Here is a 144,179-nt window from a genome sequence, read left to right on the forward strand (position 1 = left end):
AGCATGGAAAAGTTTGATGAAGCTACATATTGGAGGACTTGGAGTTCATGCACAATCTACCATTACAATGGAACATGTTGATCCAGTTGGAGCCCTAACTATTGAAGATATGAAGAAGAAGAAGAAGAAGAAAGAGCACAATTGAGCAATGTTGGAGATTTCCTTTGCCCTAAGTTATGCCAAATTTGATCATATAAAAGGCTATGACACTACAAATAAAATGTTGAATGCCCTACACACCATCTATGGAGGAGACAAAAATGTTCAAAGAGCCAAATCTAAGAGCCTTAGAGGTAAGTTTGATGATATGAGAATGGAAGAAGGTGAAAATATTGCTCAATATGTTGCTAGGATAAAAGAAGTTGTTAGTGCAATAAGAGGAGCTATTGGTCATATAGATGATGATAATGTGTTAAGTAAAGTCTTGAGAACATTACTACTTGTTTATGCTATTAGAGTTTCTACAATTCAAGAGTTGAGATGTATTCCAGGGAATGATCTAACCCTTGAAGGTTTGGTAGGTAGACTCGCTACTTTTGAGCTAGCTAACTTTGATAATTACAAACTTGAGAGCCTTGAATTTGCATTCAAAGCCAAGTTGTTATTGAAGGACTCTGATGAGGTGAAGCATAAGAAGAAAAAAAGAAAGATAAAATATGTATCTAGTAACAGTGATATAGATGAGGAAGATGTTGAACAATTGGAAGCACTATTGGCTAGAAGATTTCATAGAGGTAAAGACAAGTTCAAAGGTAAGTTACCCATAATTTGTTTCAATTGCAATGAGGTTGGTCATATTTTTGTAAGATGTACACAGAAGAAAAACTATAGAGATGGCAACAAGTACAAAAAAAAAAGAGAAGATGATAGTAGAGATTAAAAAGAAAAAAGTAAGAAGTCATGTTACATTGTCAAAGAATAAGGTAGGGATGATTCTAATGAACATGATGATGAAGTGGTATATGTTGCAATGAAGGAAAAATCTAATGAAGATGAGGCAACTACTCTTGTGACTTGTGTAAACAAAAATGATAGATGGATCATTGACAGTGGATTCTCACATCACATGACAAGAGACAGAAGTAAGTTCATTACCTTAATTTTTTATGATGGAAATAGTGTAATATTTGGTAATGATGCACCATGTTTGATAAAAGGAAAAGGTTCTATCAAACTCGCAGACAAGATTTCATGTGACAATACTTACTATGTTGAAGGACTAAATTATAATTTTTTAAGTGTGTCACAATTGAATAATCTAGATGCAAGGTTGAATTGGGAAACAAAACTGCCAAGATATATGACAAAAATGGGAAATTGATTAGAAAGAGTGATCAAACTAAAAGTAATCTATACTATCTTGATATAGAGGATGCTACTTGTTTTATTGCAAAATTTGATGATGTATGGCTTTGGCACAAGAGATTATGTCATGTTAACTTTGATAACTTGATTAGTATTAGTAACATGAAGAAAGTTAGAGGTTTTCCCAATTTGAAGAAACCTAATAATGTAGTGTGCAAACAATGTCAGCTAGGCAAAATGACAAAGTCAAGCTTTAAGAGTAAAGCTTATACCTCTAAAGAAATTCTAGAGATTGTTCATACTGACTAATGTGGACCAATTGAAGTGCAAAGCTACAGAGGATATAAGTACATAATGATATTTTTTGATGATTATTATAGGATGATGGAAATTATGTTTTTTTTAAAAAAATTGGTGCTTTCAAATGTTTAAGTGGTACTTGGCAAGAGTTGAGAAAGAAACAGGTAAAATTCTAAAATGCTTGAGATCAAATAGAGGAGGAGAATTCACTTCAAATGAGTTTAAGATGTTCTATAATGATAGAGGAATCAAAAGATAGACATCTAATCCTAGGATCCCTCCACAAAATGGGAATGCTAAAAGGAGAAACAAGTCTATAATGGACTGTGCCAAAACACTTATGATGGAGAAGAATGTTGCTCTGAAATACTGGAGAGAAGTTATAAGTATTGTTGTATATACTTTGAACCATGTGCAAATCAAGAAAGGTACTCATTCAACACCTTTTGAACTATGGTATGGATATCCACCCAATGTAAAATACTTTAAGTTGTTTGGAAGTAGTGCTACATTCTAAAAGATGTTAGGAATGGAAATCTTGATGCAAAAAGTGAAGAAGGTATATTCCTTGGATACTCCAAAAGAAGTAAAGCTTATAAGTGTTTAAATACTAACACTCAAAAAATTGTGGAAAGTGCAAATGTGAATTTTGATGAATTTATAGAAGTGCATGAGCCTAAACCTAGGAAATAACCAAAAGAATACAAATCATTTGTATACTTTTATGAAGGAATGCCTACTGAAGAAGATGTTACAAATCAAGTTACAAATCAATAGAAAGTATCAGTAACTACTGAGTCACAACCTGTGAATGTTGAGTTGCATTCACATGTCAAGTTACAGAATGAAGAAGATGCACATTCTAACTCTTAGACTAGTAAACATGAAAGAGATGTTGAGATGCCTGACAGAGATGTACGTAGTGACTCTGAAGTTGAAAGACAAAATGAAGAAACAAGAGCTGAACCAAGATTGTCTAAATATGTCCAACAACATCATCTTAGTGATCAAATCATTGGAGATAAATATGCTAGCCCAATTACAAAAATAGATTGAGAAGTGAATCATGTTTTCTAAGCATGAAGGAACCTAAAATAGTGAAAGATGCATTAGAAGATGTAGACTAGTACAAAGCCATGGAAGAATAGATTGAACAATAGAGAAGAATAAAACATGGAGTCTGGTTCCTAGACCAAAAGATAAAAATGTGATTGGCACCAAATGGGTATTCAAAAACAAGCTAGATGATAATGGTGAAGTCACAAGAAATAAAGCAAGATTAGTTTGCAAGGGATATGCACAAGAATAAGGAATTGATTATGGAGAGACATTTGCCCCTGTTGCAAGAATGGAAGGAGCAAGAACTCTACTTTTTTATGCTGCATACAAAAGTTTCAAAGTTTATCAGATGGATGTTAAATCTACATTTCTGAATGGCATACTAGAAGAGGAAGTCCACATAGAACAGCCAAAAGGATTTTTTGATGATAACAATAAGAACATGGCATGTCGATTGCACAAAGCCCTATATGGATTGAAGCAAGCACCAAGAGCATGGTATGAGAAACTTCATACTTATCTTGTGGAGATTGGATTTGAAAGGACTGATGATAACAACAATCTACACATAAAGACAGAAAAAGGAAAAGGTATTTTGCTATCTGAAATATATGTTGATGATATCATATTTAGAGGACAAGATGTTTTATGTAAGGATTTTGCAAATCAGATGAAGCAAGAATTTTAAATGTCTATGTTTAGAGAAATCAAATTTTTTGTGGGACTGCAAGTATACTAGATGAAGTATGGTATATACATCACTTAGTCAAGGTATGTCAAGGAAATATTGAAGACTTTTGGATTAGAGGATTCCAAACCTATAAGACACAAGTTGTCAAAGAATGATGATTTAGCTAAGGCAAATCAAACATTATACAGGTCTATGATTGGAAAATTGCAATATGTAATACATAGTAGACCTGATATTGCATTATCTATAGGGATAGTTGCAAGATTCTCTGCCAATCCCAAGGAGAATCACTTAATGGCTGTGAAGAGAATAATGAGATATCTAAAAGGAACAAAAGAGTTTGGTCTATACTACAAGAAGAATGAAAATTTTGAATTGAGAGTCTACATTGATGTTGATTGGGCTAGAAACATTGATGATAGAAAGAGCACCAGTGGAGGAGAATTTTTCTTAGAGACTAGTTACATGGACTAGCAAGAAATAGAGTTGTACTTCACAATCTACTGCTGAAGCTGAATATGTTATTGTAAACTACACAAACATTGTATAGATCAAATAGCTACTCAAAGGAATGAAGGAAGAAATCACAGAACTAGTGATACTTTATTGTGATAATGCAAGTGCTATCAACATATAAAAGAATCCAATGATGCATACAAAGATAAAGCACTTTGCAATCAAGTATCATTACATGAGAGAGTTAGTTCATGATAAAGAAGTGAAGATGAAATATGTTAACTCAAAGGAACAAATTATTGATATCTTCACAAAACCATTACCTAAGGATGCTTATGAGTATCTAAGAGGTAAACTAGGGGTGATACCCCTATCAAAGGCTACCTAAGAAACAAAAAGAGTGCCCTACATCAAACAAGTTGATGTTTATATATTACACATTGATGTAGAGGATCTTACTTTAGGAGCTGCCTAAAGTAATCATAGAGCTGAAATTTCAAATTAATCTCAAGCAAGATGACAGAGGGAGAAACTATAAAAGCTTAAATCTGCATTCTTTAAGATGACAATTTTTTGGTATATGTCTTTGTCATTGTTGTCAAAGAGGGAGAGTTTTATTGATCAAATGCAAGAGATAAGAGTGAGCAAGTCCTAAACTGATATGTTGATCAAAGAGGGAGAAAGATCATCATTAGAAGGAGAAAGTATGATCTTAGAAGGAGATCAGATAATTGCTAATGTTGCTGATTAGAAGAGGACACATGAATGATGTAAGAAAGAGGGAGATATAAGAAAGAACTCAGAGGGAGTTATAAGAAAGAGTTTTGTAACCTAATCAAAAGATGGAAGTTGCTAATAAAGGGAGAAATTTCAATAATAATAAAAATCTTTGGTATTGCCTTAATATTTTAACTCAGTCATAATGGTTTTTGGTTGAACAAGTTGATGTTCATCATTTGATTGACTTCATTGATCATTTTGGTTTGACATTAATGCCAAAGAGGGAGATTGTTGACAATTGATTGAAAAGAGAGATTGTTAAGAGGGAGAATTGTTAAAGAAGGCTATGTTTTTCAATCATTGTTTTGTCACTGATGTCAAACCTGCTATTTTTTGGTAAAAAAACTACGTATAAGATTCAAGTACTATCACTTAGTTGATTGATGAGGAGGATTTGATCAATAAGAGATAACTATAGCACCTAGAGGAAAGGTTGAGTTATGATTATGTAATGAAGTACAAGAATCAGTTAAGACAATGATGATATGATGTATTGATGATCTACTTAAGGTTACAAAATTGTTGGCTACACTTAGAAAGTTTAGAAGAAAAAGTTAAACAAATTTTATCTCCCAAGCTTGACTAAGTGGATAGTAGGTGCCAAGAAAAGTTAGTGCAAGATGAGCAGAAAGTTAGTTGGAGCCAAGTGAAAGAAAATTCTAGTGGATACCGAGAAAAATAGTTGATGCCAAGTAAAGTTTAGTTGATGTCAAGCATCAGTAAAATTTAGTTCATGCTTAGTGATTTTATAATTGATGTCAAGAAACACAGTATGTGCCAAGCATTAGAAGATTGATAATGCCAAGTTGTTGCATTATGTTAAAGATCAAAGATTCACTGAATCTAAACTGACAAGTTTGTTTTCTTGAAACTTGTGAACCAGGAGGAAGATAAGGTTGATGAGCTTATGGCACAAAACTTGATGTAAACTATTTTTAGGAAAATTCAAATGGATTCTAGGAGAAGTTTCTAGAAAAGACAAGATATGGGGTAGATACATCGTATCCTACCTAATCTATCCAAAAACCCTAATTTAGACGATGGAAAATGAGTAGGAAAATATCCTAATTTCCTATTTATAGGAACATCTGGTCATGAAGCAAAGGTGGTTGGTGTCATGTGCAAGAACCTAAGGAGGAGAAGGAATTAAGGGTTTTGCTTCATCAAGTGACCCAATAGAAGAATCTACAATGGCATGTTAAGAAAGAAGGCTTAAGGAGATGAATGCTTAAAGGGTGAACAAGTTTTCATAACTATAAAGTAATGAAGGCCAAGTAGAATGTAGGACTAAACAAAGATCTATAATCTGCAAGAGAAGTTGTAAGTTGTATCAGATCAAAACTTTATTGTTACTCTCTAACAATTGTATCAGTCTAGGGTAAATCCTTTGGATTAAGTTTCACCTAACAATCATTTGAAAATCCTTTAACTAGGCAGCATTCCATGTGAATGGTCTAAAGTCCTCTAACAAGGCTTACTTCTAACAAAGTGATTGAAATCCCTTAACCGGATCACATTTAACAGTGTGTATTGTAACCTTTAATAGGGTTGTCCTTTCACAGGGCATCACTTTAGAAGAGTGAAAAAGGAGTAGCATGTAACTGGTGGTTTTTCCCAAATTGGGTTTCCACGTAAATCATTATGTCAAGTGTGTTGATGAATGTGTTATGATTCATGTTTTACATTTATGCAAGTTGATTTGACATTAACATACAAGTTTTTGTAATTACCTGTAGACACTCAAAAATGGTTCACATCTACGACCTCATCACTTCTTCATACTAATTTGTCCCATTTTCTCATTCTACTAACTTCGATCTTTTGGCCAGATTGACCATATTTTTTCATTTGTATCCCCTTTCACATCAATTTCATATCAACTCAAAACCATTTCAAATCAACTCGAAATCACCCCAAATCAACCTGGAATCACTCAAAATTAGTCCTAATCAACCTGAAATGTATCAAACATCCCAAATCAATCATCATTTATCTGCTCCTAGGTATTGTTGTGGCTTTCAGTGTCTTGGAAACCTATCAATATGACCTTAGTACTGTCATGGCTCTCAGTGCTAGGTCAAACTACCATTCATGTCATTCAATCTTTGACGTTGTTGAGGCTTTCAATGTCAGATCATGGCATCATCAACCATTTTAATAACATTGACAATGTCCATCAATGTTATTATGATCAAACCTTATCAATCAATTTCAATCCTGTAGCATTTACAATGTCAGTTAAATGTTACATATCAACCAATTCATGTGTCCTTGGCATGTTATCAACTTCAATCAATCAATCTGATCATGGCTTTGATCTATTGGTCAATATCTTATTTGATCTATATCATCATCATACTTTCATCAAAGGATACGGTCGCATTCATTTAATCAATTTGGCCAATCATCTACTAATTTTATCTATAGGATTAAATAACCCATAATTTAATCCTATTATTTCTAATTATTCTTTCTAATTATAATCCTTAATTAATTAATTTTATTAATTAATTGATTCATTATTTGCAAACCATGGAAATTCTTAATTTCCTAAGTTCCATTTTCTACTAATTCTTATTTTGTGGAATAAGAGGATTTTTTATTCAAATATTCCATCATCATGACACTTGGATATGACACCTCATGGATTCTCCTTTGACACTTGGCTGAGATTTGTCATAATCAAATATTATTACCTCTTACATACGTCCCTATTTTGCTTATTCGTCATAAATTCTTGGCTTTAAGTTGGTTGAGGTGTCTTATGACACATCATAGATTCTCTTCCACATTTAGCCAAGTTTGACTCTCATGTGTCATAGAATCTCACAATTGGCATATTCTGTCATATGCGTCATAGGAATCTCTTACCACATCGCATATCTATGGGTGACAAATCCAATGCTCTCACCCTCCATGTCAATTATAAAATGGACACCCTTCCTCTCATTTCAGAATCTGAATGCTTAAGTTTTGAAAATCCAAATCTTTGAGTCTTTGAGTCTCTACTTCTTTGCATTTTACATTCTTGCTCTCACATTAAATCACACTTCAAGTATTCTCATGGCTTTATCCCTATCATAGGCTCTTTGCTTCAATCTTGTGTGCACTATAGGCAAATTGGAGCTACAATCATTTGGAGAAGAAAGGACATGGGAGCTACAAATGGAAAAGGGAGCTTTTAATTATGTTTGCTTCCTTTTGATTAGTTTGTCTTTCATGGTAGACTAGTGGGTGCTAATATATTTTGATTGAGTTTGTGATTTTCTCAAAGTATGTTATGCATTTAACCCATTTTCTAGTCCTAAATTTGGTGAACCCGACGTGAACATGCATATCTAACTTGGGTTTTCTTGTTTTGTGCTTGTAGGTGCAAGGAAGGAGCTCACTTGGAAGGGTATAATGACTATCTGCTCTTCCTTTTCACACCTTGATTAATTAGGGGGTCCAGTAAAATTCTTATATGCTCTCGTTTCATGCATTACGTTAGCTTTCTACCCTAGGGTGCACTATGCTCTGTCAGGGCACACTTGGGACCCCTAGGAGTAGTTTTAAGAGCCCAAAAGCCACCAAAACCTCTTTCTGTTGTTTCTAACTTACCAACTATGCCCAACTGGGCCCCAACTATGTCATTGATGCAATCTGTACTGTTTGGGCGAACTTGAGAGTGTACTTTGAAATTTTCAATTTTTGGGTCTTGTTTAGGCACCATTTCCCCACACTCTGCACCTGACTTCCCAACTGCACCTTAAAGCTACCAACTGTGCCCAACTGGGCCCCAACTGCATCATTGATGTAGTTGGCACTGTCTGGGCACACTTGGGAGTGTTCTGAGCCATTTTGGCCTTCTGGGGTGCAATCTACTCTGTCAGAGCACACCTGGGTTCATAGTAAGCACATACATCAATCAAAATCTGCATTTTAGGTTCCTATCAGTCTCTAGGACATAGATTAGGTGATTTTTTGTTACTAATGGTCTATTTACAGCATGTTGTGATCATTGGATGAAGACGTGATCATAAGAAACTACTAATGTGTGCTTTGCAGGACGTTGTCGAAGACTTTGTGTGTCTTTCAAAACTATGTGTGTGGATTTCCTAGATTAGATAACATTTCGTTTGGTGCTTAAAAAGAACCTTTTTCTTTTCTTCTTAGCATGTCAACAATGTTAAATCCCTAGGAGTTGCATTGGATGTATCCTCTCCCCTTGCCATTCGTGGATCTTGGGTGTAAGAGAAATCCATGTAACTTCTATAGGAGGCCTGCCTTGGACCAAGATACTCGATATTGGGTATGCCAGGGGATGACCTCAAAGCGATAATGGGCCAAAGCCAGGTCAATGTTCCAGCCGCTATATAAAATTTCATTACGGTGAAAGCCACGTCGGCGATATTATTGCATGATAGCTCTCCTTCAGTACCCTTGTGGTGCATCAAACCCCGGTTCTCGGGGCTGGGAGACCTTCTGTGGAAGTTTATCATTAACTTGCCAAATGGAATGCCCTTACTAAAAACCATGTTTTAGTGGCAAAAATCCTTTCTATCCACTGGCTCAAGGGGTCACCCATGCTCGTGAAGACATCCTACATTCTCGTGGTCCTTAGTAGAGGCAACAGTCCCTTGGGAAGTCATGCCCATTGGGAAGTGGATATTGGTAGCCTTGAGAAGTGAGTGCGTTGTAAGGGGGAGCCTATGGTGCCAAGATCTTAGGTTGTCTACTCTAGATAAGCATGGCTAAACTTCAGTTCAAGTAGGAATTCAGTGGATACAGTCCTAAAAGCCTAGGTTGTGGTGTGTTTGTTAACTTTTTACAACAGCTATTCTTGTCTTAATGTGTCTTGCGTGTGTGTAAAACATAATCAAGATAAAAGCCAAACTTTTAAATTTACACCTTGGATATCATTTGAACTTGTCAAAACATCACACATTTCCAAAATATTTAAACCTTTATCAAACTTTGCAAACATTGGTTCAACACACTCAAACCTTGGAAAACATGGCGACTTGTGCTCTTAAATGTGCTTGGCAAAATGTAGATCTCACACTTGCATAGACTTCACTCACATTCACCCTAGTATAGGCCTCATTCATGCATCATATAGACTTCATATTGTACATTTTAGTTCTCATTTAGTATCTATTACCTTTCATATTGCATCCATTTAGGTTCAGTTTACTTTCCTTAGTTTTTGCATTCCCATCTCAAAATTAGCACTTTGCATTCACCACCTTGCATCTTTGCATACTTATTCATCATCTTGACCACTTTATCTATCATTCCAAGTGTCCAAACCATCATTTTTAGAATTCATACTGGCCCTAACACTATCCTCTACTATTTACCTCCCTGTGACATCAATCCTGAAATAATAGCTCCCAGAATTGCCTCAATTTCAGCCCAGTTTACCAATTGCGCCTAGAAACTACCAACTGCACCCAACTGGGCCCCAACTACATCATTAACATAGTCTACACTGTTTGGGCACACTTGGTGGTCTTGAGATCCAGTTTTGGGTTCTAGATAACATTTTGGGGCTTCAACAATGTCCTTAGGTACCTGGTTAGCTCCCCTTGCACTAGCTTGCCTAGATTTGCATTCTACAACACCTAATCTTCATCACCTTCACTTAAGACATCATTATATATTTCATAACCTTCATTTTTCATCTCCCAACCCATCCTAACATCAACCCCAGCATCTTAGCTTCCTAGCATGTCAGTTTGGTAACCATACCCTTCAAAATCAGCAAACATTCTTCCTAGCTTACCAACTGCGCCTAGAAACTACCAACTGCTCCCAAACTATCTCCATGTGTTTCAATTATGTATTTGGTACTATTAGGACACACTTGGCACTATTAAGGTGCACTTGGGTACCTGCATGACCATTTTGGACCTCCGAACTGCACTTTAGGACCCCAAAATTGCACCTAGGAGCCTCTACACCTACCCATTCTGCACTTGACCCAAAACCATATCTTGCACCCAAAATCCCCTTTTTCATCATAAGCATTGTCAATATCACATATTTTCTCAGCATCACCACCATTTTGAGTCCTCTAAATGTCATTTTGAACCCCCAAAACCTTTGAATTTAGTCAAAAATCTAAACAAAGTATGAGTCTTAGAGTACCTCCTAGTGTTGACAGATAATGGATCTTGACTAGTCTTTTTATCTTTTCTTAATCATTTTCTTTGGTCAAAATCTATCTATGTCTTGATATATTTGACCTTTTTCATCTTTTATCAATTTGATCTTTTTGTCTTTTATCAGTTTTTGGTCAAGATCCAAAGTCCTTTATCACAAGGTTAAACTCCTAGGCAAAATACTTTCAAAAGGTTTTACCTAAGTTCAAAACTTTCCATATACCCTTGTCATAGCATAATCATATCCTTAGCATCCCCAAATGTCATTTTGACTTACCCTATTGGTATATCCCCTTCATATTGCATTGATCAAAATCTTTAGCATCATTTTCACTACCAAACCCTATCAAATTGTCCATCAACCAAATTGTCTTCTTGAGCATTTACCCTCATTTTGCATGTCCCAAACGTCATTACGAACCCTAAAACATCATCCTTTGCATGATATACCTTGCATAAATCAACCTTTAGTATCCTTAACAAGTCCAAAACATAACCCTAATTGTCATTTTGCATACCTTAGAGTCATTTTCATCCCCTCTAGTCAAACTTCAAAACATCACCTTGCATTTGCATTTGCATAACATCCCTAAGACATTTGCACTTTGCACATCAAAACCATAATTCATCTAGCATTTCCTCACATTTCATAACATTCCTAAAAAATTAAAAATCCCAAAAACACTCATATCTTGCATACCCACCACTCTAAATCACCCAAAACACTCAAAAATTCCATTGTATTTGCACTCTTAGGTATCATGCCAGCACTTACTAGGACACAATCAGCTCAGAGACCCGAGGAACTCTATCAACCTTTGTTTTTTGATGGACAAGCACAACCAAAACCTAATCCAAGACAAAGAAAGAGCAAGAAAATCCAACAAACCTTTGACGAAGACCAAATCGAGGCATCACAACCATTACTAGCAGACCCCTTGAACATGTATCTGCAAGATCCTCATAATCAAGCTATGACACAAAAAACCTTGAAAAATGCACCTACCATGAGATTTCCTCCAAACACTTCCCCCACACATGGGATGGTTCAATGGAGTCCTGACTTTGAACCTATATTCGTGTCAATGCCACCAGGAGGAGGAAGTGTACCAACCTCACTTGAAGATGAACAATCACATTCCTTTGAATTCAGCCAACCTAACACAGCAAACATACAACAAGGTATTGTACACCTAAGTGATGAATCTGACACTGATTATGGCATCACTAATGAAGAAATATCTAGGGCATGTCAAGACAAAAGTATTTGCAAGAACTTCAAACGTTTGGCAGCCCAAGAAATTATCAAATTTAACCCAAACTTGGAAGGTCCTAGGTCCAAAAATCAAACCAACACAACAATTGAAAACATCCAACCCATTATAAATTTGGACTTAGACAAGGGAAAACAACATTTGGAATTTTCAAACACAATAATGGCACCTATAAGTTCCCATCAAGAGTCAACTATCGAAATCCTCCAAAGCACATTTGAACACATCAATGTTAACCCCTTGTTTGACGAAATACCACCAATCCCTAAACACCCCAAAAGGACATTAAGACTTGATTTTAGTCACATGATGCAACAACAAGATGCACCTAAAGGGACTCGTGCTCTAGGGATGCCAAACATACCTCCTTTGGAGGCAAATCAACAAAGTACACCTTTGCTCCTAACTTTACCAAGTGCTATGACATCAAATCTATGGAGCCTCTCATAAATACAACATGTGAAACATCAAGTGCAACCATCCCTATGGACACACAAAGGAAAAGTCTTATTGACATTACGCCCATTCCCAACAGGGACACATCTCATAGTCAAGTCAATATGATGTCACAAGCAGGAACATCTAACACACAAAGGTACCAAAACCATAATCCAAACATGATGTTCAATTCTCAAGGACTTAGTCAACCCCCATTATAACAACAACCTACAATGGTACAAGGACTCAACACTTCCAAGGCACAACCAAGTCTACATCCACTTGACATACATCCCACATATCAACAACAACATCAAACACAATGACAACAACCACAAGTGGGGCAAACATCCAACATTCCTAACACACAATCCCATGTGAACCCACTTGAACTACACACAATTTATCAACAACAATTTCAGTAGCAATTCCAACAACAACAAATGATGTTTTCTAAACAACAAGAGCAACTCAAGCAACAATTGGAATACCAAAGATGCCTTGAGCAAAAAATCACATACCAGCATCATTTATTACAATAACAACATGTGCCACAACAACCTCAACAAATACCTCTACAACAACAAGCACGCACATGGTCTCACATACAACCAACAGAGGTATCCCAACAACAACCACAACATATGGCACAACAACAACACATGGTACAACAATCGCAGTCAATCCCACAAAAAGTGCCACATCAAATACCACAACAAGTTCCCCAACAATAGGGACCTTTCTATCTTTGAGGTGCTAACATACCTCCACCACCTAGCGATACTTCATTAGACTCATTAGACATAGAAATGTCAGAACCAAGTAGACATAGTTCTCACCACAGCAAACGGTCTACTCATAGACACAAAAGACTTGAAGGAAAGACCATCATGCAAAACCCTAATGAGGAACTATTACAACAATTCAAACAACTTTCCAAACAATTTGAGGCATTGGGAGTCCAAAAGAAATGGGCTCTATATACAGAAAGGGACCTACGTCCTAATCCATTCGATAAAAATCTATATATGCCTCCATTCCCAAAACACTTTGAGGCTCCAAGGTTTGAAAAATACCGAGGAAAAGGAAACCCTGTTGATCACATCTGAGAATTTTGTGCTTCATGTACCAAACTCAATGATGAGCCCACATACCTTATGAGATTTTTCCCTCATTCTCTAGGTGGGCCTGCACTTGAATGGTACTCCAAACTTCCTGGTAATATCAAATCTTGGTCAGAGCTAGCAGACAAGTTTATCTCCCACTTTGCCTTTAACATTACAAATGAGGTAACACTTTCTAATTTGTGCTCAACTAAATAGAAGATAGGAGAATCATTCATCACATTCTTACTACGTTGGAGAAGCTTAGTTAGTCAATGCTCACTAGACATTCCTGAAGAACAACAAGTAAACTTGTGCATTGAAAACTTAGTCTCAGACTTAATATATTAACTCAAAATCAAGAGTCCAAGCACCATTTCTAAACTAATAAAAAAGGGGCTAGTATTGAAGATGCTCTTATCTGTAAGGGAATCCTCAAGATAAACAAAGAAAACACAAACACCAACATGTCTAATGACAAGGCAAAAAAATTCTCCAAAAACAAGAATGTGACTAATGATGGCATTGTGGATGCTCGCATAATTAGCACAGCACAACCTCAATTGACTTTGAAAGGTGTAAACCATACAAATTCACAAACCTCTAATCAAACATCAGCTCCATAACAAAAAACTGAGACTCCCAAGCAAGATAAACCTAGAAGACATCCTAGAACCAAAGATAGGAAATTCACACCACTGGGAATACCACTTGAGACTGCATTACAACAGTTACTGAGTAATAACTTCCTGCAATTACCCCCAATCAAAGATGAACCATTGACTAAAGCTGATTGGTGGGATGACAAAAAGTATTGTGATTACCATCGCACCAAAGGACACAAGACTTCATCATGCTTCCAACTGAAACATGCAATGCAAGACCTTATTGATGATGGTGTCATCACAGTTGATCCATCACTGTTAGCATCCAACTCTGATCATACTATTTTCAAAGATCCTTTGGGTAATCATGACAAAGAGAAACCCTCAAGTTCAAACTCAAACTCACAAGGTAATGTGAATTGCACGCGTACCAGCTATGACTACACCATCAATTGCTTTAATGAGTCTGACTTCTGCATATCCACATTCACATTGAAGGCTGAAGACCATCATTGTACTGTCACTACATATCATAGCAAGATCACCCTACCTGGAGCTCCATCTAGACCTACTACTTCTACTAGACCTGCACCCACAAGTAGACCTACTACTACTTCATCTAATTATAGCCTTGTTGAACAACTTGACAAAACCCCTGCACAAATATCCATTTTTGACCTACTGCATGCATCCCCCCAACACCAAAAGATCTTGGAGCAAGCCCTTAAAGAGTCAATAGTCCCAATAACATGGATGTTTCCCAGTTCCAAGCCATGGTTGGGAACCTATCCGTGTCACAACATATCACTTTTTCACCCCGAGATATACCTAAGGACAAACCTAACCATAATGATCCCATTTATCTCGAAGTCTTCATCCATAATGCCAAAGTTAGACGTGTCTTAATAGATGGAGGAGCAAGATTGAACATCTGTACTCTTAATGTTGTCAACAATTTGGGTTATTTTGAAGATAATGTAGATCCCTCTCAAAGAATCACAATAAAAGCTTATGATGACGATGAACGCTTCTCCAAGGGCATCATCACATTACCTATCAGAGTTGGTCCAGATATTGAAGATACATTGTTCCATGTCCTAGATATAGAAATGAATTACAACATGATACTAGGACGCCCTTGGCTTCATGCTATGAAAGCAGTCCCTTCTACATATCATCAATGTTTGAAGTTTTCCTATAATAACATGGAGGTCACCATCCCTGGCGATCCAGATCCTTTCCAATTTTGTGATAATCTAAGAGATGCCACTACATACCAAATCCCAACAAATAATGAAGCACAACCCACAAAATCCTCTAAGTATGTGGATGTTGATATACTGCTCAGTAAAGCCAAGGAAAAGATGAAGATTGAAGACAATGGGTGTGGAGAGTACTTTATGCCTCAAGTCTCTCACATTAGGGAGTCATCACTTTCTCCCATCAGTACAAAGAATTATACTTCTATCAATGAGAATACATCCGTATGTATTGAGAAAGAAAAAGCAGAACGAAAACCCACTTTGATATCTCCTAGCAAGTATGGACTTGGGTTTACTATCATGCAGAAACAAGGCTATGATGGCTATAGTGGTCTTGGATCTCAAAAACAAGGTATAATTGAACCCATCACTACAAAAGGACAACCTCCTAGTTTGGGGCTTGGATTTAAACCATTACGAATAGGTCCTCCTAGTACTACGGTACCTATGTGTAAGACTATGGATGTTTTGAATGATGAAAAGGCATCTAAGGATATCCCACCTAAAACCAACAATCCCCTAGCCTCTGAGCATAACCTCAATGACCCAGTTGAATTAGTTACCCATATATCCACCTTCAACCAGAGCCCATTCAACACTGATGATGACATCTCCTCAAGTTATCCTGAACCTTTGGATTGGGACCAATGTGGACCACCAATTTTTGATCAATTTGACGATGATGACACTCTCATAATAGACTTTGAAGGCATTATGACTGAAAATCATAAAGAAGCAATTTCTTCTAAAGAGAACACATTGGCATACTTTGGGGAGCCTACTCCACCTTCTAGTTACAAAGCAAAAAGAGAAAGAAATAACAAGCATAGGTCTCTTGGTGAAAATCGAAAGGCACCATTAGACCATAAAAAATCAAAAGCTAAGAAGCTTCCAAGGATACAAAATGAAAAATATGATGCCATGAATATTAGTGTTCTAGTGTTCAACATGCCACAAAGTATTTTGGAGCTCTCTCAATCAGCGTTCATATGGAAGGTCATTGGTCTCAACCCTCCCTTATACCCATTTGTTTATCCCCAAATCTAGCTAACTAATTTGTCCAATAAGAAACATCAATCCTTTATCCAACAAGTCTTTGCATATGTCATCATCAGTGACATCCCACATGACATTTCTATTGACCCAATTATCCTTAGATGCCTTGATTCGCAAGAGATAGACATTGTCTTACATACGGTACGTGATGGTATCTCTCGAGGCCTTTCTAGTGATTTGATTTTAGCTACAGACTCGGAAAAAATCCTCCAAAGTTATGGTCAGTCATGGATCTAGAGCTCATCAGCTAGTAGCACCAACAACAGATATCTTCTCAACATTTGTCAGTGACATTCTTGATTTCATCTAAAAGTCTTGAAAAAATATCAAAAAAATAGTAAAAAGTCATGAAAAAAGCAAAGAAAAAAAGTGAAAAAAAGTCATGAAAAAATGGATGCCTTGATGAAAACCTGGCAAACATGCATCTTGGCATGAAAATTAGAGTCAAGAGAAAAATTCTATCCAAAAGTGAAAACCTGGCAAACAGGCACTTTGGGCAAGTACCATGGTGAAAACCTGGCAAACAAGCGCCATGTGTAATCAATGTTGCTCCTCCACCTATCGAGATTCCATCTGAACTTTTGCCGCTCTATCATTTCTTGATCATACCCTTCATATTGCAAGACATCTTTGGTCCCTTATCATGGATCATGAACTGGTTAATGTCCTTTATTACCTTGCCTAAGCATCACCAGTCTACACACACACTCTGTCATTGGCCTTTGTACATAATTTGCGTCTTGTCTAGGGGCATATTACCTACATGGTGCGTAAGTTTCAATTTGAACTAGGGGCATACCCCCAAGTGCTTTTTATCCATTGGACCTATCGCATTACGGATTGGAGCTAACACTTGTATATGCTTATACAATCCTGAAAAAACCCCTTAAAATCATAAAATGTCTTGAGAAAATCTATAAAAAATTAGATAATGTCCTAAGAAAATCCTTAAAAATTTAAATACGATCCTTAAAAAAATCCTTAAAAATCATAAAATGTCCTGAGAAAATCTATAAAAATCACATAATGTCCTGAAAAAAATCCTTAAAAATTCCAATACGATCCTAAAAAAATCTCTAAAAATCATAAAATGTCTTGAAAAAATCCTATAAATCATAAAATGACCTGAAGAAATCAGTTACACAAAAAAATCAAATATCCTCAAAAACCCGTCAAAAATTTGCAAAAAACCTTGTACATACTCACTATGGATAACCACCCCTTTTGAGTAAACACTTGCACTTTGTAGACTGAAACTCAAAGCACTACACTTCAATGCCAATCATAATATCTGAGAAACATGAACCAACATTCAACCCAACATATCACTATGAACCTATCAACTGAATCCGTGAACAAAGCTACCACACTGTCAACATGTCAAACACCATCTCAACACCTAAAACACTAAAAAGAAAATAATAATGGACAAGGATAGCTGTTGGCTCACGCTGTTTAGTGAGTGATTTATTTTTTTCTTTGTTTTTCTTTGATCGTGTTCCTATGCCACTCAATGATATAAAACTAATCTATGAGACTGGCCGAGATGGTTCATGGTCATCTTTTTCCATTTTTGTCTGTTATAATGTACCTTTGAGAGTCTAGGGCATGTACATATGCCTCAAGAAGGACAAGGTCATTCTCTATCTGCATCGTGCTTGTTTACGCAAAAGGCTTGCATTTGCGCTTTGGCCCTTTATGCCATGATGCATTGCACTCCATTTGCCATATCAAAATAAAACTCCATTTGACATATAGTGCACTTTCTCGAAGCAAAAGTATTTCCATCATACTAACATCTCCTTATCTCATCTTTCTTCTTCATCTCATTCTCCATCACCAGGATCATGTCTTCTGATTCACCAAATCATCTTCATCTCGCATTCATGCATTCTTGCATCATCCTACACTGTCAATCAACTTTTTGTGGCTTTCCACTTGGTTGAACCTCAATCTAACATTTTTCTCATTATATTTGACCAAATATGACCATTTTTGATGATTTCCCTCATGTTATGACATCTTTCCATCATTTCGGGCATGCACGCATAGTTTCGGGTCATTCCGAGTCCAATCGGGCTAATTCTGGGCCCCGAAGCCTTTTAGGGTGCAATCTGCACTATCAAGGTGCAATCGGGGTTCCCAATTGCATCATTGACACACTTGGTCATTCCAACTACGTCATTGAAGCACTTGGTAGAGTTTGGGCACACTTGGGGACCTAGGTTATCCAGAATTGCTCCCAGAACCCCTAGGTTGCACTCTGGAGGCCATAACTTTTGCATTTCAACTCCAATTTATGAACTGTCAGTTGTGTTGGACTCATATCTTTCTTGTGAAAAAAATGAGATTTCATTTTCATTATTTGGTCACTATATGGAGTTTTAATCCTTGCAATTACTCTTGGGCTCCTAGTTGCCCCCCGTAATGTTGATTTTGGCCCCCCAGGGCCTTCTCGGACACATTTTACACTTTGTGAGACTACTTGGGCTTCCCAAGTGCATCATTTATGCAATTGGTACTATCACGGCATATTTGGGCTTACCAAGTGCATCAATGACACACTTGGTTGAGTTTTGGGCGCAGTTGGGGACCTAGGATACCCAGAACTGCTCCCAGAGCCCCCATGTTGCACTTCAAAGCCCATAATTTTTGCATTTTAACTTGGATTTGCAATCTGTTAGTTGCGTTGGATTCATATCTTCATTGTGAACAACATGAACTATCATTTTCATCATTTTGTGTCTTTCTCGAGTGGTAACCCATGCAATTATTCTCAGGCTCCGGATTGACCATGTTCTACACTCTAGGCCTCATAACTTTCACATTTTAGCTCTGATTTTCATTCTGTCAGTTGCTATGGTTTTGTCTTCTTGTTTTCGATAAATTGACTTATCATATGCTTATCTTATTCAATTTTTGAAGGGGGCACCCATATATATCATCCCTCCTGGGGCATGTTGTGGCTTTCTCATCAGTTATTCTTTGATACAACGCTCTAAATCACATTGTATCAAAGAGGGGCAAAACGTAGATGCTTAAAAATGGTTCACATCTATGACCTCATCACTTCTTCATACTAATTTGTCCCATTTTCTCATTCTACTAACTTCAATCTTTTGGCCAAATTGACCATATTTTGTCATTTGTATCCCCTTTCACATCAATTTCATATCAACTCAAAACCATTTCAAATCAAATAAAAATCACCCCAAATCAACCCAAAATCACTCAAAATCAGTCCTAATCAACCTGAAATGTATCAAACATCCCAAATCAATCATCATTTATCCGCTCCTAGGCATTGTTGTGGCTTTCAGTGTCTTGGAAACCTATCAACTTATCAATCTTATCAATATGACCTTAGTACTGTCATGGCTCTCAGTGCTAGGTCAAACTATCATTCATGTCATTCAATATTTGATGTTGTTGAGGCTTTCAATGTCATATCATGGCATCATCAACCATTTTAATAACATTGACAATGTCCATCGATGTTATTATGATCAAACCTTATCAATCAATTTCAATCCTGTAGCATTTACAATGTCGGTTAAATGTTACATATCAACCAATTCATGTGTCCTTGGCATGTTATCAACTTCAATAAATCAATCTGATCATGGCTTTGATCTATTGTTCATCATTTTATTCGATCTATATCATCATCACACTTTCATCAAAGGATACGGTCGCATTCATTTAATGAATTTGGCCAATCATCTGCTAATTTTATCTATAGGATTAAATAACCCATAATTTAATCCTATTCTTTCTAATTATTCTTCCTAATTATAATCCTCAATTAATTAATTTTATTAATTAATTGATTCATTATTTGCAAACCATGGAAATTCTTAATTTCCTAAGTTCCATTTTCCATCATTAATTCCATTTTCTACTAATTCTTATTTTGCGGAATAAGAGGATTTTTATTCAAATATTCCATCATCATGACACATGGATATGACACCTCGTGGATACTCCTTTAACACTTGGCTGAGATTTGTCATAATCAAATATTATTACCTCTTACGCACGTCCCTATTTGGCTTATTCGTCATAAATTCTTGGCTTTAAGTGGGTTGAGTGTCTTATGACTCGTCATAGATTCTCTTCCACATTTAGCCAAGTTTGACTCTCATGTGTCATAGAATCTCACAATTTGCATATTCTATCATATGCATCATAGGAATCTCTTGCCACATTGCATATCTATGGGTGACAAATCCAATGCTCTCACCCTCCATGTCAATTATAAAATGGACACCCTTCCTCTCATTTCAGAATCTGAATGCTTAAGTTTTGAAAATCCAAATCTTTGAGTCTTTGAGTCTCTACTTCTTTTCATTTTGCATTCTTGTTGTCACATTAAATGACACTTCAAGTATTCTCATGGCTTTATCCCTATCATAGGCTCTTTGCTTCAATCTTGTGTGCACTATAGGCAAATTAGAGCTACAATCATTTGGAGAAGAAAGAAGGACATGGGAGCTACAAATGGAAAAAGGAGTTTTTAATTATGTTTGCTTCCTTTTGATTAGTTTGGCTTTCATGGTAGACTAGTGGGTGCTAATATATGTTGATTAAGTTTGTGATTTGCTCATAGTATGTTATGCATTTAACCCATTTTCTAGTCCTACATTACCTAATGGATGCATGCATGGGTATGAATGTTTTATGAGTTTATTAAGTTGTCAAAAGTTTTATTTATAAATTTGGACCTTGGATAACTAATTCACCCACCTCCCCCCACTCTCATTTATTTTAAAAGTATTCCAATAGGCATATACTATCTGGCAACTTATGCTTAGCATACATTACTTGTTTTACATGAACTAAGTAAATGACTTAAGTATATTGTCACTCATATGTCAAAACCAATATGGGATTAACAACTTGGACACATGAAGAAGGACTGCACATGTAAGTATACTAAACCCTTTTTTGATCATTGTCATAATTGCTTTGCTTATGGAAATAAATCTAATGAATTTAGAAAACCTATATTTAGTAATGATAATAAAATGTATGGAAGTACTAACCTTACAACTAGTAAACCTTTAAGAGCAAAAATGACATAAGAGATGTAATTATATGTTATAAGTGCAACAATTTTGGGTATATTTCTGGGGATTGCAAACTATGGACTAATTAATTTGGACCTAGATATGGAAATAGAATTATAGCCTATCATATTTGCAACAATTTTGGATATACAAAAAGATTTTGTAGAATGAATAACACGAGAACACCTAACATGAGATCACAAAATGTGAATCCTAGAAGAAATATGAAAAACAACATAAGAAGAAATGAGAATATGAAAGGAAATCAAGTTGAAAGTCTAAATACAATATTTTTTAGAGAAGGAAAACCTACAAGCATTGAGGTATGGGTAGAGAAGACAAGAGACACGTCAAAGAAAATTTGAAATCGATAATTATAGTTAAAAAACCCTTATCAACTAAAGAAATTATTTTTATAAATGAAGTAGGGCATAATACACAAGATATTCATCAAACCTTTGAATGGAAACATTATTTTTTGTGCACTTGAGGGAGGCATGAGAATTTCATTTGAAAGTTATAGCTAAGAGTGCATAAGGAAATATGATTGAATGAGTTCGTACAAAGAGAAATCTATCTTGTTGGATAGAGTGTCAAATTTTTGAGTTGTGTGTACTTGAAAAATTAATTTAGACGTGAATTTTGGTGGATTTAAGGGTTGAAATCAATTATTTTGGACATCGTTTGATTGTTTGGAGATTGCAAGGAGTTTGAAAGAAGAGTTAAAGGTGATTTAGAGCATTTGAGAATAAATTTGTTCAAATTTATGTCAAAGCCCTAAATTTGTGATTATAAAGGTATTTTCCAATTAATAAGGTTGATTTATGATTCCACAATAGATCTTTCTCTAGTTCATTATATTTTAGAGAAACCTAGGCATAAATTTAAGATAAACCCTATTGCACATTGGAACATGACCCTATCAGGGCATTTTCACAAATTCCAAATGGAGTTTTGATAATGGAAGATATTAGGGCATATGTTCATTGCAAACTAGAGACAATAGTAGATTCAGATGTAATGATTGAATTTTATAATGTGTACAAGGAGGATAAGACATTTAAGGATAATTTTGAACATTTAGGGAAACTTAAGGTTGTGAAATGCATATTCTATCATGAGTTTGAGAATGAGGAATGGACAAGAATTATTTTGATTCATGTACATGATGATATGTTTTGGATTGGAAATGAACCTATTAGAATTACCAATGACCTAACCTATGAGGTAAGAGGTTTGAGAAACAAATGTATAATACCTATTAATGAGAAAAATGTGAAGAAAATTATATAATAGAACACATAAACCAAATAGAATGGAAGAGGCATGGTGGTGAGTTTAATTAAGTAGGATTATGCAAGGTCTATAAGTAAGATTTTGGCTTATAAGATGATTCCAGTTCTAGAGAGGATAAAGTATTAGCAAGATTTATACGTGATGCTTACAAGATGCGTATAGATAGAAAGGAAGTCAATCTTTGTGATATTTTGAGACAAAAATTGTTTGATAACTTTGAGAGGATAAAGAAGAATAAATATGTAACTTTTCAGATTTGAATCATTCCTCACTTATATTTTCTTTCATGTTTTAAAGAGATTTCCTAACATGTCTACATCTGAATGGAAGACTGACAAATGCACTATGGAATTAGTAAGTCATTGTTTTAGAAAAACTTTAGAAGAGTACATGATCAAACATATAACAAGTATGATGAAATCATTTTAGTCATAGATGAAGAAGAGGATGAGAATTCCCCAAGATACTATGGAAAAGCACAAGGATGACATTTTTTTCATGATGGAAACTGATAAACATGCTTAGATTTTGTAGAGCCTAGAGTTATGTTTGTTGAGCCACCAAGATATGAAGCAACATAGGAAATTATTGAGATATTGGAATTTGATGTAGATGAGAACAATGATAGATGGAGTACATCTAAGGAGAGATTAACAAATACACAACATGTACAAATGTCTAAGGAATCTAAGAAGAAGGTTGACAATGTAATAAATAAAATGATAAAGGATACTCAGATGGCCAAGGAAGAATTTGTAGAAGCAAATAAACAACATTTGAAATAAAAGAAAGTGGACAAAGTAGCATCCTATTGGTCCAAACTTTGTCAGTGGCACATTTATCAAGAACTCCACGAGCTATTATTTCACCATCACTTGTACCTTTAGTACCATTAGCCACAAAAGATCAACCTAAAGTAGAAGAAGATGGAGTTAGAATTGTTGATGTTCATCCTAAACCAACTACTTCCACAAGGAAATTGTCAGCATTCATACAGACACCAGAGGGCATATTTAAACAAGAAAAAGAGGAGCAAACTCCTAAGATATCAAAGAGGATTAAGGAATTGGCAATTACTACATATTATGGGAAGAGGAGTGGGACACAAGAAGAGAAAGAGACACCAGTTAAGAAGGTGAGAGGATAAATCTCTTTACCACAAGATAAACCAAAACAACAATAGGGCAGTTGAAAGAAGATGAAAAGTTAGAAGCTTGCAAAAGGCAAAATGAATCAAATGACATTAAAGGTGGTAGCTTAAGTCAACTAAGAAAGTATTATGAATTGTATGATCCTTTGCAAAAGAGATGATTAGAAAATGCAATGATCAAATATATGATAGACTTTTTCAAAAATTCATACACATTCATGGAAATATACCAAGTGAACTGTATAAGAGTTCAAGGAAAAGAAGAAAAGAGAAAATGAAGAGGATGAGAAGTTGAGAGAAAATGTTATTAAGAAACTTTTCATAGTAGAGAATAAAAAAAAATTTCATGATATTATAAGTAGATTGGAGTCATTATTGAGAAATAAGACAAGGAATATATAGATAATGGGAGGACTATATGAAGAAGTAATAAAAGAAATAGAAGAAGAAGTAGTGAAAGTGATGAATGAGATTACTACAATGGTGGATCAACTACAAGACAACACTATTATGGAAATTGATGATAATACTACTCTTGATGCACTAGATCAACACGATGACATTATGATCATAGGGGGATCAAGAATCACAATTGACACCAATGAGGACCCCTTTGCAAGAACATCAAAAAGTTTATTTGCAAAACAATATGATTTCAATGTTGAAAATTTGTTTATAATATTGTCTACTACTCTAGTTTAGATGATGATGTTAATGATGAAAAAAAGATTCAGCAGGACCCAAATATTGTGTGCAGTCAAGAATCACCATAAGTGGTATCATTAGCACCTAGTTCTATGAGCACACACTTTGACTACTAGGCACATTGGAAAAATGTTGTGAAGGAGGCCACAATAGTTACAATTTCTTTGAAAAGGGAAAAGAAGGAAGAAGAAGAAAGAGAAGAGGAGTATTAAAGACAAACTCATATGGATATGCAACTATCTCAAACTTTAGTTGAACCCAGAACTCAAACTTCAATTCAGAAGAAGAATCAAACAAACAAGGAGAGATAGATTATTGTTTTACAAACCCCTCCTAAGGAAATAAAGACTACCCCTCCACCTTATTTAGCACAATGAATCAGTTTAGGGTTCTATCGATAAATGTAGAGTTCACCTCCTTGGTTCCTAAATCATTCACCAACATTGAGGACTTCTTGATAAAATTCAAGTCTCTTCAATCTATTTTACAGGTTGCTAGAAAGACAAAGTCAGATGATGAGTGTATCTTTCTAATACTCTCAAAGCTTTGAGGTCCTTATTATATTTTCACTTCTACCTTCTACTCCACTATGGATGCTCTAGGTGCATGACATGTTATGCCCTCTTTGGAGACATTTTGTGATAGGTTAACTCGTGAGCAATCCAAGTTCACTTAGATGGATTCACTTATAGGTTCACAGTCATAGGCATTGCTTGCAAAGTCACCTCAAGATACACAGAAGCCAAAGTCAAAGTAGATATTAGATTCCTCTTCTCAACACTCTATTGATCCATCATCTTCTTCTAGGAAGGAGAAAAAGAAGACAGAGATTCCTACTTGTTCCTATTGTCAGAAGGGACCTCATGATGAGTCACATTGTTTTCAAAAGAGATTTGATGGATATGAGAAACATATTACAGATTTGCAAGCTCTTCTTTAGAAGAGCATTGTTTCCTCTCCATCCTCTTCTAGCTCATAGGGGTCTACCTTGCAGTCTTCTTCCATCTCTTCATCATCTACACCAAATTTTGGATAGGGTCGAGTCATGCATTATGGGCATCCATTGCATCCCCTTCCCAGGTCCCTTGGATACTAGATTTGTAATCACCTAAAAATGGTCATCTAGATTATTAGCCCCCTTCTTAGCATTTTGGCTAATTTAATCAATCATTTACCTAGACCAAATTGCTAATAATCAATTAATTTGATTGTAACCTATAGTTTGACTATGCTATCCTAAGTTCATTATTTAATTAAAAGAACATGTCCCCTTCTAATTAAATAAAAAACCCCATTCTTCTAACCCACTTAAAGTGCACACATAAAGTCCTTTTTCTATTTTGCAATTAAAAGAAAAGGCTTTTTGAGACTTTTGTCTTATATGACAAGTTAGCTTATATTCTATTGGTTGAATTGTGTGTGCACATGGATCACTCCCACTTTCAAACTCCACCCTTGATTACATTCATCTTGCCTCTTAATCTCTACCATCCATTTTTCTTCAAAAGGGAGAGAGCTTTCCCCCTCAAAGCATCCATCCTTATTTTGAATATTGTTATGTTGTAGGTTTTCTAACAAGTTTCCTTGGAGCTTTGTGAAGAACTTCTCATTCCTTGTCTCTTTCTCTCATCACCATTGCATACTAGTTTAGAAGCATCTTGCATGGCAATTTAGTTCTTTTTGCAATAATCTAAGATCACATGGCATAACTAGTTTGGATTGTAATACTTTCATTCTTGTTAACATGGCTGCATTTTGCATATTCATTCTAGCTTACTCTCCATTCACATTACATTTTTCTGAGAGTTCTCATTGTGGACACTTGCATTCTTGCTCTTGTCTCAAAGAACCTCTCGTTGCATGGTTTACTAGCAAGAAGTTTATCTCTAAGGCTTGGCTGAGAGCCTTCATGCTTGAATAATACCTTCTTGCACTCCATGGATAGGGAGCTCTAAGTAGGCATCCAAGAATTTTGAACTTATGGAATCATTTGGATAGAAGGGTTTAGAGTGTGACACCTTTTGAGTGTACAGGATTTGGGTGCTTCTCACCATATGGCATCTTCTCAAGGGGTCTTCTCCACTATTAAGGCTTCTCCCATTCCTCATATTCTCATGGGGAATAACACTGCCCTAATAGTCTATGGGAAAGGTTTAGTTGGCATTCAAGGTGGCACATTTAATGATGTATTGTATGTTCCATCTCTGTCTGCAAGCCTTCTCTCGATTTATTAGATTACACGGAGTGGATCAGGGAAGATAGTTGAGTTCACTATAGATTTAGTCTTCATTCAGGATAGTGCAATAGGAGGCCTTCTTGCTGTAGGGATAGTAGATCATACCACCCATCTCTACACCTTCTCACACTTTGGTCTACCATCTCCACTATCAGAGCACAACTCTTCTCTTTCATGAGAGCATCATGCGGTGCAGTCAGGACACTTGAACCTTTGTATTATTCCTGAGATCATTATTTTGACTACCACACCACATCTAGTTGATGTATTTTCTCTTCAGCAAGATTCTCCTTCCACTCTGCCTAACCCTATAGCTCCATTCATTAAGCCTCGAGGTGCACTTGTTCAGGATTCTACAAAGGAAATTCATCTCCTCTTTCATGATAGTGTCAACACACCTACATTGGGGATTCCCTTCTGGATCCTCATGTTTTCTCCTTTGAGCATCAGTTAGGCCTTCTAATCATTAAGGGGTTACCATGTTCTATACCCTTGTTTCTTTCACATTGGAGTTCCATTGGTTCGCTCATTTCTACAAGGGCTCCATCATTCTAGGGGGGTTTTGGTGTCTCTTCTCTCTCTCATTGGGGGGTTGGTTGTACTTGTGGTTTGGAGAGAGTCCCTTGAGCCTTTTTTTTTGTTGTTTTTTTTCATCTCTTTTTGAAGAGGAGTTTTCCCACTGGGTTTTCTCCTTTGTCTTTAGTTTATAGAGATTTCCTTGTATTGGGTACCTAATCAAGCCTTGTTGTTGGGACCCATTTCCTACTTTCATAGCTATGCTATTAGTTTTTCCCCTTCACTTAGCTTAAGGGGGGGTGCTAGAGTAATATTTTTCTTTCTTACTACTTAAATCTTTTTTATTTAATTAGTTAAGTTATTACTCTTTAGTGCTTAAGCTTTCTCTTAGGTGCCTTAATAATTAATTCTTATATTAATTATTAATGTGCAACCTAGCTTTCTTAGGCTTTAGGGTTTTGTTCACCTTTAAGGTTGAACTCTTGTATTTTTACTTTCATAATCATGGAATACATTTTTCTCTTACACCATTGAAATTTTTCAAGCTCTACATTTTCCTTCTCTGGTTTTTCTTCAGTACGGGTTATTTGCATGCAGGTGTCCTTGGCAATCTGTGAAGTTGGTTTTCACGATTTCTACAGTTAAAAATAATTGGGACAAATAATTTACTAGTCTAAAAAATAACTTTGCAATTGCATTGTACTTCTTTCCACCCATTCAGCATAATGAATACATCAAGGTAGAACAACAAATTTTGACATGTATATATCTTTTTGACTTACCTTTGTCATTGATGTCAAAAGGGGAGTGTTTATTACAAAAAGTGTAAAAAGATAACATGCGTAGTATATATCAATGTAAAGGGAGATATGAGTTAGAAGTTTAATCTTAGGGGGAACATATATGTAGAATATGGTAATGAATAAAAATGATCCACATTTTTTTGATATTTTCATGGCCATGTGAAATACTTCACAGATTTTGAAATTATGCAATTTTGGACACTTAGCCATTTTTTCCCATATGTTTCCATCAATGCCAGGGGGGGGATTGTTGAAAATTTGGCTAAGGTAGTATGTTAGGGTTGTCATTCATGGAAATATATAGCTTACCATAAGAAGGAAAAATGAAAGGATAAGTCAAAAGGCATAATAATTAAGAAAATTGTCTAAGTACATATTAGCAGATTAGTGTACAATTAGTTTATTTTGTTTACCATAGTTTATTGGAGGCACTTGGGCTTATGAGCACTTACAAGAAGGAAGAATAGAATATAATGTATGCAAATTTTGGTTAATAGTGCTTATGTTTTGTCCATGTACTGACAAAGTTAATGTAGATTTACCATAAATAGTTTACCATAGAATTAAAGGCATTTTGAAATTATTTTGGTCTACCAAAATAATTACTTGATAATTTTGGGATGACATCCTAGATGTTAACCCACATGTGGCCAAATATAATTCAAAATATTTAGCAAAGTAACAAGCAAAAAGGCTGATAGAATGAAAGAATTTGATATAAAGGAAGAACAATTTTGTTTAGCAAAGTGTGGCATTGTATTGTAATGATATAATGTTTGAATGCACACTTCCTACAATAAGCATAGATTTCAATGTGATGTTAGTATAGAGAAATACAGTTGTATGATTAGTTTTGAAGAAGGAACCAAAATGTAGATCATATATTAAGATATCAATATTGTATAAAGGTTTTTGTATTTATCTTTGTTGATAGCATTGTAAATTTATATTTGCTTGCTTGAGTAGTAAGCTCTTCTTGCATACTTTTGTATTGTAAAACCAAATCCTAATAAGGTTGAGGCTTCTAACAAGGCCTATTCCTCTAACAAGGATAGATGCATTATATGGATGTAATAGGCTCCTAACAACATCAATGTCTTTCACAAGATACTTTTGATTAGTAGATCATTTAGTGGGTAACATCCCAACTGGGGGTTTCCCTTGGCCAAGGTTTCCCTAGCTAAAAAAATAATGGTGTTATGAGTTGCATTGTGTTATGGTTATATTTACTTTTCATTTTGATGATATATACAAATTTAAATATTGTTAATAATATCCATAGGTGGGCAAAAGTTTGTGGAAATTTAATTCTCCACCATCCCCCCCTCCCCGATTATGAATTTTGAAATTATTAATATGTTCCAATATTTCACTGAGTGAACAATGTAAGGAAATACTTATAACCTCTTCTCTGGGTTGTCTCAACATCTTCAAGTCTTGCTACAATTTGTCTAAACATTTCCATAAGAGTAGGATTTCTAACAAGCAATCCTTTAGAGGTAGAGGCTCATTTAGAGGAAGAAGACCAAATGCTCGGTCCCAATCAAAGATCCAAATAAAGAGGGCAATAGATCTAATTATTTTAAAGAAATTCTAGAGGTAGAAGGCTTGGCTTTAGAGGAAGATAATGAAGAAGAGGTAGTGGCCCAATTAAGTGATATAAATTTGACCAAGAAGGTTAGGAAGAAATAGTTATCGTGAAGAAAGGAGGTCACAATTGACTTAAGAAGTTGAACCTACCCCATATTCTTATGGATATCTAGAGAAAGGAGAATCATTAATAATGAGGAGTACATTAGTCAAGATACAAGTCATTGTAATCACCTAAAAATGGTCATCTAGACTATTAGCCCCCTTTTCAACATTTTGGCTAAATTAATTTAATCATTTACCTAGACCAAATTGCTAATAATCAATTTATTTGATTATAACCTATAGTTTGACTATGTTATCCTAAGTTCATTATTTGATTAAAAGAACACGTTCCCTTTTAATTAAATAAAAGACCCCATTCTTCTAACCCACTTAAAGTGCACACATAAAGTCCTTTTTCTATTTTGCAATTAAAAGAAAAGGCTTTGTGACTTTTTTCTTATATGACAAGTCAACTTATATTCTATTGGTTGACTTGTGTGTGCACATGGATCACTCCTCTTTTCAAATTCCACCGTTGATCATCCACCATCTTCATCTTGATCTCTATCGTCCATACGACTTTAAAAGGGAGAGAGCTTTCCCCCTCAAAGCATCCACCCTCATTTGAATATTGTTATGCTAAAGGTTTTCTAACAGATTTCTTTGGAGCTTTGTGGAGAACTTCTCATTTCTTGTCTCATTCTCTCATTACCATTGCACACTAGTTTAGATTCATACTTACATGCTAGTTTAGTTATTTTCCTGCAATAATCTATCTCACATAGTTTAAATAACAGTATTGTAACACTCTCATTCATATTCTAGCATAGCAACATCTTTCATCTTCATTCTAGTTTAGTCTTCCATTTTGCATTGCATACTTGAGGGATTCTTTGAGATATTTGCACTCTTGCTCTTGTCTCAAAGAACCTCCTGTTGCATGGTTTACTAGCAAGAAGCATGTTTCTAAGGCTTAGCTGAGAGCCTTCATGCTTGAATACTAGCCTCTTGCACTCCATGGATAGGGAGCTCTAAGCCGGCATCCAAGCATTCCAACTCATGAAATCGTTGGGATAGAATGGTTTAGAGTGTGACACATTTCTAGTGTACATTTTTTGCGCCCACTGTGGGGCTTGAATCAAGTTTCTAGCTCCATTTGCTTTTATTTTTCATCTCTAGCTTTTTACATCAGCATATTGGATCTAATCAAGTGCTTTTGTAGAATTATCACTTTGGTTTTAAGGCCAACCCATAAGTAGATTGGTTTGAAGGCCAATAATTTAGTTGGTTTAAAGATTTGATCATATCTTTTAAATCGTTTGGATTTTGGTTTTGAAATTTTTTTTGTGGGTTTTTTATGTGTCCAACACATCTCAGTCCAATTTTTAGAGCATTTTGACATGATTTGCAAGAGTTATGATTTTTTCTTTATTTTTCATAAAAACTCATTTTTGTCACAAATCAGCATATTTTTCAGAAAAACTTACATTTTTAGAATTTTTTTTGAATTCTAAAGGGGGTGCTTTTTTTGTTTTTTGACTTTTGAGGTCGTATTAGGGATCAAAAACCCGATTTAATAAATCTAGCCTGTTTTGACAAAATGGGTCCCTAGGGCACAAATGAAGAGATTTTTTTGAATTTCTTGTGTTTTTGGAAAGCTCTCTGATTTTTATCAGGGGTCTCTTCTTTTCATTTTTGTTTTTGGATCCAAAATCATAGCAAAAAAATCTAATCATGTTGACTAGGTTAAAATCAAAGAGTAAAAATGAGAGCATTTGTGATTAATTTGCACTTTCTTTGCATGCACTTGGTTGGAGGATAAATTGGATATTTGAGACAACTAACCACTTTTTATTGCAATTTTTTATGTTATTTCATACTAACTTTTGGTGCTAACAAGTTGTGATTGCAAATTTCCATCCTTGTGAAAAAATTGAAACATTGCATAAAAAGAACACATGTCAAAGCTTCAAATGCACAAGGGCTACTAACAATTGTTTGTAGGGCTGCCCAACACATAAAAATCCAATTTTTCTTGTTCTTTACTTTTACATGTGTGGCATATACTAGTTTTTTGTTTTTAGACACATTAAAACTTACGATTGGGATCTTTTGGTGATAGGAGAGTATGCTCTTCACCCTTGTGGTGAATTAGAAATCTTGACTTACCATTTGGTTTCAAGAGTAAGAGGCAACTGAATCTTCTTGGTGTGTTTGGGGGAAGCAATCAAAGTAGGAGAATATGCACTTCACCTTTGAGGTGAATCAAAAATCTTGACCCTTGAGAGTGGACCCATTTTGTGGCAGTTAGGATCCTTTAGAGGGCCTGCTCTCGAACAACCTGAGAGGAACGACCCAAGTGGGGACAAGCAGATTACCTGGATCTTCCAACCCACTATAAAATCAAGGCTATCAAGGAAACAAAACCTTGGTAGACATAGTGTTTGTCTTCTCCTAGTGTGATCACTTATGGAATTTCAACCATAGGGAGATCACTAGGCAAGAATGCTTAAGGTACTCTTGTGGTCGCGAGATCGGTTACTCATCTCAAGGTGAGGTGTTCTGTATCAAGAGCAAGAGGAGCACTGTGAACAAAAGCCCTATCTAGACACCCTAAGTTAATATCCACCTTATTTTGCTGCTCAACTTCTTGGTGCAAGGATTGATCCTAGTGGACTACCTAGATCACCCCAAGATTTACACTCACCATATGTGTTCCCTTAGTTGTGCTTATGACACTTCTATGACAAAGCCAATATATCTTGTGAGCAACCACTTAGTGTGAGGCGAAGGAGCATCAAGCGTGGTCCAAGTTGTTGAGTAATGAACCATGTCCTTCAGGTAGATATTGCTTGATGTGTTCTCGAATGTGCTAGACCTATGAAAATCTTTTAAACATACACATGACGATAGTTCTAAGGATTTCTTTTAAGACCTCACATATGCTTGTATCATGCAAGGTTTCTTTGTCCCTTACTTGATTGTTTGAAGACTACTCCATGTGTCACTATCTTGCTTGGAAAGAAATTGCTTTTGAACATCAAATTTGCTATGCTATCAACTATTGTCAAACTTTGTCAACCAAGTCAAAGCATCAAGTCTTAACATTTTTCTTATGTTGCTTGCTAAGGGGAGTCTCATCATTTGATTTTTCTTTTCTATGTCTCTAGTGCTTGAACATGCTTAAAGTGACTCTTTGGTCTTAGTGCTCTTGGTTTTTCTATCTTCATAGTCTATGTCCACTTGCTAGTTATCTTTTTGCTGAAATGATTACCTTGATTTCTTGACTACACTCTTGGGTTGGGAAATTTTTTCACTTGTTACCCCACTTGCTCTATCTACTTGGCTATTTGGCTTCTTGCCTAGCTCTTGGCTTGAGTCACTAGTGTCATAAGTAACTTGGACACTTTCTTGACAAGTCACTTTACTCTATCTTTACTATATTGGCAAGTGAATAATCTACCTCTCTAGTTTGGACATAAAGTTATCTTATGTCACCTTGTTAGCTTCCTCTAGTCTCCTTCATGCTTGATTATTTGTCTACCACTATGGCATTCAAAGCTTGTGCTATCAAACCTCAGCCAAATCTAGATTATCATGATATCCTCCATGCTACTAAAGAGTTTCAAGATCTATATACACAATACAAAGAACTAGAAGATACAAATGATCTTTCTTACCTTCATCTCTCTAAGCGCATGACAAAAATGAAGTCTAAACTTGAGAAAAGGTTAGAGGAGAAGATTGCATTCTTAAATAATTATCCCTTAAGACCTTTACATACACATGGTTTATCTTCTTTGAGGTCTACATATTCTACTCCAAGACATCAAATGTCTTCATCTTCTAGATCTAAAGACCTCCTTAGAGAGAAAGAAAGTGATACCTACTTTGAGCCTATTCCAAGATATCATGATGGACCTATCTTTGACCAAGACAATGATGAAGACATGGATGCATACCATTTACTTGAGATATGGAAAACCATTCTTGGATATCTATTGTGCTTATCATCAACATATGAACATAGTACTTCAAATTGCATTGAGCTAAAACATAAAATCCAAGATCTTATTGATAATGGAATTATTGATACCTCTAATGACTCATGTGATGAAGATACTTTTCTTGAGAAATATCATATTAATGAACTTATGTCTAGTGATGGTTTCCTTGATACCTTCACTTCTTCCAACACTCATGCATCTCCCAACACTTCAAAGCTTTCCAACATGCCTTTATCAAATAAAGAACCTAATGCTTTTCACATACACTATGCCTATCCTCAAGGGCTACCTCTAAAAGAAACTCAAGCTAACCTTCACTTGGCTGCAAACCTTTTCCATGCTACTAAGTCTAAAGATCCAAGCACTACTTCATTCACTCTTCATTCTCCCTTGTCCTTGGAAGTGGCTCCATGTCAAGAGAACTCTCAAAAAGTAAGAACTATAAATGTCAAGAAAGATCAAGATCAAGCATCCTTTCATCTCTTTCAAGATTTTTCCCCTCCATAATCTATATCTTATCCACCTCCTAAGTATGATGAAGACACCACTTCCACTATTTTCCTTGAGGTTACTAAAAATTATGAGAAAAGTTCTCTTCCTATGCTATCTAAAGCTACTTGTCAAGATCAAAGCATCCCCTCATGTTCTACTTCTCCACATGCACTTCAAAATTGTGCTCAAGCTTCAAGTGCTTCTATTAAAAATGTTGTTCCTATCAAAGATACTCATGAGTCTATTGATGGCTTTGACCATGTTGCTCACTCTAAAGATGTTGATATCCCTTCCCACTATCCCTTTGCATCTTTTAAATCTATCCTTGGTCCTTATCCATCTAAGCTAAAGCATTCAAACCTTCCATCCATATTGGGGCCTTATGTTCCTCCATCTCCTAAATTCACTCCTAGCTCATTCCCTAGCTCTCCTATAATACCTCAAGATCAACAAAGACACTCATTCTTGATGACTTTTCACCCATCTATACATCTAAACCAGTCATATCATCCTTATTCATCCACAAATCCCAAGTCCTTTGGAAGTGAGAATAAACATATGAATCCATTGAAAAATAAAGATCACTATGTCCCATCTAATCAACATGTGAATGCTAAGAAGGATAAAACACAAAAGAGACCGCAAAGGTTCACTATTAAAAAAGCTAAATCAAAGAAAATATGGGTTCTTAAACCCATTATTGAAGAAATGTGTTTTGAAGTATCCAAAGGAAAATCTAAAGCTATATGGATTCCCAAGTCTCTTTTAAAAGACTTGAATATTGAAAATACTTCAAAGTTGACATTCAAGCTTCCAAAGGCTTCCATTCCATCTTCTTCCAAAAATCTTTCTAAAAATATTCCAAAGCCTTCCACTCCACTTTTTTCCAAATCTCTTCTACCACCTCATACATCTAAATCTCAATATGAAATGTTCCAATACCCTTGAAGGTGTGTGTCAATGTTGATCTTGTCCAATATTTCAGCTACTCTTATGAAATCCTTTAAAGCTTACACTTACTTTCTATACATGAACTCTTATCCTCAATATATTCTTCCTATTGCCATTTCTCTTTCATCATCCTATCAACATCTTTGAGCATACATTTCTATGGTCTTGGCTTATCATGACTTATCTTTTCTATAGGAGCACTGTCTACATTCAAACAGCTTGAGCTCTTTCTAAAAATTCAAAAAAAAAGAAAAAAAAGTGCCTTAGTGAAAACTACTTCTTGTGGCACCTTGGTAGCAAAAGTAAAGAAAAATAAATTTATCTTATGGTGAAAACTACTTCTTTTGGCACCTTGGATAAGTACCATGATAAAAACTTGGCAAATAGGCGTCATGCGTAATTCTTCCACCATCCATCTATCCCCTCTTCTCTCTTTGATCTTGACAATGTTGAGCTATTTTTGCATATTGGATATCTTATCCATGATATTTTCTATTTTTCTCTCCCATTCACTCATAGCCTCTATCTTGAGCTTTATTCTTATTGCTCTATCCCATTACTATCTTATCTAGTTGACCCCTGAGTCTTGATCATAGTAAATGAAACATGGTTCTCATAGGTCTCTTGACATGGCTACTCTTTTGGACTACACACCTCATGCTATCTCACTTGTTGGCTTCATTGCTTATCCTACATGCTATCTTTCTCATTACTTCCATTGCTTATCCAAAATATGCTTCATATGACTATTTCACCTCTTTCCCCAACTTGGGTACTCTCGAGGAGTCAGTTCTTGAGGATCACTTTCACTTGCTTTAAATTCCTTTCTTATGCATCTTTACTTATCCATCGACTTGTTTCTCCATCATATCCTATACCTTGCTAGACATTGGGAGAAAATGATGTGATCTTGCTTGAGAACTAGTGATCTCTAAATTATTCTAAAAAATCCAAAAAATCATATATGATGCTGAAAAAAAAATCCTAAAGATCAAAAAATGTCTTGAAAAAATGATCATCTTAGTGAAAACCTAGCAATAGGTGCTTTGATGTATCACCAAAAAAAATCAAAAATACAAAAATACAAAAAAATTGAAATAAGTCTTGAAAAAAAAAATCTTTCAAGTGGTGAAAACCTGGAAACAAGCACTACTTGAAACCATTGCACCTATGTCTATCAGTCTCAATCACCTACTTCGCTACACATTTCCTAGCTTGGAATTGTTTCTTGTCCTCATCTTGGGGGCACAACTGCTTAGCCTATTGAGGTATTCTTGTGCATTAGGGTTTCTTTGACAACTCACAAAACAATGTTTCTCAACACTTCCCCCACCTTGACATCAAGTGTTTCTCAACACTTCTCAGAGAGTTTACCTATGATCTTCGATGTCGCGATATTTCTCACTATCAGAATCAAGTCTTGAAGAAATGGCCAAGTGACTTACACACACACACACTTAAACACTTAAACGATTGAGATATGTTGATCTTTATCTACTTTGTGTGCTTTCTATGATGATTTCTTTACTATATGTTCCCTCCCTAATAGTCTTTCGAGGATGTCATTGACTAGAAGAATGGGGGCATGGGGCATTTTTTCTTGATTTTTGCTTGTGGGTATACTCTATTTGTCTATAGTGTTGTAAGCATTCATGCTTGTCCTATTCAACGCTTTGACTTATAAACATATCATCATTGACTGTTTTGCAAGACCATACTCGGGGTTATCTTGGCGCTTATGCCTTGATACAGGTGTAATCTTGCTAAATCAAACTTAGGGAATCTAATCACATAGTTATCATGACTTACATGTCTTTGATGCTTAGCTTAGATTTCCACATGACTATCTGATATTGATCATATTCATATTTTCATAGTTATACTAGTGATAATTATATGATCTCAAGATGTCCCTCATAAATGCTCAATGATGAAATTAAGAGTCTAAATGTTATGTGCTTCTTGCTGGTAAACCACTTTGCATATTAGCTTGCATTTTAGGTTCATTTTCTAGCTTAATCTTGTATTCTTGCATATGGGGAGAGCTCTCTCTTCATCTTTTTGTGGACATATTGGTTAACTCCTTTCATATATTTCTTTACTTTCTTCTTGTTCATGTCTTTTCACCTTCTTAATCTTTTGCTTCATCTCTTTTCTATCCTGTCATCATATTATATAACATTTTGACCTCTTACATAATTTTGATGTCCTGAATTCATTTTCGGGATCAAAATCAAAATTTGATTCATCTTGGTAGTCAAAATCACATTTTAAAATTCTACCTCTTTGGCTAATATCTGAATCATCACTGGGGCATCTTCATTTCTTCATGTCTTCATCATTTCCATACTTCATATCTACTTAAATTGAACCTTTTCATGTCTAAAATCATCTTTCTACTACATTTGACCTAATTTTACACTGTATCCTTCATGGTCAATTCTAGTCAAACTGGGGCATTTTACTAGTCTCTTTAATATTCATTCTTGGGTTCTAATCATCTATCTATCATCTTGGACATTTCTATATTCTGATTTTCTCATATCTAGCTTATTTCTATGTCCCCTTGCCTCATTTTGATTTCAATCCTGAGGGGGCAGAAATACTCTATCACTGCTTACAAGCATTTGTTTGATCTTCTCACTTGCTCTCACTCTATCCGCTTTTCTAGGTGTTAACATTCTTCTTGAATTCTAACATTGTTCTCTTCCTAGTGTTCAGTACTACCACTATCAGGCTGTACATTTAGGACTTGCTATCTTTTTCTATATTTCGTTCTTCAAAATCAAATATCTATATCTGTCACTGCCTACTTGGCTTTCTATTTTCTTTGACATAATGTGCTCCCAAATCGATCATGCATTAGTCAAAGAGGGGCAAATGTAATCACCTAAAAATGGTCATCTAGACTATTAGCCCCCTTTTCAACATTTTGGCTAAATTAATTTAATCATTTACCTAGACCAAATTGCTAATAATCAATTTATTTGATTATAACCTATAGTTTGACTATGCTATCCTAAGTTCATGATTTGATTAAAAGAACATGTCCCCTTTTAATTAAATAAAAGACCCCATTCTTCTAACCCACTTAAAGTGCACACATAAAGTCCTTTTCTATTTTACAATTAACAGAAAAGGCTTTGTGACTTTTTTCTTATATGACAAGTCAACTTATATTCTATTGGTTGACTTGTGTGTGCACATGGATCACTCCTCTTTTCAAATTCCACTGTTGATCATCCACCATCTTCATCTTGATCTCTATCGTCTGTACAACTTTAAAAGGGAGAGAGCTTTCCCCCTCAAAGCATCCACCCTCATTTGAATATTGTTATGCTGCAGGTTTTCTAACAGGTTTCTTTGGAGCTTTGTGGAGAACTTCTCATTTCTTGTCTCATTCTCTCATTACCATTGCATACTAGTTTAGATTCATACTTACATGCTAGTTTAGTTATTTTCTTGCAATAATCTATCTCACATAGTTTAAATAACGGTATTGTAACACTCTCATTCATATTCTAGCATAGCTGCATCTTGCATCTCCATTCTAGTTTAGACTTCCATCTTGCATTGCATACTTGAGGGATTCCTTGAGATATTTGCACTCTTGCTCTTGTCTCAAAAAACCTCTCATTGCATGGTTTACTAGCAAGAAGCACATTTCTAAGGCTTAACTGAGAGCCTTCATGCTTGAATACTAGCCTCTTGCACTCCGTGGATAGGGAGCTCTAAGCCGGCATCCAAGCATTCCAACTCATGGAATCATTGGGATAGAATGGTTTAGAGTGTGACACATTTCTAGTGTACACTCACAAGGAGCCCCACAAAGAAAGAGTATTTTCAAAACCAATTGCAAAGCCAATGGAAAGGTATCAAAGTCATTATTGATTTAGGATCTATTGAGAATTTTGTTTCTTAGATAATGTTAGAAAAGTTAAAGTTAAGAAGAGTCCCATACAATTTTCCATACAAAGTGACTTGGTTGAATAAGGGTTAGCAAACTTAAGTGGAAGAGCAGTCTTAGGTAGAGTTCCAAATAGGTGTCCACAAGGATAAAATCTTGTTTGATGTGGTTAATATGGATGTTTACCATCTTTTTTGGGTAGACCAGGTTAATTTGACCTTAAAGCCCAACATGATGGGATGAAAAAAGCATACTCCATAACTAAGGATAGAAAGGTGATAGAGTTATTACCTTTGATTAAAGGAGAACAAGAAGAGCCTAAGAAAAAGGAAGCTAAAATTATGGTCTTAGGAAAGGAAGAATTTCTCAAAGAGGTGAAAGGGAAACAAAAAACACTTTTTGCACTAATTTTTTTCCTAAAAGGTAATATATTTGATATGGACAATAAAATTAGTGAGTGTCAAGTTAAGGCAACAACAAAAGACTTATATTTGTAGCTAGATTAGGCCAATAGCATGAAGCATAAGGTAGAACTAGAAGTTGCAAATTATTTGATAAATATAAGGATGTGATAGTTGATGGAATACCCAAAAAAATTCCACTAATGAGGGACATTAGTCATTGAATTGACTTAATTCCTTGAGCTACATTATCAAATAAGGCAGCCTATAAACTTACCGCACAATAGAATGAGGAAATTGTAAGACAAGTACAAGAATTGTTAGATTTAGAACTTGGTAAATTTTTAATTCCTTATGTTGTACCCATTGCATTGGCACAAAAAAAGGAAGGTACTTGGAGTTTTTGTACTAATTCAAGAGCCCTTAATAAGATTACCATCAAATATCACTTTCCAATGCCAAGGATTGAAGATTTGTCAAACTGTTTGGGGAAGGCTAAATACTTTTCAAATTTTGATTTAAAAAATGGATACCATCATATTAGGATTAAACAAGGGGATGAGTGAAAAATAGTATTTAAAACTAATGATGGTCTTTATGAATTGATGGCGATGACCTTTGGGATATCTAATGCACCTAGTACCTTTATGTGCCTCATGAATGAGGTCCTCAAGGACTTCACAGGAAAATATGTTATTTTATACTTAGATGACATACTTAATTTTAGTGATACTCAAGATGATCATTTGAAACACATAGAGTTAGTTTTGAAAAGGCTACAAGAAGAAAAGATCCTGATTAACATGGAGAAGTGTATGTCTATGAAAAAAATCACCTATCTTGGGTTTGTTATCTTTCAAGGCAATATGAAAATAGACCAAGCTAAAGTTAATGACATCCTCACATGGCCCACACCAAAATCAATAAGAGAAGTCAAAAGTTTCCACGGATTGGTAACATTTTATAAATAACTTATTAGAGGTTTTAGTCAAATTTGTGGTCCAAATCTTGACACAAACAAAGGTAGAAAAAAGTGCAAGTTTATGTGAACTAAAGAGGCTAATGAAGCATTTAAGTTGCTGAAGAAAAAGGTAGTAGAAAAACTAGTCCTTGCTTTCCCTAATTTCAACAAGATTTTTTAGATTGAGTGTGGTGGAATTTATGTTGCTCTAGGGGTATTACTTAGCCAAGAAGGCAAGCACATTGCATTCCTTAGTGAAAATATTAATGAAGAAAAATAGAGGTTCTCTTCATATGATCTTGAGATGTATGCACTATTACAACCCTTAAATTAGTGGAGACACTACTTATTGCCAAGAGAGTTTGTTGTATACATTGATAATTAGGCCCTCAATTTTATTAACAACAAATAGAAATTAAGCCATAGACACATGAAGTGGGTGGAGGTTCTCTAAGCTTAAACCTTTTAATTAAGTACAAGAAGGGAGTTACAAATGAGGTGGTTGATTCTTTGAGTAGGAGAATATTAAAAATATATGAGATACAACTAAAAATTATGTATATCACAATCTTGAAGGACATATATGCCATTGATGGAGACTTTCCTAAAATCTATAAGGTATGTATTGACTTTTTTTTTTTTTAATTCTTTTTAATGTGCCTGGTAAACTTTTTTAACGTGACCGGTAGAGCTAGCACGACACGCCCACTAGTACCACGGGGACGGGGGAGACTAGAACCCATGACCAACCCCCTGCAACAAGGAAGATTAGGTATGTATTGACTTTAGTGACAAATACGATCATGAATTTTCCTATTATTTAATCCAAGAGGGTCTCTTATTTAAGGAATAGAAGTTGTGTACCCCAATAGGTTCAATGAGGACCAATATAATCCAAGAAAAACACAGCGAGGATTTATGTCATGTCCCCTTTTCAAATAATTAAAAATAATAATCTTTACTAAGGCAGGCAGGCCCAAAAAGGTGAAGTTTCAGCAAATGGGGATAATCTTTGGAAGAGAATGGACTAATAAATAAAAATTATTATTAAAATATGTTTTATTAACCCCTCTTGGATGTGAGTTAGGGTTATGCCCTCTTTTAAGGGGTTTGGAGGCATTTTGGGCTCATTCCAGAACTTGATTTTTGCTCATTTCTTTGTTATTCTTCAGAGGCTACCAAACCTGTGGAGAAGGAGACCCAATAATGGGAGCTTGAAATTTTTGAGAAATGCTAAGGATGGTAGTTTGAAGCCATTCCATGTGCATGCTCATGCGGAGTTTTCCTTTGTGCTGAACAGTGCAGATTTGTGGTTTTTTCGGGTGTGTTTTTTGTAAGAGTTTGGTGTTTCCGGTTGAGTATTTCATATCAGTTTGGATTGCTGCTGTATTTAATAATTTTATATGTTAAATAGAGATGAATATATTTATTTGGTCATGATTATACTTTTGTGATAGATTATTAGTGTTTTTGTGGTGTTTTCGGGCTATTCTATGTTGTTTTCGGGAGCCCGATGAGCATTGTTTTTATCCTTTGTTTGGGAGCTGTTGTGTAAATGTTATATAGATATAAAAAAATTATTTTGTAGGCTGTTATGCTGCTGAAATTTCTATAAAAATGTCCACTTTCAGATTTATTAATAATATGTGAAGCTGTGAAGTTTTTTGGCACTATTTTCGGCATACCCGATTTGGGGTTTATTGAGAAATTGGTGGATCTTTGAAAGATTGGTTGTTTGATCTTAAAGATCTGATTAAAGGCTTGAAATATCATATAAAATCATAAAAGGGACATTTCAGTGGTATCAAAGCTATGGCTTGCCAGCCTAAGGGTTTGTAGAAGTTTGCATGTCAGTTTTGACAACTACCCAAATCTTGCATGTCATAATTTATGGTTGCATGTTGCTTCTAATCAGATGCATGTCAAAATCTATGGTTGCATGCTACTTGTAATCATTTGCATGTTAGTTCTTGGTGAATTTGGTTGTTGCATGTTGCTTCTAATCAGCTGCATGTTAAAATCTATGGTTGCATGCTACTTCTAATCAATTGCATGTTACTTCTTGGTGTTTGAAGAAGTTATAACCTATTGGGGTTACACTCTACTTTATCCAGAATGGACAGGTATAGTACAGATTCTTAGAGGACACGATCTTGGATAATTGATATCTAGCTTCAGAACAGTAGAAAGGATGGTTATTTAGACATTCGAGATAAACTTAGGAAAATAAGCCATGAAATGTCTAAACAGTTGGTTGAGCACCACCGTATGATTAATGACATGTTGTCCGACCCAACTAAGGTGGATAAGTTGACCAAATTTTTATTTGGCAGATTTTCTCACAAGGCAGGTGACACAATTACCAAGAACTTGCATGAGGAGTTTGAGAAACTAGCTTATAGCCAGGCAGAGGTCTCAAATTCTACTCTGCCACAGGAGGTAGTGAGAAAGGATATTATGCAGATTGATAGTAATAGTCAACTTGATACTCAAATTGAGACAATTGTATACAGGTCGTTAAAGGGTGATATCACAGGTATTCAGGATGGTATAGTTACAACAGGTAGTGACTATAGTGTAGTGGGTTCGGATGATGATTATGAGGATGTTATTGTGCATGATGGTGAGATACCTGGTAGAGATGAGCAGACATTAAGCATTCATGACTTTGTTGAGAAAGAGTACCAGGCACAGTTAGATGCTTCGTCACATGAGGTTGAGGCTGGTAGTACTTCACATGATTTGTCAAGCCAGCTGAAAGTGAACAAAGACAGTATTGTGACTTCATTATCTCATCATGATAGGTATGTGGAGTTAGTTGGTATTGGTCATATTACTCAAGTGAGGATTTTTCTTGAGTTACCAGCTGATTCTAGTTTACAGATATGGACTCAAGATTGTTATATTGGCATTTGGGATTCAGTTGACTGGAGATCTTTAACACTTTTTGGTAGCAGTGTTTGTTTGGGTGCTATCATGGATTTGATTAGCAGATTGCACGGTGTTGTCTTTTCTTGTGCTAGCAGCTTGTTCGATGTTGGTATTAGTTTTTATACACCGGTGTTGGGCTTTGTTCATATATCCAGTTGACCATACTTGCTGGAATGTGTTGATGATCTTTCATATTTGGCAGTGTGTACAGATGAGTCCCAGGATCATATTGGCATTGATGACATCCAAGAGGATGTAGTGGGCAGTTTTGAAGACTTAGTTTCCTTGGGTACAGAGGAGTTGGACAGCAGTGCTATAGTTTTTGATACTCTGTATGTTGATATGAGCTTTGGAGTTGATTCACAGGATATGGATGGTAATACTCTAGAGACTAGTAACTTTGAGGATACTCCTTTAGACAATGCATCAGAGGAGGTTTGTAGGAGACAATCTAGCCAGTGCCATCATGTGTCTAATCAGTTGAGAGTTAGTGAGCGAGACATTGCTATCACTTGCCAGAATTTCGATGCTACTCGTCAGTTGTTAGTAGTTTATGGATGGGGTTCTCCTATTAGTGATGAGCAGGAAGGCAGTTATCTTTCCTTGATAGAGATCCACTCTTTATGGGAGGCTATTCCGATTTTGAGACAGAATTATATGCAGTTGGTACTGACAGAGATTATCTTACGGAGTGGGGGAGTACAGCATATGACGCATTATTGGCCAAGGAAGAAGAGGTGAGTGAGCTTACTCAGCAACTCGAGGTGACTTCTGAGATTCTTGAGAGTGCACAGTTGGCTTTCGAGGAGTCACAGTTTCATTTGACTAAGGTGACCATGGAGTTGGAGTGACTGCAATCTTTACCAGATTCTGTACAGTCACAAGCTGTGGTGTCTAGTGATCTGAGGATGTCCATGGTCGAGATTGTCAGAGACAGTGGAGATGGGGATGCATCCATCCTTGATACTAGAATTGGCATATCGGGTTCGTTCCCACTAGAGTCAGGTTTAGTTGAGTTGGGTGCTGCAACAAATTGTTGTGGTATGCCTGACATGGTGGTGGCCTCTAGTACTAATGGCATAGAGACTAGAGATGTTGTATCAAAGATCATGTGTGATGTTGGTGAGCCGGTAGTTGGCATGGTTCCTGCTAGTAATATTACTTCCTTGGCAATGTCTTCAGAGGTAGTAGTCAATTCCAACTTGGTTAGTGATTGATTGCAGTTAGTTTCATCTGGATTGCAGTTTGAGCCACTGACTAAGATTGGCGCATTCTATCAGCACTACACTGTGAGGTATGCTCATCAATTTACCTTTAATGACCATGTTGATGAGACGATGATATAGAGATGTACTTTGGTTCCTAGTGCTTATCATCAGTTATGGGATAGTTTGATGCCTCAGGATGAGAGTTGTGATGGGCACGACATGGCAATAGGTTCTGCAATTGACAGCTTGATAATACATGACTTAGAGCAGGATTTTTGGAGTGATGCTTCAGTGGGTGTTGTTATTGATTCTACTCCTTTGACTATGACATCTCCTGACTTAGCTGGTGATTAGTCACAGTGGTTTGTATCACTTGTTCATGGTGAGCTGTTGACTAAGGTTGGTTTTTTTTATCAACATTATATTGCAAGGTATGTACATCAGTTAGCATTTGATCCTTGTGTTGAGGAGTTCATGGCAGGCAAATTTTGTTTAGGTTTTATTTCTTGTTGTTTATCTTGTGATGGCTTTTCACCATTAGGGGTGCATGGGAGTTATGGTTATGAGATAGTGGCTAGTGATCTGCAGAGTTGTGTTGGCTGTGGGAGTTGTACAGTGTGTGGATTCTCCATACTTGGTATAGTTTCATTCAGGAGCATTCACCATTGTTGCAGAGTTGGATTGTACATTCGGTATAGGCCAGTGGAATGTGTTGATGGTATTTACTGTGTTGGAAATTTGATTTGTCCACTTTACTTGGGTTTTGATGTTCTAAGAGTTTTTGTCTCGTGAGTTTCTGACTATAGAAGTTGTGACTTTGGAGTTTGGTTGAGCAATAATTGTCAGTTTGATTATGGATTCCTCTTGGTTATATTGTAGGGGATATTGCAGGAGCCCGTGTTAATTGACAATAGTATAGTTCATGAATACATTTGGGATCCAGGTGGATTGATTGGTTTATTTTTCAGCCATTTCTTGAGGACAAACAATATTTGGAAGGGGAGGACTTGTCATGTCTCCTTTTCAAATAATTAAAAATAATAATCTTTGCTAAGGCAGGCAGGCCCAAAAAGGTGAAGTTTCAGCAAAAGGGGATAATCTTTGGAAGCGAATGGACTAATAAATAAAAATTATTATTAAAATATGTTTTATTAACCCCTCTTGGACGTGAGTTAGGGTTATGCCCTCTTTTAAGGGGTTTGGAGACATTTTGGGCTCATTCCAGAACTTGATTTTTGCTCATTTCTTTGTTATTCTTCAAAGGCTGCCAAACCTGTGGAGAAGGAGACCCAAAAATGGGAGTTTGCACGTTTCCAAGAAGTCTAAGGATGGGAGTTTGAATCCATTCCATGTGGATGCTCATGTGAAGTTTTCCTTTGTGCTGAACAGTGCAGATTTGTGGTTTTTTCGGGTGTGTTGTGTTTTTTGTAAGAGTTTGGTGTTTCCGGTTGAGTATTTCATATCAGTTTGGGTTGCTATTGTATTTCAGAATTTTAGATGTTAAATAGAGCTGAATATATTTATTTGGTCATGATTATAATTCTGTGATATATTATTAGTGTTTTTGTGGTGTTTCCGGGCTATTCTATGTTGTTTTCAAGAGCCCGATGAGCATTATTTTTATCCTCTGTTTGGGAGCTGTTGTGTAAATGTTATACAGGTCTGAAAATGTCATTTTTTAGGCTGTTATGCTGCTGAAATTTTTATAAAAATGTCCACTTTTAGATTTACTAATAATATGTGAAGCTGTGAAGTTTTTTGGCACTATTTTTGGCATACCCGATTTGGGGTTTATTGAGAAATTGGTGGATCTTTGAAAGATTGGTTGTTTGATCTTAAAGATCTGATTAGAGGCTTAAAATATCATATAAAATTAGAAAAGGGACATTTCAATTTAGTTGGTCATTTTGGTCTAGACAAGACACTAGAGCTAGTTAGGAGGCATTATTATTGGCCAAGAATGCGAGTAGATGTTAGAAAAATGTAGAAGTGTGTATATGTCATAAGTCTAAGGGAATAACCACCAATGCTAGATAAAATCAACCACTGCCACTCCCCTCAAGACCTTGGGAGAGTGTTAGTGTGGATTTTGTAATGGGGCTACCAAAGACACAAAAGGGGCATGATAGTATAGTTGTTGTAGTGGATATGTTCAACAAGATGGCCCACTTTCTCCAATGTAAAACTACTAGTGATGCCTCTTATATTGCCAAATTATTCATCAAAAACATAGTTAGTATCCATTGATTACCAATGAAAATTATATCAAATATATATGTGAAGTTTGTAGGACATTTTTGGAGGACTTTGTGGAGAAATTTGGGAAAAGTCTTGTCTTTTTTCAACCTATCACCCTCAGACTGATGAGAAAACCAAAGTGGTTAATAGATCCTCAGGTAATCTATTGAGATGTTTAACTACACATGTTGATAAGTGGGATTCCATATTTCCTCAAGCTGAATTCTCCTACAAAATGACACCATCAACATAAGTACAAGTGTGAACCTTTTCCTAATTATGTATGGGATGCATCCCAAATGCTTCCTTGAGTTGAGAGGGTTACCAAAAGATACATCAATCAGTGATGATGCTAAAAAATTTGCTACAATAGTCAAGGAGGTGCATAATGACTAATGAGGTGAAAAAAAGCTACAATAGTTAGCCCTCAAGTACAAACAAGTTACAAATCATAAAAGAAGAGAACTTAGTTTGGAGGTATGAGATCTAGTATGGACAACTCTGAAGAAAGAAAGGCTTCCCAAGATCAAACACACCAAATTACTTCCAAGGAAAATAGGTCGTTGAACAATTTTGGAGAAATATGGACATAATTCATACAAGCTAAAACTACCTCTTGATGTTGGCAAATCACCAATCTTCAATGTAGCAGATCTCATGCCATACAAAGGGGAGATACCAACAATACCTTCTCAACAAATGTAGCAATTATAATCCAATTGGAAATCACTTCCTAGGCTAGCAAAACCTCAGTTAGAAAGGATATTGGACACGAAGGTAAAGAAAATAATAAGAAGAGAATATAAGAAATACTTAGTCAAGTGGAAAGATAAACCAGAATTGGAGGCTATTTGGTTAAAAGAACATCATATTGTTAAATCTGGATCTTCTATAAAAGAACTCATCTCATGTAGACTTTGTAATCACCCAAAAATGGTCATCTAGACTATGAGCCCCCTTTCTAGCAATTTTGCATAATTTACCTATCACTTATTTTTTGATCAAATTATCATTTTACTATTTGTTTGATTATAACCAATGGTTTGACCACCTTATCCCATGTATTTTATTTAATTAGAAGAACTTGTCCCCTTTTAATTAAATAAAATCTCCAAAGCCCCTTTATTCCTATGTGTGCACATGAAAAGGCATTTTCGTATTTTAAAAATTAAAAAAATAGAATTTTTGTCTACACATGAGGGGTACACTTTTCTGTGTGATAGGAATCTTTGTTTTCAAAATAACTTTAATTCTTCTCCACACATCTTTTGTCTCTTAAACATATATTTTGTTATTTCTTAGTTGAGATTTGTGTGCACAAAGTCAACATGGGTTTCATTCTCCGCCCTTGATTTTGCTTCTTAATCTCTACTATCCATTTCTCTTTAAAAGGAGATTTTCTCCTTATTCTCTCATCCTAGACACTCATGCTAGTGTTATGCTTTCATTTTGTACTTGCACTCACTTTGTTTACTTGCATTCTTAGCTTAGTCTTTCTTTTATGCAATAACTTAACTCACCTAGTCCAATTAGGGGATCTTGTAACTCTTTGATAGCTTAGATCTTGCATTTCGTCTAGTTCTTACTTGGATTTTTATTACATACTTGATTTTTGGATATTGGCACTCTTGTCTCTTCTCCTTTTAATCTCTTATTCTATGGTGCACCTTGCAAGGGTTGCCTAACTAGGTTCATTTGAGAGCCACCATACTACATTGCACTCTTGCATATCATAGATAAGGAGTTATAAGCCACCTCTTGATATGCTCTTTATCATGTGTATTCTTGGGTATAATGGTATATAGAAGTGTGTCCACATTTTATACACAAAAACTTGAAATTTCTTCTTTAGGAGAGTCTGGTGTAGGGATGCAAGCTGAGAACCAAGTTCAAGCCAAGGATGAAATTATAAGTCAAAGCATATAAGGCATCAAAATGCATTTAAACCATTTTATAGGTGTGTAAAGTTTTTTTTTGCAAGTGTATTTTATTTTTCAATAAAATCATGTGTGTGGTGGCAAAGACAAGGTGGCATCCCTATAAGCTCACCTTATCTTTAGCCACCTAGGACTGATTTACTTTTATTTAAGTTTTAAATTTTTGTTATGTCTCCATAGGTAGGTGTGATTCTTAGGTTAGAAAGAGAATGGTGCAGGAGCACGCTGGCCATCTCCCATAGAATTTAGAGGCATAAGTAGCTTGTTTTTGAGCCATGTTAGATTAGGGTAATAGTTATTTCATTTCATGTTTTTTAGATGTTCAATTTAAGGTCATGTTGACCAAGTTCTTGTTTAAGCAATATGGGTAAAATTGAGTCAAAAGTAGAAATGCCATGCAAGGGCATAAATGGAATATAATGTAGTGTTAAGATTTCATGTTGTGATGTTGGACCTATTTATGGTACCTAGGAAAGTATATTAGAGCATAAAATGCAAAATATGCAAAAAGTTGTGCAAAAATGACAATTTTTAGGAAGATGGATAGTCGTCCATTTTGGTCGACCTCTTAGAGGAGGGAAAGGTCATGTTTTGTTTTAAAAAAATGTAATCTCATGTGGAGAGATAGAGAGGATATGTGGTGAATAAAGGTGAAGAGCATGTGAATGGTTTTTGTATAATAAATCAACATTTTGGTAAAAATTTGCACATATATTGTTTGAATAGTAATCTTCATGTACTCTCAGGTTATCTCATCATAGTCACTGCATATTCTCATTGTAGAAAGTTGGGAAGATTGAGAGGTTCCTTTTGATTGTTTGGATTACCATCTTATGAGTCCAAAACCATATCCTGGTGTCTTGTAATGGAGATGCCCGTGAATCAGCAAGTTACTTGTTGTTGCATGCATTAACAATGAGTCAACAATTTAAAAATAAAGAAAACATGACATAAGTTGGTCTATGGTCTACATGCATGTTTAGAATATTGTTTTCATTCATAGGGGGTTGGAGAACTATTTAGAAGTGAAGAAAAGGTGAGATATTGGAGTTTAGGAACCAATTATGGTAGTCAGCAAGGAAACACTCTACAATACAAGGGTTTGACAGTTTAATGATCTCCTCAATCATTAGGAGCCCAAACATCAATATTTTGAAAGGTCTTAGCAAGGTAATGAAGTATTCAAGTTCATTTGGTAGGGTTATTTCAGATTATTGAGAGTTATAGCTTGAGTGAGAGTTGTATGCCTAATAGCCTTAGCTAGGGTCTTCGAGTTATATGCTTTAATGAGCAAGTTAGAACCTTAGATTTTGGAATTTTAGAGAGTTCAATAAAAGATATCTGATTCTACTTTTAGTATTGGTAGATGTTGTAAAGAGTTTGAGTTCTTACCCTACATTCTAAGGTAGGCTACAAGGGAGAGTCTTGTAGTGAGAGTTTGTATTGGTGTTTTGAAGCCCACCAAGGTGTCTAGAACCTCATGAATATTAAAGGCACTTTATTGGCAATGAATTAAGTCTTTTGGAAGTTTTTAGAGATATGGTGTTGATAAGGATTCTGGAGGGTGTAAGGTGGTGGAGGTGTCAGGGATTGTGAGAGTTAGTTGTTTGGTATTGTGAAGGGTTAGGTAGAGACATTTGGAATAGGTGAGAGTGGCACAAGGAATAGGCCACTCACCTAGTATCCAACCTTGGAGAATCCTAAGGGATAACATATGATATGCTTGGTAGGCTTAGAAGAAGCCTAGTATCAAGTAATCACCTCCTCCTTATATTAGAGAATCAAAGAAAAGAATTATTTTTGTTAAGTGCAATATGTCATCAAAGTTACCAAAACAAGGAAACTTGCATGATTACCTTATATAACTCAAACAAAACTTAGAAAATATTCATCTTTTTGCATTGAGTTCAAATGAACTTGTTATGTAGTCATTTTTTATGTCTTCTTGGATTTTTTTAATCAATATCCATCAAAAGGATGGGATCGATGGTGTCAAAGGAGATATTGGAATGCAATAAAACATTGTTTTCACAAATTTTCATGTTTTTTTTTTGTTCTCTTCCATTGTACAATTTTGTATTGGGTCCCTTAAGGGAATCAACATATGCATGTGTTAGGGATCTATATTGGCTTCCTAATGCAATTGGTTTGAAGTCTTGGGATGTGATATTAACAAAGATATCTCATTTTTATTGCTTGTTGCTCTAGAACCCTACCTGTTTTGAGGGTTTATCATTTAGATGGAGTTTTCTTTGAAGATCCTTCATTAGTTCTTTATAGAATTTGGGGGATCTCAAGATCTGTGTATTCCCTTTCATTTAATGTATGTTATATATCTTGTAATGTAGTCATGTGCATGAAATTGAAGGCCCTCGATGAACAACTTCACATGGTAAATGTTGACATTTTTGTCACCCTTTAGCCCATTGTAGATCATTGATCAAACACATTCTTTATGGGCTAAGTTCTATTTTATTTTGGCTAGAAGAGTTGTTTATTTTCAAAATTGCTTGGCGTATAAAAATATTATGCATTTTCAAGCATCATAGGAGCTGCATTGAATGAGTTGGCTTATCAAAGGAACACTTTTCTGTTCATTTGACATTCATAGGTCAAAACCAAGGTGCATTTTTGTGTCTACACATGATCGCAGGTCAAATTGAAGAGAGGAGCTTTTAAATTGTGATGTTGCATTATGGTGTATTTTTTTAGCATCGTAGGAGCACCTTGTTTCTCATTCAACGTTGTGATCTTGCACACGTTAAAATTTGGTGAATATTGCAATCTTCCACAGGTTGCGATCTTGCATAGGTTGTGATCTTGCATAGGTTGCAATTTGTGTTATGTTCTTTGCATGGTTGCAAGACTTGCCAAGTAGAAGGAATTTCATGTTGCGATGTTGCACTATTGTGTGTTTTCATGCTTTCCACGACATTGCAAGGCTTATGAGAGATGTTAAAGATCTTGTGCAATGGTGCACAAGCTGAATTTGTAGGATGTTTTTGTGCTTGTGCGACAATGCAGTTCTTTTGTGTAGGAAGTTGTATATGTGGTGAGGGTGCGCTGGCAAAAAATGGGGTGTGTTTTTTATCAAACACATTCTTTATGGGCTAAGTTCTATTTTCTTTTGGCTAGAAGAGTTGTTTATTTTCAAAATTGCTTGGCGTATAAAAATATTATGCATTTTCAAGCATCATAGGAGCTGCATTGAATGAGTTAGCTTATCAAAGGAACACTTTTTTGTTCATTTGACATTCATAGGTCAAAACCAAGGTGCATTTTTGTGTCTACACATGATCGCAGGTCAAATTGAAGAGAGGAGCTTTTAAATTGTGATGTTGCATTATGGTGTATTTTTTTAGCATCGTAGGAGCACCTTGTTTCTCATTCAACGTTGTGATCTTGCACACGTTACAATCTAGTGATTATTGCAATCTTCCATAGGTTGTGATCTTGCATAGGTTGTGATCTTGCATAGGTTACAATTTGTGTTATGTTCTTTGCATGGTTGCAAGACTTGCCAGGTAGAAGGAATTTCATGTTGTGATGTTGCACTATTGTGTGTTTTCATGCTTTCCACGACATTGCAAGGCTTATGAGAGATGTTAAAGATCTTGTGCAATGGTGCACAAGCTGAATTTGTAGGATGTTTTTGTGCTTGTGCGACAACGCAATTCTTTTGTGTAGGAAGTTGTATATGTGGTGAGGGTGCGCTGACCAAAAATGGGGTGTGTTTTTGTGCCTCTATTCATTTTTTCTTTTAACTATGATGAGATTTGAGAGCTCAATATTTATCGTTGAACTGCATTTATTGGGTTCTACATGTGATGTAAGTGCTTTTACTTTCTATGTTGCCACTTGCAAAGGGTATGGACGTACTTTTCTTGATTGGGAAGTATTTATTGGTCCTTTTTTTTTTTCACATCATGGGCATTTTTTTTATAGAATCAATTTTTTTCTAATTCTTTCTTGATTTGCACTTTGTAATCTTAACTCCAGTTGGTGGGAGTTCAAATTCAACTTTTGTATCTAAGTTGTGCATAATATCTTTAAAAGGAAGCTTTGTACATATTTTTAGGTTCTCCTCTATTCTATTTTTGCAATAGCATTATACTCTACAACTATAATTCCTTTTACCTTAAATAAATAGAATTTCAAGTTTACCTTTTCTCACATTCAGTTGTATGTGCATATTTTTGCTTTATGTTGAATGCTTCTTTTGTCTTCCTAGTTTTTATATAGTGTAAAATAATCTCATGAATGCTACATTGTGAAAGACACTTTCCTTGTGTCATTTTATTGATTTTGATTATGAGTCTTAGGGTGATTAAACATAATTGAGATCTATGTATTTGATCTTTTTATTTATGTTAAGTGTATTATAGGCAGAGATAGTAATCAAATTTCAATTTAGTGCATCACCTTTCCCTTTTAACATTTTACTTTCATGCAATCCTTGTACCTTTTCGCTCAAGATTTTAGTTAGGTGCATCTTGATTGTAAGGAAGTCGACCTTCTCTACAGATTCAACCTCAAAGCGCAAGTCCCACACTTGGAGGTTTTTTCAATGTTACACTAGGTTGCTTGAGGGTTACACCTCAAGAAAGGCTTGATACTTTTGTGTCAACAATTTTTGGTATGCCCAATGGGACAAGATTTCAACTTCATAAGTTTTTTGGTTAGCCTGCTAATCTTTATTCATTGAGAATTTGGGTCTCTTATCAGTGGCATCTGTATTTGGAGACATTCAATCAAACACCATTGTAACTCTACATGCACATCTACTCATTTCAAGCAGAAACAATGCTGGTATGTGAAGATCATTATTGATCTTTTGTGATTTTCAAAGTTTTCTATGAATTTGCAACTTGTATGAATTTCCAATCATGGACCGATTTCATAGAAACAACTATTATTTCCCTCCATATCATGAAAATGCCATTCCTTAGCCCTCCTACTATCAATACCAATCTCAACCTCAAGTTGGTTACAACCAATCTAATAAAAATTATTACTACCCTCCTACCCCTACTCCACCAGACCCAACACCTCCAAATGATGAAATTAAAACCATAAAAGCTATGATGGCTAGCATAGGTGAGAAACTATTGGGCCTCCAAATGTAAACAATTAAATGAAGTAGGTAGATGGACTTAAGGTTTCAAGAATAGAATGAGCAGTTGTTGGCCTGGGATATGCAACTTGATGAGATTGAGAGGTGACAAGAATTAGACTGACAAAAATAGGAGATGGAATACATGGCCTATCTCTATGAAGAGGTAGAGAGGGAGAGACAGAAAATACATTTTGAGTAAAAAATTACTAGGTAAGTTACTACAACAAAGGAGGAGGAAATAAGGCTCAATTTGGCTCATTTTTATACCAAAGAAGTAGATACAACCCCTTCTCCAAAATATGTCATTCCTATCTTTAAAAAGCCCCCTCCTTTATAGGAGTATGTTGTTGTAACTTCTTCAATCTCTATGCAAAAAAAGATGGCCCTATCAACCTTATGTATCGATTGCCATTTCACTCTTTGAGGGTACGGACTCCTAATGGTCCTAACATGCCATTTTGGGAGAGTGAAACAAAGCCAAAAAAGCTACCATGGGAGGAGTTGTAGCCTATAGTTTGTGAGCCTCTGCCTAGGATTGAGGAGGACACAGAGGTGGAGATTGAGCATAATGAAGAGGATCCAACCTTCTTATTTGAAGAGCTTCCCTCTTTTGTGGAAGAGGTAGAAACAAATAGGGTTTTTCCTTCTCTTGAGTAACAAACATTGGCTTTTGACCCTTTACAAGAAAATGAGGTTTTGCTGCAGGAGCAAGAAGAAGAAGACAAGTTATTGCGGTAGATAATCCTCCATGATATGGAGGATGATAAAGAGGATCCCAAGGATAGCTCTATCCTCGAGGAGGAACATGTTGATTTGCATGAGGTTGTCCTTCAACCTATGTATATTATTGCAGCATAGTTGGAAGTGTCTAATGAAGAAGATAATTCTTGGGATAAGCTAGAAATGTTTTGCTTATTTATATACAATAAGCCATCTTCTCCTTCATCAAAAAATTATGAGTTGCAGTAGAAGCAAGTGGAGATTCACACCATACTAGTAGCTCCCAAGGAGATGGTTCATGAGCAATATGAAGAATAGGTGGATATTTTATCTCCACCAGAAAAGATGGAGCCACTTTCAAACCAATAGTATACTGCCATTACAGAGCACAATGACATGGTCAAAGGTTACTTCTTAGAACCAAAGCCATCAAGAGGATGTCCCATACAACATCTAGTTCTACAAAAATGAACAAGTTGCCCCCAATCATGCTTACTTTTGAGCATGAGGATGATTTTCACAAGGATGAGCAAGTGGGTCTTGTCCAAGGTGATGATGTACTAGTTCTGAGATCATCTTTTTTTTCAGCATTGGGAAGGTATTTCATGCAACAATATGCTTGTCATGCTTACTGATCTATTCGCCTAACCACATGCATGAAAGGAATAAGAAATTAGTTAGAAAGAGAAGCTTCTTCAACAAGCCAGTTAATGCCTTTGTTTAATTTTTGTATTTGTAAATTTTTATACATGGTAGGTTAGATGTTTCTAGCTTTCCAACAAGTGCATGAGCACAACTATTTCCTTCCTAAAGATAGAAAATTTTGATGTTTTGCCAGGTAATTATAGAGTTACTAATTTTTATGTTGTGACAAAAATGTGCATCGTATTTTGATGTTAATGACTCTATTTCCAATGGATTGATTAAAGACCAATGATCATATTCCTAGCAGGCAATCATCCCACTTGAATCACCAGAAATGTTGACATTTTTGTCACCCTTTAGTCCAATGCAAATAATTGATCGGAGACATTCTATATGGACTAAATTTTGTTTGTTTTCGGCAAGAAGAATTATGTATTTTTAAAATTCCCTGGCGCACGCAAATATTTTGCATTTTTTAGCATCGTAGGAGTTGCATCAAATGAGTTGGCTTATTGAAGGAACACTTTTTTCTCATTCGACATTCATAGGTTGAAATTGTGGTGCATTTTTTTGCCCACGCAGGATTGTAGGTCAAATTGAAGAGAGGAGTTTTCAGGTTGTGATGTTGCATTGTAGTGTATTTTTAGGTGTCGTAGGAGTGCCTTTTTGCTCATTCAAAGTTATTGTATTGTGCACGTTATGATATGGCGCATGTTGCGATCTTGCACAGGTTGCGATCTTGCGTAGGTTATGATCTTGTGTAATGTTTTTTTTGTTTTTGACATGATCACAGGTATAAAGAATTTCATGTCGTGATGACATGTTGTTGTGTGTTTTTGTGCTATGTGCAACATCACAAAGCTTGTGAGAAGATGGAAAAGAGTTTGTGTGATGGTGCATAAGCCAAATATGCTAGATGCTTTCGTGCTTGCATGACATCACAAGTCTTTTATGCAGGAAGTTGTTTCATATGGTTATGGTGCACATGCCAAAAATGTGGTGTATTTTTGTGCCTATGTTAATTTTTTCTAATGACTGTGATGCAACCCAAGAGATCAATATTTTATGCTAAATTGCATTTTTTGGGTTCTACACGTGATGTCAGTGCTTTTACTTCCTATGTTGCCACTTGCGAAGTGTATGACCATGCTTTTCTTGATTGGGAAGCATTTATTGGCCCATTTTCTATCACTTCATGGGCAATTTTGTTTTACAGAATCAGATTTTTTCTAATTCTTTCTTGACTTGCACTTTGTAATCTTAACTCTAGTTGGTGGGAGTTCAACTCAACTATTATCATTTGAGTTATGCCCAATCTCTTTAAAAGGTAGCTTTATACATATTTTTGGGGTTCTCCTTTGTTGTATTTTTACAACGGTATTAGTCTTTGCAATTGTAATTCCTTTTACCTTGCATAAATAGAATTTTAGCTTTACCTTTTCTCACATTCAACTATATGTGCATATTTTTGCCTTATGTTGAATGTTTCTTTTGTCTTCCTAGTTTATATGTCGTGTCAAATATTCTCATGAATGCTAAATTGTGAAATCCACTTTCCTTGTGTCATTTATTGATTTTGACAGGTATATGAGTCTTAGCGTGATTAAATAGAATTGTGACTTGTGTCTTTGATCTTTTTATTTATGTTATGTGTATTATAGGCAAAGATAGTAATCAAATTTCAATGTGATGCATCACCTTTCCATTTCAACATTTTACTTTCATGCAATCCTTCTCTCTTTTCCCTCAAGGTTGGTGCATCTTGATTGTAAGGAAGTCAACCTTCTCCAAAGATTCAACCTCAAAGTGCAAATCCCACACTTGGAGGTTGTTTCAATGTTACACAAGGTCACTTGAGGGCTATACCTCAAGTAAGGGTTGAAACTTTTGTGTCAACAGTTACCTAGAGCATAAATGGAGACATCAAGTTTATTTTTGTTGTATGATGTTTTAAGGGCCCAAATTGTGGATTTAGTGTTATTGCACGATCCTTAAGAGGTCCAAGTGATTAGAGTATTTGTTTATAATTGTGAATGGTTTCTCCTTCATTAGCCAAGCACATTAAACCTCATAGAATGCATACATGTTGTAAGGACAACCATATCCATTATGTAAATGAGAGTCTAAAACCTTGTGTTCTTCAAGAAACCTAAAAAGGGTATCCAAATATCTAATTTGTTTGTATGACCATTTGGGAAATTCAAGAGAAAATTGAGAAAAATAGTAATAAGAGGGCTAGTTGAGTGTCAGGCCTAAAAAATTGAGATTGTTGGTCTATCATGCTGAGATTTTGATTCTTACAAGTCTTAAAGAAATTCAAAAAGGGTACTTCAAACTTCCCTTAGTTTCCTTAAATTCTTCCTTGATCAAAAGTAATAGGCAGAACACCAGTTTCATAAGATTGTTAGGACTAGGCAACTAGAAAGCCATACATGCATTTACAAAGTTGTAGCCCTATATTTATGGCTCTAACATGTTGCTATTATGTCTTTATGAACATCTCTCAGCTTTAGTTCATCAGTTCTAAACATTTCCCAAGTTTTTCCCCTATGAGTAGAATTCAACCCCTAGGATGTGTTAGGTCAGAAGTTACTATGAATATAACCATAAATTATTTGGTTGTTTGAATTAAAAGTGAGACAAGAATAAGGATCCATGGGAAGCATACTGATTCAAGATATTCACCTTAGTTTGTGTATTGGTCCCTTGATGCATCTCAACTGAGTGAGTTAGCCTCCTGAGATTTCCAAGGTTTGACCTTTGCATCAATCTTGCTTGGATGCAATATTGTAGGATATATCTTGTATTTTTATGATCCTATATCAAAAATGAGGAGAAATGGGCTTCTTTAATACCTCTCACACTATTTTAGGGCTCAAAACTCAGAGTAAGTTGATACAAATAGGGAATCCCACTTAACCAATGAGACATGCCCCCAATTTGATTTTTGGAAAACATTAGGGAGTGACCTATTTCTAGGAAGAGGTTAGATGGGGTAACCTCTTCCCCACCGAATAGTTGTGAAACTTATTTGGGAGTTGGGAATACAAAGAGAAAGCCAAAACTGTAGGAGATATAGAGATAAGAGTACCAAAAATCAATGTTGGAATCCATACATGCTAAAATCTTAGTTAAGAATCTAATTATAGGTTCTTATAGTTTAGGAAAATACACCTCCTTATTTTGTTGACTCTTTTTAAAAATTGGCTAATACATATACAATAATTCCAAAATACTAGCGGTCACTATAATTGTTTGACTGATTTAGTTCAATATGAGAAAGGAGTTAAAGAGGAAGTGGTTGATTTTATTAGTAGATAAAAACATTTGAATGCTTAAATAATTTATCATGTGCCTGATATCGATGTTCAAAGATTTTCATTTTAAATTTGTAGAAATATATCAAAAGCTTTTTTTTTTTTGAATTTACTTCCTTTTCCCAATTATATGTAGTATTTCATAACTATCACCTTCTAGTGAACCAATTTGAGTTGTCTAAATAAATAGATCTAATTGATAAGAATGATGTCACTCAACAAGCATTTCAAGAGTTCAAAAAACCAAATAAAGGATTCATAACAATTGACAACAATTCTTCAAACCATGTGTGATACACAAGTGGTAATTGTAAATTCAAGTTTGGCTCCTCTATCATTAACTTTTAAAAACTTGGTCATATTTTTACTCTACTTTGTGAATATTTGCACAATTTTATGCTTAATTTTTAATATATTGACCCTTCCAAACCATTTCTAGCTTCTTATGATCCCAAAGTTGCCAATGTCATGGTTGACTCGATAATGATACTAAAAAGTGTTATAGATTGAAATATCTTATTTGAGACCTCATTTGATGAAGGATACTCCCATTACTAACCCAAACATGCCCAACACCACATGAAAATAAATAAAAAGGCATACGAATAGAACAATTATAAGAAAAATAAACTTATTTTTTATTATCTTCAATGAAATGACACTACACCATTAAGATAAAATAATATGTTATAGCCATATAGGCCTTCCTATTTCAATAATACAAAAAATAGAGTTACAAACTACACTCTAAGAATTGAGAGTGAATGCCTATTTAATCATTGTATATGTATCACCAATAATCACCTCTAAATATTCTAGAAAATAAAACTTTTTACTTTTGGTGCCCGATGGTTCATTAGTTCAATATCCTACCTAGGTGAAATTTCTCTCATTCCATTTTTGTATCAAAAGTTGAGTTCATGACACAACTTATGGAAGACATAAAATTTGATTCAAGCATTTGATTTTCCTATATAATTATTTATGTAACACATTGCTATCATGGAGGTAGCACCCTTTTTATTAAAAATAAAAATAGTTACAGAGATTTCAAAAGAAGACTTGCAAGACCTCTAAGATAACCAAGAAACCATAACACAAGTTGGGAAAAAACCATCTTTAGAGCAAAGACCACATATGTCGAAGGATCAAACTAGAACTTAAAAGTCCTCTTGTCCACACCATTGAGTTGAGAAAATATAAATTAAACATAGTAGAGCAATTACTAGAATGGAAAGGAGGATAGTCGTCTGGTAGGCCATTCAAAAAAAGTAATGTGGAGTCCCCAATCGATAAGGGCCCATTTGATTGTTGGAATATAATTTGGGAATTGGAATTTGAAATTCTAGACTTGGAGTTATAGAATTCAAAATCTAGATTATGACTTTTGGAAATTGGTTTGGGTAGCTTGGTTCACCAAAAATTCATAATGAGAATATACATTTCTTTCATTTCATTGCACATTTCCATGATTGGAATACCAACCAATAAGCATAGGTGAAATGTGTTTTTAATATATTATTACAATCACAAACAAGAAAGGCCACAATTAAAGGAAACCTCCAAGTGAAAAAGGACTAGTTTGGATCTGTCAATTCTTCTTCAATCTTGTTCATACATCGAATGTTGTCTTCTGTGAACTCTGGACTTTTAATTAACACGTCGAAATATAAAATCGTGCACCGATTAACTTTTTGCTAAATTTTGAGGATATCATTAGTAAATACTCAAGGTGGACCAATGGAGAAGTTTCCATCGATCAACCTTAATTCCTAGTCAATATTGGAAAGAAACCCAAACATATTCCCTTGATCTGGAAGAGCTACGACAATAAAGCAATTTCCTAAACACATATTTTATTTGTATTGAAACAATTTAGATTAAGAGAAACAACATAATTAATAGTAAGGGATTCTAATATCCCGCATCAAGGAACATCACAATTTCCAATTTCTCTCTTGAATGGACTAAGAATTGGAACTACAATGGGAGATCATTAGCTATAAATGTTTGTGTGATGTGGATTAGAACTATTTGCATGATCATTTATTTGATTTTTTTTGTAAATAACAATGTTGATTGCTCTCATTCTTGAATGTTTCACACGATGGCTAAATTTTTTTAAATCGATTTTCCTCATTTGATTATATCATGACCTGGCTAACATAAAACCCAAATAGCAAAATTATTACTTCTATTACTTTTGCATATGAGTAACCTAGAAAATTATACATTTGCTTTCATTATGAACTCCATGCCTTCATTTGAACAATTAGGCTCGAATATTTTGAGAAATAATGAGCTATACATGTCTTGGCCACTATTTTTAGTATAAATCCTTTGTTTATATATCTCTACGAGGGTTTCTTTCCACACACTCATCTAGAAGAGGGTTATTATTATTTATTATTTTGTACTCTTTTTAGTGTGTATATTTTTTCTTGATACTTCCATTACTCTATAAAAATGGTGAAAAATATTTTGTCTTTGTTAAAGTCATTTTTTTCACATATTGGGATAGATTGTGTTACCTTATTTTCCCATTTCAGGGTTTCTAGTTGATGATTGTACACCAACATTTCCAATCTAATTATTAATGAGCCACGAGTAAGTAGAGTAAAGTGGACTCAATTTTTTTGCATTTCAATTCACATGTAGTCCAAGTTTTTGGAGAATTAGAATTAAAATGGGAATTAGAGAAATTCCACCTATTTAAATGGAAGATCAAATCTTGGATTTGAGGATAATAGAGGTACCAAATTATATTTTTTCCAATTTCAATTCCGATTCTTTGCACCCAAACAATAGATTAGAAATTTATAGAAATTACAAATGCTATTCAAATCCATGAACCAAATGGGTCATCGTTGCACCTCCTTTGCTACAAGTAGTAATCTAGTCAGCCTATAGTCCATTACCCGATGGCTCTGATTGTCACATCACGCCTTGGTCCGATAGAGGAGGCTTTGTTAAATGTGACCAACTTGCTTGCAAGAATGGCCGTGGAGCAATCCAGTTTGTTCTATGACCTACTACAGAGGTGTTAGAGTGGCCAATTCAGACCCGTCTTGCTTCAGGCATAGAGATGCTTGTCCCATAGCCTATTTTTAGCCTCGTGGACGTTAAATTTTTATCTATCTATCTATCTTTCGCTGTTTGGAAATAGATTTTAGGGAAACATGGCCAATGAGCTGCCTCTTGGGATGATGATTGTTTGTTGCAATCATGCTCTCATTTAGCAGAACTATTTAAAGCATAATAATAAGTTATCGCCTAAATCATATAACTGGTGGAAACCATAACAAATAAATAACAAACCCCTATGTTGTTATGGACCTAGTTCTAAGTGCCGATTGTTCACCTCTCTAGGAGAAAAAATGTTCTTCTGCCTCATAATTTTAATTCGTAATATGTCAAGTTTAAGGCCCAAAGTGATATCCAGTAAATATACTCTCTTAATTTATCATACTTTTAGTTTTATCTTGATCTAAGGGCTTTTAGTACTAGATATGGGAAGTAGACCCTACTAGTTTGTTTATAATGGAGATTTATTACAACAAAAAACAAAGTTTGTATATTAAGTTGAAATATTATTTGGGAACATATATTTTATGCCCACACTTTTGGTCGCTTGAACTCACTAGAAGAAACGTTATAGTCATGGTGAACTAAAGAGTTAGATCAACCTTAAGATGGTATACCAGTATGTAAGTGTGAACTACTGAGTAAAATTTTGCTAATGCTTATTTAGACTTGCAAATTACTATCTTTACTACCTATCAAATATGTAATATAAACACTTTTTTTGGAGAACCGGTTAATGTGGTTTGGAAAATAATTTGATGCATACATAATATTGATTGGTGAATCCATCATTCTCACAAAAAACAAATCCTTTGAAATTTCGAGTTGCACTACATAGGCTTAGTTGTACAAGTTCTATAATGAGATTTGTAAAATTCCCTATAAACTTCCCAATGTTGACCCTTCACCAAGTCAAACAAATAGGCCCTGGCAAGAGAATTGGTAGCCAAGAAACCCTATTTCAATCACTTTATGGTTAAATTATCAGAATTTCAATCATTGAAGTTCTATCCTAGAACTCAAATTATTTGAATAACTGTTTGTAGGGTTTGAAATATTGACTTGTCCATATGATTTTATCTCATACAAAAAGTCAAGAATTTTCTTCTTTAGTGAGTCATGATTTCAAATGTTTTTGAAATTAAAAGCGACCAAAAGCAAGGGGGTTGGCCCTTAACAGTCAAAAGGCTGGTAACCAGCACATTACCAACCAATAACAAAAACAGACAAAAAGAATAGAAGAACCAACAGTCAGAGACAAGAACCTAAAACTAGAGAGCTAGAACCAGAAAGGAACCCAAGCAACTAACCAAAGTCCAACGAGGCACCCAGGCCTAACCAAATCATAATTACAGCTGATAACCAACAAAACTATAACTGTCATAATAGTATATAAAGTCTTTGGATCCATGGACCCCATAACTGAACAGAAATAAAAAAAAGACATAGATTTCTTTTTTTCCTTTTCCTCTTGCATGAAGAAGGATTTGGGCCCAGTCATCAGCAAGGAACTTAAAGAGTAATTTATTGTCCTCCATGTCCAAGCCAGCTTCCTCCTTCTCCCGTGCCAGCAATTGGTGGGTAGTCGCAGCAGCATGAGTAACTTTAAGTCCAAACTTGGAGAAGGTGAAAAACCCCTCCTCCAAAGCTTTGACTCTTTCCTCTAGGTTTCTGTAATGCTCCTCCACTGTCACCGTCTCCTCTTTATGCTCCTCGACCTTCTTAGCAGCAACCTCCTTCATTTTTTGTCCCTTTGGTTTATCCTGCAGCACCCGTGGGTTAGAAGAAATCTTCGAATTTTCCTTAACAGGGGAAGAAATGGTAATAGGGGAATTATCCTTTTTGCTCGTCTCATCACAAAAAGTAATGGGTTTAAGTGAGAAGCTAGCTGAAACATGGGTTGTCTCAGTATTCCTTTCTTTGTCGTCCAACACTTGAGTTTGAGTGTCATCCATCAAAATGTTTCCAGAATTGAAACTTTTCCCCCCCTCCTCATTACCATCATCCTTTTTAGAGTTGGAAATGCTTTCCTCCTCCCTTCTGTCACTGTTATTGTCAGAGCTATCTTCTTCTACTTCCTCAATAGGGTATCTAATTGACTTCTGCTTACCCCTAGCTTGGGACTGAGCTAGCCTACCAGACCGTCTTCTTGCTTTTCCCCCAATATCTTCACCAGAATCCTCTCCAACAACCTCTACCACCTTATCAACTTTTAATTTCTTGTTTCCCTTTTGTTCTATGCCTATGTCAAGTTTTTTCTTTTTCTTAGTATCCTTACTAGGAGATGGCCTAGGAGTATGGATTTTTGTCCCCATATTGGAGCTCGGGGGGGGGGGGAAATCCTACTATGGTGGGGGTTTTCCACAACAACCTCTCTGGGGGGACATAGTCATGATTTCAAATGTTATTATAGTCATGCTTTGAAATACTAATATGTGCAGGGGGATGTAAAATACATAAATTTATTTGATCAATATACATCCACTATTTGTCCATGTCTTGTGAAGTTGTTCTTGAGCTGTGTATAAATTGAATTTGGGCTTTTTCCAAGATGATTTTGTGAAAAAATTTGAGAACTATTGAAAGTGCAAAAGTGTTGTTGGAAAACTATTACAATCTAAAATAAAATATTATTGTTTTAATCCATTCTTATATAATTTATTTGAGTGAACAAATTAACAATGGGTTTTCTTCAAGGTGATTTTTTGGAAAAGTTGAGAACCACTTTAATATTGTTGGAAAAACTATTACAATTTAATATAACATATTATTATTTTAATTTATTCTTATAGAATTTATTTATAGATTTTTGTCTATTCTTATAGAGTTTATTTATTAAAAATTGAGAACTCTACATGAAAACATTAAACTACATGATTGACAAAATAGGGGAGAGGACCCAGTACTTGAGCGCGTTCCAATGGTTGTGACATTAGTTGTTAACTTAATACCCACATTTGTTGATTTAATATCTAACATTTTTGACAAGATTGTACCAATAGATGTAACTTTAAAGTTGTTCTTGTTAATGATGATTACCCATAAGTGAATGAAAAGTGTCTCTTTTCCCAAAAAACAACCAATAGTGTGATGCCACATTAGCTGCACAAGTATGGGGGTCTCCAATGCACTATGATTGGTCTCATTTTTTTTTGGGGTTGTTTTGGACACTTTGACAAAAAACATACTAATGTGGCATCATATTTGATGATGTGGCTCTGAAACCTTAGTTATAAGCAGGGGACTTGCCAAGTAAGCTACTATCAAAAAATGAGAGTGATTTGAAATTTTCATATAGAATTTTGAGAAGTGCGAAGTTATGGTGCACAACTAATGGATCCTCTCCCCTAGCAATAATCAAACATACCATGACATTTTTTCAATGAGCCTTTCTTGCATTTAGATTTTCCTATTAGCATGCTTACCTCTACTACCACCGTAATGCATGAATATAATATAATTTGAATCTTTTGTATAATACACTACTATTTAAAAAAATATATACCTAGGAGAATTGAAATATGGACACTTGTAATTAATATGAGCTAGAATCTTGCACTGTTTGGTGCAAGTGTTATAAAAATTTTAGTCCATTTGGTTTCTGGAAGATGATAGGAATTGGCTTTTTCAAAACCCAGATTTGAAAATTTGTGCATTTGTTTCAAAATTTGCAAAATGGAATTAGCATACGGGACTTCCAATTTTGTTTCAAAACCAAGTTTTTCAACTTTCTAAAAAAAGTAGGAATTGAAAATCAAAACCTGGTTTTGTTTTTTAAGCAGTGTAAAACCAATAGATTGGACTACTTTTTGAAATTTGCCTTTAACTCCAAACTTACGCATAAAAATGTGTCTTCACACGCATCTTCTGAGTGAAACAAACAGTTTCAATAAAATCTTAAAAATCGGAATGAAGCTATACAAAACCTTGATTTGGCTAAACCAAAGTTTGTAGAAATCCAGGTTTTCTAAATTCCACGAATCAAACGGCCCCTTTAGGGCCCGTTTGGTTGCAAGCATAGGAATTGAGAATTAGAATAGAAAATTTGAATGAGAATGGAGAATGGAGAATGGAGAATGAAGAATAGGAATGGAAAAATGCAATCCAATCTTGTTTATCCCTTGTTTGGTTATACAAGCTTAAATTGGAATAGGGTTAACTTGCAATCGGCGCCATTTGAAAATATTTTTGAAGATGCAATCGGCGCCATTTGAAAATCGCTGAAATATTTGAAAATATTGAAAACAAAGTTTCAGCGCTCACCCTAGGTCAAAGCAGATTTGAAAATTTAATCAAATTTGAGAAAGTTAAAATGAATGCAAGAATAACAATTCCAATTACAGAAATTTTTTGGAATGGACAAAAGCTCATTTTGAAGCTAAAATGAGAATACGTATTCCTATTCCCTATTCCTATTCCACGCACTAAACAAAGAATACAAATCATATTCTAATTTCCTATTCCTATTCCGGTTGTATTCCAGCAACCAAACGGGGAATACGATTATATATGCGAATTCAAAAGCACGAGTTTTGCCCGTTTTAAGCCCGTCCGTGAAAATTCCCTCTCTTTTTTCGATTATCGACGACATAAAGAGTTTGCCACTTCACTGTAAAATCCTGCGAGTGAAGAGGAGTAGCGCTGGCTTTAATGGCGGACCCTCCTCTTCTTCCTCTGACTCAACCCCGTTTAACTCGCAGTATCAACAGGAAGAAGAGGGGCTTTAACAATTTGGCTTCTACCTGCAACGAATCTCCCCAAACTCCTCCCAAGCTGAACAAGGGCAGAAAATCAACACCCAAGTCCGAACCAATAGAAACTCCCGTTGTTGCAGACATAGAGGATTTCAAGCGGGAAGAGGCGTCATCAATTTCTGAGTGTCTTCTTGAATGGTACGACGCAACACATCGCGTGTTACCATGGAGGTCGAACCAGAAGCAGGATGGCGAAGAAGAAAGCGAAGAGGAGAGAGAGCGCAGGGCATATGCAGTGTGGGTGTCAGAGGTAATGCTTCAGCAGACCAGGGTCACTGTTGTGGTGGATTACTACAATCGTTGGATGGACAAATGGCCTACCCTTCATGATCTTGCCGAGGCTTCTCAAGAGGTAATTTTATGTCGCGCCTTTTCTATTTTGTTACCGTATGCTCAGCTTCAATACAGTCAGGAGGTTTAGGACTGACCCAATCATTTGTTATAGCAGGAGGTTAACGAAATGTGGTCTGGGTTGGGTTACTACCGACGTGCTCGCTATCTGTTGGAGGTATTCACATTAAATGTGTTTCTTACTCAACAGCCTCACGATTACTCGCTGTTAATTTTCTTCACTTGCATTGTTTTTGACAGTCTTAGGATCTGAGCATTCTGCAAATCCACTTTTTTGCTGATTCTAGGCAGTTTCAATTGCTAATGACATTCGTTATAAAGATACCCTGTCATAGCAATAATCATCGTGTTTGCATTGGCAGTGGTCATTGTAGTCATTTTCAGTGTAATAGTGTTTGTAAGGAACTGTTCTGAGCTGCGTCTCGCTAGATTTTTGCCTTAAACGTTTTGCAAGAATCCTGCTGGTTCTAACCCCTCTGCTAATACCGAATTTCTGAAATTTTGAAAGTTTGATGTTTTGCAATTTGTATTTTATTTTTAGAGTTTTTTTCAAATATATGCCTTTTTTTGAATTTCCACTGAAATTAAACTACTACAATGAATGGAAATTATAAATGTAATTTAAACATTGCACACCAAGCTTATTCATTTCATATTTACAAGCAAAAGATCACGATGCAAGAAAGATATAATTGTTTGTAAAATTTAATTTATTTCTAGAATATATATATGAACTTGGAAGTCTGAGGAAGGGTGTTGATAACCACCAGAGATAATCAGTCACCAAACTCTGTCTCACCTTAGCTGTGGATGCAAGTAACTGTATGGTGGCTCTATAATAAGCAAAAATGAGCCAATGAATTGAGGCACTGGCTCTGTGCTGAAGTCGCAGCCTTACCAAACTTCCATTGATGCCAATGTAAGGGGTTTTCTTCAGAATTGCGGCAGTCACAGAACAATACAAATGCAGCCTAATGTGATTAACTGCAATCAGACTTATTAAGCCATCCAACTATCAATGGCTCGTGGAGATCCAAATCTTATCACTTGCACTAAAACGCCTCACAAATACTTCTCCATAATGCTGCATGAAGCAATCATAACCAAGCACAATTTACTGGCGATTGATCAACCCACTCAAAGTGCTAAATACTCAGAAAAATTTACAATTCTTCCAACTGCAATCCTCTCAAACCCTAGGCCACACGAATTCCAATTTCAACCAAATTCATCAAATGCATTATCAGATTGATCAAAATCAATTTCAGTTGTGACCCTGTATAATTCAATCTCTCCAAAGTTGATCTCCTGGCTTATTCTTCACACTATCAACCTCCAGCTTCAACAGCACTCTTCACATGATATTAACACTAAAGCTGGCAAAGTTTTTGAGTTTTTGAATTATAATATTTATTTATAATTCCTTTCCTTTGAGTTAGGGCCGAAATATTCTTTTAAAAGGGTCTTCTTAAAGCCCTTAGCCATAATATGAAATATGCTTCCAATTTAATTAATATTAAAATAATAAGCCCCCACTTTGTCATTTCTTAAACTTGACTAATAATCATTAACTTAACAAATGGCATATGGAATTCCTCCAAATAATCCTAGTGCACACAACGTAACACCTAGAGGATATGCCCTAATTAGCAACTGACTCATACCTGACCTATTTTAAATAGCAAGTCTCTTTGTGCCACTACCAACTGTTCAGGTGCCCCTGCTCAGAGTAGATATCCTGACTCTTATGCAATAGTAACTTACTATAAATTGTAAGTTTGCCAATCTGTCTCCAACAGAGAGCAATCTGGTACATCACCGACCATTGGAGTGGGAATATACTCTCTGGCTCAATCAACGAGACCTTCTAACTGATTTATCAGCCTACAAAGGTCATTGATAGACTAATCCTGACTGCAATTCGAGATGAGCTAAAATGGGGCATTCACGTTTGCCAAAGTTTTTTTGTATTCCTTTGCTAACTTGTCAAATTGCTCCTACCTTCCATAGCCAATCTTGGCTTCTAATTCAATCATCAATGCCCCTTCAAGAATGCTTTCGTATCAAAAGAATGCTAAACACATGCCAACAGTTGATTAAGGCTTTAATCCAATGGCTACCACAATTTTAAGAGTTGATGTTGTCAAAGGGTTTTCAAAAATGTGTCCATCGCTAAGCTCAAATTAGATCGAATGTTTGTTAATCTTCATCAGGGTTATGTGAAGAAGCTTTGGGTATGTGGCAGCTGCTAAATTTAAACAGCTAGCTCAATCTGACTGCTGCCAAGCATAGTAAATTGAAGAAGCAATAATTGATTGGGTCTGAACAGAGTAAAAGGCCTTAGCAACGTTCAGACAGTTTTGATAGCACAAAAAATTGTGCTAGTGTGAGGTTATGGTTATTGCTAATCCAAAGCAAGAATTGATGGCTAGCAAGCTGTGCTAAAACAAAGCAAGTAATGCCAAGGCAAACCTGAAAGTTTCTATAGAAAATATAAACAAGGTGCTCAGATTGAGTTATTATAGCCAGAACATTTCATGATTATGGAGTGTGTCATCGTGTCTAAATTTGTGAGGGCTGTTGGATTTCAATATGGTTTCATATTGCACTTTCCATTTCAGAAGGGAGTTTGTATAACTAATAGTGAACAATACAACCAAGGAAAGAGAATGTGCAGAAAGAGAAATGGTCATGGAGAGCACGCAAAATTTGGAAGAGTCAAAGTTAGTTAAGGCTATGCTGCCAATTGCAGTCAACATGTTTGGTGGTAGTGGACCAAAGTTGAATTTCTAGAAAAGGAAAATTGCTTGCGAGGCAAGCAATAATTAATTCAAACAGTTTGGATATGTCTCACATTAATACTGTTACGTAGTATAGCACTACTATCATGGAGCTGATAAATGTGGAAGAAGATCTATCATTGGCAAGTTTGTTGTGGTATCTTGTTGGTTGCATTTTACTTGACCTTGTTTGATGTTCTTGCTATTGACTTACATGGATCTTTGGGGAGATCAGATTATGTCTGTCCAACACTTCTTGACTTGAGCCATCCTCTTTGGAACTTTCAGGGTTGCTTAGATGCTATATGTACCTTTTGCACTACATTTGGAATCAGGTGTTTCTCAAAAGTTGCTTTGTTGTAAATTTGTAATTGATACTGCCAAGGGTTATTGTGTTCAGAGCTCTCATGAAGCTGATAAATATAGAAGAAGACCTAAAACATTGGCGAGTTTGTTGGGATATCTTGTTGGGTGCATTTTACTTGATCTTGTTTGATATTCTTGCTGTTGACATACATGGATCTATGGGAGATCAGATTATGTCTGTCTAACACTTCTTGACTTCAGCTGCCCTCTTTGGAACTTTCAGGGTTGCTTAGATTTGTATGTGGCTTTTGCACTACATTTGGAATCAAATGTTTCTCTAAAGTTTTTACTTGATCTTGTTTGATATTCTTGCTGTTGACATAAATGGATCTTTGGGAGATCAGATTATGTCTGTCTAACACTTCTTGACTTCAGCTGCCCTCTTTGGGACTTTCAGGGTTGCTTAGATGTGGATGTGGCTTTTGCACTACATTTGGAATCAAATGTTTCTCTAAGGTTGTTTTGTTGTAAATTTGTAATTACTACTGCCAAAGATTATCGTATTCAGAGCGCTCGTTATTGATTTATTGAGGGATGATGAAAAGGTTATGGATGGTTGTAATTGTTAGAAAACATGGATCGGTTTCTGCAAATGTAATTATACTGCCATAGTTCCAAATGCAGGTCCCAATCTCTTATAAATATAAGAGTAGGAGACATGTCTCTATGATCAATCATTATTAGTTAATATCAAAGTAACGAGAATCGGAATCAGATAGGAATCGGCAAGGCCATATCGAATCGTGAATCGACCATGAATCGGAATCGAATCGGCTATGAATCAACAAATTAAAAAAACCCTTTAAATTTAGAGATTTTGACAATTTAAAACTTATTTCATGCACCCATTATTGAATATAACTTACATACTATAACATCGTCAAATAGAAGTTTACATAAACATGGAACATAAGTGATAAATCCATCACATATGTAACTATGTTACACATAAAACGTAAATTGTAGGCTATAGCTAAAGTAAATAGAAATCATAAGATCATAATGATTCAAATCATAAAATGTATGTAAGATGAAGATCCATAAGACATTAAATCATAAATGTATGTAAGAATCTAAGATGAAGATCCATGAAATGTATGTCTATCAATATCTGTAAACAAAATGAAAAAACAAGGCTCCAGCTCAAGCCTCATCATCATTCTCATCATCATCCTCAAGGTCGGTCGCAACCTCAACCTCAACCTCAAAGTATCCTTTCTGCCTTCTCGAAAGGCGTTTAAGATAGGTCCTAGAGGACTATTGAGCCATAGCCCTCGCATGTAAGATGGGCTCATGAACAACATCACAAGGGCTTGTGTCTGTGCGTATGCGTGTGTATCTAGTAGTGCGTGAATGTGCTCTAGCTGCCTCCTCTGCCATGGCCACAACTTCAACCTCTCTATCCACTTGGTCAACCCACTCATGGTCTTCCTCAGTAAAGACTAGATCAACAGCCTCAGTGAGCCACTCTGATTTTGGATCAATTTCCTCCAGAATGATTGGAGAGGAATCAATGCCCAAAATCTATCTAAAAAAAGTTCTAATAAACAAAGACAAGATTAGTCAACCTCTGCATAGTCAACCTATTTCTCCTCTTCGAGTGGATGTGCTTGAACATGGACCAACTCACTCACATCCACAAGCATTGCTTGGCTGACTCAGAATACAGATGGCAATTTTTAGAAGTATTGGGGTTGTGGGCCCAAACATTTGCCACCATCTGTTTGAAATAAGGGAAAACAAAAACAATTAGTCTCATTTACAACTTTAAAATTACATAATAAAAAATTAAAATGCACAACTTATAAGTCATAAACTTAAGATTCATGAATATATTATTTTTACCTAGTTGTATTGTTGTCTGAGCATCTATAGCCATCGTGCCAAAGAAAAGTGACCCTTCTATATTATTGAATTTGTCTAGCTCAATGGTTGCAGTTGTGTTATCTTCATCACTACTCAACCTCTGGATCATTGTATATAAGTCGGTGAGAACCTCCTCATTCGCCTTGAAGTCAAGACGAAAACGAAATGCCATATTCAAATAGTAAGTTGTTGCATGGATGGGTCGGTGGAGTTGATTCTACCATTTCCTATCAATGATCTCCCAAATAGGGGTATACTTCTTCTGCACTTCTGCATATTGGGCTCTAATGGTCTCCTTGACCTTATCCATGCTCTCATATATGTAGCCCATAGAGGGCTTCTCCCCATTAGTAGTTCCTAGGAGAGATACAAGGGGCTCAGTGACCTGCATATAATGTAAAAAAAACATTTGAGTCAAAACTTAAATATAAAATAATATAATTGAAAGTAAAACTAAATTATTAAATAATTAAATAATTAAATAATAAATATTGAATACTAAATAGTAAAATACTAAATGTTAAATTACAAAAAAATTACTTTAAGAATTTCTTTAGCAGGTTTCCAAAAACCATCATCATCAAAGATGCAATTCACCACATCTACCCCTGTAGTGGTCGTAGCATAGGAAGATGTAATCCACTCTTGCCCAACAAACATGCTCCTCAAATCGTCCCTTGATGTCAACAAGGACTGCAGTGTGATGAAATTTGAGGCAAACCTCGTGATGCTTGGACGAGTTAACTTCTTGCCTCTTGTGTAGTCCCTCATTGTGCTAAGGACGAATGAATGATTGTAGGTAAACTTGCATATCCTTTTTGCCCTTTTGACACATGATTTGACCCACTCAAGCTTGCCAATTTCCTCCAACATGAGGTCAAGGCAATGTGTCGCACAAGGAGACCAAAATATGTGGGGTGCCTCTCCACCAAAAGTTTACCTACAACAATTTTAAGTTAATTAGAAACTCAAAACATGTTAGGAAACTTAGAATTAAGAAAAGTTCAAAATTCAAATAAATTTATCTTCAAAACTTGAAAAGTTAAAAGTTTATCTGCAGCAATATAACTTGCTGCATTATCCATCACCACCTGCACCACGTGTTCTCCCACCTTTGCTATGACTTCCTCAATAACCTGACATAAGTATGTGATGTTTTTTATACGAGCGGAAGCATCAATTGATTTGAGGAACATGGTATATCCTACAAAACAATGAATTATCATGGATCATGAACAAATCAAAATTTGAAATACTCAATCACGATTCACAATTTACAATGTACATAGGAAAGTAGAAGGATCAATCACCTCCACAGTAAACAAGAAAATTGAGGAGTGTTCTATTCCTCCTATCTGTCTAACCATCAGTCATGATGGTGCAACCTTTTTCAATCCTCTCCTTTCGGTGGTTTTCAAGCTCAACTTTCATATCCTCTACCATTTCATCTAAGAGGTATCCACTCAACTCAAATTCAGTTGGGGCTTTAAACCTTGGACCACAAATAACAACTGTATCAATCATGTTTTGCCAATAAGGAGCCCTATCACAAATAGATTATGATTAGAAATTTAGATGACAAATCATTATGTAAGCTTGTAAAGTGAATCTATGATTAATCAATGAATCATAAAGCAAGTAGATATATTTAAAATTTTACTTTAACCTTAAAGAAAACAAATAAAAAAGAATCAATTACTTGGTTGCAACAAATGGAATGTTGCAAAAGTACCAAAATTTGCAAATTTCTTTGCTAGTAGCATCATGAATCTCTTTGTTCAAACCCATGCCTTCAGGCATGGTTTGTGAGCTAGGAGTAGTGCGGGGCACAAAGTAACTATCCAATTTGTTCTTCTGCACTCTAGGTTGCAATAGGCTAGACTCAATCTTAGTATAAGATCGACACGGGAGCATGGGAGCCAATAGCCTTTAAGCCTTCAAGTTGCCTTTTCTTATTCAATTTCTCTTGTTCATATTTTTCTAATGACACTAAATAAGTGTGTTTTGCCTCAGCAGTTTGTTTTGTGCAAATTGTAATATTATGTCCAGGTATAGCAGCAATGTGGTATTTGAATATATAAATGCCACCAGAATTTATTTGTTTACAATACATACATTTCGTTTGAAATTTGTTTCTTCCAGGAAAGACTTCGGTATATTTCCAACATTCATCTTTTTTACTCATTGTGGAAAATGAAAGTTAAGGCTGCTTCAATAAGAAAATTCAAGTAAACTCTCAAAGTTTGAAACTAATAAACAAAAGTTACAAAACAACAAACCCTACTTTGCAATTTAGTAAAACTTAAAAATATTCAAGATTTGCAAATGAAAACTAAAAAATTTTTACAAAAAATGCATAATACACTAACATGCAAAAAAAATTCAACACTTACCTCTTGCAAATGAGTTGAGGAGTGTTGCTATTGACTCCTTTATGCTCCCGATGCAATCTTATGACCTCCTCAAATGGACTTTTGATCTCTTTGGTGCTCTTCCTTCTTGCTGGTTGCAAACTTGTGGTTTTTCTTTTCTCTTCTTTTCTCTCACTTTTCCTCTCTTCTACTCATGCTAAACAATTAGAAGGCCCTTTAGAGTTAAACAAAGGTGAAAGGCAAAAAAAAGATTAAAAAAATGTGTTTTAATTAAAAATTGAGTTCACTTTTTTGCTTGCCGTGCGGCCGATTCATGCGATTCATGGCAAAAAATCAGTGATTCGATTCACCGGCTCCAAAAAAATTGTCATGCTTAAATCAAATCGCCAAACCGGTGATTCTAGTGCTTTTAAGGCCATTCTCGAAACTATGGTTAATATATATTAACAATATAAATCACAATATAACACATGTATTATATATAATACATATGTATAATATTATATATATAATATAATAAATTTATAATCTTATATATACGACATATTATATCAACATTGTATCTTACAATAAAATCAATCCTACTGTAGCTATAATCGTAACACTCCCTCTTAGCTAGGAAGGATTTGTTATGGAACACATGCTCTCAAGCATCATATGGAAATATATCATCTCAATGTGATATTTCTAGAATGACATATTTAAGGATATCAGCATAAATCCATCAACACACACACACACATATATTAACATATATTCATATGGAATTTGACATCAATTCACTATGAGGCTAAATTTCTCAACACTTCCTCTTTAGCAAGGAGAGAATTGAAGCAATTTCTATAACTTTAATTTAAGTTTAAACACCACCTAAGTGTGGTTTATGATAGATTTAAGTTATGGTGTCCGGTAAGATCCAGCCCGAAGAACCATAACAAATTGATTATCGTGGTGTCCGGCAAAATTCGGCTCAAAGAACTATGATAACACTTGCTCCTAGACATCCAGTACATTTAGGTGCTACAAGTTAATGTAGCGTATCTAGGAGATAGGTCAAGCTATTGATAAGGTCGTCGCCTTACAGTGGTTACCTTCTGGTTGATACGTTCGTTATCATGACTTTCAATGTTCAGGGACAACAACTTAATGAAGTTTGTCATGATAATAGGTCTACCATTTATAAGATTGTCACTTTACAATGGTTACCTTCTATTTATATATGTCAATGAAAGATCGTCACCTTTCAATACATATCATATGTGAAATAGTAACCACCATGAACCCAGTCAGGGGGTGGTACAAAGGCTCTCACCTTAATTTTTTCTTACAAAGAAGAATGCATTACAAGGTGTTTCACTTAGAACTTCTCCTCATAGAGAAGATATCATTCACAAAAGATTGAACCTCAAAAAATTCTCCCTCTGAACAATGATCTTGGGAAGTCAAGTCCAATAGTTACTCCCTTAGAGGCTTTCTTCCTCAAGGATTCTTGTCAGACTCACTCTAAATTCGATATCTTATTTTCTAGTGATAAGTCATCACTTCCTCATGATATACATAGGAGTAGGTCCATCAAAATGATGCAGTCACACACATGTGCTCTTGCGTTGCTTTAGAAGAAGTGTCATACTCCTCCTTAATATAGAATAATCTCATAATCTCAATCATAAAAAATGTTTGCTTCAAGAGCTTCAGTTTATTCGTCTTAATCATCAAGGTCTTTGGAGCTACTATCATTAGATTGAGTCTGCACAATATTAGGTAGCATATGTAAAGTACCAACCTTTTTTTCCTGTAAGAATATCCTCAAACATAAAGGAAAAAATCAAGGCAAATAACTCTTATAGTATGTATAGAATTACAAATAAGAGAGACTACACAGGGTAGATAAATATAAAAGATAAGAATACTTATTTGCACATGAAGATTCAAAAGTTGTCTTTTTAGATTATTTGAGAATGAAACATCTCCCCTCTAAATAAGGTTCAAGTGGGAATGCATTGACTATTATTCCCCCCACAATGTAAAATTTTCACTCATTCTTATATTGTTGAACAATTTTGTATCAAATATGACAACTCCTTTCTAAGTTCCAGCTTGCTCTTTTCGTTCATTGAAGGTCCAAGCTTTCATTTAACTTAATAGTAGAAGCGAACATGTCCTTCCATTTTCATTCATCAAAGAGAGACTCATAGATGATTCAAATGAATTCTTAAAAGCTTTATTAACGTCTCAGAACAACTCAAATTTTCATTTTTCATGCAAGGGTATTTGTTTAATTTTTTGATTAAACCTATATTAAGCACATCTTGCAATTTGTGTATTCCAAATTTATATCATTAGTGAATCTATCACAACTTGGTTTACTCCCTCTGATTAATATGATCAAGATCACCAAAGGTTGACTGAATCATATCCTCTATATGCTCCCTCTCTTTTAAGGTTGCCTCAAATGTGAGTCTCCCTCTAAATTTCAATCTTTCTCTTCTTGTTGTAACATTCTCAAAGAAAAAATCAAGTCACGTAGTATGTATAAAAATACAAATGAGAGATTTACTATATAAGTAAAAGAAAGTAGTTCTCAAGATATAATAATAAGAAAATACTTATCTTATAGTCAAAGGATTGTGCTCTCCACATAACTTCCTTATTCATTACTAACTTTATTTCTCATTTCATTTTATTCAATAACATACTATGTTAATTTATCATATCAATCATTTTTATAAATTTTATTCTTATTGAATTATTGTAAATTCATATATAAGAATAATAACATTTAAATGAATAACAATTTATATAAGAATGATATGATATACCTGCACACTTTACCATAGTGAGGCCCATGTCTTGGCCATTGCCTTTGATACCTTATAATCATCCACTTATTATATTAACCAACGTGCTATTCAATTATTTGAGTACTGATATGAACTCCACACCATATACGAGATTCCATGTAGCGTTCTCTCCTATGACAGGATAGACAATAAGGAGCATTAGTCCCATAGTTTTCCGAACTCATTTGGTGTGAACGGTAATCAAATATTGATCTGTAGTTCCTCTCATGTTACAATCAACATGTTCCCGTAGATTCATTTTCATTCATGCCCCTTCCTGTGCTATCTATGAAGATTATCCTCTCTTGCTGCAATTTGGCCCGACTCTATGCTTGCCTCCAATACACATGACTTTGTAATAGAAACAAAGAAAAGGCTGCAGCAATCTTTGTGAAACACCACAACAGGAGGTAGATAACCACAATCCCCAGGAATGAGACATCCATTATTTCTTGATCATAGGATATGTTGTGAATGTTATAACGTTATAATAGCACAAACTCTCTTTGGCCTGAACGATACTCCACCAGCATAAGGAATGATCCCATACGTTTTGGTTCCCACAAACTTAGCTATTTTTGATGCCATTTCATGCACCCACTATTTGGATTACAATATGACCCCAATCATTGCAGCCGACAATCAATAACCCCTGTGTTGATGTTTGTTGGTGCGTAGAAAAATAAGATGATTACCGTAGATGCATAGCTCAGTTTGCAGGTCTAAGAGAGTAGAATTCATTTATCAAGCATTACAACAATATTTATTCAAGCCAGCCAATGCATACTTTCCTCCTTATTCATGAGACTATATAGAACTCAAATTACAATTATGCGAGCTTTATTAAGAGCTTGGGTATTTGACTTTGAACTGTATGCCCTTCGATAATATTTGCCCATAAATACTTGTTTCAATTTCCGCACAAATATTACACATTAAAATTCTGCTGGTAACTTACGTTCTCATGTCCTTCGTATTGTGATGAATGCAACTTCACCGCCACATGATTTGTGTAATTCAAGGTTCAAAGAACAAATTACCAAGATTTGCCCTCAGAATCTATCTTCTTGAACTCCTTGCTTCAACCAATTAGATGAAAGAGTTAATTTGCCAACTTTAGACTATTTTTTTGATTGTTTTGGTCAATATGATGTTTGGATTTGCTGTCATCTCACCAATCATTTTCGGTTGATAGTAATGGTGTTTAATTGCTCAGGAATTTTTGCTCATTGTACATCACTCACTTGGAGACACATGAACAATCCTAGCACAAAACACAAAAATAAGGAAATCTGCAATCTACATGCTACACGAAGAAATCATCTTGAGTACATGGTTAGGGATGATTGAATGTAGAAAATAATCACTAAATAATCTAAGTTTGTGCCCAAGGTGAAAGTGAATGAATTAGACAATCTTGTAGGTGTTCTAAAATGCATTCGATCGCAAAAATGAAGCGAGGGAAATGACAAAATAGAGAATCTGTAGCAAGACCCATTTTGTGCTCCAAGTGCAAGTCACCAAAGTCAAATGAAGTTTTCTGAACCTTAAAAAATCTGCCACACCCTAAAAAATGCACTCGGGCGCAGATCGACGAAAGTCAAGGAATGTTCAATGTTAAAATGTGACGCCTCCTTTTCTTTCATTGCAATATCACTCACATTTGTCCTTCATTTGTTGACTGCTACATCTGCTATGCAATTTCTTTATCCACTTGCTGAGGGAGCCTCTCTCTTTTCTTTGTTACATTTGCAATTGGCTCTGATATCATGTTGAGAAAATATGGATCAGTTTCTGCAAATGTAATTATATTGCCATGGTTATAGGTATGTTCCAAATGCAGATCCCAATCTCTTATAAATATAAAAGTAGGAGACATGTCTATATGATTAATCATTATTAGTTAAAATATATTAACAATATAAATCACAATATATATATATATATTTATAATATAATATATATAATATATTATATCAACATTGTATCTTATGATTAAATTAATCCGATTGTAGCTGTATTCTTAATACTCCTTCTTAGCTAGGGAGGATTTGTTATGGAACACATTATGCTCTCAAGCATATGGAGATATATCATCTCAATGTGATATTCCTGGAATGACATATTTAAGGATATCAACATATATCCATCAACACACACACACACACACACACACATATATATATATATATATATATATGAAATTTGGCATCAATTCACTATGAGGCTAAATTTCTCAATAGTAATGTCTCCATTTCTAGCCATATTTTCTTGATGCACCGTTAGTCCTTTTGCCGTGATCACACGAGTTAAAAAGGAATTTATAGGAACCAGTGTGAGACTTAGCGTAGGCAAGTCAACTAGAGTTGATTAGATATGGTTTCTAAATACTTACTATTAATAGTAAGTCAACAAATTTTATTCTTTTTTCCATTTTAGTATTGGACTTGGAGCGTAATCTTGAGAGCTTTCCAACAAGCTATCATACATGGGTTACCAAGCTCGATTGGTTGTTTATTTTAATGCTAGTAGAATTAATAGTCTATTATTATGCCACTTTATTATTAAATGAATATATTAAACTAAAGTGAATTGATAAAAGACATTGAAAGAAATATGAAGAGACAAGCAAGTGAAATTAAAGAGTCATGGGTTTGTGTTACAAAAAGACTTGCAAAGGCTCATTCTCTTCATGTTTGGATATTGATTTGATTTTTGATTTCTCTTGGAGAAATCTAGGAGGCTTCTAGCTTTTGCTTTTCTAAATCTTCGGGACGAAAACCTTCAAACTTCTTGGTGGATTGGATGGAAACGCAAACCATCTTCAGAGTGGATTCACAACGGAGTTCACTTAGCTGGTATTTGTATTTTGTTGAAATAATTGGAAGAGAAATTGCATGTAAAATATGTTGTTTAACTTTTGAGCCATGTTTTGAGAATTTAGGGGAAAAAATATCTACTAGGGATATTTCAGTGGTACCAAAGTTGGTTTTCTTGCTAGCTTGTGAAGTTTCACAAGTAATTATAGTTTTGAAACAATGATTTGAGAAAATAAGTGCATATTTTTATTTTGAGAATTTTAGTGGCATGATATTGGTGGGATATGACTAGTCGATTATACTTTGATAACCGCTAACAGTATGTGGCCGAGGCGATTATTTTGTTTAATGATATGGATTGCTTCAAAACTCATCAATGACATTGTTATTATTATTATTGTAAAGTTTTGGGTATTTGAAGTTGAACTAGTGGACCAAAGACTTATATGAGGTGTTATCAAAAAAGCTTTGTACTTAAATAAGTTAAACTTCATAAAGGAAATTTATTGTTGAATAAATATTTCCTATGTTTGACATTGAATTTGGTATTAATATATTGAGGGTAATTGTCACAAGTGAATGTAGTGAAGGTCCCAATTAAATTGTTATTAATGTCGACCCTACTAAAGTTTAGCGACATGCAAATTTATCATCGATAACTCTAATTCGGCATTATATGCAAGTGTTAATCTGTTAGAGGGCTTCTGTTTATATCATGTGAAGCTTTGTATCTTATTTGTGTTGAGCAAAATTGAACAAGGTCTCGAAATAAATATTTGCAGAGCATACAATAAGGTTTCACTGTGAAGAGTACCATTATGGCATGAAGTTCAATCATAATATTGAACATGAATAAAATGAAGGCTCTACCAAATAGGTTGAAATCTTTGGCAAAGCGGAGCAATCGCGATACAAATCCAATGAGCCGCCCCGCATGCAAATCTAATGACGGAATTTTACCTAACAAGCAAAAGATCAACCTTCCCCAAGAAGGTTTATAGCAAAATCCCATTTTTTGAAAAGCATAATATGAGAAGTGAGTGGAAAACTCATGTTTTGCACATAATAAGCACTTTCCCAAAAGTGACTTTCAAAATGGATTATTAAAGAATCTATATGAGCTTTTCCACATTTAAAATTAATTGATTCCGAAGTCAGAGGGTTCGCTGAATTTTGGCCATGAAGTTTGAAATTTGGCAAACTTAAAAAAATTCTTAAAAATTGTTGTTGTTTGCCAATAAATTGGTACGGTTTCAATTTAAGGTTAATTTTTTTTCATATCCTAATAGCTAGGCCAATGTGTATATTGCCGCAGACATGATGCAATTTAGACACGACACAGGTGCAACTGTCATGTTGTTTTAGACATAATCCAATCCTATGCTCATAGAGTGCTCTACTCTCGACTCTCAGCTTTAGTTGGAGACCCAAATTGCTCAGATGTGTTTGATGTCCCTCTTGTGATTTCATTTTGTGAAGTGGTACTCATTTAGTTTCTTACAAAAAACTTTAAACGAACCCTTCACAATGTTTCAAATTAGTTCCTCTTTAAAGTTTTTATTTACATGATATTAAACATATTAAATTTCAGTTTAGAATGACTGACATTTTTTTAATTTTGTTTTCTATTCAATTTAAAAAATTTAATAGTTTAAAATGTTTAATTAAACATAAAATTCTAATCCATTAATCAATTATATATTAATAACATTGATAATTTTTTTATATATAAATATATAAAGTAAGATTTTAAACATATTTAAATTATAATATTGTTCTATAATATATACAATAGTTCTCTATTTCTCAATTTATTATTTAAATTTTTAAAGCAAATTTAATGTCAATTTTTTTCAAATTTGTTTGTGATGTCAAATTTATCCAGATTTTAAAATTGTTGAACATGAACTCGAACTCAAATCTTGTGACAGATTGATTCCCATTAATTGTAATCCAACTATGACAAATTAGGCTACAATTAAAATAAATATTAAAATTTCCCGAAATTCATTAAAATCAACATTTTAATTTAAAACCTTCTACGACAACTGTGAGAGCAATGGACAACCATGCTAATGGGTCTAACACAAATGTATATTGCATCCGGATTTACCAATCACGTACCAGAGGGATATAGTATAATCATGAAGATATGCCTTCCATACAAAGACAATATTGACTTTGTATGCAAGGCGAAAGCTACTATCTCTATTGCCACTGCCGACAACATAGGCACACAATCCCTACAACTCAAGGTGAATGTGCCTGGTGTTCACTAAAACATGCAAACATCAAGTGTAGCTGCTCACAATATATAAATAGCCAAAACATATATAAAATCAATGAAAATGCCTCTATTATTAATAATGAAGGAGAGTGGGACGTTGTGTTGATCTCACAAGTAAGTTATTATGACTTTGTCTCGCTTCGTATGAACACCAAGGGCAAAATGCATAGCAATGGTGTGGTGAGGCAGCACACATCATATAATTACACTAATATTATATTTAAATTAAAAGCATTTAAATAAACCATTTTACGACTATTCTAAGCATTTATCAATGAAAGTAAAGAACTGAAAAATCCAACAACATATATAGCACAATACATTGTAAAATTCCATTAAAATCATCTTGAAATAAAATCCATAATCTCAAATGCGAAATACCCGAGATAACATCATAACGCATCATAATGCTGATATGATCAAAATATTAATAACATACAAAACAACAATGCTGCATCAACCAAAATAAGGTGCAATAATCAAATGCAACACTAGATCACATCACATTGGTACTTAGGGAATAGCATTGTGATACAATCAATGTCTAGGTTACCACTGACACCTGCCTCAGTGAAACCATCTATAGACATCGTAAGCCTCATAAGGCAAATACCAAGCACAACCACAGTAGCAGTTTGAGAACGAACACAAGAATCAATTGTACTAGGTGCATCTCACAATGCCAACGTAAAGGTATAACACGGGAATAGTCACCGCACAACAATATCAGCTCAACCAATCACATAGGAGCAACAATACACCTCAAGAGCCAAACTAAGGCATCACAAATTGGGCATACAATTAGTCATAACACAATGGTTTCACAACCAAGTATAAAGCATAAACAACTTGATGATGCAACAACATAAATTAGATCACCTCGAAGGTACAAGCCTCACAAGGGTCCAACATAGGCCCATAATGCAAGCATGAAAGTCAACGGCACATCCATCAGGGTGTCATGCAAAAAGAGAACAAGAGAGGCACTACAAAATGCAACAAATATACTACACAATATAGCCAATTAACTTCTTTATTTGCGCCAAAACTAACATGCAACTTCAGCTGAAAAAATAGAGTACAAAACAGAAAAACATTGGAAAAACTCAACCACCATTAAGCTGGCAAAAAGAGCTTTCCAAATGATACATGATGTGCCAAAAATGGACACCGGATACAAAAGCTATGCTAGTTTGATAAAAAGGGCTCTAAAAGGTTCTTCTTGACCAAATCAGGCACTAGGCAGTAGGGGGCTCCATCTAGTCACCCATGTGACCACATGTTGATGGCTGAGGCTACAAAAAGATGCTGCATGTCAAACTATGTGAGATTATAATGGGTTCCTCACCACATAAAATCTCCACAATCTGTTTCCCTCAACCTTGAATCTTGAGCCACAATGAGTGCCAGACAACTCACTCTATTCATGGGGCCTGCCAGAAAGTCCATGCACAATACTATTATGAATCTCTAAAATGCATTTTTTGCAGAAAAGTTTTGATCAAAATAAATTGACCAATAAGAAATTCCTGCAGACAAATGACTGTCAATCAAAGGTAATGCTTCAGCCACATTATATACTGCTGGTAAAAGACAATGCTCTGAGAAATATAATCACTGGTGCAAAAAAAACAGGTGACTTTACAACCATAAGCATTTTTAGATGACTATAGTCTAACAACAAAACTTAGCAAATGGGTTATTCACAAGTCAGATCAAGAAGAAAAACAATGAAAGTGTCTTCATATGCGAGTAGTTGCTGTTGCCAAAACAGTTTATGAGTACAATGTGTGCCAATGCATTCTCAAATGATTGAACTACACCCATAAATACGCAAGCAAAACTTCTGATCTTGCCAGATGCAAAATGAAGTCTGCAAATAGAGACTGTCTCCTTTAAAAGAAACCTGATTAGGCCGTTAATGTGGAGATCAGCAAACAGAATAAACACCTGCGTACAATAGGTAATCACTCCATTATATAGTACTGGCAAGACAAAAGATGGTCAATCAATTGCAGATCAAGGGATACCATCATGAAAGAAATTACAAATCTACTGATGGAACTATTAACCCACATATTATTGAAAGAACTGAGATCTGATGAAACTTTAAATGCTTTGAGATGGATAGTCCATCCTGAGAAGAAATCAATCACAGTAATATGCTGGCAAAACAGTTAAATGTGCCAAATATGCAGATGTTTGAAATTAATTGATACATGGATCATCAACAATTAAGGCTGGTAAAAACTCTCAAAATGGAAGGAAATGTAGATAGAAGGCTCTGATATCATGTTGGAGTTAAATTTCATTACCAGGAACATGACCTCCAGATTAACCTTCACAGAGAGTCAAATATTTCACTTGGATGATGAAATTGAGATACCAAAAATAATGTACAAACCTCGCTTATAAGGGCAAGGATGGAAAATCAGTCATAACCAATGTGAAACCTAACAAAACTGAACATTAATGATAAGCTGCCTAAGTAAACTCAAGCATGATTAAATGAAAAACTCATTTACTCCAACACCTTATATGATTGCTAATATCTCATGCAAATTACTTGTGATAGTGTTTCCACCACCTTCATCCTTGCAAGCTTTCTACTTCTCAATGGAATTATACTATTTCATTGAAAGTGTAACCAGTGATAGTAATATTTTTAAACATATTTGATTTATGTTTGCAGTGCTTTTGGATTAGATTGTATATGTAATTTTTGCATCAATGTTTTGGATCACATGCTGGGGTCCATCATCAGGATGAAAGAGAGCACAAATGAAAAAGATAGAACCCCAAAGTGTGATCCGAACCATTGATGCAAAAAACTACGTATGCAATCTAATCCAAAGGCACCGCAAACATAATTTGTTGGATTGTGGAAATCTATTGGCTTTAATATATGATTTAATTCAGCTTTGCTTAAAATCTTCATGATTGAAACTAGATTATTAGATGTAGCAATCTTTTGATTCCTTGTTAGGAGTTGTACTTTTCTTTTGCTTGAATTGTTTGATCACAGGAAACTGATGTTGCTTGATACAAAAATAAAACACGCTGGGCTTATCTCAAATCTCATTTATGTGTTTCCAAAGTCCCCAAAGATCTTTTTGGCAAATGATGCTTCAATTTATTTGCATTTATTTATTATAGGGTTTGTTGTGGATCAAATTAATATTATAATGATGTTCTGGGGAATGTTGTCAACACTTTTCCAAATTACAGTTCATTTTCCTTGCATGTTTCTAGTATTCTGTTTATTTTTTTATTCATTATCAATTCTAAATTCTTATGGGTTTTAATGCAGGGATCAAAAGAGATTGTAGAAAATCAGGGAGGTGTATTCCCCCGCACATTGGAAGGTTTGAAAAAAGTTCCTGGTATCGGTGATTATACGGCTGGGGCCATCGCTTCAATTGCTTTCAAGCTGGTGACAATTCTAGGATTCTATCTTTTTTTTACGCACTATTTAATGGGGATGTCTTTACATGTTTGGACGCTTGTCCTAGACACATTGTGAATGGAGTACAGCGATGAAAAAAAGCATGGGGCCTTTTAGACGGGCACATTCCCTTATTTGAGAAATGTCTAGGGATATTGTTGTTCTTGGAATGCCCTAGGATGTTTCAAAATACACCTCAATTGTTCCAGTGATGGTGGTTCCTCCCCAAATTCCGTATGCATGTTTTATTTTTCAAATCAGCCAAAAAAAAAAAATTTGCTTTGGACATTTGTATTTGCAGTTCTTAGTTAAATGCCATTATGATTTTAGTCATTAATCATAGCATTCAGTTGTTAATAAATAAGTTCCAGTTTCTTTTAATTCACATATTTCATGAATTTCTCAACAGCTGTTCTCACATCATCCCCTCAAAATCCAGGAATATATTTGTTTGCACCAAAATACCTTCCTGATATTTCCGCTCTTGCCTGCCTCCAAAACTTGGAGGAATGCTTGTTTCTAGTGCTGTCCATAGCGATTAACTCTTTGCTTTATCATGAGTAAATGATAGCATGTTTCAATACATTGGAGACTGTTCGTAACATCTGACATTAGAATTGCCTCAGCTTATGTGGACAATGAGGATAGCAGGTTAATGTAATGTTGTAAATTATATTCCCTTTGTGCATGCAGGGTGTACCAGTAGTTGATGGAAATGTAATTCGGGCGATTTGTAGACTGAAAGCTATATCTGCAAACCCTAAACTGCCTACAAGCATCAAACGCATCTGGTAGGCTCCGAATTTAAGCTTGTGTTTGAGGAGGTACTTTAATCATTATTAAATATTTTCTTATTTTGTTATCACAAGTAGATTTGGTGAGAACACCTACTACAGTTATACCCGATTAAGAAAAAGAAGGAAGCCTTAATTGCATCTTTGGTGAATGATGCTAGACCGTGGAGTTCGTGTAAAAGAATAAAACATTGTTGGCATGCAACAAAATGCCAATTTTTTTTAAGGTAGCATTTCAATACCAAGCGATGAAATCCTTGTGAATTGTAATCTTTACTTCTACATATCTTCCCTATACTAGCCATTTGGCTCATTCATATAATGTTGATAACGACCATTTATGATTGAGAGGTTAGATATGTGTATCCTTGCTTGCATCTTGTTTTGAGTTTAAATTTGACCTTGGTGAGAAACAAGTGAATTCCTTGTGGACTTCATATATATATATATATTTGATAGAGATAATTGGGGGTTCTATTGCGGCCCCTCGTTTGTCCCTCATGCTTAATAGAGAATAATAGATAGACTATAAAATGGCTACTAGAACTGATATATGATGAACCAATTACTGAATGTTGCTCCAAAACTACACAAGTATAACCAAAAGGATAAGTATTCAGTTAATGCCAAACAATCTAGGCCAGTTGGAGAAAAAAATTCAAAAAAAATAGAGGCTACACGAAGCCTCAAACACTATTGTGAATTTGACATTTCATGCTTCTCCTCAACCAATTGCTTCACATCATGCTTTCACTAGACACTAGCTTGTTTTTGTAACTGGTATTGTTTAAATTTAATCAAGCACAACATGTTAGAGTTAGACTTTAGCACAACACATTTAACTAGAGCCTTGCCAAAGTTGCCTGCCTAGAAACTCCTACTCCTAGGAAAAAAGTCAATTGAGCGATAATGGGATTGATGAGTTCTTTTGGTTAGGACGAGAAGATCATTGTGAATGACAGTTGCATTATTTGTTGTGGCCTTTTTGATATGCAATAACAATGATGTGATTGATTAATCAGTTGATTAAATGCCAAGTTGCTGGTTCGGGTTCAAGTTTGGGTTTGTTAGTACACAAACATATATATATATATGCGGCTGGTAAACATGAATTAAGATTTGAATGTCACATAATATCATATAAACAACAAAAACACCATAAACTTTCATAGCATCATGATCATACCATCATATACTTTAACATCAAAACAATTGAATGTTAAATGATAAATTTTAAGATCAAGTTCAACTATCATTTTTTCAATTTTCAATGAATTATTTAATAATTTCATCATCATCATGATCATCGTCATCGTCATCGCCACGACTACCGTCACTGTCACCGTCACCCTTGTTGTCACCACCACCACCACCACCACCACCACCATCACCATCATCAACTTCATCATCATCTTCTTCATTAACATTAGTTGATTCACAAATAGTGCTAAGGCCAATGGGATCAATTGCACCATTTACATTATCAATGCCAAATTCTTCCAATTCAGTAACTGCAAGATGAGAAGCAGAAGCATCCTAGTCCAAATACTTTGCATTTAAATCCCACATCTTTGTCTCCCCTTCATTGTATTCTTTGTGCTTGTACAAGACACAAGTTGGAATGCAACATACTAAAATATCTCTAACCGGATATTTACTTGATTTCTTCTCGGAATAACATTTAGATCGTAAAAACATAAAATCGTATCATAGATAAACCGGCAATGTCAACCATAGAAAATAATCCAACTGATTGTGATCTAATTGTTTCCTCAAAATTGATATTTAGAACTTAAACCAAAGGCATATGAATTACGAACAATAGTAGAAAACTAGTTGATTCTCCAATAAATATAAACTCGTTCTTTTCATATTAATATTCATGATTTCAGGCATATAGAAATATATTATAGACCCACAATGATAAAACCAAAAACACTCATACAACTTCGTAAACACGTTATTGGATTATACAACAACAATACAATAACTAGAACAAAAACCCAATCTTAAATACAAATTAATATTTAGATTGGAATATTAGAATAAGAACTTGTAAGTGTGAATAAAACACCTGAATTGATGTCTCTTGGACAATGGGTGTGCGTCCACTTTCTACCGGCACGAGGGGTTATGTCCTCATACTAGCTGAAAGCTGAAGCTTTCTGAATAACTCTCGCAAGAGAGAAAATTGAAACTGAATTATAAATCAAGCATCCCTAGCGATGAGCCTCTTTCCCCTTTTAATACACAAACTAAGACTCTTCGACTCCTATATAGCTTTCGTCTTATTCCCTTGTGACTCTTCAACTTCCCTTTAGCATTTCTTCTTATTCCTCCTTGACCTTTTGCCCTCTTTAGAACATTAAATTGACCTTTTAATAATTTGAGTCTATGTCTCAAAGTCAATTTTAACATTATATAAAATAAGACTTCAATATTTTTAATGTCCCAAAAAAAGGGGACAGTACAAATCTCTCCTCTTTAAAATTGCTTGTCCTCAAGCAATCAATACTAGAATCCTATACGAGTCTGCAAGTAGCCTGTAGTCCAAATTGAAAAAAATTTTGGTCACACTGTGAAGCAAGATGTCACTCGGCAATCTATCTCTCAACCGTATCCCTGGATCCCATATAACTCTTTGAAAAAACTCTGCACCTGTAAATTGAACAACTCTGATCATCATCGATACCACTGAATCCAACCTCAAATTGAGAAGAATTACAACAAGGTCCTCAACAAGCCATAAATACATATGATCGACACTTGGATCCCAAACCTTGTTGTCATAACCAGCCGATATGATAAGATAGAAATTATCAGTGAACTATGTAACTCAGTAGATGATGACAATCCAACCTAAATAGATGATGTAATAAACAAGTCACTCAAAAATTGAGTGTAACACGCTGGGTGCAACAAATACCAAACTATCATCTTCAATCTGGAGAATCCCCGAGTACATAGGTACTATGAATAAGAATGAACCTGAAAGAGCATTCCCTATGATCAACACATAACTCTTCTCAAACTTACACCAAAAACTATCCAAAGGCTGATGTAAATAATCCAACCAACTCTTGTATAGTGTGAAATCAGGAACCCAATGTGGACTGATCTTATGATGCACAACCGTAGTCAAATCACCACTTCCATCCTGTGACCCATATTCCTTGCTAGGAATCGTACCAGGATTCCATATCCTGAAATCAGAATCATCTCCTTCATGATAATCAAAAGGAGAGTCCTCGTTTACCTCAAACATGGGATTATCGGAATTCCAATCAGCATCACCTTCAAACACGGGGTTATCAATAAGCTGAAAGTGATCTGAAACTTTGGTACTTGATCGCTTGGGGCAATCATCCAAAGCATACGTCTGCTGAATGCTATCAAGTTCATCAATTACCTCTAGGAAAAATTCCCGCCTCTCTTTATCCTCTTGCTCCTGAGAGTGATTTGTGATCCTAATCTGATTTTTTGCTTCCTGAAGGGAAATCGGAGTATCATTCAATGCCTCTTGTGTTTCCTTAAGCTCTCTATTGAGCTCTTCAATCTCATTCCTCTCTTTATTTAGTTGATCAACATGTGTTTCAGCAACCTTAAGATGTTATCCTTGTCAGAAAACAAATACAAATATTCTGATTTCATATTTCCAAGGCTTGTTTTGATCACTTGCAAATCAGAAACAAGTCATTCTTCTTCCACTCCCTTTTGAACCTTCTTGTAGAGATCCTCAACCACCTTGTGAGTGCTATCATAACGTACCAAAGATGCCAAAACCATTTCTTCGTTAACCTTCAGCTGGTTTCTAAATGCATGCATTTCATTATCATGTTGATACATCTCATCGTCTTATAGTGTCATCTTGGATTGTTCCTCTGAATTTCTCTCATGGGCGTAGATAATATATGGTTCATCAAAGAAAAATTCCAATCTATTAGTACCTTGTGTGCAACTGTCCTCATCTGCTTGTTTGTCAACACTAACCTCTAATTCACCAACATAAAAACTTGTACCTTGGGTAACATCTTCGACATGGTCGTTGGAAGGCTGTAAATCAATGGTAGTTGATTGCTCTTCTTTTTCAAGAACCTCTTTTCGTTGATCATGATTTTCTGGGAATTCCTCGTACACATTTTTGCCTTGGACCCTTGCAAGAAGTTCCTGAACCACTTCTAGATACTTTCTTTTTACCCTACCCGTCTTATTTTGCCGCTCTAGATGAAAATCCACGTAATCACTAAATGATAAATCATTCTGAATTCGGGTAGGAAGAGCCTTATATTCTCTGTAAATATCAAGTATTATTGCCCTTATATCAAGTTCAAAATTTTGGGCTAACTATGGTTGTCACTTCATAATATTTATCATGATGTTATCCCAACCCTGAATTTTTTTCTTATAATATATGTTGCTAAGGAGATCTTTAGTCCCTACAAGAGAGCCCAAGTGAAATTGAAGATTTTGAAAGATTTGTTGTCCATATTTCTTTGTACAAATCACTGCCCATGTCTTTTGTGATGCCTGAAAGATACTTGACAAGGAAATCTTCCTTACTACATGCACACCACCAAGGTTCCTCCTTGCACTCACAATTGTGATGGCTTGATGACACCTCCACTCAAAAAAATGGCTAGAATTACCTCAGACCAAGAGAATCACTCTATAATAATTAAGAATGTGTCCCCTATAACAATTTGTGCAAGATGTTCCCACATGCAGTAGTTAGTTTCCACTAAAAGTTCTAGTTCGACGTTGTTCTTTAATTCTTAGCAAACAAACTCTAATGATATTGCACACAACACTCTTTAAAAAATGTAGATGGTGATCGCTTGAATTTGTAGGTTGGCCTCAATGACATTCATTTGGAGCTAACAACTCCACGCCAAATCACATCGGCCATTAACATCACCTAAACTTGAATGCATCGATTCTACCTTGAATGGAAAATAGATGCCAACACCCAATTGACGAGCACTATAATTTCTCCGAAATATGAAGACTATAATTTCTCCGAACTATGAAGACTCAAATTTTTTTCCAACTTGGATGATTGTATACCAGTAAGTCACAACCACACTCATGTTCAACTTTCTTGTTACTGTCAGCCCAAATTCGCCATGGTAAGCAGCACTGTTTACTTGTAAAGCTAACTCAGCTTCTTGTTTTGCAATAAGAAGAGCGATTTCTGATTCCAGCTATTTGATTCTCGGATTTGTTCTGTTGTACATTCAATCCATGAAGCTTGCAAGCTACATATATGTACTCAACCAAGTCATATGCCTTGTATATTTCCTAAAAGATTCATAGTGCATAATGTTGGTTCAAAATTGGGAAATGATTAAACGAGAGCCATCTTCATCTATGATGTGCTTGATCTCATGTATATGCCTCCCCTTTTCCAATTCATACCGATCCCTCTGTCTAAGTGCCAAGTCCTCCTCCCGTTTGATGCTCTGAAAATGAGACTTACATAAATCATCAAGAACTCCAACTCTGATGTTCCACGTTCATTGTTGCTCCCTTCAACCTTGTCGGTTGTCTCTTCTTCCGAGATTTTCTGTGCCTTCAAATAGATTCCTTTATTTCAGCAAGGACCTCAAATGAGCTTGAATGTCTTTGAAAGCTCGTCCATCCTCCCAAGTCTCCGAAATTTATGTTCCAGTTGTGTGCATAAAAGTGTCACACTTCTATAAACCATTATTCTTGAGAGAACTCATGGAAGAGGGAGTCCCAAGAGTCGACTTATAGCTTTCTATCTATTATGTGCAAAGGCTATGAGATGGTGGCTCTCAAATGAACCAAACTATGCAACCCTTGCAAGGTGCACTCTAGAACGAGAGATTCAAAGAATTGAGGCAAGTGTGCCAATATCCAAGAATCTAGAATAAAATGCAATGCAAATGCAAGCTATTCTAAATGAAATGCAAGCTAACAAAAACAACTAAGCTAAAGCATAAATGAAACTAAGCTAAAAAGTATGCCATAATGTAAGTAGAATGAGAGTTAAGCTAAAATGCAAAAATGCAAGAATGCTCCAAGTCTCCAAAATTACTAAGAAAATTTGCAGCATAACAATAGCATGAGAGACTAAGATTTTTTTGAATGAGGAGAGAGCCCTCCCTTTTAAAGAAAAATGGACGGAGGAGATTAAGAGGCAAAAGAGGAATAATCAAGGGAGGAGAATACATCTTGAGTGATCCATGTGCACAAGCATCTCAACCAATCACAATTAATGGTTGACTTTTGAGAGGGTTTGAAATGTGTGGAGGAGAATTAAAGTTATTTTAAAAGTAGAAGATTCCTCTCACATAGAAAAATGTGTATTCATGTGTAGACAAAAAAGCTTTTCTTTTATTTATAAAATAGGAATAATGCTTTATGTGTGCACACTTAGGATAAGAGACGAGTGGGGAATTCTATTTAATTAAAAGGGGGACATGTTCATTTAATTAAATATGAACTTGGGATAAAGTGATCATACCATAGGTAATAATCGAATAAATAGATTTTTGAGGATTTGATAAAAAATAACCATTAGATAAATTATGGAAAAATGCTAGAAAGAGGGCTCATAGTCTAGATGACCATTTTTAGTTGATTACATTTGCCCCTCTTTGACTAATGTGTGATCGATCTAGAAACACATGACGTCAAAGAATGAAGAAGCCAAGATGGCAACAATAGATATAGATATTTGATTCCAAAGAACGAAATACAGAGAGAGATAGCACATCTTGAATGTACAACCTAATAGTAGTAGTACTGAACATTAGGAAAAAGACGATGTCAAAATTCAAGAAGAATGCTAACACTTAACAAAGCAGATAGACCGAGAGCAAATGAATAGATCAAACAAATGCTCCTAAGAAATAGATAGCTGTAGCAGGTGATGATAGAATATTTTTGCCCCCTTGGGATCGAAATCAAAATGAGATAAGGGGATGCAGAAATGAGCAAGATATGAGCAAATCAAGATATAGCAATGTCCAAGATGACAGATAGAGGATTAGAACCAAAGAGTGACCACCAAGCAATGAAGATATGCCCCAGTTTGACTAACTTTGACCAAGAAAGATAAAGCATAAGAATTAGGTCAAAGAAAGAAGAAAGATGAAATGAGATGAAATAGAAATGAAAGTGAATAGTGGAAGAGAGTAGAAATGATGAAGTAATGAAGAAATGATGATTTCCCCAACAAAATTCAAAGATTAAGCCTCATTAGGTCAGCCAACTACATAGAAGAAGGAAGAAATTTTGAGTAGCAAGATGAACTTGAATTTGGATTTCAATCCTGAAAATGGATCTAGGATGTCGAGATTAGAAAAGATAGGTCAAAAGTATAGATGAGATGGTAAGATAGAAAAGAAGCGAGAAATACGCAAGAAGAGGTAAGATAAGATCAAGAAGATGCAAGAGAAGGATGAACGCAGTTAGCTGGCAAGTCCATGAAAGATAAAGAAGAGAGCTCTCTCAACATGCAAAATGCAAAGCTAAGCTAGAATGAATCCTAGAATGCAAGCTAGTATGAAAAGGTGCAATTGCAAGGGTTACATAAGTAGGTCCTATTTTTTTATCATCAAGCCTTATTAGGGACATCACAAGATCATACAATCATCACTAGTAAAACTATGAGGATATGAATATGATCTATGTCAGATAGAAATGTGGGAATCCAACTTAAGCATCAAAGACATATAGGTCAAGATGGGTAATGTAGTTAGGCTCCCTAAGTTTAATATAGCAAGATTACACCTGTATCAAGTTATAAGCACTAGGATAACCCTCAAGTGTGGTCTTGCAAAGAAATAGTCAAGGATGATACGCTTATAAGTCAAAGTATCCAATAGGACAAGCACGGATGCTTTAAACACTATAGACAAATAAAGTATCCCCACAAAGAAAAATCAAGAAAACATGCCCCATGCCCCCAGTCTTTTAGTCAATGACATCCTCGAAAGACTATTAGGGAGGGAACATATAGCAAAGAAATTGTCATAGACAACACACAAAGTAGATAAAAAACAGCATAGCTCAGTCGTTTAAGTGTTCAAGTGTGTGTGTGTAAGTTACTTGGCCATTTCTTCAAGACTTGATTTTGATAGTGAGAAATATCACGACATCGGAGACCATAGGTAAACTATCTGAAAAGTATTGAGAAACACTTGATATCAAGTTGGGGGAGGGGGGAGGGGTAGTGTTGAGAAACACTGTGTTGTGAGCTGTCAAAGAAACCCTAATGCACAAGAATACCTTAATAGGCTAAGCAGTGGTGCCCCCACAAGAAACAATCCCAAGCTAGGAAATGTGTAGCAAAATGGGTGATTGAGACTGATAGACATAGGTGCAAGGGTCTCAAGCAACGCCTATTTCCAAGTTTTCACTACTTGGCAGATTTCTTTTTTTACGACTTTTTTCAATTTTTTTTTTATTTTTGTATTTTTGTATTTTTTGATTTTTTTGGTGATACATCAAAGCACCTATTGCTAGGTTTTCACTAAGATGATCATTTTTTTAAGACATTTTTTGATTTTTAGGATTTTTTCAACATCATATTTGATTTTTTTTTGGATTTTTTAGAATGATTTAGAGATTACTGGTTCTCAAGCAAGATCACATCATTTTCTCCCAATGTCTAGCAAGGTGTAGGACATGATGTAGCAGAAAATTGGTGGATAAGAAGAGATTGATAAGAAAGGAGTATGAAGCAAGTGAAAGTGATCCTCAAGGATTGACTCCTCAAGAGTACCCAAGTTAGGAAAGATAGCCATATAAAGTAGGTTTTGGATAATCAATGGAAGACATGAGCAAGATAGCGTGTAGGATAAGTAGTTAAGCCAACAAGTGCGATAGCATATAGGATAAGTGATGGAAGCCAATGAGCAAGATAGCATGAAAGCGTGTAGTCCGAGAGAGTGGATATGTCAAGAGGCCTAAGAACCATGTTTTCCTTTATTGTGATCAAGACCAAGGGGTCAACTAGATAGAATAGCAATAGGATAGAATAATAAGAATGAAGCTAGATATGAAGGCTATGAATGAATAAGTAAGCACAATAGAGAATCTCATGGATAAGATAGCCAATATGCAAGGATAGCTCAACAATGTCAAGATCAAAGAGGGAAGAGGGGATGGATGATGGAAGAATTATGCATGATGCCTATTTATTAGGTTTTCATCATGTTACTTATCCAAGGTGCCACAAGAACTGGTTTTCACCATAGGACGAATTTATCTCTCTTTACTTTTGCTACCAAGGCACCACAAGAAGTGGTTTTGACCAAGGCACATTTTCATTTTTTTTTTTTTGAATTTTTATCTTATTGCTTTTTGAATTTTTTGAATTTTTAGAAAGAGCTCAAATTTCATCAATTTAGGTAGTGCTCCTATAGGAAAAATAAGTCGTGATAAGCCAAGACCATAGAAAGGTATGCTCAAAGATGTTGATAGGGTGATGGAAGGGAGATAATATAGGAAGAGTATATGGAGGACAAGAGTTCATGTATAGCAAGTATAAGATTTAGAGGATTTTATGAGGGTAGCTGAAATATTGGGCAAGATCAACATCGACACACACCTTGAAGGGTGTTGGAATGATGTAGGAATCATGGAGGCAATAGCTTGAGGTTTAGATGTATGGGGTGGTAAGAGAATTTTCAAAGAAGATGGAGTCGAAGGCTTTGGAAGCTTTTTATGAAGATGTTTGGAAGAATATGGAGCGGAGGCCTTTGGAAGCTTGAGTATAAATTTTGATATATTCAAGTCTTTCAAGAGAGACTTGGGAATCCATATAGCTTTAGATTTTTCTTTTTCCTTGGATGCTTGAGAGCATATTTCTTCAATGATGGATTTAGGAACCCATATTTTCTTTGATTTATCTCTTTGAGTAGTGGACCTTTGTGGTCTCTTGAATGTTTTATCTTAGCATTCAAATGTCGATTAGACAGGACATAGTGATCTTCATTTTTCAATGGATTCTTATGTTTATTCTTGCTTCCAAAAGACTTGGGATGATGACTGGTTTAGATGGACGGATGGGTGAAAAGTCATCAAGGATGAGTGTCTTTGTTGATCTTGAGGTATGATGGGAGAGCTAGGAGTGGAAAATGTAGGAGATGAAGGAACATAAGGTCCCAATATAGATGGAAGGTTTGAAGGCTTTAGCTTTAATGGATAAGGACCAAGGATAGACTTTGGATATGCAAATGGATAGTGGAAAGGGATATTAACATCTTTAGAGTGAGCAACATGGTCAAAGCCATCAATAGACTCATGAGTAGCTTTGATAGGAATATTATTTTTAATAGGAGCACTTGAAGCTTGAGCACAATTTTGAAGTGGATATGGAGAAGTAGAACATGAGGGGATGCTTTGATCTTGACAAGTAGCTTTGGATAGCATAGGAAGAGAACTTTTTTCATAATTTTCAGTAAGCTCAAGGGAGATAATGGAAGTGGTATCTTCATCATACTTGGGGGATGGAAAAGATATAGGATACGGAGGGGTGAAATTTTGAAGGAGATGAAAGTGTGCTTGATCTTGATCTTTCTTAACTTTCATAGCTTTTTCTTTTTGATACTCCTCTTGACATGGAGCCACTTCTAAGGACAAGGGAGAATGAAGATTGAATGGAGTAGTGCTTGGATCTTTAGGTTTGCAGCCAATTGAAGGTTAGCTTGAGTTTCTTTTAGAGGTAGCCCTTGAGGATAGACGTAGTGTACGTGAAAAGCATTAGGTTCTTTATTTGATAGAGTCATGATGGAAAGATTTGAAGTATTGGGAGGTGTATGAGTGTTGGAAGAAGTGGAGGTATCAAGGAAACCAGCATTAGACATAGGTTCATTAATATGATCTTTCTCAAGAAAAGTATCCTCATCACATGAGTCATTAGAGGTATCAATAATTCTGTTATCAATAAGATCTTGGATTTTATGTTTCAACTCAATGCAATCTGAAGTACTATGCTCATTATGTCGATGATAAGCACAATAGATATCCAAGAATGGGTTTCCATATGAGCTAGACTTAGGTAACGTGATGAGCTTGGTGCCAAGAAGTGTTTGCAAAGTGTCATCATAAGAATCTTCCAAGGGAGCAAAAGTTCTATCAAAATTATGTCTAGAGTCCTTTTGTTGTTTCTCAAGTGAATGCTATGCATCCATGTCTTCATCATTGTCTTGGTCAAAGATAGGTCCATCATGATAGCTTGGAATAGGCTCAAAGGAGGTATCACTTTCTTTCTCTCTAAGGAGGTCTTTAGATCTAGAAGATGAAGACATTTGATGTCATGGAGTAGAATATGTAGACCTTGAAGAAGATGAACAATGTGTATGTAAAGGTCTTAAGGGAGATTCATTTAAGAATGCAATCTTCTCCTCTAACCTTTTCTCAAGTTTAGACTTCATTTCTATCATGCGCTTAGAGAAATGAAGGTAAGAAAGGTCATTTGTCTCTTCTAGCTCTTTGTATTGAGCGTATAGATCTTGAAACTCTTTAGTGGCATGGAGGATATCATGATCATCTAGATTTTGTTGAGGTTTGGTAGCACAAGGTTTGAATTCCACAGTGGTAGATAGATAACTAATAAGGTGACACAAGATAACTTGATGTCCAAACTAAAGAGGTAGAGTGTTCAATTGCCAAAATAGTAAAGATAGAGTAAAGTGACTTGTCAAGAAAGTGTCCAAGAAACTTACAACACTAGTGACTCAAGTCAAGATCTAGGCAAGAATCCAAATAGCCAAGTAGATAGAGCAAGAAGGGTGACAAGTGAACAACTTTCCCAACATAAGAGTGTAGTCAAGAAATCAAGGTAATCATTTCAGCAAAAAGATAACTAGCAAGCGGACATAGACCATGAAGATAGAAAAACCAAGAGCACTAAGAACAAAGAGTCACTTTAAGCATGTTCAAGCACTAGAGACATAGAAAAGGAAAATCAAATGACGAGACTCCCCTTAGCAAGCAACACAAGAAAAATGTTAAGACTTGATGCTTTGACTTGGTTGACAAAGTTTGACAATAGTTGATAGCATAACAAGTTTGATGTTCAAAAGCAATGTCTTTTCAAGCAAGCTAGTGACACGTGGAGTAGTCTTCAAACAATCAAGCAAGGGACAAAGCAACCTTGCATGATACAAGCATATGTGAGGTCTTAAAAGAAATCCCTAGAACTATTGTTATGTGTATGTTCAAAAGATTTTCACAGGTCTAGCACATTCGAGAACAAATCAAACAATATTTACCTAAAAGTCACGATTCGTTACTCAACAACTTGGCCCATGCTTGATGCTCCTTCACCTCACACCAAGTGGTTGCCCGTAAGTGCCATAAGCACAACCAAGGGAACACATATGGTGAGTGTAAAATCTTGGGGTGATCTGGGTAGTCCACTCCACTAGGATCGATCCTTGCACCAAGAAGTTGAGCGGCAAAATAAGGTAGCTACTAACCTAGGGTGTTTAGAAAGGGCTTTTGTTCATAATGTTCCTCTTGCACCCAATTAAGGGACACCTCGCCTTGTCGTGGGTAACAGGTCTCACAGTCACAAGAGTACCTTAAGCATTCTTGCCTAGTGATCTCCTTATGGTCGAAATCTCATAAGCAATCACACTAAGCGAAGATAAACACTATGTCTAGCAAGGTTTTGTGTCTTTGATAGCCTTGAGTTTATAGTGGGTTGGAAGAGCTAGGTAATTTGCTTGTCCCCACTTGGGTCGTTCCTCTCCGGTTGTTCGAGAGCAAGCCCTCTAAAAGATCTTAACTATCACAAAATGGATCCACTCTCAAGGGTCAAGATTTTTGATTCACCACAAGGGTGAAGAGCATACTCTCCTACCTTGATTGTTTCCCCCAAACATGCCAAGAAGATTCAATTACACGCTTTCGAAATTCAAAGGTGGGTCAAGATTTCTGATCACCACAAGGGTGAAGAGCATACTCTCCTATCACCAAGGAATCCCAATTACAAGTTTAATGTGCATAATAAATGAAAGCAACTAGTAGAATGCCACACATGGAATAAAATAAATACAAGAAACATTGGTTTTTATGCTTTGGGCAGCCCTGCAAACAATCGTTAGCAACCCTTGTGCATTTGAAGCTTTGACGTGTTCTTTTTACCAATGAAAATGAGAAACTCCCTACAAAGAAACCAAGGTTAGGGCATAAAAACCAAATAAGACCTACAAATTTTTTTTTTTACTTGCCTCAAAAATCCAAGTCATCTTCCAACCAAGTGCATGCAAAGAAAGTGTAAGTTAATCACAAATGCTCTCATTTTTACTCTTTGATTTTGACCCAGTCAACAAGATTGGACTTGTTTGCTATGATTTCAGATTCAAAAATGGAAATGAATAGAAGAGACCCTAGCTAAAAATTAGCGGGCTTTCCAAAAATGCAAAAAATTCAAAAAAATCTCTTCATTTGTGCACTAAGGACCCATTTTGACAAAACAGACCAGATTTATCAAATCAAGTTCTTGATCCTTAATATGACCTCAAAATTCAAAACACAAAGAGAGTACCTCTTATATAATTCAAAAACCTTTATGAAAATGTAAGTTTTTTCAAAAAATTTGCTAATTTGCGACTAGAAACAACTTTTTATGAAAAACAAAGAAAAATTCATAGCTAATGCAAATCAAGTCAAAATGATCTGAAAATCGGACTGAGACATTTTGGACACAGTCAACCTGCAAAATTTTTTTTAGAACCAAACTCCAAGTGGTTTAGGAGATATGATCAAATCTTCAAAAACCTAGGGTTTTGGCCTTCAAACCAATTTGCATATGGGTTAGCCTTAAAACCAAAGTGAGAACTCTACAAAAACACTTGATTAGATTCAATATGCTGCTATAAAAAACTAGAAATGAGAAATGAAAGCAAATGGAACTAAAAACTTGATTCAAGCCCCACGGTGGGCATAAAAAATGTGTGTATAAAAGTGTCACACTTCTATAAACCATTATTCTTGAGAGAACTCATAGAAGAGGGAGTCTCAAGAGTTGGCTTATAGCTCTCTATCTATGACGTGCAAAGGCTATGAGATGGTGGCTCTCAAATGAACCAAACTATGTAACCTTTACAAGGTGCACCATATAACGAGAGATTCAAAGAGTAGAGGCAAGAGTGCCAATATCCAAGAATCTAGAATAAAATGCAAAGCAAATGCAAGCTGTTCTAAATGAAATGCAAGCTAACAAAAAGAACTACGCTAAAGCATAAATGAAACTAAGCTAAAAGGTATGCCATAATGTAAGTAGAATGAGAGTTAAGCTAAAATGCAAAAATGCAAGAACGCTCCAAGTTTCCAAAATCACCAAGAAAACCTGCAACATAACAATAGCATGAGAGACTAAGATTTTTTTGAATGAGGAAAGAGCCCTCCCTTTTGAAGAAAAATGGATGGAAGAGATTAAGCCTCAAAAGAGGAATAATCAAAGGAGGAGAATACATCTTGAGTGATCCATGTGCACAAGCATCTCAACCAATCACAATTAATGGTTGACTTTTGAGAGGGTTTGAAATGTGTGGAGGAGAATTAAAGTTATTTTAAAAGTAGAAGATTCCTCTCACATAGAAAAATGTGTATTCATGTGTAGACAAAAATGCCCTTTCTTTTATTTATAAAATAGGAATAATGCTTTATGTGTGCACACTTAGGATAAAAGATGAGTGGGAAATTTTATTTAATTAAAAGGCGGACATGTTCTTTTAATTAATTATGAACATGGAATAAAGTGGTCATACCATAGGTTATAATCGAATAAATAGATTTTTGAGGATTTGATAAAAAATAACCATTAGATAAATTATGGAAAAATGCTAGAAAGGGGGCTCATAGTCTAGATGACCATTTTTAATTGATTACACTAGCTTTGTAAAATAGGTGAAGGTTGAATACTTTCATTGTATTCTTCTGCCAATCTCAGCATTCAATGTCTTTACACCACTACTCCACGTTGCTCTTAAGAGTTTCATTCTCACAATTATAGCAATCGATACACGTGTCACTCCAATTTGGCTAAGGGAATGACGTGTTGTGTTAGGAAGAAATCTCAGCAATTTCAGAAACTGGAGTCAACAAAATACGATACCTAATATAATGGAAGTAATTTATTAGTGATAACGGTGGACCAAACAATTTGGTTTGTGCATTTTAGTATGATTGATACTCGTCTTCTTGGTTCGAACTAAACTTGGTGGGTAACGTCTTTGCCAGGAACCCATACATTACTTTGAACGTATGTCTACAATCAATAATTTTTTTGCCGATACTGCCACGTATTTCCTGCAATACAACCTAATACTTCACAAGATTACCTTTCCCATTCGCTGCCAAGCCATTCATGACAAACCGATGACACGTCACTTAAGACAATGTATTCTATTAATTTCAACCATAATGCATTACTCTTTGCATTCGATAAATAAATTGTTCCTTGGATACATCTCCTAGTGTCAAAGGGATTATTTTCGGTAGGCTCTTATTTTACCCAAATACTCAACTGAAACTTCTCTTCTTTCGTTCCTCTAAGCTTCCTTCTGACTTTCTCGTCTCGATGACCTTCCGTCTGGCAATAGAGTGAGTTTTTGCTTCTTTGCCGTCTCGGGTTTTCTTCTATTGGACTGGCATCTATATCCCTTATTGCTGCTAGCAACTCCTAGAATAGTTTTAGAACTCTAATCTTATTTCCATGTATACCATTGGATTGCGATCAACAAACTTCCTAGAGAAATACTCTAGAACAACTTGTTGCTCTATTTTATGCATATGCTTGAGGGAAAACTAGTCTATAAACCAAGAGCGGGAATCAAAATTTTGTCGCAGTCTAACTGTACCTTGCAATCAAAAAGCCAACCACCTACGGCTTAGTTACAACAATTTGCAGATGACAGCGATTCAATAACTTTGCAAGCTCTAACTCATGGTAATCTCCACCCAGTTGTATCCCCTTGAAGGAGAAAAACAGTTTGCTATCGCTATAGACTATGACACCCCAAACGTTTATTGATATAATAGCTGCGTATACTTTCCAAGCCACCGCATCGACCCTGCGATTCCTAATATCAACTATGTACTGACACGGCAATAGATAAGACCTCCCTTGACTCCCTAGTATTTTCAAATTGAGAATCGATTAATCCTTGGTGTCCAAAGTATGGTGGGAGCGTGTAGTGTGAATACCTTGGCTTGTAGGTACATCCAGCATGATACGTTTGATATCTGTTTTCTGCTAGCTATGAAAGCTTGCCATTATTCAGATATATCTTAAAAAATTTACACATGCTCCCTCCTATTTATTCTCTTGTATCATGGCACATATTCCCCTTACTCGCTTCATTTTTTAGTGCTTTTGCATGTGCTCAAATATCCTCGCTTGCCATGTATCGCTGTAATTGTTTATGAACCTCCTAGGCAACACAAGAATTTATTCAGAAAGCTTATTTGAAATTTACCTCTGCTAAAACTCTGTCATGCAAATACTTAATTGAGCCAATCTGACCCTTCACGATGGCAGGATACAGGGCTTTGTTATAACTTCACAGGCTGGTAGAAAGACCAGCTCTGAGCTTTGTTATAACTTCACAGGCTGGCAGAAAGACCAGCTCTGATACCACTAAAATATCCCTAATCGGATATTTACTTGATTTCTTCTCGAAATAGCATTTAGATCGTAAAAACATAAAATCGTATCATAGATAAATCGGCGATGTAAACCATAGAAAATAATCCAACTGATAGTTATCTAATTGTTTCCTCAAAACTGATATTTAGAACTTAAACCAAAGGCATATGAATTACAAATAGTAGTAGAAAACTAGTTGATTCTTCAATAAATATAAACTCGTTCTTTTCAGATTAATATTCATGATTTCAAGCGTATAGAAATGCATTACAAACCCACAATGATAAAACCATAAAACTTTCATACAACTTCGTAAACATGTTATTGTATTATACAACAGCAATACAATAACCAGTGCAAAAACCCAATCTTAAATACAGATTAATAGTCAGATTGGAATACTAGAATAAGAACCTTTAAGTGCGAGTGAAACACTTGTCTCCTGGACAATGGGTTTGTGTCCACTGTCTGCCGGCACAAGTGGCTACGTCCTCATACTAGTTGAAAGTTGAAGCTTTCTGAATAACTCTCACAAAAGAGAAAACTGAAACTAAATCATAAATCAAGCATCCTCAACAATCAGCCTCTTTCCCCTTTTAATACACAAACTAAGACTCTTCGACTCCCCTTTGGCTTTTGTCTTATTCCCTTGTGACTCTTCAACTTCCCTCTGGCATTTCGTCTTATTCCTCCTTGACCTTTTGCCCTTTTTGTAACATTAAATTGATCTTTCAATAATTTGAGTCTACGTCTCAGAGTCAATTTTAACATTATATAAAATAAGACTTCAATATTTCTAATGTCCCAAAAAAAGGGGACATTACACATACACTAATTTTTTTGCTCTTTTTGATTGCAACCTGTTGCACTTTATTGAGTGGATAAAAGAATATGTGCTCCAATTTCTTTTTGATGTAGATGAACTAGTAATCTATGAAGACAAGGCAAATTAGACAATTAAAATAAAATTATTAACTTATAAATTAAAAATTATATGCTATTCATGGAGACAAAGTAAAGTTTAAATAAAGTTTGTGATATAATTTTGATTGCAAAGGTTTGCAGTGATTGGAATCATTAGCCATGGAGGTACCACCAGCTTTGAGCATCCATCCTAAGCTGATGATGAAGAGCATCATTACTTAGACCTCTTGCATTCACAAACTCTATGAACTCATTTGTAATCAAATCTCACATATCATCATCAACAAAGAGTCTTTCAAATGTTGCCTTTTACCCACTAGACACTTCTAAATCTCTTTACTATGTAAACCTTCTTGGTATATCAAGATATTGGGTGCTATAATATTTTCATGTCAATGCATAGGCAAACAAATGTAGAGAAAGGTCATCTTTTCCATTGTTCTACAACAATTGCTTGCAATTGTTTGAATACGGTCTCCTTGAGATCTTGCTCTTCTTCATTTACAATTCGCTTCACCTTGTCAAACATTGAGTCTATGCCATCACACACCTCTCCAAGGCAAGGCCCATCCATGTCAGTGTAGGAAAAACACACTCATAATGGGCTCGGTGAACTTAAGATGATACTACACACATCTCCATCAAGAGTCATCTAATATGCTTTGCTTAATTTTTGTTGCCCTCTCCATGTTGCTTTGCCTCCATACACTCCAATTATTGCTGATCACCATATTTTAAAGTGCCACTTTCATTTTCACAAGTGGTCTCAAAATTATTGAGTTTGATGCAAAGTGGGTCTTAGCAACCTCTAACATAAATTAGAGCGAAAAAAATACAACTATCAGAGACGGACTTTTAAAAAGAATACACATTACACAATCAAATTATGAATAAAAAAAATGTACAATTACTAATTTTATTATTAAAAAATTAAATTACTACTTACACGTTTGAGTTCACTTACCTTCTATAGCTCCAAATGTGAGAATAATCTCAAAAATTCTTGAGTCATGTGGTGTTTTGTAACGAACATTTGGATGTTCTCAGCCTCTCCATACACCCCTTTGATACACCCAATTTTTCTTCAATCTTTTGTAGCATAAGATTGAGTGAGTGGACAGCGCAAGTTGTCCAAAAGATATGCTAATATCACTTTTCAACCAACCAACTGACAACTCTACAATTCTTTGCATTGTTCATTCTGACTTGGACAACATTTCTAGGTCCCACTTTTTCAATGACAGAGATGAGCATATCAACAATAAATGACCCATCTTTTACTTGCCCCTTCATGGATTTCAAAAACATTGTCCCTTTAGGGACACTGCTATGATGTTGTTCAAGGGACAATTTCTTACATCTTTCCACCCATTTGAAACAATCAATATCCCTGTCTAAATCCATGAATTCCTTATGGGCTTCAATGCATTCTCAACCCCCTGATCTCTCTATCCAACAAGGTGGATACTTTGTCATAGGTGGGCACTTATACCTCTAGGAGCCTCATTGATACTTTTCAACATCTTCCTGAATGGGGAGCAAACAACATTGAAAGGCAGTGCATTTGCATATATGCATATTGCTACATCAATGTCAACAGTGTCCTGATTCTCATTTTGAAATGCAGATTCCTATGGTCCCTTTCTTTTGCATGTAATGGGTGCTCGAGTTTCAATTTCATGCTCAGTTGCAGTATAAAGGGGTCGTCTTATATCACAATATTTGTAGTGGGGGCTGCATTCCCTTGATTGTGATCTCTCAACATGATTGTGATCCTTGAATGGAATCATCTGAAGTGAACAAGAGGGTTTTCATCTTATAGATTCCATACATCAAAGGATTTTCATCATTTGATGTGGAAATGAACAGAAATGGTCAAGCTCTAAGGAAAGAGTTTGATAACAACAGCAACAGATAACTTCTTTAGTCAAAATGAGTAAAATAATAATAATAATATTTAAAATATTATTCTGAAATCATCTCTCTAACTTTAGACAATGAGAAATAAGGAATAGGCACAGGTTTGCCAAATATTTTAATTCTGAAAAGGGGATATGGATTCCTTTTTATTATGGTTTTAGGTTATGTCAACTTCCTTAACTCTACAGTTCTGTGGGCTTATTTTAGTGGCATTACTATGACTTACCTATGAGATTCTAAATCAAGCCAAAGTGTATATTACAATGCATTTATTACATTAACGAACTTGTAACTGCAACATCTATATGGTCAACTTTTACAAATTTCAAGGATGCTAGATACTTGCAAAGGTCTAGTAGAATTCCTTTGTATTCTAGCTTTTACTGTTGATATATGATTCCGAATTTGCACTTGCTGTGCAGGGAGCTTGCAGGCCAACTCGTTGACCCAAAGAGACCAGGTGATCTAAACCAAGCAATTATGGAGCTTGGTGCTACCATTTGCAGCCCAACTAGTCCTGGATGTTCTTCTTGCCCGGTTGCCGAACACTGCAATGCACTTTCTACTGTTAGAAGGTATGATTCAAAGAATGAACAGCAGTCTCTATCAACAGTGAAAGGTGCAGCAAATGTTGTAACAGTCCCATCCGTTACTGATTATCCAGTGAAAGTTTTGAAGGCAATAGCTCGGAAGGAGTTTGCAGCTGTTTGTGTTGTCGAATTGTCTTCCAAATATGTAACAGAAAGTACTCACAAGATAAACAGTGATGGAAATTCATTTCTTCTTGTGAAACGACCAGAGAAAGGATTGCTTGCGGGCCTGTGGGAGTTTCCCTCTGTCCTGGTTAGTGAATCAAGTCTCAGCATTATTGAACTACAGGCTGCCATGGATCAGTACCTGGAAAGCTCATTAGGGGTTGTTATTGCCCCTGGAAAATCTGAAATTGTTTTGCGGAAGTCAGTTGGGAAGCATATTCATGTGTTTTCTCATATCCGGTTACACATGTACATTGAATGGATGCTTGTACATATGCCAGGTAGATAGAAAATTTCTATTTGGATTTCATTTATAATAGGATGCTCCAGAACAAATTTTAACAAGTATAATCAAGTCTGCTAGCTTTTTCAACAATTCTTTCAGAATACAAAGATGGGCAAGACGAACTGCAAAAAAAAAAGAATTTGACTGACATAGTTCTGAAGTGGGTAGATAAAACGACCATTCAGAGCATGGGCCTGACAAGTGGAGTAAGAAAGGTAATGTTTTTCAGATTTTGTGTTTGAAGGTAATTTCATTGTTATCTATGAAACTGAGCTGTTATGAATGCCCTTGACATTGCAGGTTTACATGATGCTTCAGGAATTTAAGAACGGGATGGGAAAATCGGAATCCATTCCAAGGGGAAGGAAAATAAAGAAAAAGAAAAAGAATATTTTGTCCATTCAAGATTGTTAACTTCTGTGTATGTTATTGTCTGTAATCAGTTTTGTATAATGAACGGCTCAATGCAAGTTCTGATCATTTGAAATCTTTTTCTTCAAATGTGTGCTGGTAAACATTGATAAAACAAATATCAGCACAAAGTGCTACCAGTGCTTGTAAGAGGGGCTAATTCCACATATTTAAAGCTTAGTTGCAAAGAATACATATCAACAGAGAGCTAAGTGTACAGTTAAAAAGATCTGTTATCACCTGAGTGAATTATGCATCACTCACTTTAAAGGAGAAAGAACAGAATAGATATGTAATTTATAATCTTCTGTAGTTAGTATATACATGTTATAACATGTGCCCATATCTGAGGGAGTGCATATTTGTACCGAATGAACTTCACTAATTTGATAGACCCTTTTTCAAGAAAAAGGGATATAAGTATGTCTGTAATACTGAGACATGATTCATCAGGAGATATAGTCTTATCATTGATCACTTCTGCCATAAATGATACATGATCCAGCAGACAGATATTAAAGCAAAATGGACATACTAGTTCCACTCTAGTAACTGCTGTTATTAACAGCACTGTAACTCATCACCCTATGCCAGTTTACTATTTTTAGCTGACTTGTAGAGAGAAGAAAGGTAATTAGGTACTGTGAGAGTTAAGGTCTAGTGGGACAAGCCACCTTTTTCATTCGTTGCTGACTACATCCTTGCTGGTTTGATTAACTGTTTCTGTTGAGTGTTTGTGCTCCTTTGCACTCAGTAAGAAGGCTAATCATAGGTATTTGATAAATTTAATAAGAGATGCTATAATTTTCTCTGCTATAGCTTCTACTTAAAGTCATAGTTGAGTGCTAATGCTTTATAAATTATCTATCTTTCACTAATCTTTGTTGCATTTTATAAGTTGCTAGACCAGACGTTGGCTACATTTTCATCAACATCAAATTAAAAACACCAATGTGCTGGTAATTCATCTCAAATGTTTAATTTTGTTCACGGCCTTCATTAAAAATATAAGTTGCAAGCATCACCTTTCAGCTTGATCAGGTGATTCATTATTTATGTGAGACTGCCAATTATCACCACTGAACTATTTATACCACACCTACATTTTTCGAAATGATTGAAGCTGGACAATATATTCTCATTCTTGTTGGCTTGTTTATGGTATATGCATTACACGACCGACAGCGGAAAGATTTGTAGGTGTGATATTTGATTTGCAAATATTCTGGGATTACATGGTTAGTTCCAAATCTACCTTAATTTGTTGGGGGGTTTGAATGAAGCAAGCAACAAAATAAAAGGGCCCACCTTGAATAGATTTCCTCTTGTTTTATTTTAGAAACGTAGCTTTGTAACATATGGTGCAATGGTCTAACAGGAATCAGGATAGGAAAACACGTATGTATCAAAACAATTCATACACTAAAAGAGAATATGATATTTCATGTTCAAAATAGTTCTTTATATAAAACAAAATCTAACTTGGAAACACACGCTTTAGTGCAAGATATCTGATTCCAAAATGAAGAGTTCTATCAAAATAGTTGAACTTTAAAGTTTGCAATTGGTGGAAAAAATGTTAGTGTAATTTTGGTGTCTTGAATGCTTGATGTTTTTGAAGGAGCTATGTATCAAAACAATTCATACACAACTTAGTGTTTAAAAGAGAATATAATATTTTATGTTCAATATAGTTCATTATATAAAACAAAATTTAACTTGGCAACACACACACTTTAGTGCAAGATATCTGATTCCAAAATTAAGAGTTCTATCAAAATAGTTGAACTTTAAAGTTTGCAATTGGTGGAAAAAATGTTAGTGTAATTTTAGTGTCTTCAATGCTTGTCAATGATTGAAATGTTTTTGGAGCAGCAAAAGGTACTTTGAACAACACAATGATGACTCGACACTAACTAATGACCATGTTTTCTTGCATCACTATTGACATCACACTTAATAGGACCAATGACGATCCTCCAACAAAAGGGCCAACCTACACAAGAGGTTGCCCAACTAGGAGGCCTTACTAACTTTTAACCTTGTTAGACCTAGTTGTCAAAGTTGTATGGATCAATGTTTTTGCCTTTTGCCTTACCTCCTTTGTCTAAGCATAATAATTTCAAAAAGGGGAAGACTAAGTCTAGAAGGCTAATGAACTCTTGCAAGTCAAAGATTTAGCTCTCAACTTTTTACACAAGGAGGCAAATGGAAAACCGCTAGTCTGAAGATTGAAATCCAATACCCTAAGCTTGCACAACACAATTTAGCGGAACCAAAAGACTATAGGAGATATGTTTTCATTGAACTTGATATAGTGCTAGGTACACTTGTTAATCAAAAATCTTCTACTTCAGAGTTTTCAGTAACCAAGTTGCAAGAAATTCAAACCAAGCTACAAGAACTCGAGTCACATTTTGATGCTATCAAGCCAATGCCTATTGAGTCTAAAGGACTCGAGCAGTAGAGAAAAGAGTCAGAACTTGACGCTATAGTGCAAAAGGATGAAAATGCAAAGCATTAAAAAGGCAAGGAACTTGTATTAGCTAAGTATGTCAGGAGGCATCATGCACCAGATCATATCATTGGAGATAAATCTAAAGGAACTATGACAAGAAGTAAGTTGAAAGGTACTTGTTTACTTGCTAATTTTGAACCTAGAAGTGTCAAAGATGCATTAGAAAATCAAATTTGGATTGAGGCTACGAATGAAGAGATAGAGAAGATAGAGAAAAACAAAACATGGACTCTTGTACCTAGGCCTAAAGATAAAAATCTAATTGAAACTAAGTGGGTATTCAGAAACAAGTTAAATAAAGATGGTAAGGTGTCAAGAAACAAAGCTAGACTTGTATGCAAAAGATACTCTCAGGAAAAAGGAATAGACTATGGAGAAACTTTTGCTCCTGTTGCAAGATTGGAAAGTGTCAGGACCTTACTTGCATATGCTGCATATAAAGGATTCAAATTTTATCAGATGCCGAGTCAACATTTCTCAATGGTATACTGGATGAAGAGGTTTACATTGAATAGCTTGAAGGTTTTGTTGATCCAGATAAGAAGGACATGGTTTGCAAATTACATAAAGCATTGTATGGTCTGAAGCAAGCCCCTAGAGCATGGTATGAGAGATTGCATAACTATCTTATTCACATTGGTTTTCAAAGAACTAATGATAATAGTAGCTTGTATATCAAGGACCATATAATAAAATTGTTTTAACAGAAATATTTGTGGATGATACTTTCTTTACAGGAAATGATGATCAATGTAAATAATTTTCAAAGAAAATGAACAATGCATTTGAAATGTCAATGTTTGGTGAGATCAAATTCTTTGTTGGTCTTCAAATTCAACAGAATAAGAATGGTATCTACATCACTCAATCAAAATACATCAAAGAGATGCTAAAAAAGTTTGGTATGGAAGACTACAAACCAGTTGGGACTCCTATGTGTACTAGATTGAAACTTACCAAGGATGATGAATCAAAAGAAGTGGATCAGACATTGTATAGATCTATGATTGGAAAGTTACAGTATGTAGTGCATACAAGACCTAATATTGCCTTTGCAGTTGGTATTGTAGCAAGATTTTCAGCAAAACCAAGAGAAAATCACATAATGGCAATCAAAAGGATCATGAGATATTTGAAAGGCACTGAAGATTATGGATTATGGTATAAACTTGGAGGAAATCTAGATTTAAAAGTGTTTACTAATGTAGATTGGGCAGGAAACGTTGATGACAGAAAGAGTACAAGTGGAGGAGCTTTCTTTCTTGGAAAGAGGTTGGTTTCTTGAACAAATAAAAAGCAAAATTGTACATCCCAATCCACAATAGAGGCAAAATATGTTGCAGTAGTAGTAAACTGTTCAAACATTGTTTGGTTTGAACAATTATTGGAAGGCATGAAGGTAGAGATTAAAGAACCAGTGGTCTTGTTTTGTGAGAATACAAGTGCAATTAACATTTCAAAGAATCTAGTGATGCATTCCAAAACCAAGCATATTGCTATAAAGTATCACTTTGTCAGAGAATTGGTGTAGGATAAGGAAATCAGATTGGAATATGTCCATAACAAATGAACAAATTGCTGACATATTCACAAAGCCTTTACCTAAGGATACATTCTTGTATCTAAGACGTAAGTTAGGGGTCATTCCCCCATCTAAAGCTCACTAAAATACAGTTTTAGTGATGCATCAACAGGAACAGAGTTCAAGATCTATCAGTTGATGCAACAAAGTAAAAAAGACATTGCATATGAATCAGTACTTAAGGTACATTGAAATTTATTTGAGTTCTGTTGTCTTTGGCATGTGTTGTCAAAGAGGGAGAGTTTACTATCATACCTTTTTGAAATTTGCTAGAAAGAGAGTTTATGCAAGAGGAAGAGATTACTATGGAAGAGGGAGAGTTTTCCTATAGATAACTGAAGTTTGAGGTGTAAAATTCTAGAGGGAGAAAACCTTCTACTAGAGAAAGTCTTGTTCTCAAATTTCATTATGCTATGACATGTTGTGTTGCCATCAATGCCAAAGAGGGAGATTGTTGGATACAATTATCCAATTGTGCGTTGTCTTTGATGTTACACAAATGTCATACAAGTCATCTGTTAGCACTTACCGAGCTCAATTGGTTTGCAAGAAGATTTACAGTGTCTACCGAGCATTCTCAGACTTTACCTTGTGTAGACAGTTGTTACCAAGCTTTCAAGGTTAGCAAAGGAAATTCAGTGTCTACCAAGCTTACTCGGTCATCAAAGGAAAATGTGGCAGAAAATAGTTCTTACTGAGCTCTCATGGTCAGCGAAGGAAATTTAGTTCTTACTGAGTTCACTCGGCAACCAAAGGATTTCGTAGAATTTGCAATGTTAACCGAGTTGAGATGGTTAACTCAGAAAATTATTTTTGAAGTAGTGTTTACTGAGCAGAGTCGACTAGTAAAGGAATTTTTTAATTTATGATTCAATGCTTAATTGTTTTAAGTATTATTTCTAGCTGACTATGGTAATGATTATAGGTGATTGTAACTTGTAATTGAGCCAACTTGATAATCTGAATCGTATATATGAGAGGTCAAGTTGCAATGTTTAAGTGTGATGAATTTGATGTGATATGAATGTGAAGGTGGACTAATTATTGTGAGAGTGAATTTTGAAGGATGACCAAAGATCATTAAGGAGCAACACAACTATATTTGATCAAGGAGGATCTAATGGTGTAGAATAGAGATTTGTAATCAACAAATTTAGTCGCATCTTATTTAGGCCATTTCATTGTTACTTTCTAACCATTGTAGCAGTGATTCCAAAATCTCTTAACAGAGTTGGTTTAATAGCCATTTTGCAAATCCTCTAACAAGGTGACAATTCAGTTAAATTGTTCTAAAGACCTCTAACAAGGCCACTCCTAACAGGGTGAATAAATCCTGTAACATGGTCACACCTAACAATGTGTTTTGTAAACCTTTAACAGGGTTGGCTCCTAGCAGGGCTCACTTCAGAAGAGTGAAAATTGGTAGCTAGTTACTTGGTAGTTTTTCCCATATTGGGTTTCCACATTAAATCTGGTGTCTCTTGTGTTCATGTTATTTACTTTTGGATGCATGTTAGTAATTGTGAATGGTTAAACAAGTTAATCTATCGAGTTACAACATTTTTCTATGTGGCTACCGAGTATCATCAGTAACTAGTTATTTAAGACATCTAAGGGATCTGGATTTGTTTTTGTGGTAACTAATTCGCCCCCCCTCTCAGTTACTCCATCTATAATTCCAACATCCCCAACTAATGAAACTCTAATTGAACAATTGTCACACACTGATTGAAGTGTTGAGAAAGTTTTTCATTAGTAATTGAAGCTTGGAGCTATGAAGAAGCACAAATATAAAGCAAGGAATGGTCCACATGGATAGATGGGTTTGCACTAAAAATAGGATTGTTATTCTCATGGTTTACAACAAGATTATCAACTAGATTTGGAGCAAACAAGTCACCTGAATATGAGCTCCAACTTCATCCTCATCATCAATTTATGAAAAGTCCTTAGAAATTACTAAAGTTCACTTGTTATTAAATTATATAATTTTTTTTAATGCAATCATAAAATTGAAATATTAATTTTTTTGATTAAGATCAAATTGTATGTACTCTACATCTTTTCTAATATCTTTGTCATTTTTCTCTCCTTTTTTTTTTTTGCATATGTGTCTTTGTTAATTATTTTTGTGCTTACTTGGGTAAGAAAAATCTATCCATCTAGTAGCAACGATATCATCTAATAACAACGCCTTTTATGTAGTCATAAACTAACATTGTCCCATGATTTATTTAAACTACCATTCTATATCATTAAAATTCAATCAAACATAAGAATCTTCGTTGAAATTGAAATAGTTATTAAAAATTTCTTCCATGGCTTTTATTAGAATTTTATCATAGTTTAAATTATATTAAGAGGGTGAAATGATATAAATATTACTTCCCACTTACAAGAAACAAAAATTGAATTCCTATACTAACTTGTATAGTATACTTTTTATTATCAAAATTCGCTTAAATTTTTAAAATTGTAAGGTGACTATTCTACTAATGTAGTTTGTAACTGAGATCATCATGAGGAGATGTGATGAGGTATAATTTTTTACTTCAAATTAAGCTTGCAAAATGATACTTTGACTTAATTTAAATTATTTTAATTGAATATCTCTATGTAGCAAACCACATTATGCATTGATTTTATCTTCAATTTAAACTAAAATTTGAAATTGTAATTAACTTTTCATTACTATATCTTTCGATACTAGTCCATATCTTCATTATAATCACTTCTAAAATAAACATATTTTCTACAAGAGACTTGTGTGAGACATGCAACCTTCTTGAGTACAAACATTTCTTGTTAAAAAATTAGTACATTCTCTTTATGTACCCAAATCAAATCTCTAACACCACTTGTGTTAATTTACATAAAATAAAATATGTAACTTAGATGATATATAATATGTTAGAAAAATAAAATAACACTTATATGAAAAAGATGTGCAATGGTCACATTGATAGTAAAATATGCTTTGAGTAATATATGAGACGATTACAAATGAAGTGTCAAAGACTCAATCTAAATGAATGAAAATTAACTTAAAGACTCTAAGTTGTGCAAAATTATTTTTATAATATAATTTTGTCAAACACCTCCTAGAAATGACTAGCACCAATAACGTATAGATTTAATCATCCTTTCCTTTGTCTTCCTAAAGCTTCTTGAATTATTATTTTCATAACTTTAAACAAATGTTTCAAAATAATTTTAAATAAATTTATTGATGACCCTTTATTCAAGAATATAATCAAACTTTTCTTATGAGTTTTCCTTAACTCTACAGCTCTAATAATGATAATATTAAGAGATTTTAAGAAAAATAATTATACACTTGATATAAATGTAAAATTTTAGGAGAAAATGAGTAATTAAAATAAATAGGTAAAACACAAAATTTAATCTAATAAACTTTATAAGATGATTTAATTTGTGAAGAATTTTTCTGTTCTTAAATAAAAATAATTAAGATATATAATTAGGGGTAATCACTTTTATAGGAAATGAAAAATATTACTATAGAATTGTGTCTAAATTGAGAAATTAGTATATTTTTTCTCAAGATCAACCTATTTATGTAGACAAATCTTATAGGTTGGAGGAAGAGTTTAATTACATAAGCAAAAGATGACTAATAAGCCCTTGTTCTAATTTTATTTGTGATGTCATTTGATATATAAAATGGACAAATCCTACATGGACCAAAGATTAACGAAGTGGAGTTCAAATTAGATCAGAAAGGGGTGGACATATATGATTGCATATTTTAGCATCCAAGATTATTAATTTTTATCAGACATTTTTTCCAAAAAGAAATATACATGTATTTCATTCACAAAGTTTTGATGGTGATCATAGCTACAAAAAGTGGAACATCTTTAACTTTGATTCTAACATCTTAGCATTGATTCTCACATGGAATTGGCACCTCTAATTTCAACTTTAGCCAGTCATACAACAACACTAATAAGATGTTAAGACAAATTCATTGTACATCAATATTTTTTTTCTTTGTGTTCTCTAACACTCTTTATCATTCTTTTAATCCAAAACTATTGAATCTTATATGTAATTGATTTGATCTATTATTAGTGTTTGGTAGGAAAATACTATTGTGTTAAGTTCCACTAGATTCAAACCCAAGGCCTCTTAGATAAGAGGTTCAAAAAATTACCATTGTGTTGTAAGCTCTTGCTTATAGAATACATCTTTTAATAAAGTCTATATAAGCATTATCTAATTTTTTAAATTTAAAAGCTAATACTTAAACCATTTATTGGATAATACATTTGAGGTCTTATACACGCTTCTCTTAGAATACAGTTATTTATTTCTATTTCATACAATAATGGATAGTTTCTCACTTATACGCATATTATCTTGAATGCTACTCCTTTTTTTGTGCTTTATTCATTAATTGTAATTAAAACAATTATTGTTTATCATAATAATTGTAATTATTCTTAAACTTAAGCTTAGCTATATAATTATGATGTTACTATTTAAATTATTAATAAAACTATATCTAATACTAATGGAAAATTTAAAGAAATAGAATCATTGTTATAAAATTAATTATTATACTACAAAAATTAATCAAATAATTTATTAAAAGAATTTATCCTATACACGACCAATAATTTCCAATTTTGAGAGCAACTGAAGTGAATGTGTTAATATTTAGCTTTGGTAGTATATTTTTATTAACTGGGGTAAAGGGATAGGCAGGAAGAAAAGGTATTACGTCAACGAGTTTAATCCTACAAGTGAAAAACTTCAAAAGCCTTAAATTGGTGCAAATATTGCTTGGAAAGCTAAACTTTTTATTGCTTTGTTGAGGACTAACTCACACCATCTTGACAGTGAGACTAGTCATTGGAAAAAGGCCTAAAGAGTCTTGGGAGGAGAGAATTTGTATCTTTTCCAACTTTGGTAATGTAGAAACTTAGAACCACTTTGTGGCTGAATGTGCTTCTTTTAAGGACAACGGGGCCAATTTCATTGATTTTCTAACTACATGCAACTGACGTAAACTTTTCAGGCAGGAGAACATTGAGAAGCTTGGGGCCCTCATTGTCATTTTGAATATGAAAAGAATTGATTTGATGAAAGTGATAGGTTGTTTGATAGACTATGTTTAGTCTTGTAGAAATTAAACTTTTCTTCTTCTTCTTCTTCTTAACTTTTTTTAGCTTCCATTTTCCATTTTCATCCTGCTATGGAGGGCTCAGTTTTTTGCAATAAGTTACTCAAAATTTTCTTTTAAATGAGTATTTACAGGTAGTGAAATTAGATTAAATGACATTACCATACAAATAGTATTATTTTAATAAGCATGTATTTGTGGCAGTTAATTTTCTTTTCTCCTTTCCCCCTCATTTTCAAAAGTGATTGTGATGACTAAATTTGGAAATAATGATGCATAAGTTGTCACTTGAATATTTATCCCTCAACAAATATTTTGGGCATGTCATACCATTAGAAAATTAGAAGGCAATATAACCATATTTGTTTCCAAGTTTTACTCGCAACAGTAAATTTGCAGTACACTTGAACTATATCGGGGGAATTGCTAGAATTAGAAAGGGTCTATTTGGTTTATGAAATTGTAGAAATTGAGATTTTTACAAATCTCAATTTAGCCAAATCAAGGTTTTGCAAATCTTCATTCCAATTTTTGGGATTTTACTTGAACCATTTGTTTCACTCAGAAGATGAGTTGGAAGATACATTTTTATGCCTAAGCTTGGAGTTGCAGGAAGACTCCAAAAAATAGTCCAATTTGTTGTCCTTACACTCCTCAAAAAGTGTAATCACATTTTTATTTTCAATTCCTAGTTGCTAGTGGAAAGTCTGATAACCTGGTTTTGAGACAAAATTAGAAGCTTGGTGTTCTAATCCCATTTCGCCAATTTTGAAACAAACACAAAAAAAATCACATCTGGATTATGAAAAAGCCAATTCCCATCATCTTCCATGAACCAGACACACCCTTAAGTTATTTAAAAAAAACTAAGTCTCTATCATTTACAATAGTAATTGTTAAATTTAATTTATTTTCAATAATCCAAAGGGGAAAAGGCCTAATATGCTGAATTCTAGAAACTATAATTCTATTAGAGGTGAAACTTAGGTAGAAACAAGCATCTCTAATTGGAAACCAAAATTTAAAAAAATTCTACTAATTTATTTTCAAGATTTGTCCTCCCTTTGTGGTTCATTTTATTTTGTTAAGATTAGATTTGATGAACTAGTTTTTCCTCATTCTTTGGAACTACGCAGCTAATCACATTGCTCATTCTTTCATCAAGAAGTGTCTAGTTTACTCATCAAAGTTTCTATAATTTAAGGAGTCTTCCAACTCTGAAAGTGATCTTCTCCACCTAGGAATAATAAAATTTTAATCATACAATAGTTGAATGATTTCCATTGGGTTGGACATTGGCAGTAGGAAGACATGACTAAATTGATGAATTTTAATGGTCTTTTCAATAATTTATTACTTCAAGAGGAGTTTTGTCACTCTACATCATCTTCAACCAACACTTTCCTTTCTATGATCTCTGATAATACCATGGATATTTTTCATTACATGCATGTCCTTAGTAACATAATTCCTACCCACCTGCTCAAATTCATATTTTTTAATAGGGGAGATGAGCTAGTAGCTGTCCAGACTAACTTTGTGCACCTATAGTTCCTAATCTGTATGTCAAAATTTTCTAATTTTTTTGGTGAACCTTTGTAGGTGAGTGAAGAGATTAAAGCTAACCTTTTGTCTTTCTCATACTTATAGAACTCTCTATAGAACTTATAAACTACGAGGTGGTCTAGAATTGTCATTTTAAAATGTCTGCTCGAAACCCCCCAAGGACCATTATGTTTTAACCCAAAAAATAGAATCTATCTAAATAATGATATCTTTTATGTTAATGGATGTTCATTTTATAATGTGAACCCATGCATTAGGTAGAAAAGGTGGTGATAGGATCATTTTTAATAAAACACATTGTCCCTAGTGTTAATCAAAATCCCATCTTATTACACCTATTTGTGCATCCCGCTTAACCACCACCAAGCCTAAACCTATTCACCTTGACATGTCTCCTTGTTCAAAAAATGTTACATTACCACCCATGATTTTACTAAGGTAAAATAACCTTAAATCGGTTCATTTGTTGTTGTGTACAAGTCACTCATAGAGCTCCCACGAACACTTCCCGTGACCTTCATCTATGCCATTTTCTCAACCTTGTTCTTCTACTATATTTGAGGTGATAAATCACAAAGTAGAAATATTTCACCATTATTTATCGTTCACTAATTTCTTTCATAATTTTCCAATGATTTTTGTTGTACATTTTGTTTGGTTTCACCATGAAATGATTGAATGTAATGTGATAGAAAGAAATAATTTGAGAAAATGGTAAAGAGAAAGTGGAGAATTTTGATATAGACATTGCTATATGTTTTTTTTGTGTGAATGTTTAAAGTATCTTGAAGGTTTCGACATAAATATGGGATTTTGATTATGTTTTGGCTAGGGTTTTGTGTTCTATTTATAAAATTTTGGTTTCGTAGAAGAGGTGTTCAAGGATTTTGGGATGATTTAAGGGTTTTGAATCATTGAGGTTAAGGGTTTTTAATGATTGAAGAGTTTTTAATCATCAAATGTACATAGATAGAAGTAAATAATTAGTCCCAATGGTCAACTAATTGTCTATATTGTCAAATATATCTTGGGTTGTTTTTGTGCTTTTGTGATTCAATATTTCCACCTTTAAATCATTGTATGTAATGTGATAGAAAGAAATAATTAGAAGAAATGGTGAAGGAGAAGTCTACATTATTGATTTAATCATTGCTTTCTATTGTGTTTTTTTGTGAATGTTTGAACTATCTTGTAGGTTTCAACATCAATATGGGGTTTTGTATGTATTTAAAATTTTCTTTGACATATTTATCAAAATCATTGCTTTTAGTGTATTTGAATAATTTTTAAGGTTTTGTTGTAACTAATAATGTCAATGAAGGAAATCATTACAAGAAAATAGAAATGAAAAATAGGGTTGTAAATGGTTTTGAAAAATATAGATGAAATATAAAAGGGATTCTTTTAAATGTCAATTGAATTGTGGTTAATATTTTTCTTATAATGATTTAAGGGTTTTTAATTAGTGAATGTACATCGATACAAATAATTAATTAGTCAAAATGGTCAAGTAATTGTGTACATTATTGATATAGTCTTTGGTTGGTGTTGTGCTTTTATGATTCTCCATAGTTTCTTCGTATTGTTGGTTTTAAAATGGGGTTTCTTTGTATTTATCACTATTCTCTTCATATTAAAAACTTTTTGTGTTCTATTGACAAAACATTGGTTTAGAAGGGGTAAAAGAGGGCTTCAAGAAGAGGTTAAGGGTTTGGGGATTATTTAAGGATTTTTTAATCATTAAGGTTAATGGTTTTTTATGATTGGAGGATTATTAATCATTAAATGTGCAACATTAGAAACAAATAATTAGTCAAAATGGTCAAGTAGTTGTCTACATTATTGAATAAATATTGGGTTGTTATTATGTTTTTGTAATTCAATCTTTCCATACTTTTATGTTTCAATCTTTCCACCTTCAAATCATTGTATATAATGTGATAGAAATAATTGGAAGAAATGGTAAATAAATAGTGTAAAATGTTGATTTAATCATTTTCTTTTGTTATATTTTTTGTGTGTATCCACAAATTTTTCCACTCTCCATTTAAAATCTAGGAATTTGTCTATGTTCACCATTGTCTTCCACATACTATTATTCTGAAAACTTTATCACCCACTCATGCTTTCTGCAAACCTCCTTTGCAATGCTTGCCTTACCTATGATTTTTCATAATTTGGAATTCATTTGTTGGACACCTTGAATATGCTCATTTGCATGCATCTATTTCTCTGAATTGTCTCATTCAAGTAACTACATACATTATTAGGTAGTTATCAATGTTTGCATTGTTTAGTTGACATTGACTATGCACATTATTAAGTTGACATTGATTGCTTGAATTATTAAATTGACATTGACTATAAGTACTGTAAAATTGGCATTAATGGCATGATTTTTTAAGTTGACAGTAACTGTATGCATTCCTCAAGGTACCATTACCTGTATTCATTTTTTAGTTTGCATCCACTCTATGCATATGTACAAGAATGTATCCATTCTTCAACTCAAATGCATTGTATGTATTACTCTATTTTTCAATATGCTACTTTCCATTATTCACCTAAAATGTTTTCCATAACAAGTTTAAATTGACTTAATGTGCTTCTAAATCTATGTACATTGTCGAGCATTGTTGTCCCCAATTAAGTGATAATATTCATTTTGGAGTAGTTCAATAATTGTTTAGCTTAATAAATGTTGGTCAATAGTTTGTCTTCCTTGATATTTTGGTTTATACCTTGACTCTTAGACCAACCAATGAATTGTGCAAAGAAAAGAAGTTAACAATAGAATGGGTTAGTGTAGTATGCTATCAAAGACCCCTAAATTAAAAGGTACAACTCCCTTATGAATGCAAGATATGCAATGAATTTTTCTTTCAAGTTGTGGGGTATGCTCTTAACCAAAGAGCACAAGAGGCAAAAGCAAAGTTGTTCAACACTTCAAACAACCTAGGAAAATGAAGGGGGACTAACTCACAATGTGCAATCTATTCGAACTTAAAATGAAATAAATGGAAACATGCATAACTAGCTACAACAATAGGAAGAAAGGAAGAGATGGAAAAATAAGTAATTCTTGGATTACTTAGTTAGCTAATGTTTCGATGATACCCAGATTGTCTATCTCTTAGCTACTCCACACACTAGTTTTTGGCTTCCTTATGAAACAAACTTTACTAAACACACAAACTACAACCTACAACACAAAGAAAAAATGAGATGCTTATGCAAAAGAAAGTAAGACATACAATCTATTGAAAGTTCATTCACATTCATTCCATATACTCTGCTTTAAAGTAAATGAACAACAAAGCTTAAAATGGACTCAGAGTCACACACAGTAGTCCTAGCTACAGGGGTTTGCTCAAAGTAAATTTTGCTAAAAGGTTACATTTATAGGCCTTCTCAAAATGGATAATTACATGGATGATTGCTTCATAGAGCATCTCTGAATAGAAAGATTAAGAATAGGACAAGCTTGAATCATTGTCCATTACATATTCTAACAAAATTCCAAGAAAGACTATATTAGGAAAGAGAAGAGGGAGAATGATAGATTTTTGGAAAGAACATCATGAATTTTTAGAAGTAACTGACTTAGCTCTATAAGCTTTCATAGCTTTGGTTACTTTTTTTAGCTCTTTGACATCTAGAATGATGATATTGTCCACTTGGACCATCCACTAGTCATGCATCTCTGTCAATTCATCTAGTCTGGCCACCCTTGACTAGAAATTCTCCATTTCTCTCCTTATGATCACATCTGTTGCTAAGAGCTCCTAAATCTTGGACACTTGGAATTTGAGCAGGACAATGACTTCAATGATAAATGGCAAGAACTTTGATTTCATTCTCTCAATGTCCACAATCTTTCTATTAGTGGACATGAAGGACTTTGTGTGCAAGATATTCAAATATTGAAACAAATTTTCAATGACCTTTTGCACTAGGTCATGCACATCCTTGAGCTCATTTGCAAATCTCATGGAGATTTCTATAACAAACTCCAAGGATTGCTTCTAGTGAAATAGTGACTCCTTTCTAGTCTTCATAATGCTGTGAGAAACAACCACATCTATCTTCATGTCTATTACTTGTTGTAAAAGGCCAATTACTTTGTCAGCTTGTTTGCTGCCTTCTATATGGTTATTTGATGTTTTGAAGCCACTTCCCTGAGCTTGTGAGCATCCAAACTAGGCTTCCCAAATTTTGAACTAGTGTGGAACCTTCAGCCTTTATCTAATCCACGTATGTTCGGTCTACTTGCCCAAATTGCCTTAATTATTGCATCTTTAGGAGTAAGTTCTTGTTCTTCTTTGCATTCAGGTCAAATTGACTTGAAGAAGTGCTCTTGAGTGTAAACCTTATGTATTCCACTAACTCTCTATTTGAGGCCTTCAATATCTCCTTCTCTACTCTAAGTTCTTCTAGCTTGTCCTCAATTTTCTCATTAGTAGACCTCTACATGTTCACCATGTACTTATGAACTGGGATGTCAAGGTCCATTGTCCTAATCTGGAAATAATCCTTTGAGAGCTCATGAAATTTACCTTCTTTTTTTGGCCCAACAATCTCAACTAGCATATGGCCAGTTGGAGAACTTGTAGCCAGTGCAACAATCATCTTCTACTTCTTTGTCTTCTTAGATGGCTAAGAGGAGGTGAATTGTGTGATCAAGTCCTTTGATGGGGCTGCATCCTCATATCTCCTCTTATTCTTATCAATGGTCTCTTCCAGCCATGAATATATAGAAAGAACATTGATAGAGGATTGCAATGTATTGGGGTGAAACAACTTCCTCGGGATCAATGGAGTTTGCTTGCTTTGAGAAGCTAAAGGGAAGGAAATGAACTTAGTTACTAAAAGGCCTAAGGTATCCCCTTGTTGATATGTATCTTGGTCTTGGCCATCCATGGGGTTAGTGTTGCCATCCAAATTTATGACTTGAATAGGGGAATATGGCTTGGCCACTAATTTTTCTTATTCTTTCCCCTTATCCTTGTCATCCTCCTTCTCCCCAGTCTTCCCAATGTTTGGAAGAGGGCCAAATCCATAGGTAGGAGTGAGTGGTACATTCTTTTCTAGAGGTTGGTCTTCACATTGGCCAATGGACTGTAATGGCCCTGAAGATGTTAATGTGGTGGCTGTAGTGGTTGTTGCTATGGTTGATTGGGCTACTCCAACTAATACTCTACCCATAGAACTAGTGCTACCAGTCCTCTTCTTCCCTGCTTAGGTCTACCCCACCCATTTTTTTTTCTCTTGATTATCCCCTATATAAGAACCTCCATATAGTTAATGACTAGATCTGCAAGTGGGGTAGAAAAAATTGGGTGCCTTTGATTGTTTGTAAGATGTGGGGTGCATGTAGGCTCCATCATCTACAAGGTTAGAAACATCAACAATTGTTATATAACTTAATCTCATCAATGGTTAGCTATGACCAAAATCTATCCTGAGTTTGGTACTCATTGAGACACCCAGACAAGAAGTCTTCAATATCCAGAACATGCTCATAGGCATATCCCAGCTTCAAATGATCCATTAGAAAGTTAATTAGATCATATTGAGGCCTGAGCACCTCATAGTCTAACAAATTAATTTTTCTTTCAAAGCTCTTTACCAAATTTTGAGCATATGATTTGGAGGCACATGAATATGGGCCAACTACTATAGGGAAGGGAATCTTGGCTATCTTCTTCATATTGGAGCACAGGGTATTCACTTCTAGGATTTGTCAACTATTGCAATGTGGACCCTAATTAGAATCAGAGATTTATTTGATGCAATTCCCCTCCAGATTATTTCTATAGGCATTTGGGGGTAGCACTCCTATGGGGTCTAGGTGAAACATCCCAAGTGCACTCCCTATCACAGTACAGTGTGGGGTCAAGTGACAACACCCCTATAGGGTTTTTTAGGGGTAGTGCCCTCAAAGCCAAAAATGACCTTATATTGTAAAAGGCATCAGCTACTATTTTTCTATCATTCTAGACCTAATTTTTTAAGCAACAAAAATATTGTATAAAAAGGTTTTGGGTTAGGGATTTTCATAATGTGTGATGTAAAAATTGGTTCTCATGGTAGTATTGAGCTATAAGGGATTATAGATTGTAATCAGGTTCTAATCACTAGATAATAATAATATTAGACTTATTGTTGGTGGATGTAGCCTAGGGATTCGATGAACCACATTAAATATTGGTGTCTTGTGTTCTCTTATGTGTGATCTATTATTTTCTGCTATTGGTTATATTTGCATGTAACTATTATTTCTATCTGAGGTTAATCCTAACAAGTGGTATCAGAGTTAGACGGTCATCATTTTTTCTTTTACCAAACCATCATCATTTTCTTTTAGCAATCCTCTCCAAGAAGGTTTCACAATTGAGTGGGAGTGTCATGGTTGAGTGGGAGTGATGGTAGATGAGGGTAAGCTAAGGGTTGACAAGTTTAATGGGCAAAAATTTTAGTTATGAAAGATGCAAATGGAGGACTATCTCTATTAGAAAGATTTATGGAAGCTGTTGAAAGGAAAAACTAAAAACTAGGGAACTATGGAAAATGAGGAATGGTAGATTTTAGATAGAAAGGCATTTGGAAGCATTCAATTAATCCTAGCATCATCGATGACATTTAACATTAGAAAAGTGAAGATGATAGAAGAGTTGATGGAAACCCTAGTGGAATTGTATGAAAAGCCCTCTGCTTCAAATAAGGTGTTTCTCATGAAGCATTTACTTAATATGGAAATGGCAGAAGGTGGATCTATTATAGAATATAAATGAGTTTAATATTTTTACTAGTTAGTTATTTTCTATGGGTAATAATTTTGATGAAGAAATTAGGGATGTTCTTTGCTTGAAAGTTGGAATGGTTTGGTAATGGCTGAGAGTAATTCTATTTTTAGATCTAATAACTTAAAATATGATGATGTGATCAGTGTTATTTTAAGTGAGGAAACTCATAGGAAAGCCTTAGGTGGATCCACATTAGGAAGTTCTTTGAACACACAAAGAAGAGGCAGGATGATCGAGAGATGAAATAATTCCAAAAATTGTGGGAAATCAAGAGGAAAGTAAAAGGGGATGAGGTCTCAATCTAGAGGACTAAGAGATTGCTAGTACTATGGTAAACTAGGGCATAAGAAGAAATATTGCTGGACTCAAAAGAATAATGAAGGAGATAAACCATAAGGCAACAAGGAGGCAAATGTGGTAAGTAAAAAATCCAAAAAGGATGCTTTGCTTCTATCCCTATAAAGTATTGATGATTCATGGGTTTTAGATTTTGGTGCTTCATTTCATGCTACACCTCATAGAGGTTATTTCATTGATTATGTCCAAGGGAAATTTGGGCTTGTTTATTTGGGAGATAATGAATGTTGTCAGATTGTTGGAAAGGAAAAAGTTAAGATCAAGTTGCAGAATGGGAATCATTGGCTACTACAAGAGGTAAGACATGTTCCAAGGTTGAGTAGGAATTTAATTTCAGCTAGACAACTTGATGATGAGGGTTGCGTAGTTACTTTTAATGATAAAAATTGGAAGGTTTGAAAAAGTTCCATTGTAGTAGCAAAAGACATGAAAGTAGGCATCTTATATCTTTGTATAATTCATATTGTTCCTTCTACTTTGATTGTTTTAGAGAAAAATGAATGTTTAGGAATGACTGGTGTAGTTGAGAAGGGAGAACAAATAACTATTGTAGATTCTGATACAATGCTATGGCACAATAGACTTGGGCACATGACTGAGAAAGGTATGAAAGTACTTAATTCAAAGCAAGTTTTACTAGGTCTAAAATGTTTTAATATGGATTTCTTTGAATGTTGTGTATGGAGAACAAAAGAGAGTGAGTTTTGTAAAGACTGGGAAGGAAAAGAAAAGTGAGAGATTAGAGCTTGTGTATACAAGTGTATGGAGACCAACTCAGGTAAATTCCCTTGGTTTCTTCAACTAGAAAAGTATGGATTTATTTTCTTAGACATAAATTTGATGTAATTTAAACTTTTAAGAAATAGAAATGCTTGGCTGAAAATGAGACTGGAAAGAAATTAAAATGTCTCAGATATGATAATGGTGGTGAGTATTGTAGTCATGAATTTGAAAATTATTGCTCCACTAATGGTATTCATAGATAAAAAATTGTTCCAAAGACTCCACATGAAAATGGAGTGGCTGAACGCATGAAAAAGACTATAATGGAGCATGCAAGAAGCATGAGGTTACATGCTGGGTTGCCCTTAAACATGTGGGCAAAGGCTATCAATACTACTATATATTTGATTAATAGAGGTCCCTCTACTCCTTTGGGCTATGATATTCTAGAGGAAGCATGGACTGGTAAGAAGATGAGTTATTCTTTTCTCAAAACCTTCGGTTGTGAAGTATTTCCCATATAGATTCTAAAAATAGAACCAAGGTGGAAGCTAAGTTAAAGAAATGTGTATTTGTTGGATATGGCAATAATGAATTTGGTTAAAGGCTTTGAGATTTTGCAAATCATAAAATTGTAAGAAGCAGGGATGTCATTTTCAATGAGAAAGTGTTGTACAAAGATCTATTGTAGCAACATGAGAAGAAAGAAGATGATTATGTAGTGCTGGATGATACTCCAAAAGTTGATGTTCTAGCAATTTGTCATGATCTACAACAACCACAACAAAAAATACCACACACTCTAGTGAATGTTAGACTGTCAACAAGGCTAAGTAGACCTCCAAAAAGATTTTCTCCTTCTTTGTATTCTATTTTACTTACTAATGCTGGTGAACCTGAATGCTATGGTGAAGTTGTATAGGTGAATACAAAGATTTAGTGGGAGTCTACAATAAAAGAAGAAATGGACTCTTTGCTGACAAATAAGACATGGGATTAATGCAAGGTGCCTGTAGGTAAAAAGGCTTTACAGAATAAATTGGTTTATAGGTTAAAAGAAGAGGATGAAGGTAAGAAATGATTTAAAGCCAAGTTAGTGGTAAAAGGATTTGGACAGAAAAAAGACATTGATTTTGATGAGATATTTTCTCCTATTGTTAAAATGAATTCTATTTGCATTATGATTTGGATGAAGAGATCTATATGGTACAACCACAAGGATTTGAGGTCAAAGGTAAGGAGAACTTAGTGTGTAAATTGAAGAAAAGTTTATATGGCTTGAAGCAAGCACCTCAGTAATGGTATATAAAATTTGATAGGTTTACCCATGAGCATAGATACAGTAGGTGTCATTTAGATCATTATGTTTATTTTAAGAGGTTGGATGATGACAACTACATTATTTTATATTTATATGTTGATGATATGCTTGTAGTTGGGTCTAACATGGATCATATTAAGGGGCTGACATGCTAGTTAGCACATGCATTTACTATGAAGGATTTGGGGGCGAAAAAACAAATCCTTGGTATGAAGATTTGTGGAGATAGGAAGAAGAAGAAATCAACATTATCTCAAGCTGATTATATTGTGAAGGTGTTGCAAAATTTCTCTATGGAGAATGCTAAAGCTGTCAACACACATTTACCTGGTCATTTGAAGTTGACTAAGGTGATGTGTCCCAAGACACAAGAATAGGAGGAAAAGATGTCTAAGGTACCTTATGCTTCAGATGTGGGAAGCTTGATGTATGCTATGGTATGTACTAGGCTAGATATTGTACATGCAGTGGGAGTTGTTAGTAGGTATATGAGTCATCTAGGAATTGAGCATTGTAATGCAATTAAATGGATTCTTAGATATTTGAGAGGAACATCCAGTAAGTTTTTACACTTTAGGGGATCTTCTACTAATTTACAAGGATATGTTGACTCAAATTTGGTAGGGATATTGGTACTAGGTAGAGTACTGCAACTTATGTATTCACTACTGGTGGGGCAACAATGAGCTAGGTTTCCTTGTTGTAGAAGGTTAATGATTTATCCACTATAGAGGTAGACTATGTTGCTGCTATAAAGGAAGCCAAGGAGATGATATGGCTTCAGTTCTTCATGGAAGAGTTGGGACATCAACAAAGGGATAACTATTTGTTCACAGATAGCTAGAGTGCAATTCATCTTGAAAAGAATTCAGCTCTGCATTTAAAGACTAAGCACATACATTTGTGGTACCATTTGATTCAATTAGTTTTGGATGATGGACAGTTAAAGCTAGAAAAGATACATACAGATGGAAATCTAGTAGATATGTTTACCAAGGTAGTAACAAGGGAGAAGATGAAGTCCTCTTCAAGTTTGGTTGGTCTTCTAGACTAAAAAAATAAAAGAATAGTAGAGTCCAAGGTGGTTTGATATTTCCAAATGGGAGCTACAGGATTAGCGATGCTGTGATTTGTCTCCAAGTGGGAGGTTATTATTATGGAGTCTGATCAGTCTCCAAGTGGGACATTGTTGTGATGTGGAGCCTAATTAGATGTAGAAGGTTTATTCAACATGGTTTCCCTCTAAATTATTTCTATAGGGGTTTGGGGGTAGTGCCCCTATGGGATCTCAGGTGTGCTCCTTGTAGTATAGGGTGGGGTTGAGGGGCAATGCTCTCATGGGGCTTTACAAAGGTAGCACTGCTAAAGCCAAAAATCATCTTATATTGTAAAAGGTGTTGGCTAATTTTGTAAGTGGAAAAAATCTTGTATAAAAATTCTTAGGGTTAGGGATTTTCATAACGTGTGATGCAAAAATTGGTTCTTGTGGTGGTGTTGATCTGTAAGGGATTACTGATTGTAATCAGGTTGTAATCACTAAATAATAATAATACTGGATGTAGCCTAGAGATTGGGTGAACTGCATTAAATCTTGGTGTCTTGTGTTCTCTTATGTGCGATTTATTTTCTTCTGATATTAATTATATTTGCATGTAACTATTATTTCTATTTGAGATTATTCCTAACATCAACATAGTTTGGCTAAGACTGCCTTGTCTTTTGGATACCTTAGAAACCTCTTAGGAAAGCCATCATAAGCTCCTCTTTGTAAATAAGAGAATCTTAGGAACTAGATGAATAAACATCCTAAATGGCTTATGGATAAAATTGCCTTTAGTGAGAATCTCCTTTCAAGGCATCCTTGTAGTTTTTGGAATAGCCTTATTGTGAAGGCATTATTGATAGTTATGTACTCCTTATAGTTGTAGATGTGGGAAAAATTCATAAAATTTGGTGTGGTCATGATAATTTAGGATGCTAGGAAGGCCAGGCCAGAAGTGGTGAGTTGCCAAAGCATAGATCAAATAAGAGGAGATGTAGAATTTCTAGAATACTTTGGCCGAATTCAACCACGAGGTGAGCTCATCCCAGATTATCTGTGCCCAATCGATCTGCATATCCTCAACACATATTACTTTCACTAGGATGAAATGGTGCTCAATGAACTCCAAAATATCCTCTTTTCCTTTCAGTTTGAGGAGGAGTGCGAGGATATCCACAATCTCTCATTTTAGATTTTTGCCAAAAAGAGTCTTTGGAATTTTTCTCTTCTTTGAGCAAGCAGTCTAGAACCATGTCCTTTGCATGTCTTCCTGTCTAAGGGTCTTCTTTTCATTGAACATAGACTTGGAAGACCCAAAATTGACATCACGATACTGTTCCTTCATGGGAATGCCAAATGCAGACTACATCAATGCCTTGTTGATTGAGATGAGAATAGATTGATTAGGAAACTAAATCTACTTAGTTTTAGGTTGTATCTATTGATGCATCCCCTTATGAGCTTGGGTGCATGCACTACCATAGGAAAACTAGCTGCTTCAACTAGTCCACTCTCTCTAAGTTTTTGAGTGATTCGGTGAATGGGTTGAGGATTAAGTCTTCTATGAAGATCACACAAATCTTAGAATTTATAGGATGTATCTGTAAGCTCTTTTAACTCACTCTCCAGGCCAATTAAGTTATTGTAACCAACAACTTTGATTTCCATTCGCTATAATTGCACATGATGCATTTCTTGATAAACAACCGTTTAAATATACTTGAGGAAATCAATTGCATGCAATAATGATGAAATAGCTTAAGGAATTAAAACATTGGTGCTACAAAAATGAAATTAAGTTTGGCCAATGATTATAATGGCAAGATTTGCATTTACTTCCATGAGTAATGACTATTTAAACTTTCTATTCATTTGCATGTAAATTCTTAAATTTCAAAAAGCTCTATTACTTTACTTAAAGAAAAGTGATAGACTTAGAATCACTTAACAATACAAATATTTGAACTTTATGGGAAGTTCCTTACTTTGCCTCATGATCCAAAATGTAGATATATTTAATAATATTAACAAATATGGGAGAGAGAGAAACACTTAGCTTTTCCACAAAACCTATTTTTCTTCAATCCAAGATCATAGCATAGGGAGTAATTCTTTTGCTAGCTTGCAAAATTCAACCTTTCACTTTCCATCTAAAGCTTTTATCATTGCATCTCCTTTATATCAGGGTCATGTTTCCATCCCTAACTTTCTTGAATGTATCTTTTGAGCATCTCTAAAGGATATTTGCACTTTAGAGTAACTTGACTTTCTATTTTCAATGCCTTTGGGGAAGTGGCCTTTTTCATTGCCTTGGGGCTGAAAAATCCTTTCCCATCAACATTTTCTAGACTGAAGCACAACAACAACACTTCATCCTTTCACCTCAATCTGATGGCCTCTAAGCTAGATCACGAGCATGCCTTTCTAATTATGAGTCCATAAATGATTCATTCAACATCGTGCTCATACTATTTGATCATTGGGACTGGGATTTGGATCAAGTTCATACAGCTTTGGAAACATAACTAAACAACTTTATTTTCATGAATATGCAACAGAAAAACCATAGACCCCTGTTCCCTCATAGCACCTAATTTTACCTCCATGAATTTGAATGGGATTCACTCTGGCTTCTATCCACAACTTCGTAGGCCTTTGGGCATGAAATAATCATATTCACATCCTATTAATCACCATCACAACTTCAAGCTTTGGGTACACACTTGATAGAGTTCACTCAAGGGGAAAAACAACTCAAAATATTATAAACTATAGGATATATAATGTTAGGGCAAGATAGTAGAGAATGAAATGCAAAACACTTACTTCTCATTAGGAGGACATAAAAACACATCCCAACCATGCCTAGATCAGGAAATCCACTTAGAAAGATTAGCTAAAGGTAATGCAAAGGGAGACTCGAAAAATAAAATAAAGTAGAGCACTCAGGAAAGATGACAAGGAAGTGACCTAATAGATACTTAGACACATATCTTGGACACACACTCACTTTCATACTAATGGCTACAAGCTTTAAAGTGTAAGACTAAAACTTGGGAAAAAATAGCTCTGACTGGGGACTTAGGAATTGCAAATGTCTGATAAGGGACCAAGAATCTCTAGTTTTGTACAAGTGGAATGGAAAACTACAACAAGCAATTAAACTAAGCATGCAATAGAAAAAAAAACTAACCTAGGAAAGCAAGAAAACAAAGCAAGTAAAGACACAAAACAAACCTACCTAGGTTAACACTAACTATAGGGTCTAGCTACTTTCAATTGTGAACTTGATACAACTTTAGATCCTGGCCATTATAGGAAAATGGTAGAATCTCTCTAGAAGGATACACTGGAATGAAATAATTATTCCAATTTTCTTGCATAATTTTGAAAGGGCCCTTCTAGAGGGAGTTGAACTTGTGATGCATACCTTTCGGCTCATGCCTTCTATCCCATAATAGGACTAGGCCACCCTCCATGAACTTCCTTGGTCAGGCCTTATTATTGAAGCATGTCTTCACACACATCTAATGTTTTGTAATATGATCAACCATCCTTTCACATTCTTCTTCCAGCTTAGTTAGGTACATAATGTGCTTCTCCAATCCATCTTGGAATACCGGATCCTTGATCACTTGCTATAGTCTACAATGGATAACTCTAGTGGAAGAGGAAGACTAGCTTCAACTTTGTATACCATCTCAAATGAGGAAATCTTGATTGGCTTCTTAGGTGCAACTCTATTTGCCCAGAGTGCATTATGCAATTTCTTGTGCTAATCCTTCTAGTTCTCAGAAACCAATTTCTTCATAATATTGATCAAGTATTTATTAATTGATTCTACTTTACTATTCCCTTGAGGGAAAAAATTAAATGAATGATTAAGAAGTATGCTATTGTCATAGCAAAATTCCATAATCTTTGCAAAAGAAAAGTAAGAGGCATTGTCCATGACAAGCTTCATTGGCACCCCAAACCTAATCAAACATTTTCTTTGATAAACTCATAGATAACCTCAGAATTAGTATTCTTAGTTGGCTTGGCCTCCACCCATTTGCTAAAGTAGTCCATAGTAGTGATGACATACAAGTGACCAACAAAAGAGGGTGGATTGATTGGTCCAATGAAATTAATTCCCTACTACTGAAAGGGGCGTTCAATTACAACTGACTTTAGAGATAGGGAAACTAATTGAGGCTTGCTAGAGAACATCCTACACTTGTCACACTTGGTCATCCATTTATAAGCATCCTTGAACATGCCAAGCCAGTAATAACATTGCCTCAAAATCTTGTATGCTATAACTATTGATGAAAAATGACCACCACAAGCCTTACTGTGGAAACTATGAAGCAACCTCTCTTGCTGCAGTTTATCCACACATCTCAGGAAGGTCCCATATATTGCCCTCTTGTATAGTTGGTCATCATAAATTACATACTTAGCTAATTTAATTATTTTTTCCCTTTTCTACTTGAATGTCAGTCTATTAGGGAAATCCCCATAACTTAGAAAATAGGCAATGCTTAAGAGCTAGGGATCTTGGAGATTGACCATTAGTGCCCTTGAAGATTCATCTTCTTGGCTCAAGTATTGATTTTCTATAGTTATCTTGCACAAGAAATTTCCTCACACTTATTTGGTTAGCTTCAGGTCAATGCCATACTCTTGAACCTTTGCTATCCATGCACATCTAGTATTACAACCTATCTCTTGTTGGGTCAATATGCTTTTGATGGCTAAATCAGGTACAAATACAACATAATGAGAGTGTAAGACATAGAATCTAAATTTTTTGAGAGCTCTTACCATTGCATTGGTCTTCTTTTCCATTTGAGGATATCTCAACTCATGCTCCTTAAGGGGTGTACTCATGAAAGCAATTGGCACTTGGATACCTTTCTTGTTCTCTTGCATGAGTATTGCAGATAACATATGGGCTAAGGCATACTAGTATAATATGAACTCCTTAGTGTAATCTAGATGTACCAACACAAGTGTTTTGGCTATGGTATCCTTAATTTGATCAAAAGCCATTCTTCCAAAGCTATTACATTTGAAACTCTGACTTCCTTTCATCATATAAAAAATGCACTTGGTGATTTCAAAAAAATTAGGGATAAAACATCTCAAAAATTTCACCTGTACAAAGAATGATTTGACTCTAGATTTTCTTCCTAGAAAATTCAGTTGTTGGATGGCTCTAACATGTTCTAGGTCAATCCTAATGCCTCCCTAGGAGATTATGTGACCCAATAGTTTTCCTTTCATAACATAGAAGATTGATTTCTTGGGATTGAGTGAAATCTCATGTTCCCTACATCTTTTCAACACTTTCTTCAAGTCTCTTAGATGATTTTCTCTTTTCTTGGAGAAGAATGTTAGATTATCCAAGTAGATAATGATGATCTTATCCTTTAGATCAGTGAAGGAAAAAATCATAGCCCTTTTAAAGGTGACACCAACATTGATGAGCCCAAAGGGCATTCTATTATATGCAAATGTTCCCCAAGGAGTGGTGAACGTAGTCTTGAATTGATCTTCTAGATTCACCTCAATTCGATTGAAATTCAAAATTTCATCTAGCATGGACATCATTTTAGAGCTATCCATTATGATCCATAGATGTTGCATATTGGGAAAGGTATAATTGTCCTTTAGAGATGCCTGATTCAAATTTCTAAAATCCACGCAAATTCTAATCTCCCCACTCTTATTCCAGATTGGGACAATGTTAGCTATCCATGTTGAATGATGTATGAGGTAGATAACTCTTGCTTCTAGCATCTTGTGAACTTACCTAAAGAAGGCATTTGAGACCATAGTGTTGTGGTTATGTTGCTTTTTCCCAAAGGGAGTAGCTTTAGGCTTGAGGGGAATATTGTGCTTGAACTCACAATTTAGGTCCAAGAAAATACATCTTGGTATATCTAGTCAATAATCCTTTTTCTTTTACTCTTTCTTCCTTTGAGCAACTACTACTAATATTAACCATCTTGGGGTTATATTTGGTGCCAATATTCATTCCTTCATGCTCGCCAAAAGTTCCATCTTTTCTTCCCCTTTCCCTTCTAATAAATGCATCATACCTATCAAATAGTTTCTCAAGGGAAATTAGATGTCCAGGGATCTTGTTACCTTTGAGTTGTTTAGCTCCAAGCTCTAACTCCTTCTTGGTGTCAGGGGAGAAATCTTTATAGGCATTTTCACTACCTTCAAAATAGTAGTCACTGAAAGGTTTAGATCCTTACAAGAAAGACTACATTTTCTTATTTTCATTGAACACTTTCCATGTCTCAACATTGTCAAGAATGTTCAACTTGAACAAGACTTCAACCTTGTACTAATTATCTATAAAATCTAGAGGGGAAAGTAGCATAAAGGATGACATGGATAAAAAGTCTTCCCTTGCATTCTTATCCCTTGGAATAACTTGAATTGAGAAGGCATCTAGGTGCTTAATCTCATCCCAGACCCTATCTCTGTAATTCTTGAGCCTTGCATTCTTTATAGTGTACTGAGCTCAAACTTGCTTCAGTATAGGCTCTGCATCTCCTTAAGCTCTTAAGACTTTCACTCCTCTTTTCTTTGTAGCAATGATTCCTAACAACAAGGCTTTATAATCTAATGTATTGTTGGTGTTTTTGAATTGCAACTTGTATGCTAGCTAAGTTACATATCCATTTGGGGATATAAGCACTACACTAGCTTCGAACCCAATAGTAGCACAACTGCTATCAAACTCCACGATCCAAATCTCTGGGTCACTAGAAGGGTCCAAATATTCCTCAAAAGAATTAAAGTAAGAGAACATCATGTAATTTCTGAAATCCATCTCTTTATATAGGATCTGCACCTTAGGGTCATTAGACTTCAAGACCATGAACTTGGCCTTCTCCTCAGGTTCCAACTTGATCTTCTTATTACCTATGGGAATAATGGCATGAGACCAATCCATCTTGATTTCATCTCCCATGTCTCTAAAAAAGCTTCTACTTAAGAGCATACCGTAGCTGGCCATAATATCTACTACTAGGATGGTTAGCTTTATTCTCTTTGTAGGGTGAGCAACCAATACTACTTGTGCATCTTTCACTTGACCTATTAGAGGGACACACTTTGCATCCATGGAATATAAATGTCCAAAGGTTTTGGTAAGGGTCAAGCTAAGGGAACGAGAAATAGAAGAGGTCATGACATTATCAGAGGCTCCATATTCAATAATGTAGCTACTAAGCTTATGACCATTTATGTATAAGGACACATAGAATGGGTCTAACTTTTGATCAAGGGAGGTAGCCAAAATTGATGCTTCTTCTTCTTTGAAGAGCATAGGAAAAACAAGCTCTTCATTATCTAGTGGAGTAGATTAGTTTGAGGCTAGTCATTGCTAATGGTAGAGTTGACATTAGGTTTAGTTTTGGCATCGACATCATTTTTACAATAATCTACTAGCTTTTGTAATTCAATAGGATGAGTTTTGAGATAATCAATGGGAAACACTTGGATATGAGCATCTTTACAATATTGTATTATGTCAAATGGGGATTAAGGCTTACCACTTGGATCAAACCTTGATTACTCTTTCTTCCAGGATGAGGAAGTGGATGCTCCAGTTGCAGCTAGTAAAGGGCCAATGGCTTTGATCTGAGAAGGAACAAAGTTCACTAGATTCTTCTCTATCTAAATTCTCATAGCCACAGTCATTTGATTTTTTTCTAAGGTGGTGAAGTAGTCACCTCCAACCTTTGAATCTGATTCATACTCCAAAAAGAATGTTTTAGATTCATCACGGGGAGCATAATCATCTTCACTTTTAGGATACTTGATGGTTATCTCATTAGTAGTAGTGAGCTACAAATATTTGTTCATTTTTGAATAGGAATAACCATCATGATCTGATCATAGATGAAAAATGTACATATTTTTCTTCTTGGGAGGTGCCTCAATAGAAAACTTTTATTGAAGAGACAACAATTGTAATGGTCTACCTTCATGTTTCCTTCAAGGAATGTCTTGATATGGTTGCTGGAGTGAAGAGCTGGGTTTTCCCATTTGTCTCTTCATGAAAATCATTTCATTAGAGAGCTTCTAAAGCATATCTTCAATATTATTAGTTACACCAAGGGCAGAGCTTGTAGATGGTCCACTCTAAATCTCTCTTTTCTATTTCCTATTTGATATTAGATCATCTTCCAATTTGATTTCCAAGGTCTAGGCAACCAACAAATTAGCCACATGTGCATATCTAATTTGAAATCTTATGTTAGGGGGCATGGTGTTGATAAAGAATATATTCTAGTTATTAGCAATAGGCTTGCTTGCAACAGGGATCCTATTGATCAACTTATTGAATTTAGCAATGAAGTCCCTCATAGGAACACTAGGTTCCTTCTTTATTTGGGTAAGTTGATTCAAGAAAGTGTACTTATCCTCTGTACTCTTATAGTGTGCTTCAAATTAGTTTTGCATGTCATCCCAGGTTGTGATACATCCTATTGCAAGGTGTTGAAACCAGTCAGCTGCATTGTCAACCAAGGTTTCTACAAACATCCTCACTGCTAGATCTTCATCTTGAGGACAAATGACACTACATGAGGTGAAGAAAGCCACCATGTGCTCATCAACAGAGACCTTCCCACTACCATTTAATTTTGGGAAATTTCTTAGTTCTAGGCAAGTCATTATTGGTAGCAAGCCACAAAGGGCCAATAACATTACCCTAGGGAACAACCATTGAGGCAGGGAGGATTATTGGGAGAGCCTAAAAAGTGACATCAGTAAGGGTAATGAATCCATGAAGAGTGAGAGTGCTACACAATGATGGGATTTGAGTGTGGAAAATAGGAGGCAAAGATGAATGGCTATGCATTCAAGCAATAGGGTGAGGAGGCAGAAAAAGAGCACCACAGATACCTTGATATACTAGATCCTCAGAGTGTGTTCTCCCTCTTCCTCTAGGATATTCCAATAGAGGGAACTTGACTTTCTACAATTCTTCAAACATAGGGTCAAATTCCTTTACCACAAGTGCTGTAGGTATATGTAGAACCTAGGGTGAACTATCTTAGCTCACAATAGGTGTGCTTCTCTTAATATTCTTTCCTATAAATATCCCTCCCAATATTCAACATTGGCTTCCTCTCTTTCAAGCGAGAAGCTTACTCTTCTATATTGGTCAAGGGACTTTGGGTTTTTCCAAGTGAAGGTATTCAACTAATTTGTTATGTCCTCTTGTTCATCCTAGTAATTGAGGTTAGGTTGCACTACTAGGATTTGTCCCTTGTGAGACAACACCATTTCTCCTTAAGAGTAGTTATACATGACTCAACTATTTGTGTGCCACAGAGATGATCTCTGAGTTTCTTAGTAAAGCCATAGATAGACTTACTTAAGAGAACTTAGGACATATATTTATCTTCCCCAGTAGAGTTTCCAAAAACTATTGGTTAATAGTTTGTCTTCCTTGATATTTTGGTTTATACTTTGACTCTTAGATTGCTCAATGGCTTGTGGAAAATAAAGAAGTTAACAATGGAATAGGTTAGTGTAGTAATCTATCAAAGACCCCTAAATTGAAAGGTAAGGCTCTCTTATGAATGTAAGCTATGCAATAAATTTACCTTTCAGGTTGTGGGGTATGCTCTTAACTAGAGAGTAGAAGAAGGAAAAACCAAGTTGTTTAACACTTCAAGCAACCTAGGTAAATGAAGGGGGACTAATTCACACTATGAAATCTATTCAGACTTACAATTTAATGAATGGAAACATGCATAACTAGCTACAACAATAGGAAGAAAGGAAGATATGGAAAAATAAGTAATTCCCAAATTATACAGTTAGCTAATGTTTTAACAATACCTAGATTGTCTATCCCTCATCTACTTCAGACACTAGTTTCCAACTTCCTTATGCAAAAAACTATACTAAATACACAAACTAAAATGTATATCATAGAGAACAAACAAGATGCTTATGTTGAAGAAATGAAGACATACAATCTATTGAACAAAGTTCATTCACATTCGTTCAACTTTCAACATTAACACATTCACTCCATATACTCTAATTTAAATTAAATGAACAACAAAGCTTAAAATGGACTCAGAGTCACACATATTAGTCCCAACTATAGGGGTTTTCCCAAAGTAAATTTTTCCAATCTTATTAACTTCATAAAAGGTTACATTTATAGGCCTTCTCAAAATGGCTATTTACATTGATGATTGCTTCACAAAACATCTCTGAATGGAAAGATCAAAAATAGGACAAGCTTGAATCATTGTCCATTACAAAGACTGAAAAAATTCCAAGAAAGGCTATATTTAGGAAAGAGAAGAGGGAGAATGACAGATGTCTAGAAAAGCATTAGAACATCATGCATTTTAAGAAGTAATTGACTTCTCTCTATAAGATTTCATAGCTTTGGTTATCGTCTAGCTCTTCAACATTTGGAATGATGATATTGTTGGCTTAGACCATCTAGTAGTCATACATCTATCAATTCATCTATTCTGGGCACCATTGACTAGAATTTCTCCATTTCTCTCCTTATGATCACATCAACTATTGAGAGCTCCTAAATCTTGGACACTTGGAATTTGAGCGGGTCAAAAACTTCATCAAAAAATGCCAATAAATTTGAATCTTTAATTCTCTCAATCTCCACAAGATTTCCATTAGTGGACACGAAGGACTCTATGTGCAAGATCTTCAAATATTGAAACAAATTTTCAATGATCTTTTGCACTAGGTAGTGCACATCCTTGAGATCATTTGCAGATCTCATGGAGCTTTCTACAAAAAACTCCAAGGATTAATTCTAGTGAAATATAGACTCCTTGCCAACCTTCAAAATCCTGTGAGCAATGGCCACATTTGTCTTCATGTCTATTACTTCCTGTAGAAGGGCCAATTGCTCTATCATCTTGTCTGCTACCTTCTGTATGGTTGTTTGATGATTTGAAGCCACTTCCTTGACCTTATGAGCATCCATTATTAGGCTTCCCAAGTTTTCAACTAGTGGGGAACCTTGAACCTTCATCTGATCTACCCATGCTCGACCTACTTGCCTGAATTGCCTTTCTTGTTGTGGCTTCAGGAGTAAGTTCTTGTTCTCCTCTACATTTGGGTCAAATTGAATCAAAGAAGTGCTCCCAAATTTAGACCTTATGTATTCCACTAACTCTCTATTCGATGCCTTCAATATCTCCTTCTCTACTCTAAGCTCTTCCTATTTGTCCTCAATTTTCTCATTAGTAGACCTCCACATGTCCACCATGGAGTCATGAAATGAGATGCCAAGGTCAACTATCCTATTTTGGAAATCATTCTTTGAGAGCTCATGAAATTTACCTTCTTTCTATGGCTCAAAAATCTCAACTAACATATGGCTAGTTGTTGAATCTGTAGCCAATGCAACACTCATCTTTTTGCTTCTTTGTCATCTTGGATGGTTGAGAGGAGGTGACATGTGTGATCAAGTACTTTGATGGAGTTGCATCCTCATATCTCCTCTTCCTCCTATCAATGGTCTCTTCAAGCTATGAATGTAGAGAGCACATTGATAGCAAATTGTAATGCAGTGGGGTCAAACAACTTCCTCAAGATCAATGGAGTTGGCTCACTCTGAGAAGCTATTGGGAAGGCAACAAACTTAGTTACTGAAAGGGCTAAGGTATCGCCTTGCTAAGATGCATCCTGGTCTTGAACATCCATGGGGTTAGTGTTGCCATCCAAATTGATTAATTGAATAGGGGAAGATGGCTTGGCCACTAATTTTTCTTGTTCTTTCCCCTTATTCTTGTCATCCTCCTTCTCCCCAGTCTTCCTGATGTTTGAAAGAGGGACAACTCCACATTTAGGAGTGAGTGGCACATTTTTTTCTAGAGGCTGGTCTCCACATTTGCCAATGGACTATAATGGCCCTATAGATTTTGATGCAGTGGCTGTAGTGGTTGTTGTTGTGGTTAATTGGGCTGCTCCTGCTGATACTCCACTTGTAGAACCAATGCTTTCAGTCCTCTTCTTCCTTGCTTAGGTCCACTCCATCCATTTATCTATTCTCTTGATTATCCCCTGCATAAGAACCTCCATAGAGTCAATGATTGGTTTTGTAAGTGGGGTAGAAAAAATTGGGGTGCCTTTGATCTTTTTGTAAGATGTGGGGTGCATGCAGGATCCATCATTTGTAATGTTAGAAAAATCAACAAAATCATTATATAACTTAATCTCATCAACAGTTAGCCATGACCAAAATCTCTCCTGAGTTTGGTACTCATTATGACACCCAAATTAGAAGTCTTTGATATCTAGAAAATGCTTGTAGGCATATCCCAGATTCAAATGATCCCTTAGAAAGTTAGCTGGATCATATTGAGGCCTAAGCACCTCATAGTCTAACAACTTAATTTTTCTCTCAAATCTCTTTACCAAATTCTAAGCATCTGATCTGGAGCCACATGAATATAGGCCAACCATTATAGGGAAGGGAATCCTAACTTTCTTCTTTACGTTGGAGCATAAGGTATTCACTTCCAAGATTTGTTGATATAGTTCAACTAAGACCACCTTGTCTTCTAGATACCTCAAAAACTTCTTAGAAAAGCTTTCATAAGTTCCTATTCATAAATAGGAGAAGCTAGGGAACTAGATGAATATGCATCCAAATTGGTTTATGGCTGAAATTGCCTTTCGTGAGAATCTCCTTTCAAGGCATCCTTGCAATTCTTAGCATTGCCTCATAGTGAAGGCATTGTTGACAACTACATACTTCTCATAGCTTTTTTGTAGTTGCAAATTTGGGTGAAATTCATAACGTTTGGTGTGCTCATCAAAATTTGGGATGCTAGGGAGGCCAAGCCACTAGTGGTGAGTTATCAAAGCACATATCAAATAAGAGGACATGTAGAATTGGTTGAATCCTTTGGCCAAATTCAAACATGAGGCAAGCTCATCACAAATTATCTATTCCAAGTTGATATGCATATACTCAGCACATATTGCTTGCACTAAGAAGAAATGGTGCTCAATAAACTCCAAAATCTCTTCATTTCCTTTTAGTCTGAGGAGGAGTGTGAGGATATCCACAAGCTCTCATTTTAGATTTGTTCCAAAAAGGGTCTTTGGTATTTTTCTCTTCTTTAAGTGAGTAGTTTTGAACCATGTCCTCTACATGTCTTCCTATCTGACTATCTTCTTTTCATTGAAGATGGACGCGGAAGACCCAAAATCAACATCACAATACTACTCCTTCATAGGAATGCCAAATGCAGACTGTGTTGGTGTTTTGAAACAACACAATTTCAAATTATCCCAATGAGAACAATGGATATCTAGGGGCAACTACTCCCCATCTTAAACATACCCTTTTAGACACTGGGCCAACTATAATGCTAGACCCTTCTACTACTTTAGGCTCTACAAAACCTAGGCAGGTGGACCTATTAGATTCTTCATATGGTACGAGTTGTCAAAGCATACATTGAATCTAAACAAAGCAGATAAACCCTTGTTTCTCCTATACTCATGAAATGAAAAAGATATGCAGTAGAAAATTACAACTCTATGAAATCCACAAGCTAAGTGAGGGCATCCTTTTAAGCTCTTCAACATTAAAGGGGAAAACATTTGATTAATGATGTTGATTTCAGCAAAACCCCAAATATGTAGCAACATGAACAAGTTGATCCTGTAGCTGATAAGTGCCTTATGCATTGAGAAATTCCACAAATTAAATACAAACATCTATGATGCCAATGACATATTCCATACATCACAATATTAGATCTATCCTATCACCTTGTAAATTAGATATCAGTGTTCATAAAGATCTCATTCTTATGAAGTATCCTTCTCAAATAACCAACAACCTTGTCAAACACATCAAGCATTTACTTGGTCCTTTATTCCAATAAAAAAATATATCATACATACAACCTTTAGGGGATGCAAATGGGTCTTAGTTCTATGTCCTTAAACCACATAAGATTTCAGATTATAGAGATAGGAGATGAGAATCAAAATGAAACTAAGGAGATTCTTGCTCTTTTGTATTCATTTCCTTGAAACTATACATTCAGATGCATGAAATTAAAACATAGAAATGCCTAACATATCAGAACTAGCTATATTATCTTCACTATTACTATTCATACAAGAGAAAATATGCTGAAGAATGCGGTGTCATAGTAATGAGAACACATCAAAATTGGAACCTTGGTTTCAGAAATTTGAGGACACTCAAGATTGGAACACACATGGTATCAAAAAAGTGAGTAATTTTTCTCCCAAAACTAGAACCCCTATAAAGAAAAAGAGAAAGAAAGATATAGAAAGAATGAATTCTTGGATCTATTATGTGTCTAGCATGTGTCCACTTGGAAAACCTCCATTTGCAAATGCAAAACATCTTTCTACTCTCTCTTTGTAACTGCACATCATATATTATCATTGCTGCTTGAGAATGCCTTAAAATTTCTCTAGAATAATTGAAAAGAGTAACTGATTTTGAGGCCAGATCTGAGATCAAGGCAAAGGTAAAAAATTAATTAAATGACCTCTAGAGGTAAGATAAACTTTTCAAAATCATTTTCCTCCACATTTAGGCTTCAACAAACTTCAATATTTTCTCTCCAACCAATTTTGATGCTCAATGATGAATTTTGCCCATTCTGTTGAGAATGCCCCAGAAAATACAAATATGCTTATAGACTATACCGCTGAATATTTGTGCAAATTTTGACTCCATATTCAAAAAATTCATCTCCTCCAAGTTCCAATAGTATATTGGAGTCCATATTTTGGTTCAATCTTGCCCCTCTAGAAACCATTTGAAAAACTAGCCCAGGACTATAAAATGAACAGTTTAAAAGAATAAAATTTTAAAATTTTAAAAAATCTCTATAGTCTAAACTATAGAAAATTTATTTTTGGAATAAAATTTTAAAATTTGGATTGAATGCTCAAGATTGGAAATAAAAAAAATTAATTATTAAAATATTCCCTTATACCTCCCTCAACCATTCTAGCAGTGCCATGTGTCGAATGGTTAGTGGTCCCCTCAACTACTGCTAGATTTCTCCTTTTCTAAGAGGTCGCCATGTCTTCATGTCAAAACCTCCTATTTTTATAGTGACAACATGGAAACCACTAGAATCTAGCCTCCATTTTCTAACAAGCTCTTCTCTAGTCAAAATTACTAACTTTACCATCCATTGGCCACAGCGAGCCCCACTATGCAAGCAATTGCCTTCCAAAAGGCCCACGTCTTAAAGACATTTAGTCATTGAGTGAAATGGTACTTATACATTATAAATGGCCCCTTACCCCCCAATGTGGGAATAAAAACCTTATTATTTTCCATTCTACTTTGAATATTTCCAACAAACTCTTTATCCTTGTCGCTTGAACTGCCATCTTCACTTTTATTACCCCTGTGATAGCATGAGCATCTACATAGACAAGATGGATAGGATTTCATGATTAAGACACTAAATGCAAGACACTAATAGCACATAGAAAAGCATAGAATGATATAGGCAATAATGGAGTTTGAGGAAGGTTTTTTTCAACAGGTGGAATGCCGTGCCAGTGCAAAATGTTCTCACAAGGAGGAGGTGGGCAATTTCAAATTGAATGTGCCAGTGAATACAGCTATGTTCTCAATTGTGTGGACCTTTCATTTCATGGGTTCACCTTTCTTTGAATTTTT

General features: G+C 35.1%; 1 protein-coding gene across 2 annotated transcripts; it reads left to right on the top strand.

The window, feature by feature from the left end:
* Positions 1-66,305: 66,305 nt before the first annotated feature.
* Positions 66,306-107,858, top strand: LOC149534902 (HhH-GPD base excision DNA repair family protein). Of its 2 annotated transcripts, none has more exons than XM_089805412.1 (7): positions 66,306-66,906; positions 67,003-67,062; positions 85,546-85,668; positions 86,374-86,471; positions 106,374-106,987; positions 107,092-107,207; positions 107,293-107,858. In XM_089805412.1, the coding sequence occupies exons 1-7, from the start codon at positions 66,451-66,453 to the stop codon at positions 107,404-107,406; spliced, it is 1,581 nt and encodes a 526-aa protein (XP_089661538.1). In that variant the 5' UTR covers positions 66,306-66,450; the 3' UTR covers positions 107,407-107,858. The 2 variants fall into 2 exon arrangements, with proteins under 2 accessions (XP_089661538.1, XP_089661537.1); XM_089805411.1 differs by having other exon boundaries at positions 66,336-66,906; positions 107,071-107,207; positions 107,293-107,594.
* Positions 107,859-144,179: the final 36,321 nt, after the last annotated feature.

Source organism: Cupressus sempervirens, chromosome 10 (assembly GCF_028749045.1).
Source record: "Cupressus sempervirens isolate cs-2001-9-10 chromosome 10, ASM2874904v1, whole genome shotgun sequence".
In the NCBI taxonomy this organism is placed as follows: domain Eukaryota; kingdom Viridiplantae; phylum Streptophyta; class Pinopsida; order Cupressales; family Cupressaceae; genus Cupressus; species Cupressus sempervirens.

Excerpts from the sequence above, each read along its gene's own strand:
- LOC149534902 (XM_089805411.1), top strand. The coding sequence starts at position 66,451 with ATGGCGGACCCTCCTCTTCTTCCTCTGACTCAACCCCGTTTAACTCGC. Across the intron at positions 85,669-86,373 it reads CTTCAATTGCTTTCAAGCTG|GGTGTACCAGTAGTTGATGG; the intron begins GTGACAATTCTA and ends TTGTGCATGCAG. Across the intron at positions 107,208-107,292 it reads TGACAAGTGGAGTAAGAAAG|GTTTACATGATGCTTCAGGA; the intron begins GTAATGTTTTTC and ends TTGACATTGCAG.